General features: G+C 51.5%; 8 protein-coding genes and 1 long non-coding RNA gene across 15 annotated transcripts in view; 4 read left to right on the top strand and 5 right to left on the bottom strand.

The window, feature by feature from the left end:
- MAN1C1 (mannosidase alpha class 1C member 1) overlaps nucleotides 1-7,646 on the bottom strand; it is a 45,247-nt gene extending 37,601 nt beyond the window's left edge. Inside the window, exons 1-3 of one of the 2 annotated variants that reach the window (XM_021375543.1) lie at nucleotides 7,340-7,646; nucleotides 6,891-7,104; nucleotides 5,872-6,794 (exon numbers count right to left, since the gene is read on the bottom strand). In XM_021375543.1, the coding sequence (XP_021231218.1) occupies nucleotides 5,872-6,402 (531 nt within the window). In that variant the 5' untranslated portion in view covers nucleotides 6,403-6,794; nucleotides 6,891-7,104; nucleotides 7,340-7,646. The remainder of the gene's footprint in view (nucleotides 1-5,871; nucleotides 6,795-6,890; nucleotides 7,105-7,339) is intronic. The other variant, XM_021375542.1, reaches the window with a different exon arrangement.
- LDLRAP1 (low density lipoprotein receptor adaptor protein 1) lies at nucleotides 15,330-31,648 on the bottom strand. 4 transcript variants are annotated; one of them, XM_021375659.1, is made up of 9 exons: nucleotides 31,226-31,648; nucleotides 30,089-30,231; nucleotides 28,383-28,495; nucleotides 25,644-25,758; nucleotides 22,605-22,677; nucleotides 22,115-22,198; nucleotides 20,682-20,812; nucleotides 18,749-18,783; nucleotides 15,330-17,365 (listed from the first exon to the last, which is right to left on the bottom strand). In XM_021375659.1, the coding sequence occupies exons 1-9, from the start codon at nucleotides 31,512-31,514 to the stop codon at nucleotides 17,221-17,223; spliced, it is 1,128 nt and encodes a 375-aa protein (XP_021231334.1). In that variant the 5' UTR covers nucleotides 31,515-31,648; the 3' UTR covers nucleotides 15,330-17,220. The 4 variants fall into 4 exon arrangements, 3 of the variants coding, with proteins under 3 accessions (XP_021231334.1, XP_021231335.1, XP_021231333.1); XM_021375660.1 differs by lacking the exon at nucleotides 18,749-18,783; XR_002432543.1 differs by having other exon boundaries at nucleotides 17,252-17,365; nucleotides 18,749-20,812.
- On the top strand, nucleotides 31,959-32,481 carry LOC110387498. Its single transcript, XR_002432544.1, has 2 exons — nucleotides 31,959-32,088; nucleotides 32,200-32,481. It is a non-coding gene; the product is annotated as an uncharacterized LOC110387498 (long non-coding RNA).
- On the bottom strand, nucleotides 33,018-49,215 carry TMEM57 (transmembrane protein 57). Of its 2 annotated transcripts, none has more exons than XM_021375655.1 (11): nucleotides 49,000-49,215; nucleotides 45,057-45,198; nucleotides 44,226-44,352; nucleotides 42,356-42,479; nucleotides 40,929-41,107; nucleotides 40,138-40,633; nucleotides 37,492-37,650; nucleotides 37,113-37,295; nucleotides 36,382-36,502; nucleotides 35,245-35,419; nucleotides 33,018-34,204 (listed from the first exon to the last, which is right to left on the bottom strand). In XM_021375655.1, the coding sequence occupies exons 1-11, from the start codon at nucleotides 49,077-49,079 to the stop codon at nucleotides 34,002-34,004; spliced, it is 1,989 nt and encodes a 662-aa protein (XP_021231330.1). In that variant the 5' UTR covers nucleotides 49,080-49,215; the 3' UTR covers nucleotides 33,018-34,001. The 2 variants fall into 2 exon arrangements, with proteins under 2 accessions (XP_021231330.1, XP_021231331.1); XM_021375656.1 differs by lacking the exon at nucleotides 49,000-49,215 and adding an exon at nucleotides 48,621-48,680.
- RHCE (Rh blood group CcEe antigens) lies at nucleotides 49,327-58,697 on the top strand. The gene is made up of 10 exons (XM_021375662.1): nucleotides 49,327-51,710; nucleotides 52,204-52,387; nucleotides 52,619-52,769; nucleotides 53,451-53,592; nucleotides 54,692-54,849; nucleotides 55,165-55,302; nucleotides 55,542-55,672; nucleotides 56,358-56,443; nucleotides 57,527-57,600; nucleotides 58,092-58,697. The coding sequence occupies exons 1-10, from the start codon at nucleotides 51,593-51,595 to the stop codon at nucleotides 58,116-58,118; spliced, it is 1,209 nt and encodes a 402-aa protein (XP_021231337.1). The 5' UTR covers nucleotides 49,327-51,592; the 3' UTR covers nucleotides 58,119-58,697.
- TMEM50A (transmembrane protein 50A) lies at nucleotides 59,777-65,014 on the bottom strand. Of its 2 annotated transcripts, none has more exons than XM_021375664.1 (7): nucleotides 64,855-65,014; nucleotides 64,538-64,641; nucleotides 62,912-63,024; nucleotides 62,118-62,185; nucleotides 61,831-61,923; nucleotides 60,575-60,635; nucleotides 59,777-60,283 (listed from the first exon to the last, which is right to left on the bottom strand). In XM_021375664.1, exons 2-7 carry the CDS (start codon nucleotides 64,628-64,630, stop codon nucleotides 60,238-60,240), a joined length of 474 nt encoding a protein of 157 aa, XP_021231339.1. In that variant the 5' UTR covers nucleotides 64,631-64,641; nucleotides 64,855-65,014; the 3' UTR covers nucleotides 59,777-60,237. The 2 variants fall into 2 exon arrangements, with proteins under 2 accessions (XP_021231339.1, XP_021231340.1); XM_021375665.1 differs by lacking the exon at nucleotides 59,777-60,283 and adding an exon at nucleotides 60,303-60,465.
- RSRP1 (arginine and serine rich protein 1) lies at nucleotides 65,138-70,174 on the top strand. The gene is made up of 6 exons (XM_021375657.1): nucleotides 65,138-65,371; nucleotides 65,543-65,598; nucleotides 66,708-67,331; nucleotides 67,660-67,814; nucleotides 69,121-69,201; nucleotides 69,644-70,174. The coding sequence occupies exons 1-6, from the start codon at nucleotides 65,283-65,285 to the stop codon at nucleotides 69,824-69,826; spliced, it is 1,188 nt and encodes a 395-aa protein (XP_021231332.1). The 5' UTR covers nucleotides 65,138-65,282; the 3' UTR covers nucleotides 69,827-70,174.
- Nucleotides 70,574-73,196, bottom strand: SYF2 (SYF2 pre-mRNA splicing factor). The gene is made up of 7 exons (XM_021375663.1): nucleotides 73,083-73,196; nucleotides 72,893-73,000; nucleotides 72,365-72,490; nucleotides 71,993-72,110; nucleotides 71,795-71,885; nucleotides 71,098-71,196; nucleotides 70,574-70,996 (listed from the first exon to the last, which is right to left on the bottom strand). The coding sequence occupies exons 1-7, from the start codon at nucleotides 73,131-73,133 to the stop codon at nucleotides 70,831-70,833; spliced, it is 759 nt and encodes a 252-aa protein (XP_021231338.1). The 5' UTR covers nucleotides 73,134-73,196; the 3' UTR covers nucleotides 70,574-70,830.
- The window catches only part of RUNX3 (runt related transcription factor 3), a 43,674-nt gene continuing 12,721 nt past the window's right edge, over nucleotides 106,480-137,432 (top strand). The window contains exons 1-4 of the mRNA XM_021375383.1: nucleotides 106,480-106,720; nucleotides 120,213-120,457; nucleotides 121,228-121,384; nucleotides 125,467-125,571. Coding sequence (XP_021231058.1) covers nucleotides 106,663-106,720; nucleotides 120,213-120,457; nucleotides 121,228-121,384; nucleotides 125,467-125,571 — 565 coding nt within the window. The 5' untranslated portion in view covers nucleotides 106,480-106,662. The remainder of the gene's footprint in view (nucleotides 106,721-120,212; nucleotides 120,458-121,227; nucleotides 121,385-125,466; nucleotides 125,572-137,432) is intronic.

Raw genomic sequence — 137,432 nt, forward strand, 5'->3', positions numbered from 1 at the left:
AAAAATAAGGTTAGCACAGTCACAGGTTCACTCAGTGGCTCCATACACATTTCATTCTTTCCATTTCAGGACCAAGTATTTGATCTTTGCTCCCAACGCTAGCAAACTGTGAATTGCTTGACACGTGGATGACTCAGGAGCCCAAAAAGCACAGAGTCATAAGCAGATGAGAGAGCCGAAGGAGGAAAGAAAAAAAAAAAAAAAAGGGTAAATACAAGCAAGAGGTACCCTGCATCACTGCATCACTGCACACAATGTGCTGCATTGTGAGAACTGACATAGGGAGTGGAAGAAATGTGGTTGAAGACTGCCCGTGTCTCAGCCCAACTGCTGGCACAGGAGGAAAGAGGGAAGTGCAGAGCTGCTGGCACACCTGGTGCTTCACCTCATTATGGGATGGCTTAACAGGAGAGATTGGGAGGAGTTCAGTTTCAAGATCTCTTGCTTGTTCACCTGTCGTCCATCTGTCTTTGCAGTCCTTGCTCAGAGGGACAGATTGAAGAGCTGCTGTCTTCTTCCCCTTTCAAGAGCTACTCGTGATTTGAGCTTCTGAAGAGAGGAACAGAGCAATTCTTAAGCACTAAGTAGTCAGCAGAGATTAGTTCAATGATTTATCAGAGGTAATAGCTAATAAAACGTACAAGAAACTCAGTCACAGCCTTCCTACAGCCTCTTGTACAAAAGTACTCGAAGAAATTCTTGAACCACGCTGGCAAGTTTATTAGCCAGAAGCTGATAAACTCTTCCAAGAGCCCCTAAGTCAACAATAAGTCACACAAATGAGCTTGCAAGGACTGGATCTTCAATAGAAACGGAGTCGGTGGAGTGTTAGAATTCTGCTGGCAGGATGAGGAGGACTCACTTCCATGCAGCCTCCCATCACGAGAGGGACCAGGACTTGGCCTCGGCACCATTCCAACACCATCCCAGCACCATCTCAGACAGACATCATGCGACCATTATTAACTCAGCAGGCAACGACTTCCTGCTTGTTGGAGAGCTCACCGGGGCTCAGGACAAATGTCTGATAGATAAGATAATCAAACACAATTACAACGTTTCAGGACTGAGGAACCCTAATGCAGCACCAGTACTGGAGTAAGGCCTTCAAGAAAGCCAAAACAGCACCAGAAATCACGTTAGTGCAATTAGAGAAAGCAACCTGCTCTAACGCACAGCTTGCACAGACACTATCATGGCTCCAGCTCTAAGCACAGATTGTTCAGAGCCATCTTGCTCCATAAATCCGTGGGAGTTAGGTCACTGACTTCTTCTGCAGCAAGTAGATGCTCTCAGAGAGGAAACATTCACCGGGAGGTGCTGACCATACAGCTCCCCTGCACAGCATCGTCCCATGCAAGCACGCAGGTGCTGCTGGAGCAACAAGATGCTGCACCATTTCCGAATCTCTTCCATCCGCTGTTCTTTGCAGCTTCCCTCTTGCATCACTCTGCACACCAATAACCAAAAAGAACAACGCAGCGGCTGAGGGAGCACCTGACAGCGACACGTTGCCCTCCATCACGGCCTTCCACGGTGATTGCTCGTTGGGACTGTCAGAACCACACAATGGGAAGCCAGCGAACCAAGGGCCAATCGCTTTCCACCGAAATTCACGTCCTGAGAACGTTTCTATTTTTGTCAATTACCTCTAGTGACAAACTGTCAAGATAGTTGCGTTTAAAAGACTGATCTACCTTAGTCCGTGCCTGCTAATCTGCAGTGGTGCAGAATAACTGCGTGCATGGGCTCTGACAGCCGTTCTCTCCCCTGGGATCTGATTATCAAAAGCAAACACATCTTTAGAGCTGCGTTAAAAGAGGCCAGCAGACAGCAAGGGGAGGCAAACGCAGGTGGAGACGAGAAGAAAAGCCACGATGAAAAGAACTGCAGTGTAAAACAAACAGGATTCAGTATTACCAGTCCTGGAGGAAAGGAAGGCACGTGTCAAACCCTAGAGCGCTACTCCAGCGGAGGAGCAGAAAAACTGACTGAATTTGACATATCCCCCGATTCAAAAGAGACAAAGGACTCTGTCAGGTTAAAGTAGTAGGTGCTCTCTGACATCAAGCAAAGAAACTTTCCTTTTGTACCCAGAGAGCAAAAGAACCATTGAGTCTACCTCGCTGCTCGCATTTTTTTCCTCCATCTTCGTGACTGGAAGAAAGCCAGCTTGTTCCACTTCATCCACAGGCACCTTCTGGTCCAGCTGCTTGCAGTGGTCGTTCTTAAGCACTAGATGGTATTAACAGGGTTGGTATAAAAGTACTTTACAGCAATGCTGTTCTGTCTCCCCACTGCTTCCTCACCTATGAGACGCACAGGAGCACGACTGCAGGAAGCAGCCTGTTCTGCTTCATCCATCATCAGCAAAACTGTCAGCTCAGCTCCAACAGCAAAACCTTTATTACTTGTTATGATGCGAAAGGCAGAAACCACACAGGGTGATTTTCCCAGATCTGAGGCTGAGTTTGCAGTAGCAGCAGTTGGAGGGGAAATCATTCTGACTTTTCACTGAAGCAATTTGATCCGAAAATTGTTGAGAGGGAATAAATATGGAATCCCACTGTGGCATTTTTGCAGTCACTTTCTGACTACAAACAGCCTGTTGTTGTTGTTGTCTTCTGAATACCAGTTATTAGCTGTTTTTTGGCATGTGCTATTGATGTGTATGACGTACTATTCCCTCTGAAGCCATGCACGACTGATTACAGAACTAATACATTTTCAGACGTCAGTTTAAGAGGTGAATAATCAAAGACCTCTTTCAAATTTCCCAACCTCCAGCGTGGCAAGATGGTTATTTGCTTGTATTGAAGTTTCCTGCAAGAAGTCTGAGTGCCCACAGTAACACACAGCTGCATCTCCCAGGCAATCCTTCAGGTGACCAACGACCTTTTGCAGAAAACAGTCTATGCAATACACGAGCTTTCGTCTTCCTTCTCAGGAAAACAGCTGCTTATTGATGCTAGGCTTGTCTTCAAGAAGACAAATTGAACCTAAGAAACCTACCACTCTGCTAAGTTACCCTCCAGTGCAAACGAGAACACTTGCATGCACATGTCAGCTCAGCTAATTGCAGTGCTTTCTCCTAACAGGCTTCAGCACCTCATTTAAACTTACTAATCTACTTCCTCTCCATTCTGTACCACTATTAAAACACAGCATTCAAAGCACACAGTCGTCGAGGATACGTATTCCCTGTTCAGACTCCATCTGCAGACAGCTCCTGTGCTCCTACTGCTGCCTTGAGCTCTACCAGACAGCAGCCAAGCAGAAGACGCTGCAGAGGTGAGTTTTACACTCCAGGCAACATTATCTTTTAAGGAGAATAAAATCTAGCAGTAACACACCAGTTGCAAGTTTACACATGGCCTCAACACTGCTGCCACATCCTCCTCTTTGGTAGAGCACCAAGGAGTTTAGATGTTGGGTGGTGAGGAGGACGTTCTTGAATCACACAATCATCTCGGTTGGAAAACACCCTCAAGGTCGTCAAGTCCAACCATCACCCAATGCCACCCAGTCTGCTAAACCTCCTCCCTGAACACCACGGCCACACATCTCTTAGGTGGACTCCAGCCCCTCCCTGGGCAGCCTGCTCCAACACCTGAGCACCCATTCTGCAAAGAAATCCTTCCTGATACCCGAACCAAACCTCCCCTGATGCAATCTGAGGCTGTTTCCTCGGGTCTTACCAAGTGAGAAAAGGAACCAAACCCCTCCTTGCAACAGTACTGATGAATTCCCAGGATTTCTTGCATCACAGCTTCGTGCCTGTCTGTGATTTTGATTTATAACAACTTGTTCTGGAGACAGCGACCCAACGTGTATTTGTTTTGCTCTCAATTACCCTGCCCCTCCAACACAGAACTGCTCTTCCAGCAATTTGAAAACATTTCCTGTGTATTTCCTGCGTCCAAAGCTGTATCATCACATTTCATTTCCTCCTGATAGAATTCCTTTTATCACTGAGTTTTTATCTTAATCACGCGTGTGCGTGGCCGCACTCTTCAGTTCAATGGACTAGAATAACCTGATGGAAGTTCTCAGTAGCCTTACGGACTCACTGTCATTATGCCTGTTCATCTCAAGCCAGAATGGGAATGCTGGCATTGGATGCTGGTAAGGAATCTAGGGAGGAAAGAGAAACAAAACCAAGCATGCGTTATCACTCCTTGTTTTCACTGTGGTGGAAAAAAAAAATAAAAAATGGGATCTATAGTTCTTGGTTAACTGGGTCACGGATTGCAGTGCAATGTCTGTAAGGCTGCCAGGCTTTTACGCACCAACTGTGGGCACCGGGCCAAGCTCTCCCCTCCATCACAGCCACGTAACCCTGCTGACGATGGCACCAGCCTCGTCGGGGTCTGAACGAGCACAGGCTCAGGACTGCAAGCAGTGCCCTGAGGACAGCTCCACCCGTACCAAGCGGCAGAACAGCTTACAGGACAGCCAGCCTCAAGCCTTATCGAATCACAGAACGCCTGAGGTTGGAGGGGATCTTAAAGATCATCTAATTCCAACCCCCTGCCATGGGCTGGGTGCACCCCACCAGCTCAGGCTGCCCAGGATCCCATCCTACCTGGCCCTGAGTGCCTCCAGGGATGGGGCACCCTCAGCTCTGGGCAGCAGTGCCAGCACCTCACTGCTCACTGAGTAAAACATTTCTTCCTAACATCTAACCAAAATCTCCACTCTTTCAGTTTAAAACCATTCCCACCCGCCCTGTCACTATCAGACTGTGTAAGAAGTCGGTCCCCCTCCTGCTTGTAGGCTGCTTTCCAGTACTGGAAGGTCACAGTGAGGTCTCCCTGCACCCTCCTCTTCTCCAACCTAAACAAGCCCAGCTCCCTCAGCCTTTCTTCACAAGGAGAGGTGCTCCAGCCCTCTGATCATCTTCCTGGCATCCTCTGGACCCGTTCCAACAGCTCCACATCCCTCCTGTGCTGGGGGCCCAGAAATGGGTGCAGTACTGCAGATGGGGCCCCACGAGGGCAGAGCAGAGGGGACAATCCCCCCCCCCCCCCCCACCCCGCTGCCACCGCTGTGCTGATCCAGCCCAGGCTACTGTCGGCCTTCCAGGCTGTCAGCACACACTGCTGGCTCACATCCAGCTTCCCTCCACCAGAACCCCCACGTCCTTCTCCGCAGGGCTGCTCTCAAGGAGCTCTTCTCCCAGTAAAGCCTTCTCTCCGCGACCACGAAGGCGCATCCATCTGTACATCCCCACAGTCGGGCACGGTTCCATCATCTCCTACCAGCTTTCACGTTTTCAAACACCATATCTCGGGTGGGAACCTCATGAACAACCACACAAGCATGTTTCTTTTTTTCCCCCTGAGTAACACTAAAGCTGAAGTCTCCCTTTTGCCTGATTTTAGTGCTTTCCAGCCCCACGCTATTATGCTATCCCAAGAGCGAGAGGTGTGTATGAAAACACTGCTCCTATCAACATGCCACGGGTGCAGCCCACGGGCAGAGATGCTCTCTCTCCATCTCTCCCTCCCCTAACTCCTGCCATCCTCCGTGGATGGAGAAGTGAGGGTGATGGGGGCTGGTTTGGGAACTGCAAGGAAATGAGAGGTACGTGAGGAGCGTGGGCTGACCAGGGGTGATTAGAAGGATGGGACGGTGATGGGATGGATGGAGTGACTGAGAGTGGCAGGGCTGTGAGCGGGGACGGACGGGAGCACGTGGCTGTGAGGTGAGAAGGAAGCCTGACCGAGGAGAAGGAGGGGGAGTGAGGCTGCGAGGGTCCCCATGGTGGGGGGGGACGAGGGGTAGAAGCCAGCACGGAGGGCACCAGGCTCTGAGGTGAGGGCAGAGCTGGGACACGAGGCTGTGAGGTGCGGTTCGTGCGGTCCTCACCTCTTTGATCTTCATCCTTTGGGCTCGGGTGTCGGGGTCCTGGTCGGGCCGCCCGCCCCGCACCGGGTGCCGAAGGCTTTGGCGGAACCGCTCGTAGTCGAAGTGGAACGGAGCTCGTGACTCGCGGGGAGCCCCGGTGCCGACCTCGGCCGGGCGCTCGCCATCGGGTCCCTGCGGGCGGGACGCCGGGGCCGTGTGTGCCGCTGGGGCAGCGTTGCGGGCGCGGAGCTTCTCCCGAAGGCGGCGGGGGGCGGCGGGGCTGGCGTGGCGGGGCTCGGCGGCGGCGGGCGGACTGCGGGGCAGCTCAGTGTCCCGAGTGGATGACGACGAGGAGGAGGAGGATGAAGAGGTGGCCCGGCGGGGCAGGAAGAGGCGCTTGAAGCGAGAGGAATCGGGCAGGAGGAAAAGGGCCCCGAAACACAGCGTGAGCAGGCCCGAGAGGAAGAGCAGGAACAGGAACTTCTGCGGCAGCCGCAGCCCGAGCGCGGCCGGCCAGCCCGGCATCCCCGGCAGCTTCCGCGGCAGCACCATGGGGCGGCGGATCGCGGCCGACGGGTGGGACCCACCGCCACCGCCACCACCACCACCACCACAGCCGCCGCCGCAGCGAAGGGCTCAGGGCTCAGGGACGCGGCGCCGCGGACGCCTTCACGGGGTTGCACGTGGGTGGGTGCGGGGATCGATGAGCCGCGGGGCCCCGCCGCTGCCCTGGGTCCTGCGGGCGGACGCTGCGGGGTGGGGCGGCGGCCGCGGCCGAGAGGTTCGCGGGGCGGCGGCTCAGGGTCCCCCCTCCCGGCATGAAGGCGGCGGGGAGCGCATCCCGGGGCGGGCGCCGGACGGCGGCTTCCAGGCTCGGCTCACGGAGAGGTGCCGGGTAGGCGCGATCCCGTCCCTCTAGGCGGTGGGTTCATGCTGCGGCATTTCTGCGGGGAGGAGGAGGGGGGGAAGAGCGTAAGAGCGCGTTATTCCCACGGAGGAGCTGCAGCCCCCCCGGCTGTTCTCCCACCCTCCAGCCGCACCGGTTCGCTTTCGCCCTCTCCCTCCGGGCTTCCCATCAGCCGTCGGATCGCTCGGCTCCGCCGGCCCGGGAGGGGCGGGGAGCTCCGGGCCGGAGGTGAGGCAGGGCGGGCAGGGCTGAGGACATCCCCCTCCTCAGCACGTTTCCAGAAACGGCTTTCGCCCGGGGAGCTGGACGGAACGGGGCCGCGGGAGGTGTCGGCTCGGGCTGAGCGTCTGGAGGAAAAACCTCCGGGTTCTGTTTTGGTCAAACGGATCCCAGCGCATTACCGCTCTCCATCAAATCTCTGCTTCGCGGTCACTCGCATCCCCTCGCTCCGTGCTCGGCTCCACGGGAAGAGCTTAACTTTCAGACCACGGAAGCAAACAGGAGCGCTTCCAAAACGCGTTTTAAAGCCCCGTATCACCGCGTTTCCCCCGGGGCACCCCGCTCCCAGCCCCGCTCACTCACCCCTCCGACAGCTCCGAGCCCGACAGCGCGCAGGGTCCCCGCGGTGCTGCCCGCTGCTGTCAGCGCCGACGGGCGCCGTTACATCAGGAGGAGGCACGGAGCGGCGCCCGCCCGCCGCTCACAGGGGGAGCTCCGCTCTCCTGCCCGCCCATCGCTCAGGAAGGACCTAACCGCATCGAACCGCTCGGGGGACTTTTTTAGCCCCGTCCCCGCCGAGGAGACCCGCCGGGCTGGGCCACGCAACGCGCACCGCACCGCGCGCCTCCAGCGCCGCTCACTGCGACAGCGCCCGTAGCCCCACCCCTCCTCCCGCCCGCGCCCTCGGTCACCGCGCCAGCCCAACGGCCATTCGCGAGGCAGCCAATCAGCAGCCCGGATCCTACCCGCCGTGACGTTAGCCCCGCCCACCGTCTCGCCCCGCCCTCGCTTTCTATTGGTTAACGGGCGGAGCTTGGCCTCGCCCATTGGTTCTTCTGAACGTCAGGAAAGCCAGGAGGCCCGCCCGCTTGTTTACCACAGCTGCCGGGCTCGAGGTGGGGGCGGAGTGCGGCCGCTCCTGTCAGCCTCCTGCGGGCTGTGTCCTGGCTGCGGGTGGCAGAGGACGCTGAGGTACCCTAGGTACGGGCGGAGGGAACACGTGTGGGGAAGCGGGCTCGATGCCTGAGGGTCTGCACGACCCTTACTTACAGCCTGTCGTGGTCGAGACACCCAGGGAAGGAGCCTTGTCCCCGTGGACTGACAGCCGCTCCTGGCGGGAGCCACCCGAACATGGACAGAAACGCCCTTCCTTGTTTCCATAAACCCAGAATCGACTCCTACCGTGGAACACACCCGAGTCCCAAATCCTTAAATCCTCATTGTGCACTACGCTTGCTCTCAGTGCACTGCACAAACAGTCTGATAGTCACCTTATGAGTTATCACTATGCCGGAGGTGAAGGTAGCAGGCTGAAGTGTGTCCGCTCAAAAACGCTTAAAAAAAAAGTACATCTCTGTCCCAGGACGAGCAGCGAGAGTGAAAAAAGGCCCCCACCCAAACCCAAAGTCCTCTGAGACTGCTGAGGAGCAGTGCTGAGGGTGGAGGGGCTATGAGGGTGAGGTGGAAGAGCGATACCACGAAGGTGCAGGTGCTCAAGGTCAGGTTAGAATCATAGAATTGCTCAGGTTGGAAAGGACCTTCAAGATCATCAAGATTTGGAGGACCATCAAGGTTGGATGGGGTCCTGGGGCTCTCAGGTTCCCTCCAGCCCAACCATTCGGTGCTGCTATGATTCTAAGAGCAGCAGCAGGAGGGCGGCTCCCAGGAAAGGGTAAACCACAGCTGCGGAAGTATCGATGTGACTAAACTTAGAAAAGCTAAAAGAGAACATTTTGTAGGCTGCAGAGGAGCTGTGAGAAAAGAAATCATCATCTGCTGTTTGCATCTTCCTGCGTACAGGGAAACAGGAGCACGTTCCTTCTTCATGAATAACTAAAACCACAGGAAAAAAAAAAAAGAAGTGCTTTGATTTCTTGGTCTAGCAGGGACCCACGTATTAAACTGCTCAGCCAATAATTGGTTCTGCTGACATTTTCCTATTCAAAGTGCTGACGGTGCTATGAAGCAGGCAGGCAGAGCAGCTCTAGGAGCAGGATTGCACCGAGGCTGTTGACCCAGCCATGCCCAAGGCCTGCAACCATACTGCTTTACCAACCTCCTTACACCCACACGACCGCCACAGGTCTTCACCTCGTCAAAATAAAAATAAGGAGCTCTTGTGCTTTTAGATCTCTGGTGGCTGCCCCATGAACCTTGGACGCAACTCCCCTCAGAGGCAAAGTTGCACCATGATGATTTGGTTTTGAATATGTGCCATCCCCTGTGGTTTACAGGCAGGACCAGTTCAGCCTGAGCAAGGAGTGCATACAGGTCACTTTCTCTGCACGCTGTTCTGTCTGGAGCAGCTGCTTGAGTAGTGTTGAGTGCTCAGTGCAGCTGCTCTCATTTCCCTGCCCCATAGCTGCACTGGGGGGAGAGGGGGCACATGTGGCTGCTCTGTCGGGCAGGTTGCATGGGAGCCGTGCTGAGTGCAGCAGACACTCTAAAGGCTCCTTGGAGACCAGGGGAGCTCTTTGCAAAGGATATTTTGGTTTAGCTTCACTGTACACCTTCATGAGGCAGCTCAGAAGAAGGGAGGAAACCCAAAAGCCACCTGCCAGCTCCATTATTTTCAGCACTGGTTCAGTTGGGAAGGCTTTTACAGCTTCCTGCCTTTATCAGGGACCCATTTATCAGTAATCCCCTAGGGACTGTTGCTCCATGAGCTTCCATCATTCCTTCCCTGATCTCTTAACACCCAGCCTCACACTGAAGAGAAAAAAAAAAAGAAAAACAACATTCACCTCCAGATCTCTTCCCTGGGGAGGCCTCGAGCTGTAGACTGCATTTTGCCCTCAGCCTTATCAAAACAAACAAACAGAACAACAGCAACATTTCCACCATTGTGGTGGTCCCTTGATCTTCTTAGGGATGGCCCCAGGACTGTAAAGGTCAGATAGCACTGCTTGCTAAGAGGATCTGGCAGCATCAGGGAGGATAAGAAAATACACAGCTGAGAACAAATCAAAGGGATAATAAAACAGTTCTGAACAAACCAAGGGGGTGTGCTGAGCTCCTCTTTTTAGAGGGCAGTAATAGAGAAGTTAAAGGCTTATATTAATTTTTTTTTCTTTGTGTTTAGCATGATGTTGTCTTAAAGGTAAACGTTTAAACATTAAAGGTTTTCTAAATGAGGTTAAATTATAATATCATTGTTCTTCTTAAAGGCAAAGCATTGTCTTCAAGGTAAATGTTTAATTACTTTAAAAAAAATTGTACAGCTCAGTCTGTGTGTACAAAAACAGTTCCAGACATCAGCAAAATAGACAGAGAACTTGATGTTGAAGGAACTAGGAGACTAGAGCGTAATTACTGGAGAGATAAAGGTCTTGCTGCACTTTGGTTCTGGTTTTCAGCAGGGCTAAAAGAAAACATTGAGAAAATCACTTTTTATGGCCATAAGAAAAACAGAATATCTACTTCTCTGTGAGGAAGAAGAGTACAAAGTGATAGATAACACTGAAGGCAAAAGAGTTTGGCAAAATAATTATGCTCGAGCCTCCTGCTCCCTCCTTTCTGCCGCTTCTTACTGCAGAAAACAGCCCCTCTCTGGTTACAGGAGGGGTTGGGACGCCTCTCTGGGGCTGGAACAGCACTCCAGTCTGCAGCTAGAAAGCCTTCTTCAACTCAGAAGAGCCACTAAACTCTGTGATCTTTAGGTACCACAGCCAGGAAAGGTTAGAATAGGCAGATGGAAGAGAGGCTCTGTATTGCTGGCGGATAGTTTGAGTTAACCTGGTTTGTTTTGCAAAATACAGAAGGAGACAAAACAAACGAGGACAACAAAACCTAACCCCAAACCACTTGTCCTCACCTGCATACAGCAAGGACTGGTGGCTGTTTAAGCACTTAGCTATGTGTAAGCTGTCAGACCTGTTGCAGCTCTCATCATTTTATCCAGTGTTCAGAAAAGGGAGAAATCTGTACAGTTAGACTGGCAGATGTGTTATGCATACAACAGCCCAAAACTTTCCTGAAGGGCTCATCTGCACATAGTGAGAATGAGCACTGCAATCCCTGGTGGCCTGTAATGACTCAGAACAGAAGAAATCTTATCTGGTATTGATTATTCTAAGGGCTTAAAACGGCAAGCAGGGAGGACGCAGGGCTCCTGAGAAGCCTAGATAATTAGAAATGTTGTTACCTGGTACGTGAACGGGAATTGCAGATGCATAGTATATGTAGTAGTTTGCTTGGAACCTAGTTGAGTATGCTGTTACCTTGTGTTACTTAAGGCACAAAGCACAAAAGCATGATTACTTGTTAGATTAGACCATGTAATGATGGATTGCTGGGATTGGTTTGGTAGGAGCTATTCTAAAAGACACCAGAAAGGCTAAACAGTAATAATGATGTGACCATGGCAATGCCACTGCAGCAGCATGGATATACACCCAGATGAGTTCAGCCAACAGCACAAATTCCCTCCAACCACGGCCTGGGGTACCAACCTGTGCATGGTACAAGAAAACCAATGCATCAAGTAGCTGATAAAGATGTAGTAAGATACTTTAAATGCATGGTGCTTTGGAGCTGCCTTCCTCTACCTCTCCCTTTAAACGACCCTGTCATCATCTGTTGACCATCTTGTGCTGCCAAGGAGTAGGTTGGCAGGCTGAAAGTAAGGAAGGAAATGCATTATTTCAGACCAGGACCTGTTCAGAGTCACTGTCACATGTTACAGATGTTGGGCAGAAGCATCCAGAGCTCCTCATGGGTTTTTGGTTAGCCAGATGTCTTGTATCCTGAGCTTTGCTCTGAGGATCCTATATTTTTAAACTTGTTTGCAGCTGTCCCTGTAATGCTGCTGCTATGTCAGGTAGGAAGTAAAAAGATGCAATTTTGAGCTCAGCAGGAATGCACCTCCTTATGCAATCTGGGTAATGAGACAAGAGAACACCTGTAACTGAAGAGTTCTGCTCAAGCCTGTGCTGGCTCTATTACTCCTGCTCCCAAGAGACTGTGCCCTCATTTTCAGAACATAAAAAGCAGAACTGGAAAGGCACACAGCATCAAGGGCAGAGGGAAACACCTGTGAAATATAATGAACTGTGCTAGCCAAGATTCTCCTCTCATAGTTGTAAAGCAGCTCGTGTGCTTATCCTATTTAGGGACCTACGTGAAGTCCTTCAATAGCTCTACCAGAATCTTTTCCCATTCTCCCATTGCATCCAACAGGCTTGCGTCAGGTCAGCAACAATACATAAATGGGAGACCACAGCAGAGCACACAACTCAATTCTGACGTTTTCCCCTAATTTAGTCTCAATTTATACAGTGTCAGCTATCAACTGGGTCACAATGTTACAATCAACACAAAAAAAAGCAAAGTCTGCCTGCACCTCACCCTCAAAAGGAAAGGTTTTGCCCCCCAGTGCTGCTTGTAGACATGGACAGTTGTATCTTGCTGGTTAGCTCTGACCTGCTGCCCAGGCACCCACCTGCTCAGCAAAGCCTCGTTCAGACAACAACATTGGAGGTCAAATCTGGTTCACTGGAAGAAGCAAGTCCCAGGCAGAGCTACACAGACTCAGCTCACTGCCCACAGACAAAGCCCTGGATGACAGGTACTCCCAAGTACCCGGGGATATAGCCTCTGGGATTCATTTAATTAGCCTGAGCAATAAGAATATGAGGTCAGAGAAACTCTGAGTCAATAAGCTCCACCTACAGATGAGGGAAAACCTCCTGCTTGATTCTGTGCTTAATGCAGCGCAGCTGAGAGGCGAGGCCAGGGAACTGATGGCTTTAACTTGCTGTCTGGTAGCAAAGGTCAGGGCTCAGTATTTCTGTATGGCTTTGTATGCTCAACATAAAACGAATATTTCTGACTCCTGCTGGACCTGGGGCTTTAATAAATCTCTGTGAGAGCGAACTGGATTATCTTCTGGCTCATGCATCAATCACAAAATTACAGGTTTCTGTTTAAGACCATTTAAGAGTCCTGTGATTTCATAGCAGACATCAAGGAAAGAATGTGATTTTACAATATGAGCCAGATCTGCAGGTCTGACATATTTTTTGCATCACTCTGTCTTCTTTAACCACCCACCTTGCCTTTTATTTTAAAACTTGCATATGAAACCAATTTGATCTGGAAGTCACTGACAGACGCTACAGCAAGTTCCTGTAACAGCACTTGCTTGGCATCACCTTGATGATAACCATCTTCAAAACCTGCAAGCTGTCTCCTTCGAGCCTGCTCCTTTTCATGCTTACATGACACTTCCTTACAGGTAAATCAAAACAGAAAGAGAACCCCACCACATTCTCTTGTTTCTCTTGGTGATCCACAACCACTCGTTCGCACATCAGCTGTTATTCTGCAGAGGTTAAATGATAAGTAACATTTTATACGTCGAAAGATTGCCTAATTCAACAGTAATTTGCATGTTCTGCTCTGCAAATATATCTTCCTTGAATTGCAGCCTCCTCTGGGGAAAAACGCAGGAAATTACGACCCAGGAGCATACTGCACAACGGTGGGAAACAAAAGACATAAAAAGCAAATTGTTGAATACAAGAAATGTCAGATAGATACCAGCTTTGGTTTAAGATCTTGTTGTTATGTTCATGTACACTTATTAAGTCTCGGTTCTTTACCTGAGATTTCCAAGAGAGCATGTGAATACAGTTTACTACCATAATTTCAATTATAATAATACATGAGCTTAGAGGAAAGCCATCAGCGCGTATTGGCGGGGCTTTTCTCCTGAACGAGATGAAGGGACCTCTTAAGAGCAGAAAGCTCTAACTGAGTCAGATCAAAAGTGATCAAGGAGATTCAGATGTAGAGATGGTATCTGACAAATGACTGGGCACAGTTTCACACTGATGGGCTTTTACACACCAGCTCTGCTGGAGTTACTTTCAGGAGACAGCAACTAAGAATTCTAAAAGAAGAGAACACAGATCAGATTGATTCTAGCTTGCAACCTAGCAGGCAGATTCCCAACAGTGCAGGTTGAGCAACCCTTCCCTTCCCCTTGTGCTTTCCCTGAACGGTTTTAAGCAGAATTAACATCAGCTGAACTTGATGGAAATCCTCCAGTTCTACATGAGATAACCAGAAAGCTCCAACTCAGCTGAGAAAGACTCATATGAAGTACGGATTGCAGGAGCAAGCCTGAATTCCCAACTCTGGGTAATGAAGCGTGCTGGCAATTATTAGGTTTAGATCTTTCTGTAGGGAGAATATTGATGGAGAAAGCATTGTGTATGCAGTTGTTTATTTGCAAAAAAAAAAAATCCACAAAAAAATCTATTAAAACCCTGCACCTCTGGGACTGTCTTTGAAAGGCATGTGATGTGACTCAAGTAGAGAAGTGATCAGCCTACAATAATTTAGATGTTCCAGTTGCTATGGATACTTTATTTTTTTTTTTTAAGTGAAGCATACCATTATAATTTAAATTTCCAGTAACAAAAAAAACTGCAGCATACTAAAAGTAATAAAAAACGCCAGCGACAAAATTGTTTTATTTTTTACTGTCGGTTTTATACTCGTGCTGTGACAGTACACAGAAGTGATAAATTTGCCACATCGGAGATGTAGTGCTTTTACACTTCTTTTTGTGCATTGCTCTGGCTGGGGCTCACAGTATGAGCGTGTGACACAGGCAATAGCCGAGTGACAGGCCTGCTGCTGAAATGTCACATTAAAATTCACGCTGCTGAACAGAAGGAGGGTTTTGTCTGAGACAAGACCTGAGAAGAAGCAAGTTTGGGGGGGGCTGTTAAGGCTGTTGGGAATATGGAAACACAATGGTACAAAGTCAAACAGCTCCCTGCAAAGTATCATGAGGCTTTTAGGGAAGGGAAAAAAAAAAGGCCTAGAGTGGCATGACCAGAAATAGGATTAATAACAGCCACACCAGAAACTGCCCCTGTGATTTGCAGGGAGAGGGCATCTCTTTGCAAGAGGCTGATTGCTGGCAGTGACAAAACTTCATCCTGGGTTGCCTTCCTTTCACACTGCTTGAGACTGGAGTTTTTGTTGGGGATGAAATTGCTGATAGCAAGGGCTGGAAAGAGAAACACCTCTCAAAGCACAGAGTGGACGATCTGCATTTGAGCTTGCAGAGTGGCTGAGAGCCCCAAGGGGACGGGATCACCCAGAGCTCATTTCAAAAGGAACCAACAGCCACATCCAGCAGCAAAATACGCTATTCTACCTGTAACGCTGATGTTTTTCCACATGGCTGGCCCTGGAACCAGCCCCCTCTTCTCCCCTTGTTTCCAGTCCCTTACTGCTATGCACCAAGGGAGAAAGAAAACCCAAGCAAGTAGAAATACAAAGTTTTCAACGCATTAAAAACGCCGTGGTAAAAAGTAAAGTCAACCAGCACAAACACTCCAAAAAAGAAATGGTAGAACTTTTATTTTTCTCCATATGGATATTCTTTTTTTTCTTAAAAAATATCTACATACATATATAGCATAGTGTGTATCAGTATATGCTCCTCGAGTCTCTAGAAAAGAAAAAAAGATCATTGTGCAGAGAAAGCCTTGCAGTCCATTCCCGCAATACAAATTTTTTCTTGGAGAGATGAGCACTCCCCATTGCTCAGGACAAGGCGCCTGCTGCTCCTGCACTGTTAGCATTGCTTATGCCATGGGGCCATGTCCCTACCTCTGCAGAATGGGCAAACTTTGAGTAACCCCTTCAATCACAAGAGACTGATGCCACACATGACATCAAGTAAGTCATGGGCACAGTAGTTTAAGGATTGCTCTGAGCACAAAATGCGTTCCCTGTTCATCCTGAAAAATTATTACGAGACACGATGAGTTGGCTTCACAAGTCATCGATACCTTATCAGGATAACTGGCATAAAATCAAACCTAAGTTAGTGTCACTCAGCTGTTTCCTAATAAATTCTTATAGCTGACCAAGATTTTTGTTTGTTTGTTTGCAAGCAGCCTTAGGAGTTATAAAGACCTGTCTGGGGAATGAATTAGTGTTTCAAAACAAAGTTCCAAGTTACAAATCTATAAAACAGTTTAGTATACTTCACAGAAGGCCACAGACACTGCAAACTGTCAGTGCGATTATTTAGGATCATTAAACTTAATCTTTTAATTGGCATAAGCTTTATACCTCCATTATTTTGCTTGAATTCCAGAAGCAGACGAAGACAGCTTCCCAAGCCTCATGGGAGATGCAGCTGTTGTGGGAAGAGGACTGGAGTACCACTGACAGGGACACCTTCTGCTCATTAAACATACAGGTATTGGTCTTGCCTAATCCAATTCCCTTCGAGTCTATTGAGCGGGCAACTACCAAATGTTTCTGAAACTGTAAAAAGGCATGCACAGCCAAATCCACTTAGCACAGCTAAGAACACGAATCTATTGTGCTACTGCATTCACACAACCTGCAGCTTCCACGCACTACTGCCTGCTGTTTTTTGCTTTTAAACCAACCTCGCAACTGAGCCTTAGCATTCCAAGTCATGACAGAAACAATGCGTGAGTAGTCAGTTTTGAAACAGCTGCAGTAGTGTTGGTTTCTTTTTGGGGGGGGGGGGGGGGGGTGGGGAGGTAAATAGCCTCTGAAGAGAAGTTACAGGCACTGCTTACTTTGCCATTTTGGACCATTACTTTCAGCTCAAGTTTTAAAGTGCAAAACTTATACAGTCTTTGGATAAGAAGTGTCAATTCACTTAAGAAGCTGGCAAAGAAAAAGCCAGAACATGTCTGGGTGATTGACAACTGAGAGTATCACATTCACAACAAAAGCAAGATCTCTGCTACCTCTTTCAGCACTGATAGCAGCTGCTGCAACTCCCCTCCCCTCAGCCTGGGCAGGTGACGTGTTCAAGCATCACTGGTTTAGTAACAGTTGTGCTTTCAACTGCATTTCCATCTGCAGACCTTTGTCTAGAAATGTGTATACACAGGAACTTTGGTGTTGCATAGTATTTTCCAGGGAGGAACAGGCACTACTGACGGCGTATTGCCACCTGATACTGTAGATGCTCTACACACCTTTCAGTAATATATGTAAACTGTAACAGCTATGAATAAATACGTTCAGGAGCATCTCATGGTTTAGACAAAAGCAAGGTAAAAAAACAATCCACGTTAGATTTCTAAAACTTTGGTCTAAGCTGTGCTGTAACATCGTCTGACTCGGTGAAGACCCCTCAGAAGAATCCCTCGTATACAGCACCTGGAAGAGCACGATTTAGTCCACAGGCTTTTAGTGGTTATTCTATTGTCAGCTGTTAGATGAATTTGACTTCAAAACATGAACAGATCATCTTTCTCGCCTGTATTGGAATCGATTTTATTCCAATCTACAGATGAGAGCATTTCCGCGCTCTGGATGTCTTGAGCCGTCAGTCCTGTGTCGAGAACGTAAGGGTTTGTTCTCGACTGAGCAAGTCTAAGAGGGGAGAAAAACAAAAAGTGAGAACACAAATGCATGCAGTTCATAGCTCGGATGCTTGACGCAACTGTAATGCCAAAGCCAAACTTCAAAGTCCTCCAACTGAAAGAAGTAATTCAGCAAGGGGAGAGATGACGCTTAACATCTGCAGCTCTCTCAGGTTTGTAGCAGCTTTTCTGCTTGTTTATCCTAACGTCACCCAAAATCCAGGGAATTTGCAGTCTGGACATCCCATACATTCACAGTGTGATAGAACAGTGCCTTTTTCCTCCTCTGAGCTCTTCCTGGAGGCTGCACCATTTAATGGGATCTTATCTCAGCATAAAGGCTCCGTTGACCAAAGGAGCAGCCTCACTGCAATGACTCAGTCCAAATACTGCCTTACCCAAAGCCAAGGGTAATGCGACAGCTCCACATCCAGCAATGCAAAACAAAAGACTGCAACCAACACTTTAGTTAAGCAGAGCAAGGAACAGGGCTGAGAAAAAACGATGACATTATGTCAACATCAAGCAGTCCCTTTACAGAACAAGTCTTGGGACAGGGTTGCCATGGAAATGGAATTTTCCATTAAATCATTCCAGTAAATCATTCCCAAGACCCGAGCGTGACAGAGAGGTCCATTTCCTTAGGGCTAAGCAAGTAGTTTTTTCACATGGCCTCGTGCCTGTCACCCTGTACAAACCTGTCTGCGTGAGGGCAGACAGGATAACTCACCTGAAAGAAAACGGATTTGTTTAACATTGCTGGATTGCTCGGCGTGCACCTCAAGGGCAGATCTTAATTTGGACTAGAAAGTGAATTAAGCCACATGATGTTATAGCCATAAACTCTGAATGTGCTCTGGTACATCACTTCAAAACCCGTGCATCAGAGTTGCCTTGATGCAACCAAGCTGCAATAGGCACCCAGTGCAACAGGATTCGTCATGGAGGGGGCACACCACCCTCAGCAGTTTGCTGTTGGTTTGGAGAAAGATAAGAGCAAGGTACCAGAATTTGGCCAAACCTCAGAGAGGGGCAAGATGGGTAAAGATCTCCATACCAGAAGCTGGGACCAGCGTTGCCAGAGCTAGCACAGAGGCTGGAAAAAAAGTGGCTTCAAACATCCCTGGCAAGCAAGAGTGGACATGCTGGCTGCTCAGGGAATTAAATTTCCTATCACATACGGCCTCTCTCCATCCTTAAAAGGTTGTCAAAATATATGGCTTATCAGCCAGCCGCAAAGCCTATCTTTCAATTAAGAGCTGAGGTACTGATGGGGCAGCTGCCTAGGCCAGATCATGACAGCTGATTAGATTAGAAGCATTATTAAAATACACAGGCCCCCCTGGGCTAGTCCCCAGTGGTGTGAACTTGCAAAGGGTGTTATTAGAATTACCTTGAAAATGCCTCGTCGAGATCATCATCCATTTCCTTTTTCAAAGAGATAAAAAGAGAGAGAAGTAGTTGCTAAGGGAATGCACAAAAGTGTATTTAGAGATCTGGCTCCGCACTTCAGCACAGCAGACAAAAATGTATACATATGGACCTCTGAGCGCCCAAAGCAATACTCCTATCAGCAATTTGCCTCCTTAAGCAGGCTTTATCTCACTCTCCACATAAGCCAAGGCATAAGAGATGTAATTCTGGGTGGCCCGGACTTGCTTGGAGCAGGTCTCAGGACTTAGGCTGGGGATGCTGCACTCCCCTTGCAGCTCTGGAACAGATGAGGGGATTGGCCTTTTCCCACCGTCTCCAGACCAGACTAATTCTACCTTGCTGCCTGCACATGCTGGATCTGGCCCATAAGATGAAGCAGATTCCCATCTGGGTCAGCTGGATCCCTCTGAAGCAACCAATGCCCCCCAGCTCCTTGCTTGAAAATTGCCACCATGCTCCAAGCTGAGAGCTGGTTCCAAAGCATCTGCACGCTGAGCCCTCCACCAACCCCAGCCTGCTCTGCTTTCAATGCAAAGCAGAAGATACTGTTTTGACTGAAAGCACGTTTGCTCCTTACGCAGAAAAACATTTTGGGCAGAGCTGATAGGCAGCAACCTAGCACTGAGCAAAGGGAGCCATGGCCCTCAGCTTGCTCAGCTCCTGCCACGCAACTGGCACACGCTGTAGGTTTTTGCTACAAGGATGAACCCGGACAGAGCTCAGCAAGATGTTTTGGGCATTCCCCAGGGCTTTGCTGGATCAAGTACTTGGAAAGCAACAGTGTACCAGCAAAGGGCTGGACCCGTGTTGTTTGAAAGCAACTCTGTGATCCTTTTTTCTCTGATCTGCTCTCTGAAGGGTTGCCAAGGAAAGCGTTTGAATTGATCAGGGGAGAAAGGTTTCCTGTGCAGGAAGACAGCCCTTTGAGAGGGCTTTGCTATGGACAGACTTGACTATGCCCAAAATTGTATGATGCACTGGCAGATGATGTAATACGTAAAATATGAAAACTCTGTAAGAAGGGAGGATCAGAGATTGCTGATAAGCCTGCAGGCTTTGGAACTGATCTTCAGGTTTAACCTGAAAAGCCTCCGGCTCTGACCTGGCAGACTCAAGAAACAGGCACCATGCAAAGGCCTTTATCATTCAATTCACTCAAATTTTAACAGCTTGTTTCCAGAGAGGAAACATGGCAGGGACAAGGTCACAGGTTGGGGATGGTGGGGGTTCCAAGATCAGCCCCTGCCCTGTTGGTGATGTAGCATTTGGGTGTGCAAGAAGCTCCCCCATGGATGCACAGCCAGATACATCATCTAGACTGTTATTTTTTCTATTACTGGTCCATGAAACAGCTGAGCCAGATGACTCTGGACATTTCAGAGAAGCCATCCATGTTCACACAAGCAAGACAGACTTACAAACAAGAACAAGGGAAAACTAAGAGTAATGACAAACATTAACATAACCTGGTTTGAGTGAACAGTAAACAAAAGCCATCAACATAGTGATTCTTTGTCCCCTGGATAGGATAGTTAGGCGGTCTCTCACTTAAAAGTGACAAACCATTGAGAAGCACTATTCAAGAGTAAGTAATATTCAATTACCTGACAGCAGCGTTTTTTCACAGTGCCTTGCAATTGCTTTAATTTATTTATGGGTCCTAGAAAGGGCTGTAAGTACTCGCACACTAAGCAATCATTTCTAGTAGGACACCAAAACCCAGCTCGCTTGGGCAAGTCTGAAATCCTTAACAAGCAGCTCAGCTGCCTGATTGCTCCCAGAGGGTCTTGTCCAAGAGAAAGCACCAAAAGAGGACCTGGAGCACACAAGGATTGAGGTAGCATCTCTCCCTGCCAGCTCAGCAGATTCTGTGGTGCCCTGGGCAAACTTACCCACACCACGTTGTTATTTACAGAGGAGCTGGGCCCAAACATGCTGTTATCTAAATGTGTGGGGTTTTCGCTGCTGGTAAGGAGCAATTTGGCAGGATCTTCTAAATCCAGCAAGTTCCCCGTGGCTGCGGCTGTGAACAGAGAAGAGAGGGAATGAGGCAGAGGAAGAAAAAAATACATACAAAACCAAGCCTTTCTGCAGCAATTGCTTTCCCATGAGGGGCGAAGTCAGGGGGAGGCACTGAATTCCTTTCAGCACAGCCCTGAATTTTAGTGTGCAGGAGCTGCATTCATTCTGGTTAAGCCTGTGGTTTCCACCCACATAATTGAAGATGCTCCTATCAGGCACCCAAGACCCCTGAACAGGGATGCAGGGGAATCAGCCAGCTCGTCCCTCCATCAGCCATCAGGGAAGGCTCCTGGGTACACGCTTACATTCAAAATGGGTAAGCATCAGCCTCAGGCAGAGCTGAGACATCCCACCCCTAAGCTTTGTAGCCCAGGGCTGGGCTGGGAACAGTAATCACAGGGTGGGAACCTGAACGACATGCTCAGCTCAGCCCACAGAATCAATTCAGCATCCTGCAAAAATGCATCTTTATTCTATGGGATGGATTGGAAATCCTACACTGGGTGAAGAGCAGCTCATAGCCTGATGGCTGCTGGTATACCATAGGCTATGTTCTTTCAGGGAAGTCTTCAATCATTCCCCCATAACCCCGTGATACGGGCAGATGCAGAAATGACCCAGCTGCAAAGCATCAGCATGTGGCCAGGCAGACAAGAGAGCCCATTTCTACACCACTTGCAGCCTTGGACCTCATTTGTTCTCATCTGCCACCATTTGTGATGGATTCCTCCAGTCCTGGGCCTTCATATGAAAGAACGAGATGCGCCAGTCTGGGATTAAGCCCAGTTTAATGCTATTTTCCTCTGTGTCAAATCCTCTTATCTCCATGGCCAGCACAGAAGGGAGATTAGCCTTTTGTCCCATTTCTCCCTGGCTATGCATCTAACATTTCAGAGGACCCATGGCCAGACACTGAACTATGAGAGCTTTTACCATTTATTTTACTTTCACACATCCAACAGAACAGCAAGTACTTCAGGTCCAACACAAACCCCCAAATAAACTCAGGATGTGAGGATCCATGCAAAGTTTGTAAAGACATTACAGCCAATTTGCCCCAGGCAGAAGTAAACAGATTTGGGGTGACAGCAGCTGTGTACAAAGGGATGTAAGAGATATTTCAAGGGAAGATAGGAAGACCTGGCAGACACTGAGTCCAGGGCAACATCTCTGCTACAACTGAAGCGTGTGCTTCTTACTGATCAAAGCCCAAGGGAAATGCCCATCCAGGGAAAAACCCCACTGACACTAGGCTGCTTCCCATCCCCAAGGCTGAAGCAAACCTTTGATGTTGGTGACTTACGTGCATCAGGGCAAGCAGGGGCAGCTGAGTTTGGGCTGCTCACCCCTTCTCCTTCCAAGATGGACCTTTCCCGCTTCTCCTTCTCTGCAAAAGAAGGAGAGCCCATCACTGCCTGCAGAGCACTGTCCCACAAGCCTTTTCCAAGGAGCAAGGACAGCTATGACAGGCCACCAGGTCTCCTCTACCCAAAGCAGCCCGGTCGGAGCGTGTTTTATAATCTGCTGGAAGGTAACAGCAAAAATATCAGCAGCGGTAGGGCAATGAGGTACCACAGATAAGCATTCAACTCTCCAAACCCCACTTGCAAGAAAGGAACACAGCCAAAATTCAGCCTGATTTACAAGGCTGTCTAGCGAGACCTGGATGATGCCTTAAATCATGCCAGAGATCGGACCAACCTTAACAGCAGCCTGGAAATTTGGAGCTGGAAAAACCCAAAGTCATTCCTTGAACTTTCATGTGAAGAGTGGGGAAAAAGAATAAAACTCACCTTCCTTGGAGGCTTGCCAGAACTCGAATGCTATTTTGAATGCCTGAGCTACAGTGAGGGTGACTGCCTGGGCCTGAAAAGAGAGTGGTTAAGCAGCACATTAATAGATAGGGTTCTGCTTTGTAGACTGACATTAACATGGATCCAACCAGTCCTCCGCTCCGTGCACTTTCCCACTGCCTGGTTGCGGAGGGGTGACAAAATAATGATGGAAACAGCAACTTGCTCTATGTAGGACACGGAACCCATTGTAGACACGTTTTTAGCTGTAACAGGAAGATGGAGGAGGCAGGGAGATGGCTGTCAGAGGCATCGAGCTGACAAGCAGGGAGAGAAGAGCCCCTCCCAACCACAGCGCACACAGCTCTTCAGGGATCCCACACCTAAACACAATCTCAACAAATGCAACTGCTGCATGGCTGCAGGCTTGTGCTCATGGCTCCCTGCTACGGGGCCAGGCTGCACAACACCCATTGCGGGGCATCACCCACCAGAACAACCAACACTGCCAAGAGAATCAGCACCCAAACAGCCCAGACCACACTGCTGTCAGCCGGTCACACGAGAGCCAGGGAAGGATGTCCATCCATCCATCCCTCCTCACCACCATGCAAGACTGTGTGCATGAGAATGCTCTGGCAAAAGGCAAAATGCTGCAAGTTCACAGCTCTCCTGGACAGGGAGCAATCTGGGAAGTGGGAGATCTGTGAGGTCTTCCCTTCCCCCAAGCTAAGCTGGGGCCATACAGGCTTAAAGCAACACTTCAGGTTTGTTTTGCAACAGCCTTGAGCTGGACACATGCACACAGCCAAGGCTGCGGCAGGATACCTTCAAATTCAGTCCCTTCATTCCTCCCCCAGCTGAGAACTTGAGTAGCATTAAAAGAAAAAACCACCAACAACCAAGCATACCTTAAATAACCCAAGTTGCTTGAGAAATATAAATAGTGACATAATTGCCAGTTTCATTAGGAGAAGGCAGATCTCACTGGCAGCTTAAAGTGCAAGGAGATAACAAGTAACACAGCAAGGCTGGAATGCTGTATGAGCCTTGAGGCATGAGTTTATCAAGTTACAACCTCAACAAACCCAGATCCTGGAGGGTAACCCACAGCCCCACATGGTTTGGGGGGGAGCACTGAAGAACAAACTCCTCCCAAAAGCCACGTGCTCCTGCATGGAAGGGAGGAGTTGCAGCAAACCTAGCTGTGTCACTTAAGCCTTGCAAGACAGGAGAGCTCATCTGAATGTCAGAGCTATTTGCATCTTTCATCAAAGTGCAAATGTTTTATGGTAAAAACGTAAATATGGTAATTAAGTATGAAACTCCTCACAGCTGTTTACAATTTAAGCTGTCACATCTGAATGAAGTTTAATAGACCCAGCTACTGTTGAGAATTACTCATGAACTAAAAATACAGACTAATTATATGCTGTTGACTGCTAGCTATGCATACGTTCAGGGACAGTCCCTGGTCTGGGAGCAGGGCACCACCTTACCAGCACGACCTCAGTGCGTTTTACAGACAAAGAAGAAAAGTATTTCCAGTATTTGCCAGAAAAGGTCTTGGAGAACTTCATTTGGAAGGAGATGTACTGAGCTGATGTACCGCCAAGGTAACTCCTTTACAACTGGAGAGAGTTAAATTTCAATTTGCAGAGCAAGGTTTATCTTCACCACGCAAGGACAGGAGTGTATACCACAGGAGACACAACTTGTAGCTTCCATTGCTGTCTCCTCAGAGAAGGAAACAAAGAACTGGGCACAAGTGGTGTTGCTGGCTTGCCAGAGACAGATGCTCACAAGGACCCAGGAATTGCCACTCTGGGTTGCACCAAGAGGAATGGCTCCTGCAGCCTCTTGGGATGTTGCTTCCCTGCTAGGAAGGAAGCAGATCCAGGCCATCCAGCTCTTTGCTCAGGCCCAACAGGTCCCTCCAGAGGAAGGATTTCTGGGGCCACAGGGTCTGACCTATCCCTCCTCTCACATTTATTGCCAGACCCAGTTCTTGCTCTACTTGAGAGCCCTGAGGGCTTTCCCCTTGCCACTATGTGGAGACAGTGCCCAGTGACCCACTTCTCTCCCCTGCCAGCTTGCAAAATGCTGGATCCCTGCCTAGCTGAGAGCCTTCCCTCCTCAAGATGCACTGAATTAGCAAGAAAAAATCCCAGAAGCAGTTTCAAAGCAAGAACCAGAGACTGGTATCTACTTCAAACCCTCATTTCCTGGGCAACCTGATCTGGTGCTTGATCTAGCAGTTGGCAACCCTGCCACAGCAGGGGGATTGGAACTAGATGATCTTCGAGGTCCCTTCCAACCCAACCATTCTATGATTCCTGGCATGCAGAGCACTGCACATTCTAAAGCATTCTTGCAGGGAGGACACGACTGTCTGCAAAGATACCACTAGGAACTGGAAGGGGAATTTAGATAAACAGTAAGGAAAACAAACAAACAAACAAAAAAAAAACCACCAAAGAAAACAGCATGGTAAGCCTAGTGCCACTGGCTAAATGCCTCCCATCACCAGCCTCCCTGGAGACCTCACCTGCCACAGCCTCTCCAGATCACAGCACAGCCAGACTCCAGCAATCCTGGGAAGTAGCTGATGAGCAGGGAAAAGAATCCCAGAACCTGGGACTGCAGCAAGGCAGGAGGGTTTCAGGTACCTGCCCAGGGTCAGCTGCTCTCACCCCAGCCCTAGATCCTGGGGGCAGAAAGGCTTTTCCTGTCCTAGACTAGCCGAATCCAGCCTTGAGTTCTGCCCCCCTCCTCCCTGCGTCTGCTCCACAGCAGTGCTGGGTCCCTCTGGAGAGCGATTGCTTGTCCCTGGGCAGCCACTAACTGCCTGCAGACAGGTGGTAGCACTGCATCAGGGCATGGCAGCACCTGGGTGGGTGCTCAGTCACGGTCGTTAGATGAGAAAGAACCCTCCCTCACTACAACTATATGTGAAGCTGTTATCTCATCGCAGCACCGAGGCAGCCCCTGTGCTTCCTCCTCCTAAAGCCACATCCCCATTTCTTCCTCTGAACTGACCATTTTCCGTTTGGTACAAAGGAAGGCATGGCACTCCAGGTTCTCATTGAGCTGGTTCTGGGCAATGTAGGCAAACACTTTATCGTGGATCTTGTCTGCCGTGCAGTAGGATATCCTGAAAGACAGAACGAAACGTCTTGTCTGGGGCACTGCACGCACAGATCAACCAACCCCTCCACAAACCTGCTCTTGCACCAGGTCTTCAAGCAGCACGGCCAAGCAGGGAAGGCAGAGGGAGCAGAGGAGTATTATCCAGCTTCGAGGCAACAGAGGAGTTAATGCCACTGGTTTAACCGCAAGAGATGCTCAGCGCAACTGCTGGCCACTCTGCAGCCAGCCACAGCACGAACTGTGTGCATTGCAAAAGAGGTAGGAGAGAACAGAAAACATTTCACCTTGTCAGAAAGGATAGGTTCAAGAAGGCGAGTGAAGGCTCTGCGGTGTGGCAGTCTGGGACTGCCCCTAACAAATGCTCTGCCTTCAGAGACTCTGGAAAATTTTCCTTGGAGAACAAGCTTACAAAGAGAGAGAAGGACTTGTTCTTGAGGTTCCCGTGTGCTTTCTCACATCAGGGAAGGAAACTGAAGCAGGAGCTCTCAGAAAAGCTGAAATTCAGGCTCTGAGACCTGCAGCAGCAGATGCATGGGATGCTCCAAGAGCCCTGACCGCAGATGAGTCCTGACTGAAGGAGGCTCAGCATCCCTTGTGGGAACATCCCTGGGACAGCTACATCTCTCCCAGTCCCCAGGCAGGGCTTACTCTGGAACACTCAACAAGGCTCTGGAAGAGCAACAGGCTGAGCTGTTTGGGGAGATCTTGTTGTGACCAAGAGCTCAGATCCCTTCTGCAGGGCAGCATGTCCCTTGTCACCAACCACTGCCATCTCCCAGGGACCTTCTGGACCAGGAGCAGTGGGACCAAGCACTTTGTCTGAAGGCAGCAAGCACTGGCTGGAGCAGCCCTGGACATTTAGAGCAAGGAGGCAGGTGCTAGCAGCAAGCAAAGCCTCTTCCCTGGGCATGCAGCAGATTAAACAGGTGATACTGGAAAGAGAAAACTCAAGGAAGAAATAGAACACTTTCACCAAAGTTCCCCTATTGCCCGGCGTTGCCTATTCAGCTCACGTTCTTGCTGCCCCAAAGACTTTGCGGGGGGGGACTGGAACATCACATTTCTTTACATTGCATTAGTTTCTCACTGTATGTGAGGACACCTCTGCTCAACAACCTGAGTTGTGTCGCACAGAGCTGAGCTGTGCTCTGGATTAGAGAGGCACTTGGAATTTTACTCCTTTCTCCCATTTGTCCCCAAAGAAGCATCTCTGCTCTTTTAATAACTGTGACACAAGCTGTGAAAGGTCACCTGCACAGACAGGTGGCTGTTTTCCTGCAAACCCCAACGTTCAGCTCTCTACATGACAGACATTAATTTTCAGGGAAAACAGAATTCATCCTTGCTTCTGGAGCGAGCCAGTTATAACCACGAGGCCTCTTGCAGCAGCACACCCAGTGACAGATGCTGCATTCTGGCTGCAGCCACCCTGTCCTGTTGCCTGCCCAAGCACCTGACCTGGGGCAAGAGCTCAGACCCAGCATCTCCCTGGTAGGTAAAACTGCCAAACAGAAGACAGTGGAGGTATAGAGGAACTCCCTGGAAAAGGTACTAGTGGAGAGTGAGGGAATGACCCCCACGTGCACAGATCCCAGCTTTCACCCCTTCCTGCCAGCAGCTCTGGGGAACAGCATCAGTCCCCACCTCAACAGCCTGTTTAAGCTGAACTGGCTTCAGCCAACTGAATCAAGGGGATGCTCGTATACCAGCACTCATGGGGAGGAACAGCTTTACTGCTGGTTGTGAAAGCGTCCGGGCATAATTTAAGGCAGCATCTAAACATCTGAGGCCCACAGTTCTGCTCACATGAGGTTTTACGCCATGCAGCGATACTGGTCTTGGTGTGATCACGCTCAGGGCAGCTTCACTCAGCCCTGCTCTTTAGCAGCAGTTTTATCTCCAAGGGAGGTGGCTGTAGTTGATGCTTAGTAAGCAAACACGCTAGTAGTCCTGCTAGAGAGAATGCCCCAGCCTAGCACTCCCCATGTCACATTTAGCAAAGTGGCACAGCACGTGAAGGGTGAAGGACAGAAAGTGGAGAGTGTGAAGAGTGAAAGGAGAATGGACAGAGGCGATGGAAAGGGACAGATCTGGACTTAGCTCCGCTCCTCCAGGCCTGCATCAGACTCCAACCGGGTATTCTTTGAAAATATACTTACAAAAATCCAGGAGTGAATATGGGATAATCCAGTCTCACCCTCCCCTCCCACACTGGTATTAGGTTTCAGCAGCTGCCTAAGCCCTGCTCTTTGTCAGAGCGATGTAAACACATTAGAGGCAAAAAGCAGGGCTTGCAGCAGCCAGCCCCAGCTCCAGAGCTTGTGTCCTCATCTGTTTGGCAGTGCTCTGACCATTCTCATACCCACCTCCTGCCTTTACCTGCTTCAGCATTTCTTCAGCCAAGTCACACGTGGCCATGGGATCATCACATCTTTCCTTACCCTGCTGCTGGACACACTTAACACAGGAGACATCTATTTGTCTTACATTTAGCAGCCACATTGCTTTGCTTTAAGGTGTGATGGCCAGGGAGATGTGTCAGAGCTCAGATGCCAGCACAGACTGGCTGCTCACCAGTCTGGGCACAGGCAGTGAGGAGGGCTCAGGGCAGGGTGTCCCATAACACACCTGTATATGGAGATGTTCTCGATCAGCTCGTTAGTTCCACTGTCATTTAGCACAATCCCTCTGGGCGAGACTTTCAGCGTAACTTTCTGCAGTTTCTTTCCACTTGCTTTTGCCTTTGGAAGGAAAAGAGGGAGGGGAAAGTTGCAGGCTTTAAGCGGAAATACCCAAAGCTATACCAGCACAACAGATCATTCACTCTAAACAGGCAAGAGATACAAATAGCAGCCATTAGTACTACAGCCTGGGTTTACTACCAGGTGTGATAAGGCACTTGTTAAAATGCTTCCCTCCCTTTTGCTGTGATTTATGCTCAGTGAGACATGGATGTTTACCCCACACAGTGGAGAGGAATCAGTCCAGCCCCTCCACCACAAGGACATCGTAAGCACAAAACCACAGCTGCTCTGGCCAAGCTACGCAAAGCTGTGAGCGCTTGGTGGAACCTCAGGGAGTTCTCCCTCTAGGGCCAGCTCCACAGCAGAGGGGCCACCAGTGCAAATTCAGGGAGTCACGAGGGTACCAGCCCCCACGGGAGCTGTGCTGAGAGCAGGGCAGCCCTGCAGGATGTGGGATCCCAGGCAGCCAGCTCCGAGATGCACCACCACATCCTGTTCAAGCAGCAAGGCACCCTCTGTACCAAGGACAGGATGCTAGCTGAAAAAGTAACGAATCAAGTGCCACTTTGTTTTATTTACTACTCTTGTTCTTTCACGAGTTAGGTTACACACACCTTATTGCTCAGATTCTCTCCAAAAATATATCTAACTGGTTGCAGCCTGCAGACCTGAACCAACGGGAAGGTCACTGGAGCTGTGCCCAGATCAGCTGATGGTGAGTCCTGCCCCCAGGATGGTGAGCTCACCCCAGGGGTGGGCTCAGCCTTGGGGCATTTATTTAAAGGCTCCATTCCCACTCCCTCAGAGCAGGGGTGAAGGGCCCCACCAGCACTTCCCATTTCATGTGAGCACCCCCCTCCCTTATAGCTCAGTCAGGAAAGGATCCATCGTTACCCAGCACGGTTCACCACTCCATTGTGTCTTATGGCACTTAATAGTACAGCTGGGTCTCTGACTCATTCAGCTTTATAACGGCTTAAAGCAGCATTAATTTTACTTGGACAGCCCAGTGAGCAGGGGCACTGGGGAGGCTCTGTTACAGGACAGCTGAGGATCAGTCCCTCTTGCAGCTGAGATGAAAGCAGGATGGGTGGCTGCAGTGTCTGAGAATTGGAGCAAATCGTCCTGCTCCCTCCTCCCTCTTAATTCTCCAAATCCTGGGAAAGAAAACTCAGAAATGCACACCAGGCACGGGCCCAGAGCTTGGTCACGTGCCGGCAGCGCTGAGAACACTGTCCCTGTCTTCCACGAGGAGAGCCTGATGTCCCCAGGTCAGAACTTTCTTCCACATCCCGGGTCAGCCAAGCTTATCAAGCAGCACCAGAGACCAGACACATAACAAGAACTTTCTGCAGCACAACCGCCCTGCAGGATAAGGCTGGCCCGAAAGGCTTCCCAGTGCTGCCCTGCACCTCTGGATGCTGCAGAGCGGCCCTGCTCACCTCCGGACACACAGAACTCGCAGCCCGGATGCTCCCAAGTCTGCAGACAGAGAGCTCTGCCTCCAGCCTCGTAGCTTTTAAAATCATCCCCAGTGACAGAAGGTGATGTGGGCCTATTCCACAAAGCTCTGTGATGGTGGATACTCACGGTGGCAACGATCCTTTTGACAGCAGCTGCAGAGAGCTCCTCGCCCTTTGGCTGCTCCACCAGCGTCATACCCAAATACTTGAGGCTGAAGAGCACTCCCTCCAGCAGCGTCTCTCGGGTATCGGTCCAGTTCTCCGGGAGCTCTAGAGAGGCAACAAAGAGACCCTTCGAGTCCCAGCTGCACAAGGAAAGCTTGCTAGGAGGGCACTGTATTTTGCATTTTTCAGCCCTGCCACGATGGATTTCACGAGGTGCTGGTAGATTGCGACGGGCCTGTCCTGGCACTGCCCGCAGCGAGCAGGAACTCAGGCTGGGGAGGAACCCCAGTGCAACCCACGGAGAGGAGAGGTGCAGAAACCACAGGGCTGCAGACACGAGCCAGCAGGCCGGATGCACGCAAACAGGCTGCAAGGTAGGGAGCGTGCAGCGACACACAGGTGCTCCTCTGCCCACACCACCCCCACTTCCCAGCTCACGCAAGCAAAGCGCACGCAAGCTCTGAGGCAGATCCCCACCCCTGCGAGGCACGGCCCGGTGCGTGAAGCCGCTTCCCCGCAGCTCAGGTGCTCTGCATCCCGAGCCCGAGGGCGGCCGCACATCTCAGCACTCGAGGGGCGTCTGCCAGGTGACCCCACGGGGCAGCACGAGTCCCAGCGCGGCACCACGAGCACCTGCGGCCGTGGGGCCGTCCCCAAAGCGCCACGCAGCCGCAGCTTCACCTCGTGCAGCTGCCGGCTCCCGAATCTTTACGAAAAGGGACAGGAATGGCAACGGTCAGGAAGTTTGCTCCAGCCTTCCAGGCGCCTTCCCACAGGGAGCTCCTTACAGCCTCGTAATGCAACGCCGATCCTCGGAGCCCCCAGAACCCCCGGGCAGCCCGAGCCGGAGGGGGGAAGGGGAGAGGTACCCACCCAACCTGCAGCGCCCTCGCACCCCCAGCGCCGATCCCTTCGGGCCGCCGGATGTGGCCACCCCCCCCCGAGCCAGAGGCAGAGCTGGGCCCGGCTGCGGTGCGGGAGGGAACGTAAAGGAGAACGGGGCGGAGAAGGGAGGGAGGGGGACGGGAGCTGAGTGGAAGAGGGGACAGGAGGGAGAAGAAGGCGGAGGGAGGGAAGGAGGGCGAGGGGCGGCTCTCACTTTGGTGGCGGCCGCCGGCCCAGGGCGGTTTGGTAACGCTGGGGCTGCGCAGCAGAGCGCGTCCCGCCGAGCGCAGCGCGTCCATCCCCGTGCGGGACCTCGGCAACTTCGCTGCGCCGCCGCTCCGCGCGTCCGGGGGCGGGGCCCAGGGGAGGGGGGGCGCTACGCGACGTAACGTGACGCAACGCGACGTAATGTTACGCAACGTGACGCAACGTGACGTGCGTGCCCGATGGTTGGTGGCGGAGGGCGCGGCCGCTCCTGGGCGTTCATGGGCAGCTCGGCCCATCCTCTGGGGTTTGGTGGAAGTGGATTCTCGGCCCCTTTTTTTTCCCCCTCCTTCTCGTAGAGTCTATGCAGACGGGAGCTTGACTTTCAGTCCTAAACGTAAAATTGCATCTGTTGCTGTACGCCGATGGCAGCGAGGACAAGCCCTGCCGTACCCTTCCTTCTTTCTCCCCCACTCACGCTGGCTGCAAAAAGTTCTGCACGGCATCTCTTAAAAGCTGTAAACCTCCCTGTGGGGTTTTTCCTTTCCTATCAGAAAAAACCACACCAGGGAACCAAGCAGAAATAGCGATAGCCATGCACAAATCATTGCATTTTGTCTGAGCAAGCACGGCACCTATCCTCCAACCTGCCCAGCTCTGCTGATGCTTTCGCAGGAAGGAAAAGAGCTGCAAAAGACAAAGACGAAGCATAAACTTCTGCAGCTGGAGAAATTCTGTTGTGTTCTTTTTTCTGAAGCCCACGGGCAGCGTTTGTACCCCAAGCACAAAAAGCATCAGCCCTTCTGTTCCCAAAAGGGAAGGGTTACCTGCGGCGACAGAGACCGTGTGCAGAAAGAGAATGCTTTCCTAAAGGTGCTCTTTAAATCCAAGGTGTTTGTTTCAGCAAGCTAAGTCAGGTCAGTTAAAAAGGCATTTTTTTTTTTTCATCTGCAAGGAAGTGTTTATTCTTTGTGAACCCCACAGGAAAAAAAAAGAGAACGCAGCCAAGACCAAATGTTGAATGAAAACGGTGCCAAAGGAGGCAGCAAAAGGGGGGAACCTCAACAAAAGAAAAAAAAATCAGTGACACTACTTCATGTTCTGCACAACGATGGGAAACCTCCAACAGTTCCCAGTAACACTTCCATGGCGACAGTTACACAAGATGATCCAAAAATGCACATGACAGCGACATGCACACCTGGCTGAAGCTTTAAGTTTGATCCCAAAAGAATGCATCTATGATTAAAATGATGAGACTTTTAATACTTCTCTCAAATTCTGCGTCCTACTTCATTTGTTTTTTAATGAGGCACACACGCCAATTAGCAGGAAACCTTAAAAAAAAAAATCCTTTCTTCTACAAATTCTGTCTTTCCCGAGTCCACTGCATGTTTGCAAAACCACGATGCTGGGTTTCTTCTGCTCGTTCCCAATGCAGTTTTGTTTCCCATCCCTCCCATCCCCACCCTAAAAAAAAAATAAAAAATCCAAAACCCTTGGGAAGTTACCAGTGCAAACACTTGTTCTACCAACCTACATCACACGTTTTAATTTAAACCTTTGTGCAATTTACGAATGTCTTTTAAAAAACTCTTTAAAAAAAAACAACTCCTTGGCACAACAGCTGAAAAAAAAAAATATTCAGCTCCGTTTCAATTTTCACACGGTGACAGAAATTTACATTTCTACCTGAAATTGACATTTCTATCCCCGTTTGTGTTTTCACGAGGTGACAGAGAAATGTAAATCCCGCCTGAATAAAAATAAAAATGAAAATAATAATAATAATAATAATAATAAAAAAAAAACAGAACCGCAGCTTTTATTAGCCAGCTTTACAGTCTCTTGTATACAGTACATTGCACAGCTCCGCCTTCACAACAACGCTTCCTGGGTTAATATTGTGCCTTCCGTGATGCTGTATCATCAAGGCAAGTTACAGAACACTGCTGAGTTTATATCGAAATAAACAGAAGATGTAACCTTGGTTTATAATGAACATCCAAATTACCATGTACAATTTGCAGTAGACTCTGTAATGAGCTTGATATAAAGCTAGATGACAGCGAAGGGGGGAAAAATAGTTTCAACTATCAAGTTTCCTCTTGAAATGGCATTTCCCAAGGCACTGTGAACAAGACTGTCAGCAGTTATCAATGACCAGAGACACCAATGGGAGCATAAATATTTCACACAACAACCACCGTCGTATCCTCGCCTGTTTCCTCCTTCTTTTTCCCTTAATTTTGTTTGGTCCTTGGAGGGGGCAATCAAATTATCATCCGCAACACCGTATATTCGTATTTAACACATCTATAAATCAAAGCTTTGTTAGATTATTTAACCCTTTCACTGTAAAAACAAAAGCTTGTTCCTCACTCTCTCTCAATGAATCTGATTGGCAAATTCAACTTGATTGTTTAAAAAAAAAAACAACAAAAAAACAACGGAAGAAGAAAGGGTTCAAAATCAAGCAAAGCCCTGTATTTTCAAGAGGAAACCATGCACAAGTACATAAGAAGGCAAAATTGGCTACTTGAAAACCAAGAATCGTTTTTAATGCATTGGCCAAGGAAAATAAATTGCAAAGTTCTGTGAGGTTTTCTAAAAATTTACAAGAAAAACCGATGGGCAGTTCTAGTCGATCCAGATGTTCTTTTCTCCCGTTTTTAATGACAACAAATACAGTCTCACACAATACAATTTCATCTTGGACTGCAAGAGACGCTCCCGTGTGAAGCCTTCGGCACGACCACGTCACCGGGCAAAACCAGAATTGGCATTCATTTCTTCATGGGCTGATAAACAGAGGCATTGGGATCGAGTCCAGAAGGGCTGGTCTCCACAAATTTGGAAGAGTAATGTGGGGAAACAGGACTCAGCGTGCTGGTGGCTGCGGTGTACGTTATGCTGGGCATGACTGCCATCACTTCGGCAATCTTCTGTTTTAGCTCCTTGATTTCCTGATCTTTCTGAATGATTTGCCCTGAAACAGCAAAGAGCATCGCTGAGAACCGGCTGCGCCTCCTCGCCCTCCGGTGCTCGTTCAGTGAGGAGCTGCTGAAGCCGAGCACCCAGAAGGGATTTGGCTTTCTGATACCCTACCAGCAACAGCACGCCCGGTGTAGCTGCCTGCCTGTGTCGATGAGTTATGTTCATGGAGCCACATCACACAATCAGATCTTCTATTTGATTCTGCACTGTTCGGATCCGCAACCGCACGGTGCCAAAATATGATTTTGATTCTACACTTTCGTTTGTATTCTACAACCGCCTCGTGGGGGGTTACTGAACGTGTTATTTCCCTTATTCTCAAAGCTGTCCTATTCGCACCGTTTTTCTACGCCCCCCCCCACACTGTGCACGCTCACGAAATCATTACAGCCCTTTATATAACTGCCTGAAGAGAATAAAGATTCTCATTCTACTAAAACCTTCCTACAAACAAACTCCTTCGAGGAAATTCAACAGCTACTGAACGAGAAGCTTGCTTCCTTTTGCCCCAGGGCCCGCTCAGCTAACAGCACAGCCTGGATAGGGTTTTATGCTGGCTCCATGCTCCCTCTGGTGGCACTCCAACACGGACACCTTCTCTGCTTACTGAGAGGGGGAAGTTTAAGGCAGTCCTTTTGGGTTCCCACCCCCCACTTTGGAGGATTCAGGGACAGGGGTGGCAGATGGCAGCTACTATTTTATCTTCTAGCTCTTTCAAAAGAAGCTCCCCAGCTTTGAGGAAACCGTTTATAAAAAAGGAGAAAGTCACAGGATGGCTTGGGTTGGAGGGGACCCCGAAGATTCCCCAGCTCCAACCCTCCCTGCTGCGGGCAAGGCAAACCAGCAACAATTACATTCAAACACCATCTTCGCTTCAACAACCCGGGGAAGGAAAAGAGGTCAGCTGGAGCGCTTAGTTCCACACTGACAGCGAGGTGAAAGACAAAATCCCACCGGCAGGAGAACACCGAGCTGAGCAGCGGGACGCTCTGTGCCGCGTGCTCTCAGCTGAGCCCAACCATGGCGTGTTACCTTGGGCGATCTCAAGCTGCCGTTTCGCATCTCCTAACGCAGAGAAGAGATCCAGCTTGATCCGTGTCTCTGCGCTCAGGCTGTTCTCTAAGTGCTGTGTTTTATCCTGCATGGCTGAAAGCGCTGACATTAACACCTCCGTATCCTTCTCGTTTTCCTTGTACTTCCGCAGTTCCTGCAGGAGCAATGAGGACAAATATTGTTCCTATACGTTTCACGGAGGAGATATACTGAGAAGTCTTTCCCTTCCCTACAGCGCACCATTGGGTCTGGTATTGATACAGTAAAATTAAAATGATGGTTAATTGAGGACGCTGTAACATCACCTGCAGTAATTATACGCGACCGTCACACAAGTGATTAAAGCCATATTGCACAAGGAGCAGTTACAGTGCAGTGAGCAGGTCCCATTTCCTCTGCTCCTCAGCTCCTTATTGCCTGTACCACTGAGACCTTTCACCCATCACTTCCAGCTGAGAAACTGCACAGTGCTCTTCTGGAAGCACAAAGAGCTGAGCTGTGGAATATGAAAACAGCCAGAATGGGAACAAAGCCTTTACCTGGAAGTTTAAAGCAACACTAAATACTGACTGGCTGCACTGTAAGCTATTTCAGTTGTCTGACGGGAGGGATTTCTTCATCTTCGCATGCTTCCCACATTGAACCTAGCTGATGTAAACCCAGAAATCTAGGAAAGTGAAAAGGAGGGAGCGAGTACTGTATGGAAGAGACAGTCACCTCGTGGTTGGGAATGGCTATTTCTAGATGGGTGGCATTTTTTGTCTTAAGTTCCTTACTTGCCAACAGCAACATTCAGAATGACAGAGACTGGCAACAAGCCCTCACATGGGACATATGGTGTAGTGGGGGTTATATTTTCCTCAGTCTATCCAGACCATTGGTTCAGGGAGAAAAAAAACACCCAAATCATTTGAACATTTGAGTGGTACAGAGCTGCGACCCATAACCTTTCTTATCCCCATCTTCTTACAAACCCTGATGTATTACATGCCAGAAAGACATCTGAAGAGAACAATTCTTGAAGGTGTTGACTGCCTCTTGTGCAGATCCAGCAGTCTCAAGGGTTTGAAAGCACTCACTGTGATGCCGATCGAAGCCCCGGCGCTTTCTTGTTACCTGAACTTTCATTTCTAGATCTCGTATCTGATCTTCTTTCAGCTTGATGTCAATGGTTAGCTTCTTGCACTCTGTCTCCAGCTCTCGGATACGATTCCGTAAAGTTTCGGTACACTCTCCTCTGCAGGAAAAGCATTAAAAGAGAAGACAGCGAATAAAAGAAGGAGGCTGTCAGTCTGGGATTGCTTATTACATGAGAAGTACTGTAAGTATTGAAGAATAAGAAAAGAAAGGAAACTTTGTTTTTTCAGTGAGAGATTTTCCTTATGGCAACAGTGGAAGACTCCAAAGAGTTGCCCAGTTTTACACCTCAAGGACTGGGAAGTTGCTTGGAACGTTTACGAAGGACGGAGAACGGAAAAGCTGAAATAATGATTTTTAGACATTTGCATCATTGAAATCATCGACACTTGCACCATATTTTCATGCTGAAAACCATTCCATCTCACACCTGTATTAATAGTGGAATATCACCGCGCTGAGCACTGGCACTCACTGGCTGTAGCAGAATATTTTTGAGGGTTTGAGATAAAGACCATTGTGGCCAAGGTCAAAACCTTGAATCACAGTCCCTGCGTGAAAGGGGAGATTTCTGTTTTGAGAGGACTGACCCATGCAGGGCACAACAGCTCTCTGCCAGCACACTCACTGTACAGCCAACAATTTAGAGTGCATTGATCACTTGAGACATTTTCTGGAGCCGATAATCCTTCCCGGGTAGAACCAAGTACCTTGTAGCAGCAGCAAATGCAACAGCACGCGCAGCAGTGGCTTCTTCCAACTTCTTTCTCTTCTTTTCTTCCATTAATTGTTTTTCTACAAAGGCTCTTGCCTCTTGCTCTGCCTTTAGTTTCTTCTCCAGCTGGCTGATCATTTGCTTGTCTTTTTGTTTCATTTGTACAGTGTTGTGCAATCTGGAAGGTAACAGGGATGGGATTTAGCACAGGTTTTCATTTACTAAAAATAAATTGCTCTCACTAGCCCCAAGCGAGTCCTGCTTTCTTGCAAGCAAGCACCTCATCCTTTGTGAAGACTTCAACACAACATTTCCCCCTCTAGCAAACTACAGCCATCAGCAACCAATGCACACAGCTTTGCAGAAGCACATACTTGTTCTGGAGCAGTTCGTTTTCCTGCCGGAGCTGTCCGATTTCAGACCGAATTCCCCGCTCTGTGTTACTCAAAGAACTGATCTGGCTGCGCAGCTCCTGTTCAATCTGCCTGCTTGCTTGCAGGTCAGCCTTTAACTTTTTAATGTCTTGTTCCAGCCTAAGACAGACAATTTTAAAAGATAATATTCACTTTAAAAGACTGTATCTCCCCGTTACCCAAAGGTTCCGGCGCATCAGATAATCAACTCCAAAACGATGCCTCCCTTTGCTGAATAATCTTCTAGGTAACTCTACACACACAGCTCTATGTACAGCCATGCACACACTCCATAACCCCCACAGGAATTCTGTTCACCTCCAGGCACTGCAGCACTGTGGAACACCCGATGGAATGATCTCCTTCCCTCCAAGCAGAAATGAAACTGATAAGGCTGAGAAACCCCCAGGGCTGACGGGTGACCACAAGAACCAACTTTTTTTTTGCTTTTCTCACCCAATTCAGATTGTGTTAGCGATCCTGAATTCTCACTAAACACGGCTGGGTTTTTCCCTTGAAGTACAAGATGTACATGTATTACGTTACCCATAATTCAGGAGTCGGTAAATTTAGTTTCAATTCCTCCTGAACTGAGAGAATCTTCTGTACGCTTAATTGCAGCTTTAGCAAGTCATGCAAGCTTATTCATTACGATATTTTCACCTCAAATGCGTTAAATAAAGGCACCAGCTTGTAACGAGAGGCCCCCAGCTCACCTTCAGGTTCCCCACGTTTGAAATAAGATAGCTGTCTCTTAAAATAAGAAATTAAAAATGCAACATACATGCATGCACACATGGGAAAAAAAAAATCATAGTGGGCGAACAGTAATAGCACTAAACAAATGAACAATTCGTACTGAAGACGACAAGTTATTGTGACACCTCGTGCTCTGTTGTAGGGGGAAAAGAGCTTGCAGGCAGGACCAGGGGTTCACTGAGCCACGCAGCCAGCACGCACAAAAGCCAACAGTGGGAAATCCATCGGCTGATGCCATCAAGTCACCGTGTGCTGCTCCTCGGGGGACAGCAGCTCCATCTCATCTCCCAGTGAGCAGCAAACCTTACTGCTCCGAGGGAGAGAGAGGGTGCAGGAAACCTCAGCTGCTGTGGATCAGCACTGGGTTGGTGTTAACACATAAAAGCTGTGTGTGTAAATCACGTGCACACACTTCGTATCGGCACGGATCCGTACGGAATTTCAGCGTCATCCCTACAAGAACGCGGTGAGTGTGACAATGAGACAGCACGAAAGCGTCCTCCCTGTGTGAGTTCGGAAGCCAGTAATCCATCACAACGTAAGGACCGAACGTTTCCTGCCTGCTTTCTCTCATTAAGACATCAGATCTGCCAAAAGGAGTGGTACTTCATTAAAAAAAAGCCTGTTTCCCCTAAAAAACAAAAGCACACTTCTTGCATTCCCTGGTGTTAGCCACGCGCTCGTCTTCAGCCCCCAAATTTTCTGCTGTAAAAGAGCAAGTTGAAGCTCTTCTCTGTATACAGAGTCAACACCAATTGCTTTCAGTTTGCCAATACCAGAACCCCAGGTGTGCTTTTTTTTTTCTTATTGCATCGCTGCATATCGTTACCGATCTCAGTGATGAAATCAATGACTGAGCAGTCCCCTCCAAGATGCATCACTTCCCCCAGTGCCTTGGGGAATGCAACCAAGCTCAGGCTGCTCCTTCCAGCTGTCGATAAGTGACCGATGAATCGCGCATCGCTTCGTTGGCTCAGCTCCATCATCACCTGGCTACAAAAACTAAACTTCTGGATGACCCAGGGTGCTTTGCTAAGACTCCTGCTTTTTCTTGTGTTCTCTCGTGGCCCCGTCTGTTGGTGTGAGCCCCTCCTGCCAATGTGAGCACGCAGCACCGCGGTTCTCCTGCTGTCGGTGCCGTGCCATTGCTAGCAGCTCCTCGGGGCACGCTTCAGCTGAGTGGACACCTGGATGTGACCTCTCCCATCTTCACAGCTTACCAGGCAGCTCTGTTAAAGCGCTGTGGCCTGCATTTAAGCTGGTACGTTAGCAGTTACGCACACAGCGAGCTCCAGTTATCGCTTCAAGGAGTCGGAGGGCAGCTGACACTTTGTGAATTCAAATTGTGAATCGAAAGCAAAAGCCAAACATTTCAGGGGGGAAAAAAAAAAAAAAGAGACGCCACCACCAAACGAGAAACCAAAACCTGCCCAGGCACCACCGAACCCCTCTGAATTCCCTGGAGACATAAAGGTCACCCAGGAATGTTCGCCAAGAACATATCCACGGAGCTCTGCAATCATCACTCTCCACGTCTTCCTCACACCTCTCGTGCAACGACTGTCACAGCTGCTGGGGAGGCAGGCGAGGACCACGTCCTGAGGGACACAGGAAGCTGTCTGCTGAAGGCTGCGTGGCGAACTGGAGGCAAAAGTTGGGAACAGAACCCGAGCGGACTGGCTCCTGCCTATCTTATCCCATTACAAGACAGCTCTGTCCTCCTTATGAGCTCAGAAATTACATTTTCCTTCGAAGACCAACCAAGAAAATAAAACCCAACCAAACCCCAAACGCATCCGATGCCTGGCACCAAGAGAGGCTGTGACACGACATTCAAATGGAACTCACCTCACCAACGCGTCTGGTTTGCTGAGCTGGTTATTAGGAATACAATTTTCCATTAAGTCCTTATGTGCACTCGGGCTCTTGCTTGGACATTTCTGTTTTTTCTCATTTTTAGTGGACGCTGAAGGGATGCTCCCATTGGTCGCACTGTGACTACGAGGGGAGGAGTTCACAACTCCGCTGACGTTTTTGTAATTTTTGGATGAGGCAGTGCATGAGTCCTCTTTTAAGAGGTTTTCTGTACTTCCTACGAGGTCGTTATTTAATCTTTTACTATTGATATGGTTTTCCATATATTCAATTTCTTGTATTTTAGAGTCTACGGGTTGCAAAATGTTGTTATTTATTCCAAGGTTGTGCTTCTTGGCATCCTTGTCCTTTTCTTTCCCTTTTTCTCTATATTCTAGCTCTGGCAACGTTGCAGACAATTTTTTATTTGTTGGAATGCCTCCGTTGTGCTGCAAAAGTATTGAGGAATCCATCTCAGATAATCCTTTGGCTGCAACACCAAAATAATAATAATAAAAAAAGATTAGTTCGTTAAAATCAATCAATATTATGACACAAAGAAAAACGATCAAGCCTACAACCATCTCCTCTACGGAAGGCAATCGTTCAGAGTCTGCTTAGCAAAAATAAAGCCCGTCAGCGAAAAGAAAACTGACCCAAACCCAACAAGACCCAGCCCAGAGCAAACAGAAAGTTTATTTCGGCCTCTTCTAGGATCACAGCGGATGAAAGCAGCAGAAATTCGAGGTGCTGGGAGCAAACACGAAGCGGGGGGTGCAGCTCACCTTCCTCCGCCTCCCTCTCCTGCCGCTGCAGCATCTGCTGCTCCGGGGGCAGCGCTTGCTGCAGGAGCTGCATGTAGAACTCGTTCTCTTTCTGCACTTCCTTTTGTTTTCTTAAACGCATTTTGTAGCTGACGTAGCTTTTAAAGCCAAAGCCCAAACTGACGACGGGGTAGCCGATGCTATGGGGGGGGGGGGAGGGGGGGAAAAGAAAGAGCGACTTTATTATTCCGAATGTAAATTAATAGATTGCAAAGCTGTGAGGGCATCTGAGTTACAGTTTCTCACAGAGTGATGCACAGAACTTTTTTTTGCTGTGCTACAGTTAAAAAAAGGTGGAGACTTTGTTACCGAGCTACGGTTTGTTACAGAGATTTACTGTAAGCTAAATGATTATAACGGTGCAACTGCACCGTGCATAGCAGTGCCAGCTGCTGGACAAGCACAAGATGCAACTGTGCATCTCTTCAGGAGGTAACAGCCAGCTACAACCCGGGTTAGGTCCTAAAGGACCATGCAGACATCCCCATATAAAAATACATTGTCTTTGGCAAGCATTGTAACAAACCACCAGGAATCTGCATTTTGAACACTAAGGTGTCCTACATGGAGGGGAAACTCCCATGGAGATGAGTGCATTAACCATGGAAGTCTTCCCGCTCTTTGCTCACTAACAGCACCGTGCAATCTGCATTTCTAAGCATGCTTCCAGAACGCAAGCACCATTTGCATATGCATCTGCCAATGCTCCCTTTGTGATGCTGAGCAAAGCCAGCTGTAGCTCCAGTTTGAAAACCCCGATGACAAGCTGAGATGTCTGCATCTCATTCAGCAACAGAAAGACTTTTCTTCACAGTTCCTGAACTGCTTTTGTAACCTGATGCAGAATTCGCTTCGTGTTTAAGGGATTTGTTTGCCCAGTGTGGACAACAGAAATGAAAATGACAGATGCCTAATTAATGAGGGCTGCTTCACAGGGAACTGGACCAAACGCTCCGAGAACAAAAGAGGACACGCGTTAAACCCAGCACAGCCTTGTGGCACACTACAAACTCTATGGCATAGCAGTGCACCTCTTCCTCCTGAAGAAGAATGGGACAGAAGTATTCTTCATTAGAGAAAACCTTCTTAATGGAATGCACGAATTACGAGTGAAAATATTTTCATGTTACTTTTGCCTTCCACTCGTTACCAAGGTACAGGATTTGCAAATGGATGGCAAGAACTCCCCAAAATATCACAAACGTCTTCAGGACAACCTCACTTGGTTAACGTGTCACACACGTTATGGATGGAATGCTTAAGGACAGCTGTGAGAGGGAGAATCAAACGGCCAAACCCTGAACCAACATCCAAAGCCCTGGATATCCATCCCTCTGGTGGAATAACAAGTGTTTAATCATAAAGGTTAATGAGCAAAGGAGACTTACCAGTGTGCTGCGAAGGGACGACAAAGGTCCACGTGGAAGTTCTTTAAGTCTTTAAATCTAATTGCTGCTTCGATATAAACAAAAAGTATCCACAGTGATACTGTTGGTAGACACACACCCCTCTCTGTTGAGGGGAGAGAGGGAAGGAGAGACAAAGGAAAAGAGAGAGAAACGCCTCAGTACCATCCCACAAGCAGCAGACATTCTGAAGTCATTTTTAAAAGCTTCCAAAAGGCAAGAGGCAATTCTCAGACATTTATGAGTAGAACTGAAAGAGGTTGGGTTTTTTTTTTTTTTTTGCTCGGTGAAGTATCTCGGATGTCTTTAAACGAAAGCGGTTCTGAGCGTTCGTCTCCTTATCTTGTTTGATTGCTTTTACAAGGCACCAGTGAGAAACAGCAGAGGTGGAGCTAGCGGCAGAGCGCGGCACAGCGCCGTATATAGACCAGGAACGCGAGTGGAAGGAGCTGCAGAAGATGAGCTCATGTTACAGCTCCCAACCTCGGAGCCAGCGCTGCTTCCCCACCCCGAGTTCAGGATCCGCTGGGCCCAGCAGCGAGCAGAGGGCTCCGGGAACATCCTCCCTCCTCGTGGCAGAGGAACGGAGGGCACCGCACGGATCCCCCTCCCCAGCAGCCAAGCAAAGCGAAGCTCTCAGTCCTCTTGGCCAATGGAAGCCACCACTGCTGACTGTGTTACTGCTGCTGTGGAATTCCACCACTCAGTTACAGCTCCGCGCCCCACACTCCACGAAGCTCTTGGCTACACGCTGATGTCAACGTCCTGTGTGCTTATTTGGAAACAGGTCTCCAGTTTGGAGCTATGGGTGCTATTTTGAGGCCCTGATGCTATTTGCTTTGCTCTATCTACTATGCTCTCTACTTTGGTCTCTCTTGAACCGCTTTCTTCTACACAGATCAGAAAGCTATGGTAAAATCCCTCCGCTACAAGGGACCCAATGTTTCCAGTAGGTAGATACGCCACCTAAAAAGATCACCCCTTCCTCAAAAAACAAAAAGAAGAGCAAATTCCCATCAACTTAAATAAGCATTAAAGAAAGATTAATTCCCAAGCTCGCAGGGAAGCAAAATATAAGCAGAGCTCAATAGCTGAAGTTTGACCTGACCCATCAGGTTTTGCCTCGGCTTTGAGAACAACTTCAGATAACGCTTCAACATCTCAATACAACCCTAAAAATAAACCCAGGGTTGTTGTTTTTTTGTTGTTTTTTTTTTTAACCTATTTTATATTGGGCAGCAACTGGTTCACAGTCTTTTCCGTGAACTCCCACACTGCCATTATTACAAATGACTAACGTGTCAGGGAGATGAGCGCTTTCACCGGCAAGCTGAGAAGCGATCCGTGCTATCCTGCAAACTCCCATCATCTGACTGCAAGAATAAGGCAAAAGTATTGCAAAGCTCCCAGACACCAAGGTCCTGGGGAACAAAAAGCTGCTTTTAAGCAAAGCAAGCTGTCTTCCTAAATTAAAACAATGTATGGCGATATCCCAATTAAACAGTGTTTTAGTTGAGCAGTGGGAAGGGTGTCACATTGTTTCAGAGTCCTTGCATTTGCTCAGTGTTTGTTGAGCTGGTGCAGGAGTGCTCTGAAGTCAGGCATTCCTGCTCACAGACCTTCAGTTCCAGCAGTTAATCATTAAGTGATGATTAATCACGAGATGTGCGCAGGGAGATGATATCAGGAGCACGTGAGCATACTAAGGATAACAAAAAGAACATTACTTACCCGTAACAAATGTGTATTAAAGCAAATGTGGTAACAAATAGGAGAGGGGTTCTGCATCTTATTAAGAATTGTAAGATATATATTCAAACCAGTATGTTTTAGTTAAAGAGCAGTGACCTACCTGTGTGCCAGACATACTGTACCCACACATATGTGCTGGCAGCAAAGAACAGCCATTGTATTGGTATGAAGAGCAGACATATGATATTCGATGTGAATGCTACACAAACAAAAAATACTGAAAAAGCCTAAAAAAAAAAAAGGAGGGTGGGGGGAAAGAAGAGCGTGTCAGTTTATTCCAGCAAACATCACCATGTCCAGCATAGAAAAACGAGTGTTATTTATCATCAGGGTGAGGAAATCCTTGCACCATTAGGGCTGGGAGAGATCACTAGCATCACCCAGTCCAAGCAAACGGAGCAGCCTGGCTGATGGAAGCACAGATCTGTCCGATCACGAGACAACACGAACAACCTGAGACTATCTGTGCCCCGGCCACTCCTCCTGCAAGTCTCCAAACTGCCACATTTACACCTCATTTTGTTTGAAGATCACTGACACACAGTGTTGATGTAGTGTTATCAGTACTAGACTCGACTAAAAACAAAAGTCAGCAGCGTCACTTACTCTCCCCAGGTGGTAAATATTTAAACAGGCGAGGGTTTACAGAAAGCCCTAATATAGGGGATCTGAACAAATCCCCTAATCTCAGGAATTCAAACACTATCTGCCTCCAGCCAATGATTTGATAGCAATGCGTTACACTTCCACTAGCCACCAATTAAAGAGGCAATGTGAGAAGGAAGAGACTTGAGCACGAGTCACCTCGCCACTCAGAAACTCCTGTGGAAGTGAGCATCAGTGCCACTAGACAGGCTGTAAAACACGGACACCACCCTGGCACCTCACAGGAGCTCCCCACAAAGGGACAGCAGTTCTGTGCCGCACTCACCAAGCCCTGGTATCTGAAGGAATCGTAAACGCTCCTGATGAAGAGCCAGAAGGGCCACAGATACTCAAATCTGAACTCCAGGACAAAGTCTGCTAACAGCACCAGCGCCCACACCACCAGGAACTTCAGGTACAGGAACGTACTGTGAAGAGAGAAAGAAGAGTGATTTCAGTCAGCGTTTCCAATACAAAGAATGAAAAAAAAAAAAAGCCAACCACCATATGAACTTCTCAACTTCTTTTTTTTTTTTTAAATTAATTAAAAATTCAAGAATAAAAACGGCAGGTCGCTGCGATACAGGAGAGATTTCATACGAGACAATTTGACAAGGGGCTGTCTCCCACTAAAACCGAGCCTCGTCTCACAAAGCTGACCGCGTTCAACTGCATTTATTGCTGGACGAGCAAAGGAGGCGGCGTGCTGCCCCGACCAGACGCTCAGCCACAAGCTCCCTTGTGCTTTGCAGTGCGTTTGTACAAAGCAAAGCCTGGCAAACAGGGACGCTGCCACAGCTGCGGAGCTCCTCTTCTGGTCTGCACTCCCCCAATCCTCGGGGCTGAGACGTTTCTGCTCCCCCCTCCTCACACCGCAGATGTTCGCCCATTGTCCGCGCTGAACGCAAACGGCGTCGCCAAGAAATGAAGGTATATTTTAAGCCTGTAACTACAGCACTTGGGAAGAGTGTTTGGATGCTGAGCTGTCAAAGGGGTATATTTGATAATATCGACGTTCAAATAAATATAACCATTTAGGAAAAGGAAAAAAAAAAAAGGGTGTATCTGCAGCACGCTGCAGCTGGCAGGGATCCTCAGGAGGAAGGCGCACAGATCCCGACCACAAAGGCACGCTGCGCACCGACACCCTCCAAATGAGGTTATGTGAATAAAACCACGGCCCAAACGTAGCAGCAGCCCCCTCCCTCTCCCTGCTTTGTACCAGCCATTCCCAGAGTCCCCCCAGATGCTGCTTCCCCTCCCAGTGCCTCTCTATTGTCCCTGCCGTGCCATACGCTGACACACAGCCCAGATCGCCGCGCTGCTGCATGACTCCACACCCCCTCGGTGCTCACAGTTCTGACACCCACCCGCACCCCTGGGTGCATCCACACACTGCTCACACTGCTCATAGCTGCTCACAGCTGCTGTGTCAGTGCCCTCCCTTGGAGCTCACAGCCTCAGGTAGAAGTGCCCTCCAACCTCACGTTCCACGATGCCAACTCTTCCTGAGTTTGCTCCCAGCGCAGAGGGAGGAAGGCTGCACGGTGAGACTCGCTGCGAAGAAATGCCTAAAACCCGGGCAATTCATCTCCTGACCGGCACCCAGAATGCTGGAGGAGGTGGACTCTTTTTTTGGGGGAGCGCAGGGATAAGACGAGGGGGAACGGCCTTACAGCAAAAGGGGGGAACTGAGGTCAGATGCGAGCAGGAGCTTCTTTACTCAGAGCTCACACAGCAACAAAATGGAACGGAGCACGGGTGGGAAGGGTCATCCCCTGCTGCTCCACCACCGCCCACCTCCGAGGTGCACTGGAAAGCATGGAAGTCTCCAGCATCAGAAAGCTGCATGACACGTACCACGGGGGTTTACACAACAGAGGGCATTTAAATGCCAGCTAAATTAGATTTGAGAACTGAAGCTGAGTGAAAGCCATAAAGACATCGCTGTTGCTTTGCTGCAGACTCCGGGGAACTCTGAGAAGAGAATCCTTTTCCCCAAAATTTTTCCTCCAAATTGCTACCAGTGGGACTGAGTGGAGACCGCGCAAGCAGCGGCAGCGCTGGAACAGAGGGGTTTGAAAAGCATCAAGGATGAGGAGTGGGAGCCAAGCAGCACCAAGTCAACTTGACTTGCTTCAACAACAACAAGCTGCCATGAATACCTCAATTAACAACCCAAGCCCTAGTGCACGCGCAGTGTCACAGAGAAAAGATGCTAACTGTAAAATGCTGGCAAACAGAGAGCTGAAAAGGGATAACAGCAAAGTTCTGAATGTAAGCTGTGGAAATAACAAGAGATCTTCCGAGCATAACAAATAACAAGAGATCTTCCCACTCACCAACCCTTGGCTGGTTTTGGAGACCTGCTGGAAGCACGGTTATGTCTTAAGGATCACAGCATCCCTTGCACAGGTGATACCTCTAGACAGCTCAAGTCTTCATCACGCTCTGCACCCAACATTAGCTTGGGATTCTGCAGGTTTCTGCAGGACAAGAAGCGACGGGACCCAAGAATGCAAAAAGCAGCTTCAGGGATTGGGAGGGCAGGTGCTGGGTGCTTGCTGGGGAAGACTGGTTGCCACGAAGGGCTGAGGGCAGCTGCTCCCATCTCCTCAGTGCTGCAGCTCTCAGCTACGCTCACACCGCGATGAGGGGCAGCTGTGAGCAGCTCTGCACCGAACCACTGGTGCAAGGGTGGGAAGATTGGTCCTCAATTAAAAAGCAAACACGAATCCTGCAAGATTCAAGTGTGCTCATCAGGCTGTTTGCTCAGCCTAGCTGCTCTGTTAGTATCGCTGCGATGCTGCCTCCTGATAACTGTATTTACTGGGTTTGTGTAAGCTGATGGCAGCAATTAAGATAAGTTGAGTAAATAGCTACAGTGACCAGAGTAATTTTAATGATTTGGAATTCTATCTTTAGAGAGACACGACCTGAACGTAACATCTCTGAGTTATGGGGAGAAAGTGGAGGGAAAAAAGTATAACAGAAGAAAAGAGAGAGTATAAAGAAACAAGGAAAGGAGCTCCCAATCCAAGAGGGAAGTGCCCCCCAGCCCCATTTCCAGCCCTGCAGACTGGTTCCTCTTCTCCTTCTGTGGCACAACGCTTTGAAGTCACTGACTACTTCTGCTTATCAAAGCCCAAAGCGAAACGAAGGCTGAAAATCCCATTTCTGGAACAAAGCATTCCAGGAGAAGCTAGCACACGCAGCCTGACGTCTCCAATAAGTTTTCATGTAACAGCTCTGCGTGCTGCTCCGGCCACGCTCGCTCCCTGCTCTGCCCACCCTTCCCTGCTCTCCCCCTTCCCACCCTGTCTCCTCCACGCAATGGGCAGCTCACAATTCCCACTACTGACAGTCAAATGACTTTACAAAGCCCAGCCATCTCCCATAACAGCTTCCAAGCAATGGATGCCATCGCTTTGACAACCCAAGCGCTGCCTTCTCAACAACCGGAGCCTAAAACAAGACGCTCCCTTCTCTCAAGCGGAGACCCATTACAAGGCAAGCAGTGCATCGCAACAACCGCCGTACTCCAAGCTCACCGTCCCCTGCCTTCCTCCTGCAAAGCCAGCACCTGCAGCGTGCAACTTTGCCCCACGTTTCCACTGACTGCACAGCACCCACTGCTGGGCCGCAGGCAGAAGCGGCACGCTGCCCTCGCTAGAACTTTCAGAAGTCAGGTTTTTTTTTATAGATTTGATACAATCCTAAAGGCTGGAAACACCACTAAGCCCACCCAGCCCAACCACCGCCCTGAGCGCGTCCCTCAGTGCCACATCCCTCCTTTTCTTGAACCCCTCCAGCGACGGTGACCCCCACCCCCGCCCCGGCAGCCCCGTACCGCCGCATCGCCGCTCTTCCTGAGCGGACGTTTCCCCTCGGAACAACGGGACCGGCCCGGGGCGCAGCGCGAGGCCGCCACCCCTCGTCCCACCGCCGTTACCTGGGGGCGGAGGGACCCCCCCTCGCCTCGCCGTCCTCTCGGGGACCCGCGGGCCTCGACCCCGCGGAGCAGCCGGGCCTCCCCGCGCCCAGCAGCGCCGCCGCTCCCCGCGCCCCACGTGCGGCCGAGCTGCGGGGCGGGGCGGCGCGGCGGCGGCGGGCGCCATGTCGTGCGCGGCCCGGTGACAGGGCGGGGGCGGGGCGCGGCCGGGCCGGGGGCCGCGGGGATCCCGGCGGTGCTCCCCCCCCCCCAACCCCGTCCCCCGGACGCTCGCTACCTGCCGTAGATGCCCTCGGCGATGCGGTTCCGCTTGAGCGGCCGCCGCAGCTTGCTGCAGTCCGCGCTCCGCCGCTTCATCCTCCCGCCGCCTCCGGCCCGGCCCCGCGCCGCCCCGCTCACGGCAGCACCATGCGGCCCGCGGGTCCGTCGCGCGGCGCCGCTGCCGTCGTTGTTCTTTTTGGTGTTGTTGTGGGGTTTTTTTTTTTTTCCTTTTTTTTTTTTTTTTTTTTAATAACCCCGGGAAACAAAGAAATAAAAATAATTCCTGGTCGGTCCCTCCCCGCCGCGTCCCCCCGCGCAGCCGCCGCGCAACGCCCCGCCTACCCCGGCGCTATCCAATCGGGAGGCCGGAGGAGCGAGAATGACGGCTCTCTCGACCAATCGGCGGAGGGGAAAGGCAGACGGACGGCCGAGGAGGCCTATGGGAGTGCCACGGTGTTGGTCCCGCCCCGCGTCGTCGAACGGCCTGCCCACGTATTTGATTGACGGTCACGAGAGCCCGTCGCAGAAGGAAGATTGTGAATTGACGGCTCTCCAACCAATCGCAAAGCAGTTCTCGCTCTCCTCCCGCCTACTGTCCGTCTGCGCTTGTTCCCGTCCCGTGCCGTGATTGACAGCACGGCTACCCAATGGGAAAGAGGAGGAAAACTCAAAGGACAGCTCAGCTATCCATTCGGAAGCGGAAGAAGGAGGGCTTAATTTCCTCTGTCACCGTAGCGCTGAAGGGCCGTCCCTCATACTTGATTGACAACCTCGCTGACAAATCACTGTCGTAAACCTCAGGGAGCGCTGTTCTTCCACAACAACGCGGCCCCGTCCCGGCGTCTCACAGGAGGGAGGGAGGAGGAAAAAAAAAGAAAAAGGAAGAAAACCAAAAAGCGGAGTGACTGCAGCAAAGAAACGCATCCCGGAGAGTGGCAGGAGAGCGGCCCAATGGCGTAGCAGGAAGGGGGCGGGGCGACGCGGCCGTTCCGTCTCCGATCGGCCCAAAGACGGACAGTGGCTGGAGATGGGCCAATCAGAGGCCAGGAGAGCAGCCGGCCTTCGGCCAATGGGAAGCCCGTCCCTAGGGCAGGCCCTGTGGGTGGGGTGGGCGCTCAGCCAATGGGATGCGGGGGTGGGGCGGAACTGCCGTTGTCTCCGCCCCTTCCGGCCAGGCCTGCGTTGTCATGGCCGGGCCCCGCCCTCCGCCCGTGCTGCGCTCGGGGGGCGTGTGGGAGCCGTGAGGGGCGAAGTGTCCACCCCCGGGCCTAAGGGGAGCTTCGAACTAAGCCTGGCTTTTTCCCCTCTGCCGGGGCTGTTTGGCGGCCCTAAGCGTCCTCTCTGACCGGGATGGATGGTGGGCCCGGTTTGAGGAGCGCAGCCCGGTTGTGGTGTTAAAGCCTGTTCTGTTCGTGGGGCAATTTGAGGCTCAAATCCCAGAATCAGCTTTTACACCTGGACTGGTCGTTCCCAGGATGTGTCCTGTGGAAAAAAGCACGGGTGACGTTGTTGCCTTTAGTGTGTTTTCCCTGAGAATCTTAACACTGTATTGACAGGAGACTTGGTAACAAATGTCAAAAAAATAAAAGTAAAAAGGTAATTCTTATTTTGCTCGTGCAGAATGATGCCTGGAGTTCTGCAACCTGAGTATGGTTCTCGGGTGGTTGTGTGGTAGGAAGCAGATTGGAGATGGATCCACTGTGTTGGTGAAGCACACGGAGTCGCTGAATCCACCAGCTTCATTTTTCACTTTAACAGCTGGTAGGGATTCTAAAGCAGCTCAGCTGACGTTCATTAATGACTGAGTTGCCCAACGTGGCCACGAAATTCCCACAAAAAGGAGCTGAACGTCGATCTTCCAGGGGACGCAGCAGCTTCTGTCACGTAGCCCTGCTTACGTGCCCCAAACGCTCGCTTAGTGGCTCCTGCTTTACTGAAAAAGCATGTGCCAACCCAAAGGCTGAGAGCCCACAAGGCGTAGAGTACCTCGTAGCCACGGTGTGGCAACAGAAGTTGATGTGTTTCTGAATGCGGGTGAGGTCTGAGGTAATTGGGTTGGTTCTCAGTTAAACGCCTGCAGGGTGTCTGCCTGCAGCTTCCAGGCCTGGGCTTACCCAGGGGGATGTGGGTGTTGTGTTGTAGCCAAACCAAGCCAAGAACCACAACCAGGAACTCAGCAGGGCCTTTCCTGAGGTGCAGGTGGAGGGGATCGGGTCTAGGGTGACTACAAGCAATGGAGAGCAATAATGATGAGCAATAATGGTGAGCTTCAGCATCCTGCTCCCGCGAGTCCACATTCTTTTCTTGCAATTCAGCTGATACATGAGGAGCCACAGCAGCTGCCGTGCTGTGGGGTTGGCGTCCTGGAGAATGACAGAATCGACCGTTTGGCATGGCTGTGTTTGTGAGCACTTTTGAGTTTAGCCCATGTCAGCTAAGTTTGGGTTCCTGACGTGCACCAGATAAGGAATGTTCGTTGCCGATGCCTCTTGGGCTTTTTATCTCTCTTTTATTCCCCCCCCGCCTTTACTGTTGGTTCGAAGTGACTCAAACATTGTTTATAGAAGAAAGTATTAACGTGTTTGTGCGCAAGTATCATCCGGTGCACAATGCCTTCTAATTACCCCAGCTTCCGATGGAGTGTGCCATGGCTGATCCTTTTTCTGGAAGCTGCATTCATCGTCCTCTCTTACTTTCAGTACTCAAATACAAACTTTTCCTACAAAGGTAAGAGTGCGCACCTTGCTGTGAAAGGAAGGGTTGAATGCATGCTTTCATTTTGCGTTGCAGTAGAGTTGGGATGGGCAGTGTTGTGTATTTGTTAGTGAGAAGGAGGATGTTTGTGCTGCTCTGCCTTGCTTGTATTCTTTGTCATTATTTATATGAAAGCAAAGGCGGTCAACAAAGCCACACGTGATAGAAATTGCATTGCTCGTTTGTTTTCTGCTGTGTCTGTAAATGCAAACTTCTGAGGACAGGCACTGCTCTAAGTGCAGAACTCTCAGCACATGAAATAATTGCAAAACTAAATTTGAGTATGGCACTGTCTTCCTGTTTCCTTATGGAAGAGAAAGCAAGCTTTGGGTTTCTTTAAAACGAGTTAATAATGGCGCCCAGTTTTTTAATCTAAAGACTTCTCAGTTCGTTGTCATTTTTTAAAGCCACAAATGCAGTCTGCTTGAATCACTTTACTGCTCTTCTGCTCTTTTCTGCCACGCAGATTTGCAAGATGTCAGCCACATGGTGATTTTTGGATTTGGCTTTTTCCTGACGTTTTTGAAACGATACAGTTTTAGCAGCACCGGATTCAACCTCCTGATCATTGTACTTGGTGTCCAGTGCTCCATTCTGATGGAAGATGTATCAGTTTTCCTGACAGGAATACAGGAAGATCGTCGGAACAGGTAATTAGTTCTTGTTAGATTTGGAATCATCTGGAGCTGCTGATGGCTTTTTTTTCCGGGGTAGTGCCTTCCTGTGATGGCCATTTTGTGAATTAGCATGGTCATCTGCAGACTTTTTGGAGGGTGAAGTGCATTTTGCTGTCTGTTGTTCTTTCGTCATTGCCTGAGTATGGTCCTGACATGGAATCGTATTTTGTTTCTTCTTCTTTTCTTTCCTTCCTTTCCTTACAGCATAACAAAAGCTGCTATGAGCGTGGTTGCTGTGGTCATCTCCGTTGGAGCTGTTCTTGGGAAGATTAATCCCATGCAATCAATTGTGATGACAGTTGTAGAGATAATAGTTTTCTGTGTGAGCAGATGGATCAACGTGCATTTGCTGGAGGTACAGTAGTGTGATTTCCAGTAACGTGGGGGAAAGTTTCCCAGGGACTTTGGAAACGTTGCTTTTTGCTGTTAGTGCTGTGCTGATGGGAACGTGGGGTTATTTTATCTCAGACAGTTAGATTGTGGCTGTGTTTTTGGTACGAGTTGAAGGTTGCCTGTGGGAGTACATTTAAGCAGATCAAACTCCAAATGCTGCGTATTCTACTCTATGGAACCGGCTGTTTCTTGGCCTTGAAGGAGAATCTGAGCTGATGGATTGGGATATGGTGCCTTTGACCATACCCATGCCCTGGCCATCTGTAACACACAAACGAAAGCTTTGACCTATGTTGAAGTACTCATTGCCTTTAACCTTTCCTCCCTGTTGGTTCAGTCTGGAAGATTTCCACTGTGAATGATACACGAGCTCTCTGTGGGCAGCAGAGGCAGACCTGCATTTAGCATGCACTGTAAATGTACTCCAAGCAATTTGTAGATGAACTGTGTGTTTATGGGCTACATTGCGCCCAGATAAATTAATGTGGCGTTAAAAACTCCTGCTTAAAGCGTAAACCCAGTGACTGTGACGACAAATTCTTCACAGGGAGGTTGCATGAGTTATTATCCTCATATAGGATCTGCATCAAAGGGTTCCTGTGGCATGAGATAGGTTACAAATTTAATGATTCTATTGATGCAGGTTTCATACCACGTGAGCCTGATGCACGTGCACATGTTTGGGGCCTACTTCGGTCTGGCCGTCTCCACGCGTATCTCTGAGCCATCCCCGAGGTCTGAGAAGAATGCGAGTACTCCAAAATCGGACCTGCTGTCAATGTTGGGTAAGGCATTTGGTTTAATGTTTCAGCTGGGAAAAGAGATTGCAGCGAGAGCAAGAGGAAAGCAGAACAGCAGGTTAACTGTGCCCTCTGCCAGCCAAGTTGTCTCTTTGGGGCTTGCATCGACGTGTGGGGCAGGGACCCACACGCTGAGGTTAGGACTTGTATTTCAGTAGTGCTTAGAGTTCCCATCTGAGGCTGAAATGCTGTTTGCTACAGCAAGGTGCCGTACAGTGATATGAAAATGCAGTCCCTGCCTCGTCCTGCGAGTGCTAAGATAAAAACCTGCTGAAAGGTGGGGAACAGGATACACACAGGCGCATCAGAAAGGGTCTGAGCAGTGATAGGCTTCAACGTGTGGGAGTTCCTTTTTTTTCTTAAAGCAGCCATTTCGTTTCTTTGTTATTGTGACTTCTGCTGTGTGACTGTTGGGCTCAATGGCCCGGAACACCCGATGTCCCCCATCAGTCTGGCTGCAGGCTGCTTTCCCTGCGCTGTCTTCTCTTGCTCCTTGGCTTTCCTTCGCCCTCTTGCAGCTGGTTTTGAACAGGTCCACGGAAAGGAGCAGAAATTTTGACCCAAGGATCTTGGAGCAAGCCCCTGGATTTTCAAAAAGTTTCTTTTAGTGCTGAGTATTCCTGGGTGTCATCGCTTTTGATGCTACTGAAAACCTGCTTTCCAGTGTCTGTGCAGAACAAGCAGAATGCAGAAATGAACGGTAAAATTGCTCCCACTTGTAAGCCACTGTTTAAGTGGACTGCATATATGACAAAGTTGATGTTAAAGGTGATCTTGGAAAGCATTAAGCACATCCCTGCCTTCGGCTCTATGAAAGTTAAGCTAGATCCCAGCAGAGCCATGATCTTGCTGTACATGTGACACTGCAGTGCTATGTGCAATACCACATCTTTGGGAAAGGTGTTGGCGTAGCAGCCAGCTCTCGGGGCTGCCTGCCCTGCAAAGGGCAGGAATGATCCTTGGTTCACAATGAGAGAATTAAAGCGAATGCAAAAATACGGGCTGGAACCATCCAGAGACAGTCTGTGGTAGATGTACTGTGTTTTAGGGAAGGTAATAAGAATTGCGTGTCTTTGTCTCCAAGGCACTCTCTCTCTTTGGGTGTTCTGGCCAAGCTTCAATTCTGCACTGGCTTACAAAAGGAATGAAGCAATCTTCAGCACCTGCTTAGCACTTGCAGTGAGTGCTGTGACTGCCTTCGCCTTGTCTGCTCTGACCACAAAGGATGGAAAATTCAGAATGGTAAGACATGGGAGAAAAATCACAGCGTGGAAAAGCTGTTTTTCTGTTCTGCTCAGTAATACATTGAAGGTATAATAGCTATTAAATAAAAACAAGTCCAAGTTTTCAGTCTCACAGTCATCACTGGGCTGCCAAGCAGGAGACTGAAGAAACTGTAACTTAGATAGAAATGGTATTCTCAGATGGTAACTCACAGTAGACAGAAATTCACCCTAAAGAGATCCATGCATGCATGAGAACAGTGATCCATGATGTACTGCTATAGGACAAGCAATGATTGAATTTTCACTCTGTTTTTGTTACTTTATTTTACAGACTCATATCCACAGTGCAGCGCTAGCTGGTGGGGTTGCTGTTGGTTATGCAGCAGACAAGATCGAGCAACCCTGGATTGCAATGATTTTGGGACTGCTTGCTAGCGTGATAAGCATATTAGGATCCTTCTGGGTAAAGGTAATGCTCCAAACCTGAAATTCCTTTTTGTATAAGCGCTGTAAACTTATTTTCCAGTGTGGGATACTTCAAGGTAAACCTCTTCTTCAAAGAGATTAAAGCTAGGAAACTTGAAGTCTTGACCAGGATATGGGATTGCAAGTTAAGAGACCAGAGTTAATTTCCTACCTCTAAGACAGACAGTGTGCTGTTATCAGCATGTGCTCTCGTGTGTCACTTAGCATTTTTCCTCTTCCCAGAGTTGCTTTCACCCTACTCTCAGGATTCATGATGCATCTGGAGTTCATTCCACGTTTGGCTTACCTGCTGTGCTTGGAGCTCTTGCCCGGGTTGTTTTCTCTGCAACAGAAATGCAGACTCAATCGCCAAGGTACATAAATTTTTGCCCTTAAGTGTAATAACTTTATCTAATCATTATTGGAGGGTGCCCTGAGTGGAGTTCTCATAAATACAGAAGGCTTGAAAGCCTTCGCTGATAAATCATGTCAGGTTTTACTCCTACATTTGGTCCTTTGTGTTGAGAGCAGAGCATATAGGAGAGGAAGGCTGGGGAAGTGCATCCTTCCCAAGTGTTTTGGGAAAGCTTTGTATACTAATACAGCAGGGGAGAAAAAAAAGAAGGTCAGTTCTATCCAAAAGAGTCTTTAACGTTTAGGCAAGGGCTAATGCCAGTCTGGACACCCAGCTGGAAATGTGCTTGGGGAAACACCATGCAAAGGGCTCGGTGCAGGATAGTTCTCCATGGGATTTCTTGACCTGGCAGTGGCACACCTCATTGTCACAAATCAAGCCCATGTCATTTCATACAAGAAGTTCCCTGGTTTTCTCAGCTTACACAGGAATGAACGATGGTGCAGCATAACTCAGTGGTAGGCTTCTGCTCGGATCTCTTAAAACATCCAACTGCAGCTGTGTAAAGATTTGGGAATGGGAATTGTGATGGGAGGTTTGGACAGAAGATCCAGGTGCAGGCAGCGCTTGGGGCAGACACATCCACAGACCTCGTGTTAGGGGCTGCAGCTGTAAGAGGTGAAAACACTTGTTTTGCTTTTCAGCGCTGCCTACTTTGACTTTGTCTTACTTGAAGTTGGTGCCTTCTGCCTCACCGTCAGCATTGCCTCGATAGCAGGTTTGATTACAGGTAGGCATGGAAAAACACGTTTCACTGATAGCTGCCACATTTTCCTTTGGGGTGAGGGCTGTGTCTTCCTGTTGCAGCTGTTACCGTGTCAGTGTCCTCTGCAGAACACCACCAGTGTAACTGGGGTGCTAAAGTGCGTTTCTATGGATGAATATTTATGTAGAAGAAACAGTTGGAAACATTAACACCAAGAAGTCTTGGTGGATGGGCTTTGAAGAAGAGATGTATTCAACCTAACCTACCAGCAGCATTCTTTCACTGGTGGAATTTATTTGACAGATGCTTAACAGCTGCCTTCAGATCACAGACAGGAGATGTGTGAGGATGAGAACACATTTACGTTTTGGTGCTGTCTCAGTGACAGGAAAATGCGACCTGGAGCTGCTCATTTCTGGGGCCAGTTGCTGTAAATCTGCAGAGTTCCACTCGTGGCAGCAGCCAGACTCTGCGCCTTTGGTCGCTGCTGGTTTGGGATCATCAGGGCTCACGTGCTCCTCACGTGGCTTTCTGCTGGTTTTGTGGCAGCTGCAGTTGTTCTAAAGCTGCTCATTCTGGTTTGAGCTGCAAGTTGCTGTGAAATACACTCTAAAATGATTTTTTGTAGTGCTTTAGTTGATGTGCAACCTTTGCATTAGCTGAGGTGTAGTTAAGAGCTGGAGCTAATGAGTTTAAAAAAAAAAACAAACTGAAATAATCATTCAGTGGTTACATTGAAAAATCTACATTTCCATTTGAAAACCCAAGCTAACAGTGCTGCTGAGCCCGTCTGCTTTAATCACACAGTTTTCATGCAAGAAGTTAACGACTTTCTATGTATCATCAGAATCTGGTAGGCTGCTTAGTGGGTTTTTACCTGTACAAATTAAGTTTTAGTGACACAGGCCTTAACACTTGCAAGTTTCTCTGTACTTAAGGTCAACTTGAGTCAAGGGGCTCTGCCCTGACTCAAGTATTTTGTTCTGGTGTTGTGTTTTGATCTATGTTACATTTGGATGCGTGTTATGAAGAAGCCTTCAGTTACAGTCTTCCCCTTCCCCTGATACAAGTCTAAAATGTAAATCCAAGATGTGTTTTTCCAAATAGGTTTAATCTTAAACCTCAGACTGTTGAAGCCCATCCCTGTATCCAAGTATTTTGAAGACCAGATGTACTGGGAGGTAAGCTTCAATGTAAAGTTAACAATGTGGCAGTACACACAGCATCCATTTCAGGGCACATTTTGAATGCCCTGTTTGTTCAACTGTTGGAAGCCTGAATATTATAAATGTCTGTATTCTTCGGATAGGATTCCCATTGGTGGGCACAGTGCTAAATCGAAGATGATCTGTGTTGTAACACAGTCTCACATGCTGGGACACCCTATGCTTCATAGACAGTCCCTTGAGGAAACTGGTGTCTAAGAGGAGGATTTTTACAGGGCAGTTCAATGGAATGGAAGGTTCTTTTTATGAAAACTCCTGGCCAGCACTGGGTGTCGAGTGCTTAAACACAGACCGTGGGCATGTTTAGGTGCTGAGAGTGATGCTCTGTTGTAGAATCTTGGAATTTGGAATCAGATTCTGATACGGTTCTGTCATCCTGCAAAGCCTTTGCCGTGTGTTGATCCGATGCATAAAATGTTCTGATAGGAGAATGTCTGTCTTCACAGTTTCCTCGTTTGGCTGTTGGATTTTGAATGGATGAACCCCAGTGGAAGACTTGACCAAGATCTGTATTTGTCACTAGAGGAAATGAATAACTATGATGACACAGCACTTAATTATCAATTATCACACTTAAAATAGCCTTCCCAATGGACACGTGAAAAATCTGCAACAAAACGTTCGTCATTCCTGAGCCATCAGCACGTATATTTACAGATGGAGGACTTATAATCTGTTTTCTTTTCTGCTTTGATGATTTTTACCTTAAATATTTGTTGTAGGATGTGTACAGAAAGCTGCTTTCGTTGCTGTCACGGCTTCTCAATCAAAATGCTTGGAAGCTTTTAGGAAAACTGTACCTAGCTCTGAAGTTTAGGAGTCAAAATCTGTGGAGTACACGCTGATTCTGATCTAGTGAAGTGCTGAAGCTCTTGTTTGTAAGTTCCATTAATTCTGTTGGAGGCCCTGTTAAGCAAAGATTTGATGACTGAGGCGGATCATGGCCAGAACTCCGCACTGTGCCAGCCTGAACTTGGGAGTTATCTGCCTGAAGTCTGTTCTTGGCTCAGCCCACGTGGAAATTCTGCTTGCGGATGGCTTTGTACTGGAGGGGGGAGGCAGGGGGGTCAACCTGGAAAAAGAAAAGATCTGAAAACTCTTCCTTAAACGCTGCCACTTTTGAAGGCCTTTCCTTTGAATCGAAGGGAGTCAGGTAGATATCTGCTTGCAGAGTAATCCAGTTGAGACGTGGAGGGGCTTTGGTGCATGAGCCACAGCCTGCTCGGTCAGAGGACGCTGTGCAACCATGTTTGTAAATGGGTGGTGAAGTTTTTTCTTTATTTCAAAATCATTGACACAGTTTTTTTTTTTTTTTTTTTAACTACTTACATAATTAAAGGAGTGAAGCCTTGGTTGTTTTTATTTACTCAGCACACTTGCTTAAAAATGAAGGAATAATGAAGGGAATAAGCAAAGCAGGTCACTGCAATGAAAGGAAGCTGAGGCAGAGTTCCAAGTTACTTGTAGGGGAAGTGTCACTGTTCCTTATTTCCAGGTCACAACAGAGGCAGTGATCTTCTTCTTTACCAGCTGACAGTGCCATTCAGTGTGGATACCTACACATTTATACACTTCCTTATCACACATTTAGCACATGACTGCCCTGCCACTACTCTAATCCAAGCTGAACTTGTGACCTTCAGCTCCTGACATTCCAGCAACCCAATGAGCACAACTTCTTATGTGCTTCTGATGTCTTCTAGCAGGAGTGGTTTCAAGGAATAGTATTTCATTCCTCTGTATCTCTCCCATCTCTTTACTCTCTGATTTCTTGAACAAGCAACCAAGGGATATAGGCATACAGGTATAGAAAGGGGTGAAACAACTCTTGTATCTGAGAGTTCACATGAGTACGGATCAGAATTCTCTGTCCCAGGGCCTGTCCCTGGTTTAACTCCCAGCTGAAGAGTGTTCTTCTTTCTTTTTAGTGTGGTTAGGAGTTAAGCTTACAGCAAGCTTTGTGGATGAACTCTTTACAGCCACAACCAGGACATAACCTGAACCTACAGTGTCCGCAGCAACGGTGAGTTATTTACCAGAGACCCCCTCACCATCACTGTATTGAACATTCAGGGCAAAAAAGAGTCCAAAGCAGCACAGCTTTATGCAAGAAAAAACACAAACCAGTCCATTTTGAAATTGAAGAATTGTTTATATTGCCCAGATATAGGAAATACTTAATAAATATACGTTAAAAAGTTGTTTTAAAGCATTTTTTTAGTAGGTCTTGGGTTGTAAATACCATAGAAAGAGTGTTAGACGGTTAAATGCATTCATCTTCCACTATTCTATCCACTTATAGCAAACATCATACAAAAGTGACTTCCACTGCTACTTGTAGCAGTTCTACAGGTCAGAAACATGACAACATTTAAATCAACAGAACCGGTTTTTGGTTTTTTCTTAAGAAAAAAACAAATAAAAACACAACCAGGGGTTTTAGCGCTGTGATTCCACTTCTCCACGTTTTTACCTTTGGACACAATTGAAGATCACCGTATACAAAATGGTTTTTATAAAATCTCCAGGGTCCACAGTTAAAAAAAAAAAAAGAAACAACACGATGTGGCCAATGCACTTCCATGAGCGTGCTCACTGCCACAGATCTTCCGTGCGGCCAAATTTGAAGACCAGTCCTCTGTTTTTAAAACAACAAAGGCACATGAGTACAGGGAAGGCAGCAGATTAAGCACAGAGTATTTTAGATACATTCTTTCTGGGAGCAAGTTGTCATATTGGTGAATCCGCGTCCTGTTCCTGCAACAGAACCTATGCAGGCAGATCACCGAGCGCCCCGAGCTGCAGTTTACTCACCCACATCTAGTTGCAAAAAAATAGAGCCGAAATAAAAACCAGGCTGCAGCAGGCTTTGGTTTTAATCACTGAAAACAAATTAGGTAAGAAAGGAACAAAGGGGGAGGAAGCTTACCCGAAAAAGATGAATGCATTCTGGAAAAAAACAGCTATGCCTGGGTATACAACTGCTTTCTCTACAAGAAAAACCAACAGAATAAAACACTCCATCAGTTTTTCACAAGTCCTTTGCTCTTCATAAAGGCCCCATCTCACAACACAGTCCTACTGCCACTGCCACCACAGACCAAATCTGCCTCAGATGGGTTGTTCTCTCATGGCATTAAGAGGTTACCATGCATCTTCTGCATCTCCATTTCATTCTCTGATAAGATGGTTCCCCCCAATCTCTGTTACACCCCCCTGGAAAGTAATTTCAATGGCTTTTGTGCCCCCCCCCTCCCCGTTTGTCCCCCAAGTCATTTAGCTTTCCAAACAGCTGTCTTGCATCAGTCATCAAAAATGTGCATTCAAATCTACCACTGGTGAAGTCTGTAATTATCGTGTGGGACTGCACATCCCCTTTGGACTGCACTTCTGTAAACAGATGCACCCAGATGTGCACATTCACATAGGATGATAAGCCACAAAATGGAAGCGCGCACTGGGAGCACTAGTACAAAATTCACCTCCCTGAAAGCCCCTGTGAACTGAGGAATGCCCAAACTGAAGAGAATACAACCTAAAAAATAACGTGCCCTGATGAGCATGAAGTTCACTTCAGTTCCAGGGCTGAGCAACAGCTTTATGTCTGCTTACATGTCACTGCCAAGAGCAATCTGCTGCAGTTTTTATGACTTTCTCAAGACTTGCCTTCATAAAACGACCACGGTATAAAGTAAGGTGTGAACTTCCACAAGCTATTTGATGTTTTAATTTTTGCTGGCTTAATGTATAGGCTTCAGGAACAACTCGCACTAAATCTGTCGCTTTAATTCTGGTAATAGGGGTTTGCTGAGAATGATTCCTGTACAATATAAGCAGTTCAATTATTTCAGTGCACTTCCCCATGTGACTGAGCCCTCTGTTTCTACTAAGGCTAGCTGGAAGGTTTGTGCCCTACAAAATACACTGACAAGGACTCCAGTACAGAAATGGGATCTTCAAATTCTCCACGTTACCGTTAGAAAAAAGGGATAAGGAAGAACTATAAAGAGTAGAAAGAAAATACCACGAATAGTGAAAAGGCCATTAACAGGAAAAGCAAAAGTAGTAGTGTTTAGGGAACCAAAATATTAAAACTGGACCTGTTTTAGAAACAATCTAAGCAGAAGCTGTAACCAAAATCTACACAACTTTCAGAAATGGGTCAGGCCATGTTCTGTATCTTACCTTTAACAACGTAGCCTCCAAACAGAATCCACATGGAAGCAATCAGAGAGCCAAAAGCCATCATAAAGCCAATGAAGAGCCAAATCCGAGCACCTTAAAAAAAGACACACGGATGTTCTGTGCCCATCTCTGAGTACACGCTGGTAACTTTCAAGATGCTCCAGTTTCAGAACACTTTTTGTGACCCACTCGAGCTACACACATCAACCAACACACACACTGGTACAGCTATTACAGCCCTTCCAAGGATTACTGACTTCATGTATTCCTGTGTGCACACCACTTACCTGTTTGTCCTAGGCAGCCTTCGCTGTAACTGTCACCCCGAACCTGTCCGTTAGACACTGCATTGATCCTGTGTGTGCAGAACAGGATGAACGTGGGTAGATAAAGCAAGAAGGAAAATGTTCATAAAACAGCAGGAGAAACTTCTCAGAAACTCATTTAAACAGTAAAACATTTCTCCAAAGGCTATGAACATTTTGATCTATACGCTACTCGGTTTTCTAAATGGCTCCTTCCCACAGACAAATGGAAGGCACATTACCCTAGGCTGCATCGAACAAAGCATGACCAGCAGCTCGAGGGAGGCAGCTCTCCCTCTTTTTTGGTCATGAGACCACGCTGTGGTGCTGCATTCAGCCCCGGGGTCCCATCATAAGAAGGGAAGGAACTCTTTTTCAGCGAGTGTAAGAATAGGACAAGGGGGAACAGTTTTAAGCTCTGTGGGGAGATTTGGATGAAATGTTAGGAAGAAATGTTATCACTCAGAGGGCGGTGAGGCCATGGCAGTGCTGTGGGTGCACCACCCGTGGCAGTGCCCACAGTCAGGCTGCATGGGGCCCTAGGGTGCCTGGGCAGAAGTGTCCCAGCTTATGGGGGGGGGGGGGGTTGGGCCTAGGTGATCATTAAAACCCCCCTCCAACCCAAACCATTCTGTGATATTACCGACGCTCAGATGCTGACTCGTTATTTTCAGTTCTCTACTTAAAGACTACATCCTTTTTTTTTTTTTTTTTTTAATTCTGAATTTCACAGAAGTTGTAGCTGCGTGTAGCTCTGATCAAGACCTTACACTTACATTAGGAACGCAATGGTGGCTATGACCCCACAGGCATGATACGAATGGTTGAAGTCTTCCATGGTAGGGTACTTTACAGCTGCATCTATGATTATCCACCAACCTGTAAAGAACTATTAAAAACAGAAGTGGGTTTAAAATACAGATAGAAGCGTTTTGACAAAAAAAAACCCAACACAAAGTACAGCATGATTGCCTTTGCCATCAGCTTAGTTAGGTATGAACTAAATACAAACCCCACGATTTAGCTGCTCCAAGAGATCACAGAATCATAGGGGCTGGAAGGGACCTCTAGAGATCATCGAGTCCAACCCCTCTGCCAAAGCAGGCTCCCTAGACCAGGTTGCACAGGTAGGTGTCCAGGCAGGTCTTGAACATCTCCAGAGAAGGAGAATCCACCACCTCCCTGAGCAGCCTGTTCCAGTGCTCTGTCACCCTCACTGTAAAGACGTTCTTAAGCACATCTGTGTGGAACTTCCTGTGCTTTGGTTTGTGGCTGTTTCCTCTTGTCCTATCACCACGTACCACTGAAAAGTCTGACATCATCCCTTTGCCTCCCACACCTTAGATATTTATAGACATAGATCAGATCCCCTCTCAGTCTTCTTTTCCCAAGGCTGAACAGACCCAGGTTGCTCAGCCTTTCCTCACAGAGGAGATGCTCCAGGCCCTTTCCCATCTTTCTGGCCCTCTGCTGGACTCTCTCCAGGAGATCTCTGTCTTTTTTGTACTGGGCAGCCCAGAACTGGATGCTGTACTCCAGGTGAGGCCTCACTAGAGCAGAGTAGAGGGGGAGGATCACCTCCCTTGTCCTGCTGGCCACGCTCCTTTTAATGAACCCCAGGATGCCATTGCCCTACTTGGCCACCAGGGCACACTGCTGGCTCATGGCCAACCTGTAGTCCACCAGGACCCCCAAGTGAGAGCTCCTCTCCAGCAGATCATGCCCCAACCTGTACTAGTGCATGTGGTTATTCCTCCCTAGGTGCAGGACTCTACACTGGCTCTTGTTAAAGCTCATCTGGTTCCTCTCTGCCCAACTCTCCAGCCTGTCCAGCTCTGGCTGAATGGCAGCACACAGCCTTGTGGTGTGTCAGCCACTCCTCCCAGCTGTGTATCATCAGCAGGCTTGTGGAGGGTGGGCACTATCCTCTCATCAAGGGCACTGATGAAGATGTTGAACAAGACCAGACCCGGCACCAACCCCTTAGGAACACTGCTAGATAGAGGCATCCAGCCGGACCCTGTGCTGCCAATCACCACCCTCTGAGCTCTGCCAGTCAGCCAGCTCTCAGCCCACCTCCCTGCTCACTTATCCCACGCTTCCTCAGCTTCGTTATCAGGATGTCGCAGGACACAGCGGCAGATGCCTTGCTGACAGGCGGGAGCTGGGGAAGCGACACGGATGCAAACACCACGAGGTGTTTTAACAGTGACTGCGGGCACCCAAGGCCATGGATGGGCGCTGGGGGGCAGCCAGCCCGCAGCAGGGAAGGGGCTGGGGGGGTTGGGGTTCCTTCACCCCACAGCTGTGTGACTGGGAATGCTCCTCTCGTTTCCCGAGCGCTCGCTGCCACGGGGCTCCGTGTTTAAGCCCCAGGGCGGCACAAGGCAGCCCGCACGCACCAGCACTCCCGCGGCGACGGAGGCGATGGTGTTCCGCTTCTCCCCCCAGTCCACGCACTCCGAGCACCTCAGGCTCTCCAGGAAACCGGACATCTTTCAGCGCTCTGACGGGAAAAAAAAAAAACAAAACAAAAAAAAACACCAAAAAAAACCCAACAAACAAAACGCATTTCCGTCAGAGAAGAAATCCCCCACAGCGGAGTTACAGCCCTGACAGCTCCGGAGAGCAGCAGCACAGCGCAACCGCCCTGAGCGCGGCGCTGCGAGGCCGCGGCCTCGGCCCCGGGACTGCCGCCATCTCCGGGAGCAGCGCTCACCTCACGGCTCCCGCCGCCTCCAGCGCACAGCAACGACGCTCCGCCGACGCGCTCAGTGCGCAAGCGCGGCGCTCAGCTGCTCCCCTCCGCCAGCCGAGCGCAAGCGCATTGCGCGCAGGAGGGCGGCGAACGGGAACTTCTGCGCATGCGCTGTAATGCGGGAGGGGAGGGGGAGCGCACTGGGTCGCTGGTCGATCGCTGCCAGTGCGCATGCGTGCCTGGCTGGCTGTGCGCATGTGCAGGTAGCAAAGTAGCCCTTGTCCCGCCCGCGCATGCGCTGTTCTCTCCGTTACGTAAGCGGGGAGGGACGTTCTGGAAGGTTCGCGGCCGCTCTCAGTCGGCGCTCCGCTCGCTGCCGGGAGAGCCGCGTTGGTGCGGAGCTCCGCGGGGTCGGATCGCGGCGCGTTTTCTGGGCTCGGCCGTTCGCTATGGGCGTGACTCACGAAGTGGGGCTGTCCCCTCGGGCGCCGCCGTCAGAGCAGGATCCGTGCGCGGGGGGCCCGGCTGCGTGCAGCGGGTGAGGGGGCGCGGGGGGCGCGGTGCCGCTTCAGAGGCGCTGGGCGCGGGGGGGTCTGAGGCGGGGGGGGGAGGGGAGGAGAGGGAAAGGGGAAGGGGTGTGTGGGGGGGTCGCGCTCGGGAGCTGTTGCTGCGGTAAGGCCGCCCCTCACTCCCCGTTGTGTCGTTGCAGGACCGCCGTGGGGTCCCACGGGAGCCAGCAGCGCGGATGTCCGGCGGCCCCCAGCGGTAAGCGCCCGGCTGCCCCCTGAGCTGGGTTGGGCTGAGCGGGTGCGGGCAGGGAGACGTATTGGGCGTTCCCCGTCGCTGCGCGGTGCCCGTGACCTTGGTCCCCGCTTAGAGGTGACGGGTGCAGGTTCCCCCAGCTGCTTGTGGAGCTTAATGAGCTTCTACAGCTGGCTTGATAGCTCTTATTTATAGCAATCGCTGGGTCCCAGCGCCGTGGTTCAGCAGGCACCCTTGTGCTGCAGAGCTTGAACACGGTGCTAATAGCAGAGGTAGGATGGTTGTGCCGTGATCTTTGTAGATGTAAAATGGCAACTGCTGAATGGAGAAGCTGTTTTCATGCGTTCCCTTAACAAGTTACACCCACTGATCTATTAGCTGTATTTTTCACTCTATATGTAAAACGTGTAAGACTCTGCTGGTGTAGTTTTGTAGTGTGATTTGGTCATGATCATTGGCCTTCCACAGAACTGTAGGAGTAAAGCATTAAGTCTGTTCTGACCTGGAATGCAGATACTTGTTTTGCATCTGCAGATGCAATGGACTGCTCTTGAAACAGATGGAGATTTGAATACTTTGGGAGCTTTGTTTGGGGTAAATAAGCAGTAGCAGCTTGCAGCTTTTTCATAAAAGTTGCATGTTTACCCTGTGTAAAGGGTATTAAAACCAACACAAACCTTTCAAAATTCCAAAGAACTGCTCATGGTTCATGTTAGAGCTTTTTTAAACTTTCATACAGAATCCTAGAATGACCAGAGTTGGAAGAAGAGACCTCCAAGATCATCCAGCCCAACCATCCATCTACCACCAATATTTCCTCACTAAACCATGTCCCTCAGCACAAGATCTAAACATTTCTTGAGCATGTCTAGGGATGGTAACTTGACAACTTCCCTGGGCAGCCTGTTCCGGAAAGTCTGACTACAGGACAGGAAATGATGCTGCTTAAAATTGTCATGCATAAGACGCGCTGATAATTGTGAGGCAAAATAGTCAGCATTTAATTGTCCTTGAACTTCTTGTCTGTGTGCTGTGTGTCGTAATATTTGTTGGTGGTGTATATGTAAATTGCTGTGTGTAAATGATTCACTTATCTTCTTTCCCCTGCCCAGGAACAGAGACTGGGTATTGTAGAACTACAGTTAAAACAGAATCGGGTTCTGAAAGTACCTGCAAGGAGGAAGTGGTGGCTAGGAAGAGTAATGATATGGCAAACTTCATGGATGATTTGACGCTCAGTTCACCGAAGGAAAGAGATTCTTGTTTGAGATCCAAGAGAAGCTGCGATAGATCGTCATCGAGGTCATCTAGCAGGTCCTCCTGCAGTTCCCAGTCCAGTTCGAGTACGTCCTCTTCAGCTTCCTCCAGGAGTTGGAGCCGCTCCAGATCCAGGTCAAGGGGTCGAAGAAACAGTTCCCGAAGGTACAGAAGATACTCCCGTTCCTATTCCAGAAGCCGCTCGAGATCACGTGGCTACATGAGGTACAGAGGAAGATACCATGCCAGGCACTCCAGGAGGTACCGCCGTTCTCCTCCAAGGTACAGGTCACGCAGTCGGTCGTGGTCTCGTGGAAGATCCTATTACAGAAGGTCCTATTCAAGAAGCAGGTCACGTTCAAGAGGCCGAAGAAACTATGGATTTGGGCGAACAGTGTATCCTGAGGCTTACAGGAGCTGGAGAAGCAGGTCACGAACAAGATCTCGGAGTAGGTCGCCCCTACACTTGAGTGAAAAAGGTACTTTGAGGCTTTGGGTGTGAGCACTTGAAAACAGGCACTTTATTGACTAGACAAACTAGGCTCTGTAGTTGCTTTATAGAGCATGACTGATAATAGCAAATGGGAAGGAAATCTTGGTATATCTATAAAAATGTATTTGGAGGGGGGAAAGAACACTAAGCAGTTCAGAGCATATCTTTATATTTCGGCTGAGGCTAAATCTCCCAGGTTGAGGTGAAAATCCATCAGAGTTGATGCTTCAGTGCAAGGCAGCATAGCTGCGGCTTTTAGGTTTGTAAGAATGGGTGCATGTTGATTTTTAAACATGATAACATTCTTCTTTTAGAAAAGAGAGAACTTCTGGAAATTGCAAAGGCTAACGCTGCAAAAGCTCTGGGAACAGAAAATATAGTCCTGCCTGCTAGCTTGAAGATCCGTACTGCTTCTAAAGAGACCAGCAATGTTAAAAAAGAACACGAAGACTCTGGGGAGTCAGATGAGGTAAGTATGAACTGGAGTGTTCTCCATGAAAAGGTAAACACTTAAAGACTTGTGGTCTGCATGGATGTGCCACGGTTCTTTGTTTTTTTTTTTAAACTAGGGAGCTTGTACTTCAAACTCCTGAACAAAGAATTGAGATTTACCAGAATGCTAGAAAGTGCTGTAGGCACCACTGTAGACTTTGCTTTTCACTGCAAGTACACTGGATTCTGAAGGGCAGCGGATTCAGGGCTTGGCTGGATGGGGCCCCAGTGGCAACCAGCCCGTGGCTGGGGTTGGAGCTGGATGATCTTTAAGGTCCCTTCCAACCCAAGCTGTGCTGTGGCTCTGTGCTACACACAAGCTTTCCCCTGGTGTTATACATGAGGAAGGGGAGAGAATTGTAGTTCTTCCAACTTCTTGATGGTAGCGTGGTATTGCTCATTACAGAAACTATTTTTTTTTCTTGACCTAAAACAAGGAGTCTCCTTAGCAAACCTGTTGAATAGTTTTTTTAGTAAAGGTTAATTTTATTACCTTTTCTAACTGTTAAAAAAGCTTTTCATATGTAATGAACTATTTCCCAGAAGTTACATACCCGAACACACAATGCATTTTACATGCTTTATTTCTGTCTTATAGAAATCATGACTATGGTTCCAGACATGATGAAGAAAATCTGTTGGTAATTAAGGGTCTTGTGGGCTGTAGCTGCTGTGAATTAAAGGGAGGGAGAAACTTGAGCATCTTAAAGTGAACTTTAGTTTGGCTGTGTTACGGTGTGTTAATCTGATTCATGCTAAATACAAAAGTGCAATAATTGTTACGTCTATCCAATGCTGCTATTTCAAATGGAAGTAAATTTGCTAAAGGTTTTAGACAAATGGTACAGGCATCCCTTTCATAATATATGCAATATATTCCAGATGTTGAGAGAGTACAGAAGAAGAGGCCTGCATCACTTGCAGATAAGTTTATTGTTGTTATCCAAAGCTCTGCAGGATTAACGTGCAGAACTTCATGCAACTTACTCTGACACTACATTTCATTGTATGGCATTCCATGCTTTGAATCATTTGAATACTCTTTAAAACTGTAACTGGGGCATGGATATCAGGTCATGTGAATTGGCACAAGGACCTTGATAAAGATCCTGCTTTTCAGATTGAACTCAACACTGATCTATTTGCATATTTGGTAGCTTCTGGCTACTTTGGTTGTAAATATCTGAAACAACCATACTGGAAAGTTATTAACTTGTAAAGGCTGCCTTAACTTACATCGAGTATTGGATCCTTCCACTTAAGTGTTGTGTGCTTTTCTCTAGCAACCTGGAAGACTGACAGAAGTCATAACCAAAAGTGGAATGGAGAGAGCAACCGCACGGAGCATTTCTTTCAGCCCTAATGTAAGTGTGCTTCCCAAAGATGGAGCTCCCTTAATTGATCCCTCCTGTAGCAGCCTCCACAGCAGCAATTGCTAAGTCAAAGATATTCATAATGGTAACACTTGGAGGCTTTCACAGTTCCTTTCCTGAAGGAGTTGGATCAGTACTTCAGCAGTACAGTACTGCAAGTGTACTGCAGTAGTGTTTAAAATGGATGTTGACATTTCAGCACATAATGTCCAATCCTGTGAACTTTTTGTTTCTGGCGTACACTTTCACACTGACACTTCAGGTTGCATCTCTGGTTCTGTTTTAGTAATGCAGAACTAGAGGGGTGGGGTTAGGGTTATTCTAAATTCTGGATAGGTTGTGTCTTGGCAATACAAATAAACCTCTCGAAGTTGTTGGGTCTTCATACATTCTTTATCTTTCCAGTATTTTTAAAGATATTTTATCTTTCCAGAATACAATGGCAAAACCAGTACAACAGAAGCCAGCCAGCCATGTTGTTAAAGAACCTTCAATTTCTCCAGGAAGAGAAGATGACAGAAAGGGAAGTCCTTATGGGCAGTGGGTTCCTGTCAAGAAGGAGGAGAAAAAGTTCCTAAACTTCTCACCCAAATGTCCGCTGTTCCGAGCGCGCTAGGAGCTCTCCCTGTTCCTCAGACTGCAGCAAAATACATCCCTGGGTAGTGAGGTCTGAAGTTTTCTGATCAGCTTGAAGGCTCGTTAATGTTGAGTATTTATTTTGATATCTTTAATTTTGGAATCTTAGGTTTCTCTTTCAGATGTAAAGCACAGTGATCCAGAAGCCTCAGATGGAATCTTGTGTATATTTGTAAATATTTTTGTATTGCTTTAATGGACTAGAACTTAACAGGTGGGTAATTTTTTCTAAAGAATAGTTCAGTAGCTGTTAATTTGAAGAATTAAATTACATTGTGTAATTGTTTACTTCGAGTAAATAAACTTCAGTTTTGCACTGGCATCTCAATGTGTCAAGTATCAGACTTTTAATTTGTTAATAATCTGACATATTTCCTCTTAGTGGTTATTTCCAGGTTTAAATTTCATCTAGCTATCTATCAGAAAAGGTGACAAGATACTCAACATGACCTTCAAAAGTATAGACCCCAGGCTGGGGTGAGTTGAGAATCTGTAGATAACTTGTGGATACCCCTCTGCAAATGGAAATCTGTTGTGTCTGGTTCTACTGCATGAAGCCATCACCATTCCACCTTAAGCTTTTGTTCTAATAACTTTTATTTTCACAGAACTGAATTGAGACTAGTCTGGAAGACCTTAGGAAGTGTTATTGAATAGCTGGAGTAACATGTAACATGATGTGCGTTTTCATCTTCTTGCTCAACAAGCATCTTCAGATACTGACACACTTCAAATCAGGGTGAGAGTTTATTTAGAACATGAAATGGGAGGAGCTGGCTGCTTAGCAAGTAAAGCTTATATACAGCTGCAGGCATACATTGTGCACATCACATCTCCTGTATGAAACACACGAGTGATCTTACAAACTGCTTCATGAGGTCTACAAAGTATTTTTCTGATACAACTTAAAATAGTTTGCAAAGTCACACCAAACTCCAATAGGCAGAGGAGGGCTGTAGTATGGACTTGGCTGGGTATTCCAGTTCACACAGCTGTTCCTCTCTCCAAGTTTTGTTTGATTTCAGCTGTGTACTTCCCATAGAACCGCTCTGCCTTCTTGTTGAACTTGGCATTTCTTTCATTAATGTAGTCAATATCTGCGTCGTCGTTGTAAGGACGCCTTCGGCTGTACTTCTCACGTTTCTCAATTCTGTAAGACAGGTATCAGTGTTTGAAGACCTCCACATGGGTCTGTGGACTCAATGAAGAAATGTCATGTGTAGAAATGGTGAAATTATTTCATGTACTTACTGTTTTTCAAGATCTGCAACCATTCTATCAATCCCTTCCTTATCTGGCACGTGAGTTCCATGGAGGAGGCTGTCAGATGTTGGATAGAGTGCTTCACCACTGGGGAACAGAAGATGAGCCAGATATTGAGATATTGATTGACTGACATCTCACTGCTTGTTTGATCACTGAAGTTTAATATTGTGAGGCATTTAACTTGTCTGTCAGAGTTGACGATGTTGATCCTAAACCATTAATAACATGCCTATATAACATACAGAAACCAGCACTAAAATCTTAACGTCTATTTGAATGCAAACAGGGGCATTTCTAACATCAAAACCTTCCTCTTAAAACCTGCTGGACTTCAAAAATAAAACCAAGAAAACACCACAAACCCCAAAACATCAAAGAAAACAAACACAATTATTTAGATGCAGAAATGTTCTACTATTTCTTAATTCCCCAGTGACAGCAGTGCTGCTTCAAAGCCAGTAATTGTGAGTTTGAAAGGAAAAAAACACCTCATAAATTGCAATGCTATCGTTTACCTACTGAAGTAGGTATGGGAAGTATTAGATGATCAAGTAGGTTGTGCATTTTAGAATCGTGTTAAAATACTGAGAGTACCTACAAGAACAGACATGTGCTGCAAGATTTGGTTTTTAAGTCTTTATAAAACCACCACAGATGAGCAGATGACTGACGTGGTACTTACTACTGCTCCTTCATCTTCTCGTACTGCTCCAGGTCAGGTTTGATCTGCCTGGTCAGCCTCTGGTACTGCCGCAGCTGAGCAGCTGCATAATCTTTGGGAGAAACCAAATGAAGGTGAAGGCTTTTATTTCATGATTCAACTTGAAATATTAACAAAGATGTTCCTTGAGAACACGGACCATTGTGTAGTTAAACATACCTGAGAATCCTAGATCTGGGTTTTTCCTCTTCTTTTTCCTTTCCCATCTCTCTGCATCCTCAGCACTGATCTCTAACAGTTTCACTCGCTCGTAGTCTTCTCCTCTTGCTGCACATTCCTAATAGAGCACAAATACTGAGCAACAATATAATGCCCAAGGATTAAACTCAAAGTTTATATGGACCAGCCAGCCTCTAGTGCAGAACTGATTTATAAATACATAATAAAGAGCCGAATTAGGTTTTCTTTGAGGGAGAGGGGGACGAGGAAACATGACATGAGGTAACTCCAGCAAAAGCTCTCCAGACTCCTGTTACTGAAAGGGGAGCATCACTGCAGGGTTCCAGGAAGCCATAACTAAGCTCTTCTTACCTTCTTCTTTTCTTCTACCTTCAGCTCCCACTCCAGTCGAGCTTTCTTGGCTTCCCAGTTCGGTGGTAACTTGAGTCTTTTATCTTCCTCCACCACTTCCTGGTGATTCAGCTTGCGAGCCTCATTCTAGGAACAAAACATCAGATACCAAACTGATGACACAGCAATGCTTGATCACAAAAACGACTACAGAAAACAAAATTGAAGGTGCGTCACAGACACAGATAGATCCGTGAGATAACTCCGCGACAGGTGATTGAAGCGGCTCGCTCGGTGAGGTGCACATGGCTGAGCCCCGGTTCCTGACCCAGCACACTAGGTACAGCGCTGGATTTGACAAAAGGCTACAAAATCCGCCCCCGTAAGGGAAGGACTGAATCGGCCAGCGGGAACGAATCCCCGAGGGGCGGCAGTGTCCGCAACCGATCCACACCCGAGCTGGACAGGAAACCCCCGCTCCCCCATTGCTTCTCCCCGTAACACCGGCAGCACGCGTGAGAACCGGCCCGGCCCCGTCCCGCCGAGTACCCGCTTCAGGTGGAGCTCGCGGAACTTCCGCAGCCGCTCTTCCCGCTTCTGCGCCGCCGCCGCCGCTGCCGGGCTGGGCCGCGCCTCGTCCTCCGAGCCCGAGGAACCCTGAAACAACCCCGCTCAGATACCGGCGGAAAGAGGGGCCAGTAACCCGTCCTCCAACCCCCCGCCGGCACCGCCGCCTCACCCCATCACCGAGATCCCCTAAACCGCCCAGAGCCGACACCTCCGCCGCCATTTCGCACTGCAAGCGCTTCCGCTTCCGCCCCAGCACGAACTTCCGCTTCCTCCCAACGAGACTCCCCGGGTCTGTGCCGCCGTCCTCGAGCGCCCCCCGGCGGTTTGGAGGTACCAGCACCCCGGCGCGGCATCTTCAGCCCGGGGTTGGGTTGTGCGTCCTCCTCCTCAGGGACGGGCTGAGGGCCGTGTCACCGCGTCGTGGAGAGCGATCTTGAAATTACTCTGTGTTTAATGAACATCGCTAAATCAACATATATATACGTATTCTCCCTGCTGGGGAGTCAATGGGGTGATGCAAACCTTCTGCCCAAAGTGAGGAAGCAGCTCGCGGGGACTGTATTGTGCCCATAGACACACACCTCTGTGTGCAGCATTGCACAGCCAGAGCTCTACAGAAGGACTTGAGAGTTTTTGGTTATTTTAAAGAAAACTCCAAACCCCGGAAGGTTCAGGACAGCGTTACACATTGATCTCAGCCTTCCTTCCAGCAGAGGGAAACCCAGCACCAGCGCTGAGGGCTGTGGCCGTGGAGGCGGCTCTGGCTCACACAGCGATCTCTGTTCTCTTTTAACTTCAGTTTCTTCCATTGGCAAACCCTGGTTCATGCTGAGCGATTAAAAATATCAAATACGGCGTTACCCAGCGAGGAGTCAAGGGAAGAAAACCAGCCATAGCGGAAGCGGTGCTGTGAAGCTGAGAGGCTGGGGCCACGAGCGGGAGGTGGGGGGCTCTTACCTGGCCCTGCTGACTGCGTCTCCAGTGCTTGTGCAGAACAGCAGCATCTGGCCCTGCTTGTGTGCCCTAATTTGCTGCTTGGCTTCAGAGGCCACGTCCATCCTCACCACGTGTGGGAACCGGTCACCGACTTTGGATCATGGAGCTTTTTGGGAGCAGAGTGGGATGTGGCTGCGCTCTGCAATGCATGAAGTGCTGTGTGAGCCGGGCCCTGCAGCTCATAAAGGACTGTCCCTTATGGAGCATCCAGGCAATGTCCTGTGACACCTGAGCTCTGGGTCACTCCTCATCCCCTCCAAGCGGGCGGTAACAAAAGCTGAGCAGCAGGGAAGGAAGGCGGCTCACCCCCGTATCAGAGGGATGACCACAGCTCAGCTGTCCCTCTGCAAAGTAGGGCCATTCCTTTTTATTTAATCATGGGAAACTGGGTGGCTTCCATGGGTTGTGCAGTGCCTTGACCCAGCCAAGCCCCGAGCTCGGCGCAGCCCTTTTTCCCTTCTCACTGCCATCATGCAGTTATAAAAGAAACTCAAGAGGTTTTCCTGGCTTGTGTGAATTCAATTCTGGGTCCGATGCCAGCTCAAGGAGCCCAACTCCTGGTGCAGGTGCTGAATGCGTCCCCGGCTCGATGACACCGCTGCAAATCACAGCCTGGCTTGAAAGAGCAGGGAATGCACCCAAAGGGACTGTCCTGCACAGGCTGACAGTGAGTACACGCAGATCCGCTCTCGCTGTCATTTACAGTTAATTTATTTTTAGATTTCAAAAATGTTTTTATTTCTCATGCACACAGAATTGGCACTGTGTTTTTGGGTTGTAGCTGACTCCATTGTCTTCTCCAGTTATGCCTCCCCTGCAGTGCCGAAATGAAAAATTCCAGTTACACATTGTACAGGGGATGGGAGCTCGGAGGAACTGACTCATCTTGGTTATATTTGTCTTTTTCAAAGGGGAAGGTCCTGTTTCAGTGAGGGGTGGTGGGGGAACAGCATCAATTATCTCCCACCCGCTACAGCAAACCTGAGGTTGTCATCAGGGGTCTGCAGGGTGCAGAGCTGAGTGCCCTCTGCGAGTGCACCCCGGTGTGTTCTCAGCATGGAGCTGCTGGGGTTGCTCCAACAGTCTGGGTAGCAGCAAAGGGAGCGTGTTCAGCTGTTTCTCAGAAAAACAGCAGTGGCTCCAGCGTGACAGAGGCCACCACGCGCTTCCCAGGACGCAGCCAAGCCTGGGCGCCCCGTAGGTAGTGAGCCCTGGCTCTGAAGACATTTCTCACTCACAGGGCTTGGCTGAGCCCCTGGGGGGGCTGCCACTGCTCCTGGCATCATGGAGAGCATGAGGACAGAGCCCAGAAGGGTTCGTGCCGTTTGTCCTCATGCCAGTGAGGCAGAAAGGGAAGATGCTGCTGGTTCCAACTGCAGCAGTTTTTACGCAGGGAGGAAAAACACACACTGTGGCTTAAGCGAGGTGCTGCCGCACACCCTGCTCACTCTGCCCAGGTGGTGCTTAAAACCCTTCCCTTCTCCTGAGCTGGGGCACCACTGCTTTGGTCAGCATCCCTGCCCAAAATGACGGCCGTGCACTGCTGCCTCCAGCTCTGTGCTCGCAGGGCTGATCTGCTGCAGCTCCCAGGGCAAAGCTGCACGTGCAGCGCTGTGCTTCGGGTTTGCTGGGAGCCGGATCTGCCATGCCACGGCTTGGATGTGCATTGCTGTGGCTTGGGTGCGCTGTACCGCGGTTTGTGTGCGCGTCACCACAACCCAGACCCACAGCCACAATGTGGAGCTGCTGGTCAGCCCTGCGGCACGTGGGCATTGCTCTGGGTGTGGGCAGTGCTGGGGGGGGGGCAGGGACAGGAGGCTGTGGATGCCCCATCCCTGGAGGTGGCCAAGGCCATGGACAGGGCTGTGGGCGGCCTGAGCCCACGGCAGGGATGGGGATGGAGGGGCTTTGGGGTCCCTTCCAACCCAACCATTCTACAGCCCTCTGTCCTGCAGGCGACCTGTGGGGTGCAGCCCCGAAGCTGCTGCGTGCTGTAGCGGTGCTGTCACATGCAACGTGCCACATGGGCTTCTTGCGTGTCAGAAGGGAGCCGTGAGCGTGCTGGGGGATGCGATAAGGCCCCGGCATGCGGTGGCGTGAGCACAGCTCTCCTGCACGGTCCCAGCAGCTGCTGGAGCCGCTTCCACTTCCTGCCCGGCCCTGCGCAGCGCGGCTCCGTGCTGTTCAACAGCTGCCGCGCTCCATCCTGTTTCGTGCTGAAAGGTGCTTTATAAGCGGAAGGACGTTCTGATGAACAGGAGGAATGATGTACAGGCAGGGCTGGTGACAAGGCTCATCCCGGTCCTGGTGCTGGTGACGGGTGGCGGTGCTGGGGGAAGGATGTCCTCAGGGGTGGGAGAACCCTTCCCTGCTGATGAGTTTGGGGAAACTGCGAGGTGCCCGCGTTGTGGGGTGCCTGGAGCAGCGTGGGGCCAGCAGGGTGTGGGCAGCACCTTGTGCCTGCAGTGTTCCTGCCCGGCCACACTGCAAAGCCCTTTGCAAGCAGAAGCATTGGGTAAAGGAGAGGAAATCAGGCCTAGAACTTGCATAGGACCGAATCAAACCTGCAAGAAAAGCGCTGATCCAGTGAGATGGAGCCAGGGAGAGCTCACTGCGGCCTTCCAGTCCTGGAAGTGAGCCTACAAGCAGGAGGGGGACCAACTTTTTACACAGTCTGATATGGACGGGACAAGTGGCAATGGCTTTGAGCTGAAAGAGGGAACATTTCAGTTAGGTGTTAGGAAGAAATGTTTTACTCAGTGAGTGGTGAGGTGCTGGCACTGCTGCCCAGAGCTATGGGTGCCCCATCCCTGGAGGTATCCATGGCCATGAATGGGGCTCTAGGCAGCCCGGCCTGGTGTGGTGCACACAGCCCATGGCAGGGGCTGGAGCTGGATGGTCCTTAAGGTCCCCTCCAACCTTGGCCATTCCATGATTCTATACTTGAAGATAAGATTCATCAGGACGTATTTACTGATCAAAACAGATCTAGCATGCTGCTGTATTGCACATGGTCATGAGCCATGAAGAAATTTGGAAAGGGGAAAAGTGAAGACTGTTCTGCAAGAGGAAGAGAAGCTGGTTTTCTTTCAGTCCTATTCCTTTCAATCATAGGCTACAGTTTGTGTCCTATTGGGTTGCAATTATAATCTTTCAGATCAGACACATAATCATTGGGCTGGAGAGCAAAAAGTACCTGGGTAATGTGCTTAACAGAAATTAACCTGGTTACGTTTGTACTCTATTGAAAATGAGAAAGTGCTGATGGTCAAAATCAATTCCTCCACAGCCAAATTACTGCAGGGCCGGCTTAGGGTTTCAGCTAAATGCTCAACCCTCAAACAATGATCCTAATTGTATTGAATTAGGCTCCTGATCATATAGTTCAAATGAAGGCGACGGTTTGCATTTAATGCTACGGGGTGGGCAAAGTGGAAGGCTCGCCCCGACGGGGGCGGTGGGAGAGCTGTGCCCAACGTCCCCTTCCTATATCATCGGTTTGGGATCATGGCTCAGGGTGGGATGTTGGGATGGAGGACACGCAGTGCAGCCCTAAGGACGAGGGGAGGACGCAGTGCTGCATCCCGCTGCTGCTGGCCCCAGCCCAGCCCACCGCTTCCCATGGTCACCCCACAGCAGGAGCACCGTGATGCGCCCAAAGCCCCCATGTTGTGGCTGGGGGTCCCGTGGAGGTGGTACTGGGGCACCCCTCCCCTTCTCCTTGCTGGTAAATCACAGCGTTTCCATGGGGGGGTGACGTTTCTTTTGGAGATTTCTTAAGTGCCTGCAGAGCGGGGCAGCTCGCTGCAGCGCTCAGCTCCTGCCCGGTTACATCTTTTCCCTTAAAAGCCGGAACCTTGCGGAGTTTCCTGGATGAGAGCACCTCAGTCATTAACTGTGAATTTCAAATGAAGCAGATTTACAGTATATATCAGAGAAATATGCCACTGCAGGGGAGTGGGAGTGCTACAGGGCTGCATGGCTGCGTTTCACCTTTTTTCAGGCTGAGACTGGGAACAGCCGACCCATGTGCTGCCCTTGAGCATCCCTCATCATGCAATGGGATCATGCTCTGTGTGGCCAATGCAGGAGGCACTGCTGGGCCCCACTGGGATGTGGAAAACTCTGAAGGTCCCCAAACCCAGCGGCAGCACGGATCCATCAGTGGGGGCAGGCGCTCCTCCGGGGGAACGCGACAAGTGGCAATTCATTAGATGTCAGTAAGTGGGAAGGATGGGACCTGTGGTCCCACTGTTGCAATAAGGGGAGGGGGGGGAGAAGGCGGCGGTGGGCAGCACAGAGGGGGCACCCCCATTGGGAAGCACCCAGGGGACGTGGGACCTCGGAGGTGCTTCTCCCCACATCCCACAGGGGATCCCCAGCCCAGCCCCACTGTGCTCCTGGCGTTGTCCCATAGGCAGAGGTGGCTGCAGGGACGCGGGTCACGTCGCGTCGTCCCCGATCGATGCACATTTTGGTGCGTGAGTTATTAGCCCGCTGTCATAAACTATCTCAAAACCACAAAAGTAAAAGAATAAATCTCCCTGTTTACCTCCACTGCGTTGTTTTTCAGTACCAAAGTCCCTCCGGGCATCTGCTCAATATCACGTCCTCCAAACCCGCGCACAAATCACGAAATTGAAGGCGGATTTGGGGGATTTTAGCCAACTTCTGCCGGTTTCCAGCGCTTGGCGGTGTGCGAGGAACCCCCTCAGCCCCTCATCCCTGATTTGCTGTTTGCAGACGAGCACCGATGTTCATTTCAATGCATTTTTGCCACCGCAGAGATTGAGCTCTTCCCGTCTGATTATCGCTTTCTCGCGACCCCCCCCACGTGGGAAGCACACTTCAGCTGTCATTAAATATTAAAGGCCAGCCCGTGCTGGTAAGCAGCAGCACCTCACCCCGAGCTGTGCTCCATCAGCAGCACGGGGGGGGACAGCTCTCGCAGTGCTCCCAGTACAGCACACTGGGGCTGCAGCCCCTCTGTGGTGTGAGTGCTCCCTATGGTGCTCACAGTGGGGTGCTGCTGGGATGTGACAGGTGCTGCCGACTGGATTTCTTCTGGGGGCCGATTTCGGCCCCTAAAGTGTTAAGTGAGTGCTAAGCCTTATAAAATTACCCTTTCAGCTACTATTTCTGCACAAAAGGCTTTCGGCGACAAGATATGCCAAAGCATCTGATGAAGTAATATGTCTATTCTCATTTGTGACATTTATTATTAACAGGGAGAGAGAAAAAGAAAAAGAAAAAAAAAAAAAAAAAGCCCAGCCAGAAAGAACTCTTAATTGAAGGACTATTGTGCCGTGGTAACTGCTATTAAATTAATCTGCTGCATTCCTTTCCACCCACACACTTTAAAACTTCCTGGTTATAATTAGAACCATTTAAAACCAATTTGACACTCCTGGGATGATGCAGTTCAGCTGCTTAATATGGTGAAACTTTGGTGAAAGGAGCAGAGAGGGGCTGTGGGCTGGCTTTGCTCGGCTCGGCTCTTGCAGAGGTGCAGAGCTGGGAGCTGCTGCGTGTGCACGAGGAGGGTTTGCATGCAGGGAAATGCAAGCTCAGGTCCAGCCCCTCCTGTGCTGGGAGTCTGCTGAGCTGCAGCCCATTCAGTGCTTTGTGGTCGTTGTGTGGGAGATGCTCGGAGTGTCCTCTGCCCACGGGGTGCGTTGCTTTCTGCTCTGGGAGGGACCGTGAGTGCAGAGCGATTAATGCAACGGCATGCAAAAATGCACCAATGCAAAACCGTTGGTGCATCTCACTGTGGTTAGAAGGCATTGGGCTGCAGGACTGAGAGGTGACATCCAGCCCGAGGCCTCGGCCCGGGGTTGGAAACACTCTGAGGGCGTGCAGGTCCTGGGTTGGATTCGGGCTTTGGTGCTTGGGGAGCAAACAGCGGAACCGTGAGCCCGGAGGGGTCACTTCTGCAAATGTGTTCCTGCTCCGCCGCCCCGTAACCACCTGCGTGGCACCGCGATGGTATCGGCTCCGGCAGAGCCCCGACCACCTCCAGGCACAGCCGGTTCCTCTCTCAGCCCTGGAAGATCCCTTTAGTCACGGTATCTTTCCTGTCACCTTCTGTTTCCTTCTGCATTTGGCTCTCAGCTCGGCGACATGTGTTCGCCAGTGCCGCGCTAAGCAGCTCCAGGCGCAGCGCTCCCCGGGCCCGCTTCCTCCCGCAGCACCCACCTTGCTGCCGGGCAGCCCCATCCCATAGGCATTCAAAGGAGAAAAAAACCATTTTCTGCATTTTAAACATCTCCCCTCTTCCCCTCTGCAGTGTGATCAGCCCCCCAGGAAAAGAGTTCATTTATGCATTTGTCTATTGTTTATCTATGTATATATTTTTTTGCTCTCTTGCTCCTCTGTAATTTTTTTCCCAACTTTGGAAGCAGCGACCGAGCGGCCAAAGGAAAGGCAGAAAAAAAAAAAAAAAAAAAAGGCACAAAAACAAAACTTGGATATTTCTGCTACCCCGTAACTTTGCAAAAATGCTGCGTGCTTGCGCTGCTGCTCCGCGGGAGGCGTAACGAGAAGCAGTGGCTGCGGGCTGCAGCCAGCACGGGTAAAATTAGCAGAGCTCCGCGCCGGCCGCCCTCTGCATCCCTCCTCCCAGAGCGGGACATGCTGTCTTTGTTTCCCTCCGAGCTTGGATCTGAACCAGGGTCTGCTCTGTGTGTGTGTGTGTGTGTGTGTGTGTGTGTAGAACGTACCGGAGCACGGCGAATTTTGGTCTTTTGGGGGGGGGAAAAGGAAGGAAGGAAGGAGGGAGGGGTGTTTTTAGGGGGTAGAAAATGCAGCATGGGGCTGTGGTGGTGCATGTACCCAGAGCTTGGTGGGATGTTTCTGAGAAATGTCATGGGTTGGGCTGTAACTCATCTGTTATATCTATATAAACAGCTATTAAAGCAAATGCAGGGATTAGGAGGTGGACAACGCAATTAGGGAATCAGTGCTGCCGGATCGGAGGGCCCGGCAGAGAACTTGGCTGGAAGTGATTTCGGCGTCAAATGGAGTAAGTCAGTAGAATAAAAACCCGATGCTCATTAGCAGGAGGACGGTAATAAACAACACGTGGTTCCCCAGGCCAGCACGTGGCTGGGCAACCTGACCTAGTGCTGGGCAACCCGGCCTAGGGGTTGGCAGCTGTGCCATGGCGGGGAGGTTGGCACTGGATGGTCTGCGAGGTCCCTTCCAACCCCACCATGCTCTGGTTCTCTGGCAGCTGGCACTGATGCTGCTCTGTCCCCATGTCTGACATCTCAGCACGTGGCTGTGATTTAGGAGGGCACCACGGAACCAGCACAGGGCTCAGTGTGATAGTTAACGCTGTTCCTGGCATCCGGAGCATCCTTTGGCAATGTGGCATGAAGAACCTCTTAAGAAAAATGAATTGCTTTTTAACCTGGGCTCAGCTCCTTTCCACCTGCTGAGCAACATACCCAGAGAACAGCGGTGTGGAATTAGGGGAAAAAAATCAACCTGGCAAAACACGAGTGCCTAAAAGCAGAAGTGGGAGAGGGTCTCATCACTTGAAAGCCTGAAATGCTGAGAGCAGCTCCTCTTGAAGGCAGCAAGCTGGGTGCACATGTGGCCATGGAAGTGGAGCACAACACTTGCTTCCTTCCTGGGAATGGAAAAGAGGGATGGGCTGAAATCAAGGGGATGTAGCAAGGGACAGCTCTGTGAAAGATCCTCAGGGTCCCACAGGGTCAGAAGTGGAGCACAGGATGGGGGGTGATGTGGGGCAGAGCCCAGCACCTGAGCTGCCCCACGGGGTCGGGGCAATTGGGGGTGAATCAGCTGCAGTTTTGATTGTGGCTTTTGCTGCGTGTGAGCGTCTCCGCAGAGAGCTGGGGAAGGGGTTTGTTGCTCTTGGGCTGCAGGGTCTGCTTTGGGAAAGGTGAGCCTTGAAAAAGCATTGCTGTTCCATGGGGCTGTTATCATGCCCACATTTCTGATGGGGTTTCTGACCCCAGGAAAGCAGAGGGCTGGGAAGCAGCAGAGGAGTAAAACTGGAGCTGCCCTGGGCTGTCCCACTGCTCAGGCACTGGAGGGGGAATGGGGTGATCCTCTGCCATCCCTGGGCTCCAGCTTCGTGTTGATCTCTGTCCTGCTGGGGATGGGATGCCATCCTTGCGTTTGCCTCCCTGGAAATACCTGCAAAGCTCTTCACTAACCCAATTAAGGAAAAAAAATAAATTAAAAATCAAGGTTTTCTTTCTCCTTCTGGGCCGCAAAAGCTTTGTGGATGGCTTTAAGAGGCGGCCAAGGGACGTTTCTCAGCACACACACCCAAAATAAATAAATAAAACATCTTTCCCATCCGCGAAGGAGAGTGCTTTATTTTGAAGCGCTGACATAATGCGTTGGACGGTTCTGACTTTTAAGATGATACTCCAGGAAACGGAGTGGAGCTCGCAGAGCATTTTGATGTCGCGAAGAGCGCAGGTTTAATGGAGGAGCTCTCGCTGAAGGAGCACCCATCTGCTGACAGCATGCGGGGCTCTGTCAGTTGTCCAAATGCGTGGGGGGGGGGGGGGGGGGTTAGATATCAAGGAAGCAGGCTCCCTTGGCTGTGGGAGCGGCTGCTGGAGGCAGGCTGGGTGCAGGTTAACCAAACCGCCCCATTTTTGATGCAGCAGTTGTTCAGCTTTCTGCACGTTCCTGTTCCCTTTGCTTGTCCACTCTGCTGTGATCCCCATGGGTTTCTTTCTTTCTTTTTCTCTCTCTCTTCTTGCCTTCCTTTAAACACCCAGCCTGGCTGGTTTTCTTGTTGGCAGGGGCTGGAGGGCAGCACTGAGTCTTGTGGGCTCCGCTCTGTGCCATACGCAGGCAGGAGGATTTTCCCCTGCTGCTTCCATAGCTTGGCTGCTCCCAAACGTTCTCACCAGCGTGGTGACACTGAGCACTCAGCAGCCTGCTGCCAGCCCCCAGATTTGTTTTTTTCTCTTTACTTTTCTCGACTCGGATTCTCTCCGTTTGGTCTATCAAGAGAGGGAGGTGATGTTATGTTCACCGTGCTGCACAGGGGCCACCCCTCCAGTGGGAGGGGAAGGCCCTGGAAGAGGAGCTCACCTCTGTGGTGCCTGGTGGTGTTCAGGGGTTGTACGTAGAACCACAGCATGGTTGGATCAGGAAGGACCTCGCCATCCCCTTGTCCCAGCCCTGCCCTTGGCTGGGTGCCCCCCACCAGGTCAGGGCCCCATCCATCACCTCTAGGGATGGGCATCAGGTCCCCCTGCATGGCATCCCTCCCTTCTGTGGTGTCAGCTGCACCTCTCAGCCTGGTGCTATCTTCCAGACTTGCTGAGGGGACTCTATCCCATCATCCATGTCCCTGATAAAGACACTGAAGTGCACCGGTCCCAGGATGGGCCACTGGGGGACACCACTTGTCACCACGTCTGCTTGGACGCTGAGCCATTGACCACAACCCTCCGGCCGCAACCATCCAACCAACCCCTCACCCACCCAATAGTCCGCCCTTCAAACCCACATCTCTCCAATGTAGAGATAAAGATATAATGTCCTCAGGGCTTCGATCTGAGCTCCTTGGAGAGGAGCAGCCCTTGCTGTGGCACAGAAAGCACCGGGTGATCCATCCATGGCAGTGGGATGTGCTGCCTGGCTGTGGCTTTGTCCCACCATGAGCCTGGGCCATGCTCTGTGTCCACAAATCCCTTTCATCCCACGTGAGGTCAACAGGAGCCAAACCTACGCAACAAAGCTCTGTGCACCTTGGGTCGCCGTGGCATTAAATATATATGGGGAGAAAATTAGTTTAATCAAGTCGAGGCAGCATCAATTAATATTTTAGTAAAAATGTCAAACTCCAGTTTAACACACTGGTTAAATCTCAGCTGGAAAAAACCACTGTGGTTCTCCACCGCCTTTTTTTTTTCTTAAACCCAGGCTGGTTTCCCCAGCCCCATCTCTGCCTATGGGGGCTATTGGAGCCACCGACCTCCAGTGGGGTTGCTGGAGAGCATTAGCTGCATGCAGCTCGCCGAGCTGTTTGCCCTTTATCTGAACAAATAATTAGTAGCGGTTTAAAAAGTCCCCGTCTCCCCCTCCCCGCTCCCTTTTATAGGTACAATAATCAGATAAAATATTTCTGGAAGACTATTTACAAACTTCCCCATACCCATCAATCTTACCGTTAAGAAGGAATGGAGGAAGATCTCTAACCTCAAGAAGCTGCTAATGCAACCAAGCTATTTAATGGTGGCGTGGATTTTTTTTTTTCCTGCTGCCATTACTATGGAATACATAATAACATCAATAATTAAATATAAATTGGATTTAATATTTTATGCTGGCGACATGTAATTTACACTCTACCCGAGAAATCAAAAGGTCATGTCTGAAGTAAAGGCAAGAAGTAGGGGGAGATGTTCATGGAACGAGTCCTGCTCTCTTTCTGATGGGCTCCTGGTGAAAGGGAGTCTCAAGAATTTCTCCAGGGAGGGAAACAAGAGCTCTGCTTGGGGTGGAGAAGGAGAACTGCTGGTCTGATGGCTGTTAACGTGGGGTGTGCCTGGTTTTCTGGCTTTGTTCAGTCCCACATCTCATTTCTTTTGATCCAGCCATGCTCCTCAGCCCGCACTTGTTCATAGAATGGTTTCAGTTGGAAGGCGTCCTCCAAGGCCACCAGGTCCCACTCCCCTGCAATGCATAGGGACACCCACAGCTCCACCAGCACTCAGAGCCCCGTCCCCCCACCTTGGGTGTCTCCAGGGATGGGGCGCCACTGCTCCTCTGGGCAGCCTGTTCCTAAGCTCCTGCTGGTGCCATGGCAATGGGGCTGTGCTTATTTGCCATGCCGTCCCCATTGCTGCTGCGTCTGAGCCTCCTGGAAGAAACGCTGCTCAGGAGCCCGAGGAGATGCATAAATAATTCCAGGCTGGCTGCACTATCACTGCATCGATTTTTGTGGGATTACGGTAGATTTCGATGGCTTGCCAGTGGAGCAGTCTCCATTAATGCAGTGGTAATTCAGGAACAGCCTGTGTTATTTCTGGAATGCTGGAAACTTTTTTTATTTTTTTTATTTTTCCCCTTTGGGTCACCCAGCGCCTTGTCCAATTTTCACATACGTACATAGGGAGTTCGCACCAGCTCTGGGTTGCTGCAGCCTGGGCTGTTTGCTTTACATCTGCGATTACTTACAAGTAGGAAAAATCAAACACCCCTTATGCAGATGTGGGGTCTTGGAGCTTTCTCCATCTCCTTCATTCCCTGGGTTAGGAGCAGGCAAGCAGCACGGGGCTGTGTCTGTAGGATGAAGGCCCAGGCAGCACTCATGGAGCTGCAGGATGGGCACAGAGGATCCCCATCACGGCTGGGATAAATTATTGCTCAAGACTGTGGGCAAAGAGGTTTGGGGTTTGTCTGGGCTGCCCAGAGTAGATTTCTCTGCAAGTGGGGCTTCTGCTTTTTTAAAGGTTGCGCAACGCATCTGGGGAAAGCAATTCTTGATTCTTCTTCTTCTGTTGAGTGAGATGGGGAAGTTGCTGGAAACCAGCACAGATCGCGGCTGCCGTCGGCGTCCCAGCGGGCACGAAGGTGGGGGAGGCAGGTGAGCTGCTGAGCCGTGGTGTTGCTTTGCTTGTTTTGGGGGTGTGCAAGGTTTGGGGGCCTGAAAAGTGAAATCTGAAGGTTGGTGGAAGGCAAATCCTTCAGCACACCAGGGGACAGCCACAAGGAGCTGCGTGCTGAGCCAGCTCAGCCCAGGTGGAGTTAAGGAACCCTTTGAGAGGAGGGCATGGCCAGACACATGCGAGCTGCCAGGGAAGTCTGGGGTGAGCGAAACCCACTGATGCATGGGATGGTCGTGCAACATGAGCGAGGGTGGTCAGGCTTTCCTTGTTGGGTGCCTGGGATGCAATGCCAGCATCCCATTTTGGGTGTGTTTTGTGCAGGTTTAGCTGCTACCATGGAACTGATGAAAGGAGTCTGTCCAGGAGAGCGTGCTGCCCGTGACCAAGGTGGAAAAATCCTCATCAATGCTGGTGTTAATTAGTGCACGTTTTCTTATTTTTTTAAAGTCTCCATGGCCAAGTTAAACCCAGTCCTGGGATAGCTGACTTTCCAGGCCCTCCAGGAGTTATAAATCTACACGACAGTCACCCAGAAGCGGGCAGAATAGGCCCTGTTTAATTTGGAAAGCCGCAGACGTGGCCAAAACGTCTCTGGCTTTTCACAGAGCTCCGACAGAGGAAAGGGCTTTCGGAGGAGCCAAACCCCCAAGGCGGCATTTTGGAAACCGTGCTGGGTGGGAGGGCCGGATCCTGCCTCCAGAGCTGGGTCTGAGCACACTGCAGGCTGAGCTTTATAAGGTCACGCAGCTTTCAGCGCCCTTTTACGAGGCTTTGGAGTCCACTAGGAAAAAGAGCTACTTGTTTTATTTTTTGGCCCGGGCTAAATGGTTTTGATCAAAAGCGTGCTCTCTTTTTATGCCTCTTTCCCTCATCCAGCCCATGGGGTCGATCAGCACCTGCCTGCTCGAGGAGGAAGGATCTAATGAATTGCAAAAGGACGGAGCTGTACCTGTTTTCTCAGGGCTATGCTTTAGTGGGCTCTGTGTGGCTTTTTTTGTTCCAAGTCAACTGTGGAAAATCCATATAAACATCCCATTCTCGCAGCTCATGGTGCCCCAGAAAGTGGAAACACCTGGTTTCAAAGGGCAACCCTGACTCTGAATGGCTCTTAATAGGACATTTTTGTTTTCATGTACAGCGTAATGCAACTTGGGGGCTTGCTTGCATGGCAAAGGGAACACTCAAAGGAAACCACCTCTTAGGGGACATGACAGTGACAGTGGTGACGGTTCGGAAGAAATCTCAGACCAAACTGTTCTGCTCCTGACACATCAAAATCCAGGGGCTTCTTGTGCCACACCTGTTTCAAAGCCCCAAGCAACTTGGATTCTTGAAGGATGCATCCAGCAAAGTTGCACTACCATTGATATACTATTAGTTTCCATCTTTATTCATCCCCAGATGCAGCAGGAATGGCTCCCTTCAGGCCACTCATCACGGGAAAATGCTTTTAAGACCTTTAACAGTCGCACGCTCTATTTTGTGAGGTGCCTGGTTTATAGTCTGATAGAGTCACCCTGATGAATGACTTCACTAATGTTTTGCAAAGGGCCGAGCTGAGTGATTGATGGGCAGGATTCAGGTCGCTGATAGCCAGTCACTTAATCTGCAATCAGCACTGTCCTGATCAATTTGAGAGGCAGCGGGCTCATGTGCAGCGAGGAGGGGATGCAGAGATCTTATGGGATTATTGCCTGGAGAAAGACAGCCAAAATCAGGGCCAAGTCATCTATGAGAGTCAGAGAGATTAATCCCAGTTGACAATCTGGGGTTTATCCTTTGATATCTAGGTGTAAGGATGCCGATACCAAGGATGCTGGTGCACTATCCCAGTGCAAACCCCAGTGGTGAATTTCTGGTCGTGTTTAACTGCTCATCCCTGGGGCTTTGCTAGGATGTGGCCCTGATGGACGTGGTTGCAGGCATGGGGTGATGGTTGGATGGGTGATCTTAGTGGTCTTTCCAACCTTAATGATTCTATGATTCTCTTCCCCCATTGCAAAGAGAGACAACCCCCTCTGGCTGGGATTATTCCCAACAAGAGAAGTTCAACAACTCATTGTTTCACCAAAGCAACCTTTTGCAACAGAAAGCAATTATAGCTAACGGCTCTAAGGTTTTACTTACCCAACTTGATTTGCCTTGTCACATCCCATTAACTTCTAATTCAGCACTAATCCCTGCCCTGAAATATATAATGAAAGACATTCAAAATATATCAAAATGGCATTGGTATTGATTTATTAATGCTAGGGAATGCTGCCCTAATTGAATTTAGATCCAGGAAGTAAGTTAATGTAGCTGACAGTGATACAGGAATCCAATCTCCCCAGCGCACAGAATTATGACTTTTTTTCTCTCTTTGTTGTCAGTTGGATAAATAACAAATCAATTTAAATTTCAATGAGGTTGCTAAAAACAAGGCAGCACCTGCGCGGACCAATCACTTGGACGGGGCTTCAGCTGCCAGTGAAGGTCAGGGCAGCTCAGCAGGTGGTGAAGGACATCCCCAGGTTTTGCTTGGGTTTCTTGGGCTGTGTTTCTCACATGGGTCAGGATGGATGACCTTGCTGATCAGTACTGTTGGGGCAGCAGGTCGCTGTTTTCTTCCCGTTGTCCTAACCCAGAGGGTTTGGGTTCTCTACAACCCACCTGGGCATGGTCTTGTATGTGCTGCCAACAGGGATGCAGTGATAGGGCTGCTCTGGGGCGATGCAGATCCCATCCCTGGTGACTGGGATCATCTCTACATCTGGCCTGCCCAGAAACTTGTATTTTTTGGGATGTGTGTATGCAGTCAGATCCTTGCAGGGCAGCAGGAGCTCCATTGAGCGCTGTCTCCTGGAGTGGGCCAATGGTTGTGCCTTGAGTGTTGACCGTTAACCATCTCATTAACACTCAGCCTTAGAATAAACCAGACACGAAGAGCTGCTGCTGATCATGCTTAGGGCTATGCAATATTGCCATCCTGGGGTAGGGATTCCAGAGGACCCTGCTGTGCTGAGACCTGCAGTATCCGTGCTGCCGTTCAGATGTGGGCTTGGTCCCTGTGCTGCTCCTTGTTGCCCTTCCCCGTGCTCTGCAGCCTGGCTGTTCAGCATTGTCTTTTTATTTCTTTCTCCATCTGGCTTCAAAATTGGCCCTCTGCTTTCCCCAGTACCCCTCATTTTTGCCAAGCAGAAATACTCCAGGCTTGTGCTTGAAATCCAGCCCTGCTGGGGTTGGTATGGTCAAGAAAGCAGAGGAGCCTGAGTTAATTAAATCAACAGCTAACAGTGGAGGTTACCCACAAAAGTGAACCTTGGTGCCCCTAAAACCACTGACCAGAGAACGGCTGGAAAAAAACAAAACCACAGTTGGAGTGAAATGGAAAAAGAAATCTTCAGCTCTATATCACTTCAGCTAGCCACAGGTATCAGAATATTAATTGCTCTTTGACTTGATTTTGTTGTGGGATTAAGGGCACATTGTGGCTTATGAAGATATTCTAGGAGCCACAAGGATGGATGCAAAATCCATCTGTGAAGCGTTTCTTTGCCTGCTGCGATGCAGGGTGCTACCACTACAGCTCTGCAGAGAGCTGCCTGCTGCAGCCGCAGTCCCGTTGCAGCATTCCCCTTTGCCAACGTGCAGCTCCTCATCCCCGTGCTGGGAGACACGGTGCAAAGTGCCATCCGCCCTAATGGTTAGGATGCAGCACTGATTTGCAGTGAGAACTCTCACTGGAGGTAGCTCGCACGGGGTCCTGCCTCCTCCTTTACCCCCAAATGTGAAAATCAGTGATGGATGGGAATTTGCAGGGAGGTACCCAGGGGGTGCAAAATGCATGGGGCAATTGGAGGCCGGGGTGAGATGCTCAGCGGATTTCCATCTCTCTGCAGCAGTGTCCCCCCGCCTGTAGCTTTGGCTGCTGCAGCACTGAAAGAGTCACTCGGTGCCTTTTCCAAGCCCATAAATCCACGAGATCAGAGCAGGGGGATCCAATCCAGCCCATAAGTCACGGGACGTCAAATAAAACCGTGGACATTAAAACTTTACTACAGCGAATAGTTTTAATTTCCGGGCTATAACAGCTGCTCTGACACTAATGGCAGATGAAAGCTGCGAGTTCCTGGTCAGTGCAGCCCCAGCCCGGCCGGGACGCAGCCAGGAGCACGGGCTGCTAACAATGCGTCCCTTTATCCCCCGAAACTTGGATCCATTAACCCCAGAGATGTTAATTACAGCAGAAATTACCTATGAAAGGCTTTGCTCAGGAGCCTGAATGTTCGCAGCCAGTAATAACTTTCCTTTTTTTCCTTTCTGTAACGCTGGTGCAATTAGTTTGGGGTTGGGGGGTTGTCGGGTTATTTTCTTTTTTCTTTTTATTATAATGGCCGTCACTAATGTAATAATTAACAACTTCTGACTGCGGCTAGGGGCTTCGTGCCCATCACAGGGCTTGCTGCAGCCCTGGGGCCAGGGAGGCGTTGAGTGTTTGGGGTCTGCAGTTGGCATGGGAACATGGAGGTGGTAATCAGGGAGGGGATGTCTGACCCAGAGCCCATGCGAAGGGATGGGAGATCTCCATCCAAGCTCTCATTTTGTTGCTTCTTCCTTCTCTCCAGGGTGGGGGAATCCGGGTTGGGGGGGGGGGAGTTGCTTTCCTGTAAAGGCCAGCTGTGGGTCTGGGTGCTCGCTGAACCCGCTGTCCCCAGGAGCAGAGGTTGTATGGGGAAAGACATCACTTATGGAAGTGGGAGAAGAGTTAAGAGGTTAAAGAAGAAGTAGGACACCAGCAAACCGCCTCGTCTGGCTCCATCTCAAAGTGGAACCCCAAGGGTGACTGCGCGGCGGGTGATGCGTGGGGCCAGTTCTGCACAATGGGGGTGAGAAACCCTTTGCAGGGGGTGGGGTGCTCTTGTTGTGTATCAAAAGGAGCAGTCGGGATGGGGAAGCCATCTGGTCACAGAGTCTGCAGGGCTGGAGAACCATGTCCCAGGGCTGGGAACGAAGGGAGAAGTGGGGAAAGGCCACCTCAGGGGGTGACCGCTGCTGGGAATGGCCACAGTGTCACAGGGAGGAGAGCAGAAATGAGACATCACACAGCTGAGAGCTGCTGGGTGGCAGGCGGTGCCGTTCCATGTCCCATCATTCACGACGAGCGTCCTGTTAGCTGCTGGGAAACGGGGATTTGAAGGGACCCCTGGGTGTCCCCAGGTGTGACCCTGGCTGCAAACAGTTCAGGGCTGCAGGACAGAGGTGCTGGTGCTGCTCTGCACCCTGCGAGGCCGTGACACCCTCCCTGGGAACAATCAGGGTGTGAGACCCCGGCCCCCAGAAATCAAGGAGGGTAAATACACCAACGAATGCCCGACGTGTCACTTGGTTTTAGACATCACCATCTACGATGGGAGAGCCCCCAGGGATCTTGGAGTGGAAAATGTAGTGTTCCTCATCCCAGCCCACCGCTTGCTTAATGAGCACATTAACAACAAGCCCCGCTTTATTTATATCAATTTCAAAATCTCCAAAGACGTTCCTATATATAAGCAGGGCATCAGATCCCATCCCTGTAATGGGTCATTAATGTATTTTAAGCGAGGGAGACAAGTTCGCGTTGGCAGAGAAGAGGATCAAAAATGCTTTTATAGCAAAATGACCAAGAGTGCCTTTTTGATTGCCTCTGAACGCCCGGCGAATAAATGAATAATAGAAAAATAAATGAATAATAGATATATCAGCGGACAGGATATCGTCATGCGAGATAATAACTCACCCTGCGCCCCTGCCAGAATATTTGTTTAACAGAACCAACTGGGAAAGTCAATACAGAAGGTGTGGGGACAGGATGAAGCTGCGCTGTGCGGCAGGTGCTCCCGTTGCTCTCCTCTGAGCTTTGCTGGGGGGATGCAGTCCAGACACGGACACCCGTGGGATGGGGACACCTGCAGGACACGGGCATCCAAGGGACAGGGACATCCAAGGGACACGGGCATCCGTAGGATGGGGACACTCACGGAACAGGGACACCCACGAGACAGGGACACCTGCAGGACACAGGCACCCAAGGGGAAGGGGACACCCATGGGTCAGGAACATCTGCAGGACACAGGCACCCATGGGACAGCGACATCCACGGGACACAGGCATCCGTAGGATGGAGACACTCACGGAACAGGGACACCGGCGAGACAGGGACACCTATGGGGCAGGGACATCCGTGGGACGAGGAAACCCATGGGACGGGGACACCCGTCGGACACGGACACCTGCGGGAAGCGGGCACCTGCGGCCGCAGTGGAGCCGCTTCGGAGCGCCGTGCGCTAGAGGGAGACAAAGCCCCGCGCTGCGGAGCGGGGTGCGGGGTGGGAGCCGGGTGTGACCCACGGGACGGACATCCCCGTCCCACCGCCCCGCACCGCTGGGGACGGGTCTCTCCGGCCTCTCCCGTGCGCTGCTGTGGGGCTGGGGTAGTCCTGATGGCTGCGGTTGGGTCTGTGGGTGAGCTGAGCACCCCGGGGTGCAGCAGACGGTGTCACCCCCCCCCTCCCCCTTCCCCGCCCCAGGGTGGCACCGGGACACGCGGTGGCACCGGGCTTTCCCCCGTGGTGCGGTGCCCGGGTTGTGCTCCCTGTGCCACCCCGGGTGGCCTCGGCTGCTGCTGCACTGTGAGGGCGATCGATGTCCCCAGCCGCTGATGCGGCCCCTGGGGCACTGCCTTCCGCTGATCAATAGGCATTATGGGAGCTGGAGACGGGGCCATTTGTGGCTTTGCCATCAGAGCCACCGGCCACGGGCAGCTCGAGGCTCTGCAGTCAAATGGGAAGCGCGGTCGGGGCTACCACCTCACCCTGCCCGCTGGCCCTGGTGAGGCCGACCTGCCGTCTGAAGCCCTGGAAACAGCGGGGTTGGATTTCTGCTTGGCCTGTGCCAGAGGGACTCCCTGAGCAGGATGCTGTGTCCCCAAGCAGCAGTTGGAACTGCTCCTCCAAGGGGATGCTCTTTCCAGCGCTCTGCTTGTGCGATTACACTTGATTTATCTCTTTATTCCTCCCCCTGTGAGGACATGGCATTTGCCACCACCCTCCAACCCCCTCTGCTGTGTCTCCTGGGGACCCGGCCGCCCCATCACTGTGCTCCCAACATCACTGCCCCATACGTGTGGGTCAGTGCAGGGCTTCAGCTGGTCAAATATGACATCACTTTCTTGGCTTCAAGGAGCTACGCCGACTTCTCCTGGCTCGGATCTTAACCCGCTGGCCGTATCCCGTGAGGACATCCTTTACACCCTCCCCGCTGCTGAGTTAAGCAGAGCAGTATTTGCCAGCAGCGTGTTTTACAGAACCGTGAGCCTCAGGAAACTGAGATCCAGGGATTGAGGCTGCCCTGAGCTCCCCGTGTCAATGCCCCTTCGGAATCCAAGGCTGTTTTCCCACCGAGAGCGCAGGATTAGTCCCGAGCCTCCACCATCCCGCCCCCTGTTTCACCGTGGTTTTGTTGGCTCCTTTTCTCCCCTTCTGCTCTATTCCCAGCGGACAACACACTTTCTCTCCCTGAGCTCTCAGCGTTGCCACCCCGCGCCCTCAGCCACTCAGGGACGGCCCTAAAACAAAACCAACAAGACAACCCTGAAAAAATTACAACGAGCAGGTTTTTTGGTTCGCTTTTTTTTTGTTAGCCGCAGCTGAGGCTTTCTCCTTCACTTTTTCCACTTTTGCCCGTGACCACGGGGCCAGACAGTGCCTTCCCTTTCCGAGCCGTGGCGAAGATGCTCAGGCCGTGCACCTGAGCTCCGGTGCTCCCCCCCCGCCCCGCTCCGCGCTGTGCAAACTCCCGTTCTGCCGACTCAGCCGCTGGGCTGCGCTTGGCACGGTGCTTGCTCCTGGAAATAATTAGAGCGGCGAGAACGCGCTTCTGCGCCGCGGCATCGGGGTAGGAGGGGTGGAAGGGGAGGCGGGGGGGGGGGGGGGGGGGGGGGGGGGGGGGCCTGGCGGCTGCTGGAGGAGGGCGGTGCGTGGGGCACGGGGCTGGCACAGCACTTTGTGCTGCTGACAGCACGGTTTGGGCCAGGTGTCAGACGCTGCCGCTGCGTTTTTGCCGAGAATATCCTCTGCGGTTTGTTTGAGGGCTGAGGGATGCAAATGAGCTCTTGCTTTAGTTTGTTTATTTGTTTAGAGCCGTGGTCTGTCTTTTCTGGCTTCTAATTTGGACTCGTCCGAGCAGCCTCATTTGCTTAGCGAGCCCATCTGTGCCAGGGCTTCAAAAAAATAACCCTTTTTCTGGCACATTTTCCCTTGGCACTGAGCTCACCCAGTGGAGCTCCGGGCTCCTGCAGGCTCAGCAGCCGAGCAATGCTGCGGGGAGGGCCCGGGCAGTGGTGCTCCTCCTCCTCCTGCACAGCTCCCCTGGCACCTGGTGCTGGCCGTGGTTTATAGGACAGCTGGATAGGTTAATAGGACATTCCCTGATAGACCAGGGCTGCTGTGGCCTGCAGGCAGTGCCCCCCACCTGGTGAGAGGATAGAGGAGGGCAATTGGGATGGGAGCACTGTGAAACACCTCGCTAGGAACAGGCCAACACAGCAGTCCCCAAAGCAGCCTGTATTCACAGAACCACAGAATGGCTGAGGTGGAGGGGACCTTCGGGACCACATCCAGTTCCAACCCCTGCCATGGGCTGGGTGCCCCCCAACAGCTCAGGCTGCCCAGGGCCCCATCCATGGCCTTGGGCACCTCCAGGGGTGGGCATCCACATTGGCCACCCCACTGCCCATCCCATGTCCTTCTAGCCTTGTGCTTTGGGACCACCACGCTGTGACATCCGCAGGTGCTGTCCTGAAGCCATTGCCATCACTGAAGTGCTGGTGATAACATCAGCCAGGGCTTTCCTTGTCAACCCAAGTAAGTCAGGATGACGTTTAAACTCAATATCTCTACAGGAAAGAGCTGCTCTTCAGGACCTCGAAGTGTCGCGTTTCATTCCAAGGCAAACATCCCTGCACTAAGTCGGGACAGAGGGAAGAAGGCCTCAGTTTTCTGTTTTCTTAATAGTTTGTTTGTGCGCTGGATGAAAATGGCTGTGTCATTAGAAACCACAGGTTCCCCACTGTTGACATCTCCATTAATGAAGGAATCATTTCTATTTGCAGGTCAAGAGCTGTGGTTTGCAACCAGTTACGCTAATGAAGACTGTGGCATGCCCAGCCTCATCTGGCTTTGTACCAGCACCCGTGGAGAATTTGACCCACGCCACTGAGTGAGTCTCCCAGTGAGGAATTTGGGGCATATCCCCAACCCCTTATGGGACAGTTTCTTCAGCAGTTTAGGGGTAGGGAGGCTGGGAGAAATCTGGGGGGGGAGGATGCGACTTTCTCCGTTAGATCCGAGAATATAATTACACAGCTCCCTCCCTTGTTTCTTAACACAAAAGAGGAATGTGCAGTTATGTGATCACAGTTTGCTGCAGTGAATTATTTAGTCAGTCTGTCCCGGAGCATGTTGTTGAAGCTAATGTTGCTTGTACTAATGTAGGAAATCATTAAAGATCAATAAAGAAATCATTAGCAGTGTGACGCCCTTACCAAACCGCCTGAGCTACAGATATACCACTTAATCCGGCCATAAAAACGGCACCATGAGCTCATTTTAATGGGTGTCAGCAAGATTGATTGACTGAGGGCAAAGGTTATAACAGCAATTTGGGAGCAGGACCGCTAATGCACTTGTAGCTCTTTGGTACACTTTAATGCAAGTTAAACAGAAAATGCCCTCGAAACCACAGAGAGTCCTTTTGTGCAGATGGTTCGAAAGACTTTCAGCGGTAATGCAAGATTTCGGAATAGAACAGCACAATAACGCAGACGGATTTGACTTAGTTAAAGCAGAACAAGCTGTAATGCCATGTGTTTGCTCCGTAATGAGCTGGGGCTGCGGTGTCGGGCCTCGCTCCGGCGTTCCCAGCAGCGTTAGGGTTACACTTGGTCGGCCCCGTGCTTTGGAAGGACGTTGTGGGGCATTGAGTGCCAGAGCCTTCAAGGTGCTTGATGTCCTTGGTGCTGAAAAAGTCCTGAAGACGCAGGAAAAGCGGCGTTTGCACGGCAAGTCTTCCTGCAGTCCTGATGGAGGGCATGGGATGAAGCAGACAAATCCCAATGCCTAAGAGGGGAAATTGTGGTGGTACCAGCAGCACGCTAAAGCAATTAGTGGGCAGTGGTGCTGGGCTCCACCGTTGGATTCTGTGGTCACTCACATTTAATGAAACCCCATCCCAACGAAGACACGCCGGCTGCGACCTCCTCATCCTTCACGTTGGCCACAGGCGCACCACAGAGGTATCAAGAGTGATTCGAGGCATTAAGGAAAATTACTTATTGCCAGAGAGCGGGCTAATGAAAAAACGCAACCCAACTGACCAAACTTAGAGCGCCTGAAATAATAGGAGTGTGGTTTTTCTTTCCTCGCTCGTCAGGTTTAAATTATTGGCGTTGGATGGAGGGACGAAGCCAGCCATTAATTATTCTTTTCATTAGAGGTTTCCCCCTTCGGGGTGAGATGCAATTTGGGAGATGCTGTGGAGGAAAACGACAAGGTGGCTGTGGTGCCTCAGTTTCCCCAAGGAGGAAAGCAGGAGGGAGATCCCCCAGAGCTGGGAGGTGGAAGGATCAGCCCATGAGAACTGAGTGGTCCTGAAGGAGCCCGGTGGTCCCAACGCGCTGCCTTCCTGCTGCTCCTCGCACCTCACCTGGCCTTGGCACGGAGCCTGACTCATGGTTTGGGTTTTGCTTCCATGCCGGGCTGAGTGCAAGAGCTCACGTGCTCCAGCTCCAGCTCCGTTTCCACCAAGGAAGTCTTCGTTCCCTTCCCTGCCCTGAAACACGTCATGAAAACCCATCTCTTCTCATATATCCTCTTTCTTTGACAAGGCTGGAATACGGGAGCAGCACAAGCTGTTCATCAATTTGCACTTCATTCTCTCCGCTGAAATTTACGGTTTTATTCCCAGGCAAGAGAAAAGCTCAGCCTCTTGCATATTCTGATTTCCCTCCCCTAATTATTTCTTCTTAATTTACTCTGACACGTGCTGGGATTTTCTGCCTCGCTGTGTGGCTCTTGGTGCTCCAGACTCAAAGGGGTCTTGGGGCTGCAAACGCTGCTCCAAGTGCAACTTTTGGCCCCAGATCTGGAACTCACCGGGTCGTGTTAGACCCGAAAGTCACCGGGACAACAAAACATGGCACAAATATCAATTCCTTCCCATGAATCTGTGACCAGTCACTGCAGAATCTGCTGCATTTGGGTGTTTGCAGGATGCTTCCCCAGTCCTTCCTGCCTGAGAGGTGGCCACCACCGTTCACTGCACTGAATTTCAAAACACTGAACATTTAATTATAGATGGCTTAATAACCCATCGCTAATGAAGCACAGGGCCCTCGGATGAAGTGGATGCAGCTTGCATTAGCCGCCAATTGCTCACGACAACTTAATAAAACCCTCATTATCTGCTACCAGCCGGGAGAAAGGTTAGATCCCTGTTTAATAAGTAATTCCTAATGAAAAGTGTGGGGCTGGTAATCAAGGAAGTGCAGCGGCTGTGGTCGCGAGTGTTTATGGGATGGGGGTTTTCTCGGTGCATCATTCCTAAGGTGGTGGCTGCAGCTGGCTGGGTGTGTGCAGAGCATGGGGCCGGGCTCTGCATGGGGCTGCTGCTGCCAAGGGGAGCATCCTGCTGGCACGGGGGGGGGGTCATATTGCTCCAGCCAATAGAGAAGGAGGGGATGGGGGACAGCAAAGTGCTGAGAGAAAGGTACTGCCCATACAGCCTTGCTAGAAAGACTGATCCCTGCAGAGCGTGCAGCCTGGCTGCTCTTCAGCCGAGAGAGCTGCAGGTGGGGGGGAGTCACTAGGAGCTGCATCTCCTTCCCATCCCTCTCTCTGCCTCCCCCCCCCAGTGCAATGGGGGCTGCAAACCGCCGCGGGGCCATCGGCCACCAGCGACTTCCTCCGCGCGGCGCAGACTTCTGCTTGGGGTGCGTGAGCCGCTGCGCCGCAGCCCCCCCGGGCCGGAAGCTGCTGCGTGTTGTGTCTGCTCCACCGCTGAGAAAAGGCCATTTCACGAGTTCGTGCAGAGGCTTTGTCTGCCGGGGTGTGTGGGGGGGGGGAAAAACTCCCTCCTCCGCTTCCTCCCGGCCGCAGGTGATGGTGGGTGTCAGCCCTGAGAGGGCAACCTCCAGCTCCAGGCGTTGCGTCCCCATCCTGGGGGTGCTCCCTTACCCACAGCCCCTTCATCTCCACGCTCCCAGAGGTTTGGGGGCAGAGATGGTGCTAAGCCATCCCTGAGCCACCCTGCGTCCACACGGGTGTCACCCCCCAGAGGTGTCCGGGTGAGGGCTGGGCCTTCCTAGAGCCGCTGGGACGCGTCTGGGGAGCGGATGCCGTGGTATGAGCACAGGCCCCGTCCGGCCCCAGCGCCCGGATGGTTTCACATCAGTTATCTGGGTCGCAGATAAGGTGACTTCTGGCCCGTGGCTTTGTGTCACCACAGGGTTCCTGCTGAGTTCAAAAGTGTCTGCGGGCAGCGCAGGGCCCTGGGTTTCAAATCCCTTCAATAGTGCAGAGCCGGAGCCGCAGTCCCTGTCCTGGTGTGGTTCCTGGTCCTCGTGTGGCTCCTGCTCCTTGCACGGTTCCTGCTCCTTGCACCTCTCCTTGCCACTGCCCCCAAAATCCTGCTGCAGACCGCTGCAGTGCAGCCAGGTCAGCATGTCTGTCCCTGCCAGGAGGAGAGCAGCGCTCTGCACGCTGCAGCCTGGATTTCTCTCTAACTTGGAGGGACATCCTGGGGGGGAAGTCAGTTCAGCAACACAAGTTTTTACTTTCTAAATTAAAACATGAGAAAAAAAATTGAGCCAAAAACAAAGCGTTTCCTCCCAAACCAAAGGCAGGCCTCATTTTATTTCCCCCCTTTCCGATCCACTTTGTTGAGCTGGGCCCTTGATATGTTCTCCTGCAGCCCAGAAGTGTCAGGGAACCAGGACAAAGTGCTTCTGGGAGTGGCTCTGCTTGTGGCTGCATGCGTGTCCGGTGTGACAGCGATGTGACAGCCCAAGGGAAGGGGCATCGCTGCACACTGGCCACAGAAATGCCTCCTGCATGGGTAGGAGAGGTGTCTTCACTGGTGGAGGCTTTTCCATCCTTCCCTTAATCATAGAGTGATGGAATGTGTTGGGTTGGAATGGACCTTAAAGATCACAGAACCATAAATGTGTTGGATTATAAGGGTCCTTAAAGATTATAGAATGATAGAACGGGCTGGGTTTGAATTGTAAGGGTTCTTAAGGACTATAGCACCATAGTATGGTTGGGTTTGGTTTGGAAGAGATCTTAAAGATCAAAGAACCATAAATGGATTAGGTTGAAAGGGCCCTTAAAAATCGTAGAACCATAAATGGCTTGGCTTTGAGTTCAAAGGGTCCTTAAAGATCCAAGAACCACAGAATGGCTTGCCTTTGGGTTGGAAAGGTCCTTAAAGATCATAGAACCATAGAGTGGCTTGGCTTTGGGTTGGAAGGGTCCTTAAAGGTCATAGAACCATAGAGTAGCTTGGCTTTGGGTTGGAAGGGTCTTTAAAGAGCAAAGAACCATAAATGGATTAGGTTGGAAGGGCCCTTAAAGATCCAAGAACCATAGAATGACTTGGCTTTGGATTGGAAAGGTCCTTAAAGATTATAGAACCACAGAATGGTTTGGGTTTGGGTTGGAAGGGTCCTTAAAGATTAAAGAACTGTAAATGGACTGGGCTGGAAGGGTCCTTAAAGATCCAAGAATCATAGGATGGTTGGGTTTGGGTCAGAAGGGTCCTTGCAGCCCCCAACCCCGACCCCCTGCCATGTGCCGACTGCCCCCCACCGGCTCAGGATGCCCAGGGCCCCATCCATGGTTTTGGGCCCTCCCAGGGATGGAGTACCCACAGCTCCGTGCAGCAGTGCCAGCATCTCCCCACCGTGTGTGCCCTGACTGCTCCCCGCCTGCCAGCGCCTCTCGAACATGAATGAAATGCGGTTTTGTGATTTATTATTTATTTATTTATCTTTTTCTCCCAGGTTGAGTCACCTGCAGGAGCGATCTGAAAATGATTCAGAGCAAATTACAAGAATTCAGAGCTTCAATCTCGCAGCGGTTTCGTTTCATGAGGAGATCTACCGATGCCTGCAGGAAGGTGCAACCCCCAGCAGCGCACGTCAGCAGCGCTCAATGGAGCCTCTGTGACCCCGCAGACGTCTCCGTGCTGACATTTCCCATAGGGGCAGCCCCCTCCTGGCTCCCAGTGCTGGTCAGTGTTATGAACTGGGTCCCACTCCCAGGGTCTGGAGATGGGGGATAGCAAAGAACCCGGCATGGCGCACACACGAGGACAGTGAGAGACCCAGAAATGTGTCTTTTTCACCCAGAAATGTGCCACTTTAAAAGCCTGAACTACTCCAGATAAGGACAAACACAGGTCAGGAGTGCCTTAGAGCCTCCCTGCCCGTCCTCCTACCACTCCAGAGAGGAGATTTCAGGTGTTGTTTGTTGGCTGATTCGAGGCAGGGGCTGTTTCCTGGTTTGAAGAGGAAAAAAAAAAAAAAAAAAAAAAAAAAAAAAGAAAAAAAAAGAAAAGAAGAAAAAAAAAAAAACCCACCAACACCATTTTTGGATCTTTCTTTCTTCAAAGACCTGACCTCGTTCTTCTGAGCAGGAGGTGACTGCTCCGGGTCCGAGGCGCTAATTGCCACCGCTGGGCTTTGAGATTTTTTTTTAATTTTTTTTTTTTAAGTTTCTTTCTTTTTTTCTTCCCCCTCTCTCTTGCTCTGACTGTGACTCACCCGGCAGCGCCGACACTGAGTCCTCAGCTCAGAGAAACCGCAGTCGGAGGCAGTTTCCCACGCCCTGCTCTCGCAATGGGCTCCGTCAGCGGTGGATGTGCCTCCCTGTGCACGCGGACGGTTCTCCTCCCAGGTTGTTCCCATCACTAAAACCACTCGGGAGCCATTTCTTTTTTTGCTTGTCACCTCAGGGAGAGAGCTCTGCCTTTCCCTCCGAAGCACCTCTTTTGTGCTTTTCCTTTGTAGGTTTTACCCCAGTATTTGTCACTGATCCCTCCAGCCATGGGATCCACAGCGCTTCTGCCTTGGGCTGAGGGTGAGGATGGAGATGGCAGTGGCCCGAAATCACAGGGCTTTAACAAAAACTGAATGGAAGACCTCAAACATCCACGACTGCACCCGGCTGGAGGGTGTTGGTAGTTGTCCCCCGATCTTCCTGGGCCATCAGGAAGAAAAGAGACCTGGAGAGGCAGATGCCAGCCCTGATTTCCCTTGCAATCTGGTGCTTGGGGGTCTGCAGCTTTGTTCTGCCTTCGGGAAGAGAAAAGGAGGAGGCTGCCCTCAGTCCTATCTGCTGGTCTCTGTTCACTCGAGGGCAGGACAGGTTTATGGAGAAGGGTATATAGGGAAAACAGCACTGAATCCCTGTTATAGCATGAGATATTGCAGTTCAGGGCTTGTCCCAGTGCCTCCAGTGCCACCTTGGTCACAGCAAGGCTGACAGTCCAATTTGTAATTCCAAATCACACACATGTGCCCTAAGAAGAACTTTGGTGATTCCCCAAGATCTCTTTTCTACAATTCTTGTGATGATGTTAATGTATTTTCTACTCTTTGTGACTGTGCAGCATCAAAGCATTTCCTAGATCCTCTTTGCCTTTTGATTTGGTAAGGATGAAAGTGGGAAAGAGGATGGGATTAAGTCGGGAAGGAGGATGGAATGACATTGGGAAGGATGGGGTGACACTGGGTATCAGGATGGGATGACACTGGGAAATGGGATGAGATGAAGTTGGGAAGGAGGATGGGATGAACACTGTGTCTGGGGGTCCCCTCTCTGCTGTGGGTGGGCAAACCCTAACCCTAACCCTAACCCTAGCTCTCTGCCCACAGCAGGCTGTGGGTTAGCACTCAGTTTGCTAACTGCTTCAGAAGTTGCCTGTTGACACACTGCAGCCCACACTGCTCTCAGGGGGGAATGCCCCCACCACATCCCACCGGACACCAGGGTCCTTCACGGGGTAATGCCAGGACCCTCCTGAGAGCCTCAGTTCTGACCCCAGAGTGTGTTTGGGAGGGATGGCAGCTCCTCCCCAGCTGCTGGGCGCCGGGTCAGCTGCTGGCAGTGCCCTGTGGCTTTCCCATTGTAGTGAGCAGCTCTTTTTATCAAAGAGGCGTTGGGGTTGGATCAATAAGCGCTGCTGATTCGCAGATTTACACGATGCCAAATCCCAAACGGAGCCACTTTACTGCAGGCTGGAGCGTCTGGATCCATAGGGCATGCGCGAGCCTTTGAACCCGGCAGCTTCCCACGTCTGCTGCCCTACATCCGAGGCACGAGGCGGTCACGCCGCCGCTTTGCTGCGAGCAAAGCCGTGCTCTCCAACTAAATAAAAACAAATATGAATGCAGCGGGGTGCAAGGGCAGCTCCAGGTCGCCCCCTCCTGCCCCAGACTTGGCCACCCCAGAAGCCCTCTGCCCCCCCAGACTGGGAGGGAGAAGTGCAGGGCTCCGCAGCTTCTCTGCTGTTTCTTTGTTTAAGGGATGCTTGTATGGGATCCAGCCGTGTCCTGGGGTCAGCACAGTGAGGTCCCATCCTGCCGGCTGTGCGGGTTGCTGTGCACGAGAAGGCAAGAGAAGATGGAAAAAGTATTCCCCCAAAGTAGGAGATGGGATTGGAAGAGGATTTGGGTGGAGAAATGCCCTGGTAGGGAATGGATGCAGCGACACTGTGGGACTGGAATGAGCCCAGTAGAAAAAGCAGTGCAGACTCACGGTCATCCCTTGGTCTTTGGGCTCATTTAATCCCTGATTTAGACCTCGTGCATCCCACCACATCAGGGCTCATAGTGTGTGTGGTGTGGCTGTGTGGTGGGGTGCAGACCTCGGGGCCTCTCCCATGATCCTCCTCCTCCACACTGGTCAGCGTGGGGTTACTGCTGCTCTGCTCATCCTTATGGGAGATGCGTCAAGTGGGAACCCACCAGCAGCCGCCTTGGTTTCCTTGGCTTCTGCAGAAAGCTCTGCTTGGGTAACGTATGCTCTGAGACCACAGACCAGACACAAAAATTCACACCGTTTGCCATAAATTGTTTGTTTTCGCATTGCTGTTTGCGAGAGGAGCAGTTAAAATGGATGGGTGGTTTTTGTATGTTCCCTTTGTTATTTTATAATGGGAGAACCTGGGGGGGAAAGGGACCTTCCTTGTGCTCTGTGGATGGGTTGAGGTTGGGCACATTTTTAGATTCTCTCCCTTGACGTGGTTGGATGCAGCCCTAGAGGGAGCAGCTGCAGGATGCCCATGGTGTGACACCATTGGGGGATGTCACTGAGCAGCCAAAGTGCTTTGTCATCACCTGGGGGTGTAATTCACCCTTGGGGGCCATTCCCCTCCAAGTCACCCCAAGCACCCCCTGTTGCAGCTGTCTCTGCAGCTCTGATGCTCATCCCCTCCGTTCTGCTTTGCTCTCCCATGTCTGACCCCAGAGCTGCACCCATGGGGACCTGCTGGCCCCTGCGCTTTTTTGCTTTCACCTGGAATCAGAGAATCAAAAAATCCCAGCATGGTTGCATTGGAAGGGACCTTGCAGCCTATTGCCGTCGTGCTGGCAGCACACAGGGGCTGGGGCTTGTGGAGATGAGTGCACAGGACAGGGATGCGGTCCATGGAGGTGCCACCAGCGTGTGATCCCAGGGTCAGGAGGAGGGCACTGTGTGACCGTGGTGTGACCGGTGATGGTGCAACCACTGCCCCGAGCGGAGCCGGGTGCCCGGCGGTGTGGGGCTGCATTCAGCTTTGTGGTGCACTCAGCTGCAATTTCTTCACCTTGCTCTCAGCCCCATGATAGTGAAAGGAGAGATAAGAGCCCTGTGAGGCTGTGCTCTCGCTGATAGGGTGAGAGGGGCCCCAGGGTCAGGTGGTGTCCTGCAGGAGCACCCATCCCCAAAGCCCCTCAGAGCTCTAGCGATCCCCATGTGGGCACAGGGTCTGTGCCCCAAGACAGCACTGGATGTTTGCATGCTGCCTCTGACTCGTGGCCCCTTCCTAAAAGCACTTTACGCATTTCTCTCCTTGTTCCCCCCTTACCCCAGAGCTGCGGTCCCATCTCTGAACAACCTCAGGATCTGCTGCAGATTCCCGCTGCTTGCCCAGGCTCCGGGACCTGGGTGCTTTCCTTTAACCCCTCGGATGCACAGAGATAGGAGCGACCGCGTGGCCGGTCCCTGCTCCGGGGGATCAGCAGAGCGTCGGGGTTATAATGGCAGCATTGTGCCGCTCGGCCACGGGCGCATGCAACGAGGGTCCGGGCAGCGCGCGGCATTCGCAGAGCAGCCTGGCGCCGGCGAGGCTGAGGGTGATGGTGGGGATGGAGGCGATCACATGCCTCGTTTCCCATGACTGAAGCCACAGCCAACGTGGGGCATGGCCACCAGCCCGGGGAATGGGGCAAGCAAAGCTAAACCGTGGCTTCAGGGCATCTGATTGCTGCTTCGGCTTAAAGGCAGCCTGCCAAAAGGAGAGGGCACACTGCAGGGCTAAGGGCTTGCATTGGTTCGCTCTCAGCCCGAATGAAGAGGTGTTTTAATCCCCATTGCCCCATGCCTTGTTTTTTTTCACGTGAAAACACGATCCCACCTCCCTTCTTGCAATTGCAGCTCTGCTTGGGAAGCACCGTGGGTGCTGCAGTGGTTTCCCTATGGACCAAACTAGCGGGTGCTGACACTCCGAGCTCTGCCTTTTGCTCAGCACCTGGGTGCTCCTGTGTGTGTGTGTGTGTGTGTGTGCATACAGCCGTGCTGGAGCTGCTGTCCTGCAGCCCTGGGGCCGGGTTTGGTTGTGCTGTTCCCAGAGGTGAGAGCTGCGGTGCAGGAGAGGAGGGCGGCTGCAGACAGCCGCGGTTTTAGCAGCGCCATAGAGGAAGTCAGCGGGCTGGTAAAGCCCCTGTGTCGGTGCGCTTACAGCAACCTGTTTGCAGCAGTGTCAGTTCTTTCTGAGCAGCAGAGGGTAAAACGCCAGGTTTACTCACCTAGAAGTGCATGGCTGCTGCTGCAGCTTGCAGCACTGGGGCAGCGCTGCGTCTCCTGCATGGGCTGGGATTGCTCCGTGGCTAGGGCTCTGTTTGCAGGGGGAGGGCAACAAAGGCTCAGAGGATTTTTGCTTTGGAACTTCATTCACAGTAATGTCTGGAAAGTGAATGTGGAGCTTTGGAGCAGCAGGAAAGTTTGGGGTGGTGCTGCCAGCCTGGCTTGCTGCATCTCTCTGAACACTCGGGGGAGATGGACCTCCCAGACTCACACTGGGTCCTTGGCTTTGGGCGCCTGCTGGGATTGCAGAATCCCTGCAAAGCTGGGCAGCACTGTGAGCAGCTGAGGCTGAGATAAAACACTGAACCAAAGCAAAACAATCCCTTGCAGCACACCTGCTGCCTCCCACCAGCACAGGACTTCTCCCGTATTGCAGGAGCACGTTGGTGGGAGAGCTGCATGCTCTGCACAGAGGCAGCCATGGAAGAGATGGGTAATTTGCATGAGAACTTTTAATTGGTTCTTTTTATCACATGCCCACTCCCAGGCTGTGCTTTGCACATACAATCAAAAACACCAGCGATGCCGTTCCCTCTAGCACTTTGTGTTCCTTTGTGCTTTCTGCGGGGTGGGATTTTCACCTCACTCCTGCTCCATTTCACATCTCCCCCCCCAAAAAAAAAAGAGACCCCTTTTTGCCAATGGATGCAATCTGTCTGAAGAATATCACATGGGTTTTGTCCTCCAGTTGCTTCTTATAGGTCTCTGGGGAGGGATTTTGGGTTTCCATGTGTACTGGTTGCTTTAGGTGCTCATTGCCCTCACCCAAATGTAATAAATGCACATAACGGAGCGGTGCTGATCTCCATGACCCAAACTGGGAGCTCTGTGTAGGTACAGCGTACAGATAGCAAGGGAATACTCACAGCTTTGTAGACCACAGAATAAACCCTTACATCTGAAGGAGCAAATTGGAGCACCCAGAGCCCCACCTGGGGAAGAAATGTCCTGATTCCAAAGAGCTGGAGGAGAAATGTTACAACAAAGGTCCATTTTGTGGATTGCAGAGGGACGGTGGCCAAGGCCAGTAGCCCCAGCTGTGCCCAAGGGGCTTGGTGCTGTGTCTGTGGGGTTGGTGTAGCTGTGATTCAGGGAAAAATGAAGTGGTGGGAGGGTGACCAAGAGAAAAGCTCCCTCCAGAGCTCCCCTCGTAGCACAGCTGATGGAGGTTTGCTTGGTGTGTGAATCAGAGCTCGCAGCTGGCACCTGATGCAGGGCAGGGACAGAGCCTTAAAAGCACCTTCCCCTCCTCCCCTCCTCACTTTTCTCCCCATTGACCCTACTGGGCCTTGAGCCAGGTGACGGCTGAACCTCCCACCCCTTTTTCTCCATGGAAAGAGATGCAAAACCCCAAAACAGCCCCAAAAGCAACGGCGGCAGGTCTCCGCTCTGCTCTGTGGAGAGCCGTGTTTATTCTGCCGCATGTGCTTCAGATTTTTGCTTAATGCTAATTCACATAAAATCCTTGTGAAGAAGAGCCACCCATCTACACATATGGAAGCAGTCTCAGCACCAGTGATCGTCTGCGAGGGCCAGGAGTCAGAAAGCCCGGCTAAAAACGACAGTGCAGATGAGTGGTGAATGTGGGAGAAGAGGCAGTTAAAAGGAGAAAACCACTGCCTGCAAATGGGCCGTTACTTCAATCACCCAATTAGGAACCTACGGGCTCTCTCCTCCGTTTCTTCTCAGGCAACGATACAATTAATTAAAGAGAAAACCTCTCGGCGCTCCCGTCTGCCGCTCGCCACGAACCAACGAACGCGCGCGCGCCATAAAATTATTATTAAAAAAAAAAAAGAAAAAGAGGAAAAAGCTCAACCCGGCCACCCCAGACACCGCGGGGGCCATTGACGCCACGGATCAGGTGATGCCGCGCTCCCGACCACAACGCCGCGAGTGAGCCGGGCTACCTGCAACGCCGCCGGGCTTTCCTCTTCCTCCCCGTCCCTCCTCCTCTTCCTGCAGCTGCTCGAGGAGAGCCCGACCACGGGGCGAGGGGATGGCTTCCAACGGCATCTTCGATTCCTTCGCCGCCTACTCCTCCACTTTCCTGCGCGGTGAGTGCAGCAGGAAACGCTGCTGGGGTGGTGGTTGCTTATTTGTTTTGTGAAGGAGCCGACCAGCGTTGGGTCGTGCCCCAGCTTTGCTGGCACGTCTCCTCTTGCTTCTCCTCACCGGGGCGTTTTGTTGGGTTCCCAATGCGTTGCGCCGTTGTCGTACTCATCCAGGTTTAGTGCGTGGTTTTCCTCCCGTTCGTTTTTTCCTTTTCCCGTGTGGTTGCATTCCCCTTGGGTAAGGGAGGGTCAGCACGTTGTGCTGAGACCCATAGGATCGTTTGAGTTGGAAGGGACGCTTCCAGGTCATCTGGTCCAACCTCCATGCAATGAATAGGGACACCCAGAGCTCTATGACCTCTCAGAGCCCCATCCCCTGACCTGGGGTGTCTCCAAGGATGGGGCATTTTCAAATGCTGCTCACAGGAGCATGAATGCTGTGCAGGTGAGATGCTTGGCGTGCACTGGGATATGTTCTTGATTCTAGAACCATGAGTGAAGGAACAGCAGGAGGAATCCAGGCTGCCCACAGCCCTTGCTGGGGAGCACGGCTGCAAGATGTGGGATGAGACCTTTTTGGGAGGAAGCTCAATGCTTGTAAAGAGTTGGGCAGAGCTCTGTGAGCTGCTGCCTTTTCCCTTCCTGGCTTTGCAGCTGTAGTTAAGGAGTTCAAGCAAAATCTTGAGCTGGTCATGGCCAGGAAGACCCAGGTCCTGGATGATGGCTCTGCAGATGGTTCGGCTGGACAGAACCTGAACAGACTGGGGAAGGGCGATGCCAAACCAATCCCTACTGAAGGAGCAGAACAGAGAAGGCTGCAATTCAGTGGGGCCATCTGGCTACGTGACCAGAAATGCATCAGCCATTCACCGGATTTTGGCCTATTTCTGAGAATACCAAACATGACGTGTGCTTTTGAGGCAGATCAGTGGTGTCAGCTTGCAGAACCCAGGCATTCCCTGTGTCCTCCTGAGCACTGAGTGTGGGATGGGGATAGGAGGAGCCAGAGTCTTGCAAACAGACACAAGGACCATGTCTGTCCTGCTGCCCTGCACTCAGGGATGGTGGCACTACAGATGTGTCCTTTGTACTCCATAGAGATAATTAAAGGCAGTCCCACGGCAAGGAAATAAGAGAAGTTTATAAAAACCATTTGCATGGCTCTTTTTAATCCGTACTTCTGCCTCCAAATCCAGATGAAGAAGTGCTGGGCTTTAACTGGGCTTGCTCATTCAGAAATAAAAAGAGCAAGAAACAGAACTATCACGTCTTGTATGCAATTTTCACACAAATAGGAACTCATAAAAGCAATAAATGTTTTTGTTTCAGACATAATTACTATTAAATGGGGGAGGATTAAACGATTGCTCCAAGGATGGAATATGGCCAGATGGTTTTCCTTGTGGAACCCAGAGCATCTTCCCCTGCACAGAATCATTAAGGTTGGAAAAGACTTTAAGATCATTCAGTCCAACCATCCACCTTCCACCAGATTGCCCGCTGACCATGGCCCCAAGTGCCACATCTCCATGGTTCTTGAACAGCTCCAGGGATGGTGACCCCACCACCTCCCCAGGCAGCTGTACCAATGCATTAACATTCTTCCAGAGCAGAATTCTGTCCTCATATCCAGCCTGAATCCACAGTTTTGCACGCAGCTACGTTTGGGTGAGCACTGCAAAACAGCCATGAACGCTCATTTAAATTCCTCATGGCTTTTTTTGGATTCCACCCTCTTCCCATTTTTTGTTTACATTTCTGGTAATATCCACGAAAACGGAGATCTGTTTGTGCAAACATTTAAGGAATGAATTGAAAAATCCCAAAGGTATCCCCTAGTAAGTCTGGAAACACTATTTTTTTTTTTTTTTTTTTAGTAAGAAAAAGTAGTTTTCAGCTCTCCGATGGAGTGGCCCATTGAGGGCCATCTGGGGAGCCCAAGCTGTGTGCTGGGGCCACAAAATCTGTGTTGTCTCCATGCTTCCCCCCCTCCTCAGGAAGGCTGTGTACTGCTCCGACCGCCTGTCAGTGGCTCTGCCTGTTCCAAGGGCACCCTGCTGGCTCATGGCATGTCTTTACTTTTTATTTTTTATTTTTTTAATAATGTATTTCTGTTTGTGTGTTTTGGGGTGGGGGAAGGGGTATAAATCCGTTGTCTTTCGTCACCTTGTTATGATCTAATGGGGAGTAGGGAGACAGTGGCATTTCCCTGCGTTGAGCACTTTAATTCATGATGATTTCTTAGTCTTGATCTCCTCTGATATGTCGTCAGTGTTTGCGGTCCACTGTTTTGGCCGCGTACAGTTTGGGAAACAAAGAATGAGCTGTGTGCTTGGATCCACACATGGTTGGCATTAGGAGCAAGAATGCGACTTCCCATCCGAAGCAGCGAGGCTGAGCCACGGCCACACTGTAAATATCCCCAGACGGGGCTGATAGCAGGAGCACGTGGAGCAGCCCCGAGGGATGGCCCCAGGCTCGGCCCCAGGCTCAGCCCCATGGGTTCACGTTCCCTCTTCCTCCCATTGCGTGCCCCCAATCCTTCTTACGGCCACGTCCAGGTTGGGGAGAAAATGTCATGACTGGGGTCATGTTTGTTTATTAGGAGTCATTGTTGGGGTCATTGTTGGGCCCATGCTGAAAATGAGCTGAATCAGCGCTCCCATCCCTTCCGTCCTGAGCGCAGAAATCCCTTTGAAGCCTTGGCCATCCCGTCAGTTGGGGTTTCTTGGTGTTTTTTGGGTTTTTTTTTTATGTTTTAGAGCTCACGTCACTTTCACACAATATTTCCTGCCCTGTGCAGAAAGCATCACCCAGACTGAAAGCCAATGGCGCGGGCTGAGCGCTGCTCCACGGTGCCTTCCCAAGAAGCCACGCTGGATGGTGGAGTAAATGCTCTTCCCAGCAAGGTCTGGTTGGTTTTCAAGAGACTTAGTTTTAATTGTTGGCTAAAACCCATCAGCCTTGTCCTGTCGCTGGTACAGCCAGACCAACACTGATTTAGAGGCAGGCTTTGTCATGGTTGCGGGGTGCCCCAACACCCGGGCACTCTCCCATTGGCCTCTCATATCCAGTGTGGTGTACAACCACCGTTCATCCTGGCCTTGCCTACCCCATCCTGGGGTCGGGGTTGCTCTGGGGTTCAGGGAAACATTTTGCATTTTTCTATGCAGCAAGATGAGAAAACCTCCTCTGTGCTCATGGAAGATGTCTGCAGTGGGAGTGGGACCACGCGGGGGTCTGCTGGGGGGCTTTGACCGCAGCATCCTCCTCAGCTCTTCCATTTCTGAAAATGTTTTAAATTTTATTTTCCTATTTATTTTATTTTTTATTTTTTAAGAGAGTGGGACAGTCAATGCGTCTGCAGTCTGGGGGTATTTTCCATAACATAAACATATTAAAAGAAAAAGAAAAGGGAAAATAAAAAAGAAACAATGATTTTCCATTCCCGCTGGAAGAAGCGAGCGCCTTTGGAACATGAGGAACAGATTACACAAGCTATTGTAAAATAAAATATAAAAAACAGCCAAAATAGGACAAGGCAGAGAGATTGTTTTTTAAAGAAGAAGCCGTCCTCAGTGGGGAAGGGAGACAGAAAAATGTGCTTTTTTTCAACAGTCCTTGTCATGCAGGAGGGACCTGCAGGAGCCTGACCTCTGCCTTTGGGATGGCCAAACCCTGCATGGGGAGGGCTGGAGGGAGAGGCTCTGGGTCTGTATTCTGATTTGGGAAGATGAGGGCTGGGCAGGGACCTCCTGGCTTTGCTGTCAGTTGTGTGTGTTTGTCTGCTATATCGGGCTGCAATTTCACAACTCAGCGTGGTTCGAGTTCAAATAGCTTCTAAAAAAAAATATATGAAAACAAAACGGTAGGAATGATGTTAGCAGCATGACCCTGGCCCCAAGTCAGCCCTTGGACCAGAGTCTGCGTTGGAGCTGAACCCTGCCTGGCTCTTCACACCCTCTGTGCCTGCTGGGCTGTGGCATGGGGATGGGCAGATGGGTTCCGTGTGCTACCAGTGCCCATGGTCTCAGCGTGGGGTGAGCTGGGTGCTGCAGACCAATGCATTTGCTTTCTGATCTTTGGAGCGAGCACGAGGGTTATTATGGGAGAGGCATGCTTGCTCCCTGCAGATCACTGTAGGGACATCCCGTTATCAGTGCAGTGTGGATGCTTCGTGCCCTGCACTGAGATAGGTGCTTGATCCTGTGCACAGAAAGCAGCAGTGGTTGCTTCTTTTCAGGCTGGCAGACGTGAAGCTGCAGATGCGAGCCGTGCCGTTCCCTTTAAACTCAAAGCATATGCATTGAGATAATTTTGGGACGGAGCACAGTGCCATGGTTTTGGTGACTTGAAGTCAGGAATAAACTGCTTAGAGGGGATTTGTGCCATTTTCCCTCATTAGGAGAGGGAGAAAGCATTGGCCAGAGAACTTAAAGAGTAAATCAGATGTGCTGTTCCAGGATTAAGCCCTTGTTCCTCAGCTCCTTTGTACCATGGCTGCATTTTACTGGCCACTTTTGTGCCCAATTACCTTCAACCGTATAATTAAACACCTCCTTTCATTAGCCCTGGGTCAGTTTTGGCAAATCTCACCAAAGGAGAGATCCCACTGCTTTTTCCATGAGCTCAGCCCAAGTGCCAGCCCAGGGAGCAGCAGCCCCAGCCCCAAGCACGGCGGTGGGGCTGCGGCCAGGTCCCCACTGGGGCGGTGAGGATTCCTCTGGCACCGTCCCCACCTCCCACATCAAAGCCCCAAACCCTCAGAGCTCCCCCAGTATTAAAAGTCCTAAGCACGTGCTTTAAGCTCTCCCTGCCTCTGCAGCTCACAGGGGCCTCTGAGTGGTGCAGCGTTTCAGACCCTCCTTTGCTCCACATCAGCGCTGCGTATTTATTTTTGCACCTTGAGCTGAGCACGGAGCTGCACTTCCCTTGTTTGTTTTATTTCTCCCCCTCCCAAAATTCATGGGTCTGCTCCTTGTTAGCTCTGCTTTGTTGGCTCTCCACTTACAGAGCTAGGTGCAACAGACCCGGGGATGGCTGGAACCCGTTGGCACAGGCTTCTTTGTGCCATTTGGGTCTGTTTGTGTCACGGTTTCAGAGGTGTTTTGTGATATACAAGAGATGGAGAGGGCGGCTGGGAGACCTGAAGGCGCTGAGAGCCAAATCAGTGCACTTCAGTCCTCAGCCCTCCCCCACCTGCGGCTCTCCCCATCACCTTCCTTTGGCCAGTGGGGGAACAGACGCCAGTGAAATAGTTCCTAGTTTGCCCAACCAGCATGGGACATCCTCAGCCTTCAGAAACATGGTTGGACCTGACAGGCTGGAAAACAAATGGATTTGGTTAATGTTGAAGAAGGGACGAGGTGAGGTGTGGGCACTGGTGCCCGTCCCTGGAGGTGCCCAAGGCCGTGGATGGAGCCCTGGGCAGCCTGAGCTGGTGGGGGGCACCCAGCCCATGGAATGGCTTGGAGCTGGAATGTCTTTGAGTTCCCCTCCAACCTCAGCCGTTCTGTGACTCTATGACAGGGCTGTGATGGTGGGGTGGGTTGGGATCCACTGCTGCAACGGGGAATTCACACTTTGTGTCCCCAGACTTTGGACGGAGACGTTCCACCGCCTGTCCCACCACCTCACCACGGCTGTGGCTGCATTTCAGCAGGAGAGCAAAGCCAGTGAGGCCTCAAAACCCCAATCCTGTGAAAACGCAATCCCACTGACATAAATGGAAGTTGAGAGCGCTCGCTCTTGGCAGGGTTGGCTCCTACGTGCGCGTTTGATCAGCGCAGCAGATTGAAATGTCAAGAATGTGAGCCTGCCGGGGCTCGCAGCGCTTTCCTTGAAGGAGCATCACCCCGATGGGAGCTGGGAGCTCCTCAAGGCCAGGTACGGGCCGTGCACGGGGCAGTGGGGCGGAGCAGGTTGCGGTGCTGGGGATGGCACGAGCACCGTTATCGCTGCTCTGCAGATGGAAGCTGCAGCACTTGCCGGAGCCCACGAGCAGCTTGTCCGGGGTCCTTGGGGAAGGCTGCGGTGGAGCTGCGAATTGAACCCAGACAACTTGCTTCCTCCGCCAATGTCTTCTCCCGGAGCCCACGCTTCCTGCCAGCGAGGGCCCTCTGTTCAGTTTTAGGAGAAAATGTAAAAATATTCTCCAAAACCACATGATCTCTTCCAGTTTTGGAGGTTCAGGCGGTCCCTCCAGCCAGACGCAGAATGGCCCCGGCCCGAGGAAACAGCTGAGGTCGCGTTTCGCAGATAAGATCCCCGCTCTCCCCGCAGAGCTGGCTGCTCATGCGAGACCCAAAGCCACGACCGCGTTGTCTGGACAAGTTCTCCATTTCTCTCGGCTCCGGCCCTAACCTGCAGCTGAGCCGCTTCGCTTCCTGGCCCGTGGCCTTGGCCGTTTCAGACAGCTGACCCAGGCAGACAGACACCTCCAAGCTTTTAGAAGAAACTTCTGCAAAAAAGAGCTCACTGGGGGGGGACTGGAGGCAGCGGTTCCTTTCCCAGGCTGCAGGAGATGGATGTGCACCAAACAGTGACTTAACAACGTCCCCTAAAGAGCGCTGCACTCGATTTGTCTGAGCTCATAGCCAGAAACCAGAAAAGTACCTTCTGCGTGGCTGTCAGTCTGTGACTAATTCCGTTCAGGTCAGGGGGGTTTGTTGGGTGCCTGCACAGGGTGAGGTGCGGTTAGGGCCCTCTTTGGGGCTTCTTTTCTGCAGCCGCTCCACACCATCCAACTTAGCAGCCGGGGGGGTTTGTTGCCCAGGAGAATCTCTATTAGAAATACGAACAGAGAGCGTTTGCACCGGAAAAAAATAATCCGAGGAAGGAGCAGAAGCGGTGCTGCCCAGAGCCCATCGAGTCAGAGCTGTCCGACCGCAGCTCCGCCGTGACACCGCGGTGGTAGCGCATCACCCGGCGTTATTCGTAGAAGTGAAACTGGTGAATAATTGCAGAAAGCAAACCAGCCTGGAAAAAACAAAAAACAAAAAACAAAAAACAACGGTCTGAGCGTGAAGGACAATTTGCTGCTGGAAGCAGAGGGCAGTTTTCTCCAAATGACTTTGCTATGTGTTGGCCGCTGACGGCCGTCTGAGGTTGTGCTGTGTCACTGGGGGGGAACCTTCACTGGTTCTCTGCGGAATGCCACAGTCTGTGGGCATGGCAGGGAGCAGGGGTTGATCCCACGGGGGGGTGAGGAACAATTTGTGCAGGAGAAGCTGCTCCTTGTTTTGTGCGAGCAAGGCCAATGTGCTGCACTGATGGAAGCACGCAGGGCGCGATCACGGCAGTGGCATTGCACAGGGGCTGCAAGGCAGCCTGAGCTCCACGTGCATCACCTGCCCTGAGCTATGGGGTGGCATCACCAAGCTGTTTGCCCATGATTTCATGTTTTTGTTTGTAACTGGTATGATCTGCAGGGAATGGCTGAGCGCTGTGATTTTCAGCGCCCGTGGCATCTCCTTGGGGGTCTGGCGTGTCCCCAGTGCAGGTTTATCACCGGGGTGGGACGGCCCCTTGAGGTCAGCGTGCACCACAGTCCACAGGAGGACCCTGGAATTGTAGGGGTGCTGAGCAAGCGGCTCGAGCTGCAACATGGACTGGGGGCAGCGACAGAATGCAGAGAGCTGGGAGCTGCCCCCGGGGCCGAGCTGATGCTCGCAGCCAGCAAGTCTGCTCGTGCTGCACTCAGCAACGCACAGCAGGGTGGAGAGATGCGCTGCCGCCCTCCTGTCGTGCTCCTGCAGCCGGATGTGATCTGCTTGCTGCGCACCTTGCAGCTTCTTCGGGCTCCACCGCTGCAATCTGTCTGTGCTTCCTGTCTGCTACCTCTGCTTTTTTGCTTCGGTGGGGCTTCTCCGCGCTGTTCTCTTGCAGGAGAACCACCACCACCACCACCCTGCGCTTGCGGTGCTGTGCAGCTATCTGCCTGCAGACAGGTGGGGAAACCCTCACCTGGATGAAAGCAGTTGGGTTGGGCTTGCTGACAAACCATCTGAGACTCAGGGGGAACTCTTCCACCTCCAGCACGAGGGTATTCCAGGAAGGGCTGTGGAATTTAGGAAAGCTGCTGCGGGGTATCTCTGCTGCCCGGGGGGTGGTAGGGTGAGGCAGCAGAGCCCACCATGTGCTGTGGAGTGATGTACAGGGTCGCCACGGGGAGCTGCTCTGTTGGTTGCCTGCTTAAAGGGCTGTGGGCGGCGAGGTGCCCTTGGGGAGCGCAGAGCAGGTTCCCCGTGCAAGGCTGAAGTCCTGCAGAGAAGCTACAGCTTAGCCACTAAATGGATACGGCATGTTTGCACCTGCCTCTAGAGCTGGTTTTGTTGAGATGTAGCGCTGAGATGCTCTGTTAGACCTGAGCCAAGGGAGACGCTGGATTTCCAACCAGCGCCTGCTGTGCACTGCCAGCCCCTCCTGCCCTCCCTGAGCCCCCATGTCTGCACCCACCCCCAGGGGGATTCCCAGCCACCACAGCCCCCAAGCAGCGACAGCTGAGCCCACGGCTTGCAGTGGGGATGTAGGTGAGAGCGGGGAACGTGAGCACTTCCCAGCGGCCGCTTTCTCTCCGCTCACATCTGACTTCCCCAGCAGCCCGGGGGGGGGGGGGGAGCACCGCGCGCCCGTCCGATGCCCAACATCACGGCAGCGTTGGGGCCGGGCGGAGGGAGCAGCGCTGGGAAATGCGTGCAGGGAAACACCGCCGCACGCTCAGCACGGGGGCAGGGTGCTGCCCTTCCGTGACAGCCGCTCTCCTCGAGCTTAGAAATCACACTGTGCTCTTTTTTTTTTTTTTTTTTTTTTTCGCATCGGCCCCGTCGTACTTTTCTCGTCGTCATGTGCCTTTCGGTTCCGCTTTCCGCCATCCAGACGTTTCCCCTTTTTCTTTCCTTTGGAATTTTTTTTCTTTCTCCCCGTCGCGCTGTGGGGTTATGGAGGGCTCTGGGTGGTGCATCCACCCCATGGTTCCTCCGGTTGAGGGAGACGTGCCCTCCCTCCCCATAGGGTCCGGCACGAGCATCGCACCCCTCGAAACCCCAACAAGCAAGAACCCCCCCCAGACTTCAACAGCTCTGAATAAAGCCCTGTGCTTCCAGTTGTTACCCACCTTGGGGCGTTTTTGGAGGAGATGGGATGTCCTCAGGTGCTCCGTAACCTTTGCGTGAATGGGTCCTTTTCTCTGCATAAGCACTTTCTTAAAGGCACATCGGGCTTTCATTCTCCACTTCAACCATCGCGCTTCTCTGTTCACTTGTTTAAATCAAGCATAAAGCTCTGACTGTTCTTTGAATATTTATGACCAGTTTTTATCTCATGCCATGCATACAAAACATACTTGATTTCTTTCCTAAAAGTTTTTTCAAGTGCAAAGTTTTAAAAACATGTGGCTTTTATTGCAGGCAGGAATGAATAACAGCATTCCACCAGTAACCACATTAAATGGAACAGTAATATTCATATGCGTAAGGGCAAAAGCTGTCTTGTTTCCTATTTGCAGTTGAACTCTGAAATTAATTAAGAACTAAAAGGATCTGACAGTCATTAGGATCTTTTAAAAAAGGAGTGGAAGTGGCAGATGGGACCCATGCTCCACAAGGCTCTGCCATGCACTATCAATAGCACCGAGGATGCGCGCCCCGGACACGCTCTTCGTTGCTGCCATTGTGGGGAGAAGAGAATCGCGGTTCTGAACAATGTAGAATGGAGCTTTTTTGACTTCAGAACCGCAGGATTCACGTCAATGGCCCTCGTGGTCCTCTCCGCATCACGGCCCGTCCTGTTGGTGCCGCACAAGTGCGGGTGTTGGTGCTGCACGCGGCGCCCGCGGGACGGTGCAAGGGGAGCCGTGCGTCCCGGCTCTTCTTGCATGCTCCGTGCCAACAGCAGCAGCATTGCTGGTGCTGCACCCTGCAGCACAGTGCACAGCAGTGACCAAAACCTTCCCCAGGCAGCACGGTGGGAATTTTGCATTGTATTTCCCGAGCGATGGCATTTTGTGCCAAAACTCCCACCAGCGCCTTCCTCCTCCTCCTCTGGCTGCTCCGAGTGAGGATCCCACCCGCCCGGCCCAGGGCTGCTGGTGCAGACAGCGAGGTGCAGTGGGGTTAATGGATGTCCCCGCTCGGGTTTCGGTGACAGCCGTGGCAGTGGGTGCTGCAGGCGTTGGGTACCCGCTGCCCCCAGGGCACAGTGGCCCCGCAGGAGCTGTCAGCAGGATGGGGCACACAGCCACAGCCCTCCCAGTGAGTTCTGTCTGGGGCAGACGCTGCCTTTTCTCCCCACAGTTTCCCCCTATTTCTTCCCCTGAGCACCGCAGCTTCCCTCCTGCAGGAGCCTCTGGTTGCAGCACCCGTAATTGCCTCGAGAAGAACCCGTTTTGCCGGTGACACTCAGGGGTTAAAACTGTCACCATCGCACACCCCACTGGATCGAGCATCTGCCGTTTGATTTATGAATGAATAGCACGCTCCCTCCCTGCATGCTGCTCTCAGATCCCCATCCCTTCCCTACAAAACAGATCCAGACACCCGCATGGCCCTACTGAGCACTGTGCTCCTGAGACGGAGCTTGCGATGAATTCTTAATAGAAAGCTTCCTATAAGGCCCTGCGCCCGTCGAAGCGAGCAGCTCTGCTGCTAAATAGCAGCTCAAATGAATTACCAACTACAGAGGAGGCTGTCAGGGAAGCAGTCCCAACAAGTAATGATTTAAAGAGCCACTGACCTCCCCGCAATGTCAACAGGGGCGTCAGTGCCATGAGGAAGCGCAGGGCCACAAAATGAAGCATTGGGTTAGGGGGGTCAGTCTGCCTGCATTGCTCCGAAGTGGAAAAAGTCAATGGGGGGGGACAGAGGGTGGCTTTAGGGCGGCTGCTGGGGACAGGCAGGACGTGGCACCTTGTGCACCTGGGAATACCCCCCCCTGGGTGACCGGCTGCTGGTATCTGGGGAAGGTATTTATTCATATGGCACCTTGAGGACATGGAGATGTTGTAACTGGTATAAAAAGGGATTTGAGAACTTTGTGGGCAGCAGGGCTGTGCATGGGCACTGACCTCTGTCGCACCTGGGTGTGGGGGAACAGCAGTTGGACAGACTGCAGGAAGCAGGCAGGTTTGTGTCCTCTCCCTGAACAGCATCACCACTCCTCACCGAAAGCTGCAGTGAGTCGGGCTAGATGAAACGCATTTGCATAAAGCTTAATGAAAGGCAAGAGCCTTCTAGGGAGGGCAGCGCTCACCCAGCCCTGTGCACAGCCGTGTGCCACTGCACCAGCAGCTGTGGAACCCCCGAGGATTTCCCAGGGGTGTACAGAAGGGCCGAGCCCCACTGTGGGATGGGGCTGACCCATTGGACATGGGGCTGCCCTATGTGAGCTCCCTGGGGCTGGGGCTGACGTGCCCCACATCGGGTGCTCAGGCCCTTCCTGGCCACCCATGGATGGATCATCTTCTCACTCGGTGGCTTCTGTGCAGAGGAAGGGAAGCGGTCACCTCTGCAGGTGGGGAGCAGGCTGGGAGGAAGGGGCCGAGGTGACGCATTATGGGCTGTGCTCTGCAGGGATGTGGGCTTTTAGGCAGAGCCACTTTAAAGGCAGGTTCCCAGCAGGACAGGAAAAAAAGAGACAGGAAAGGAAGGAAATGTAAAGCCACTAAACCTGGAACCAAGCATCGCGCTGATCCCAGGGCTGTCCCAGCTCTGTGCTTCGCGGCAGCGATGTTCTGTTTGCCCCATTGCACCGGCTCCGTCGTTCCCAACCTGCTCCGGTGAGGGAGAACCGGTAGGAACCTTCCGTGCCACCTCTCCGCCCGCACCCCGGATCCCGCAGCCCCGGGACGGGCCCGTGGAGGGGAGAGGGACGGAGGGCCCTGGGCTCAGGCTGAGGGAAGACCGGGACCGGAGTCTCACCGCCGTGAGCCGCGGGAAGCGGACGGCAGCCACCGGGCGGCTGCGGAGCAGGGGGGGGGGGCTCTACCGGGCCGGACCGCTGTTCCCGACGCCCGCCCCGTCGCGGAGCCGCGGCGCCAACGAGCGGTGCTACGGCCGCACTGCAGCGCTGCCCGCCCGCGGGGCACTGCGCAGGCGCCGTGTGCCCCCCCCACCTCACGCGCACACCCTCTCCGTGCCACCCCCGGGGAATCCCATGGGGATCGTGGCGGGGGGGAACTACTGAGCCCCGGCCAAGGCCGGCCCGCCCGCAGTGTGCTCCGGGCTGTGCGAGGGGCGGGAGGAGGGAGCGTGTCTCCCCCCCCGGGGCGCCGAACGGGGGCAGAAAAAAGCGCTGAGCGCGGCGGTGCGCGGGGAGCTTTTCCCCTAAAAAGGGCAGGAGCGCAGCGGGACGGGGCTTAACGGGGCGAGGGGACCTCCGCTCCTCCCTATTAACAGAGTGTTTTAAAACGGGCAAACAAACAAAAAAGCAAACGCGGGGTTATTTTTTTTTCGCTCCTGTCCTCGGCTCGGCTCCGTGGGACGGGAGCGCGGCTCGGGCCCCTACGCGCGCTGCGGTTTGGGGAGAGTAACGCTGCGTTCGTTTACAGAGGAGCTCAGGGAAAGAAGTCTTGAAAAGAAAAAAAGGAATCGAAGTTGCGTTCCGCACAGCCCCCGACGGGCCCACAGCTACGGGCGGCCCCGCACGGCCCGGCCCCGCCGGACCCCCCCGGCTCAGAGCGCCCCGTGCCGCCCCCCGGGGCTGCCCCCCGCCCTCTCCCGGCGCGTTCCGCCTCCCGGTTCAGCGTTGCCGCGAAGAGGCCGACGCCGCCGTTTCGTTCCGGGAGACGCGGTCGCTTCGCCAACGACTGCGGTGGGGTCTGGCCGTGCCCGTTCCCGCAGCTCCCGCTGAGCGCTGCGGACGCCCCGGGACCGCCGTGGGCTGGAAGCCGTGTCCAGAGACGGAGAGCAGCGGCCCTCCCCGCTGAGCGACGGCCGAACTACGGCGAGTGCACGGGCGGTGAGCGGCCCCCGGAGCCCCGACGTACGGCCGCTCAGCCCGTACGGACAGACGGGGCGGGGGTCGGTGAGGCCATGCCCACTTTGAGGGAGGTAACGCCCCTTTCGGCGCTGCCCACGCCCCTCTGCCTCCCGGGAGCCGGGCGGGGGGCGGGGGGGAGGTCTCCCATTGGCGCGACGCCCCGTCACTCACGGCCGCCCCGCCCCCCCACCGGGGCCGGCAGTAAATACGGTGCCGGGCGGCGCGGCGGCACTGGGAGCTGCTGTCGGGGCCGCCCGGCGGAGGGGAGCAGCCTGCAGCCCGGCCGCGACGTGGCTCTGCCGGGGCTCCGCGCCGCTGTTCCCCGGACGGGGCGGGCGGGACAGCGGCGAAGCCGCCTCAGGCGCTCCCCGGGAACGAGCACTCCCCCGCGCCGCCCCCCCGAGAACGGGGAACTATCGGGACGGGGTCCGGCTGCTCGCGGCGAGCCCCGCCGCTCTCCTCGCACCCCCCGGCCGCGGCGGCTCCTTAACGCCCTCCGTTGTGATGCGTATTCCCGTAGACCCGAGCACCAGCAGGCGCTTCACACCCCCCTCCACGGCGTTCCCCTGCGGTAAGATGGGAGAGAACAGCGGGGCGCTGGGGGCCGCCGCCGCGGGCGGTCGGGCGCGGCCCGAGGTGCGCTCCGTCGTGGACGTGCTGGCGGATCACGCCGGAGAACTGGTGCGCACCGACAGCCCCAACTTCTTGTGCTCCGTGCTGCCATCCCACTGGAGGTGCAACAAGACGCTGCCCGTCGCCTTCAAGGTAAGGAGCGAGCTCCTTAGGGGGGTTCCGGGGGGATTATGGGGCTCCGGGTGCCGCTCCCCCCTCTCGCCGTTTTCCCTCCGCCCCTCTCGCTTTAACTCGCTCCTGACATCACCGTGAGGAGAGCCGCTCTTATTATTTTTAATCAAGTCTCCGCGTTGCCCTCCGGTCACGGCATCTTAGATATTCCGTACAGTTAGGAGCTCTCAGGCAACTTTGAAGTGTAATGAAAGCGGAGGTTAATTACCTTCCCGGGAGAGAGAGGGGCAGGGACGGAAGAGCCGAGCCACGAGCGGAGAGCGAAGCGCCGCAGCGGCTGCACCGCGGTGCGCTCGGACGGGGCGGCCCGGGCCGGGGATGGGGAACGGGGCCGGCTCCGGGAGACCCTGCGGGATGCGGGGCGGGGGGGGGGGTCTGCAGTGCGGGTCCCGGCCCTGGGCAGATTCCTCCGTTGCGCCTCGAGCTCCGCAGCGCAGTTCTCCCTAATCGAACCCCCGCCCCAGACAGCGGCTCCCCGCTGCTTGTAGGGCAGAGCCTCGGCCCTCCGGAGCCCCTCGCTGCTTTCTAACCTCGGGTCTAGGCTCGCTTTTCTCTTCCTCTTCGTTTTGTTAATTTTTTTTTTAAACTTTCCTCGGGAGCCCGAATCGCTTTTGGTTTCCTTTTGTCTTAGGGGAGGGGGAAGCGGGTGGGTCTCGAGGGGAGGAAAGCCGTGAAGCAGTTCGGCTCAGACCGGGGTCACCTCCGCCTGAATTCTCCTCGTTCTGCCCCAGGTCGTGGCGCTCGGAGACGTCCCCGACGGGACAGTGGTGACGGTGATGGCGGGGAACGACGAGAACTACTCCGCGGAGCTCCGCAACGCCTCCGCCGTGATGAAGAACCAAGTGGCGAGATTTAACGACCTCCGATTTGTTGGGAGAAGCGGCAGGGGTAGGTGTCGGCCGGGGAATGGTTGGTCTTCCTGTTTGGTTTTTATTTTCTTAAAGGGGAAAAAAAAAAAAGGAAGAAAGAAAGGGGTTGGGGGGGAAAAAAGCGCTATTTATTTTTCATTTAACGGCGTGTTTCTTGCGAACTGCTAGAGGCGGTTGTGTTGCTGCGGGGTGTGCAGGGAGGAAACCCGGGCCACGACCCCCACCCCGGCACCAAAGCGGTTCCTGAGCGGGGTCGTGAGCACCCCCAGGGCTGCGGCGGTGCTCCGCTCCTCCCGGTGATTTTCCTCCGCTGAGATGTTCGGGGAAGGAGGGGGGGGGGGGGGGGGGAAACGGCCCCGGGGGGCCCCGCAGCCCCCTGGCCGGTGCGAGGGTTTCAGCCCCGACCTCAGCGCTGCGGCACTGAGCGATGAGATGCGGTGCGGGGTCGGAGGAGGGGAGCCCGCTCGGGTCGGCTCGTTGTTCACCGACGGAAATCGGGCGGTGGGGTTCTCCTAGGAAGAACGGTGTCCTCCTGCAGGCGGGGATGCGGGGAGATTCGTTCTTAGCGCCGTGGGAGATGCGGGAGCCGGGCGGTGCCCTTTGCGGAAGGCAAGGTTTTTCCCCTTGTTTGCTGGATGGGGAAACCAGAAGGGAAACGTTACCTTCTGGCTCTGTCATTTAGCCCTACACCGATCGCGGGGATGGTTTGACAGCAAACCATCCAGGAAATGAGGCTGTGCCATCTCCAGAGCGGAACGAATCCCCCGAAAACAGCTGGAGAAAAGCCTTCCCCCTCCCAGCCGCGTCCTACCTGAATTCCCGACAGCGTCAATAGCATTTCTGCATTTCGTCACCAATAAACGCTGCAGACTGAACCGCTTAATTCATTCAAGAAAAAATATAATAAGAATGCTACACGTTAATGGCCATCTGGTAGCGTTTTCTCAGTCTTTGGATGCACACACACAACGTCGGATCTATTTTGACTTCTCTGCATTAATTAAAAGCAGTGATGTTAGGAATTATTTGCATGTAATAACTGTTTACTTGTTCCTCTTTATGAAACTTGAATAGTTTACATTCTTTCATACATTTCCTTTTTCCTGTTGGCTCCTTCTCCAAGTTGCAGTTTCTTTAAAAACTCTCCGCTTAACTGGTTGCAGGTTGATGGACGGAAAATGTTTTTTTTCTTTTATGAATTAAGCTTTCATTTCTGCAATCAATTATTCTCTCCGGCTCTTTTCTTTCTGTTCTTGTTTTGTTGTTGTTGTTTCTTTTTTTTTTCCTCCTTTTCCCTCCTCCTTCCACAAATCTCCAAACGCAGCCCAACCTCGGCTCGGCTCTTGGGTGCGTTCGGAGCTTTCCTGCTTTGCTCTCCCGTGTTGGAAGCGAGCAGCGCTTTGCCCATCTCCTTCCTCCCCCCCGGTCCTCATCGCACCTCGGAGAAGGAGCAGAGCTAAGGGCAGATTTCATCCTCTTCTCCCGTGGGCGGTTGGGCTGTGCCCCCCCTCCTCAAACCGAGGGGGCTCTGAGGGGTATTTAGTGCTCAGAATCGTTCCGCTTGGGTATTTTTTATGCTGGGTGCCGCTCTCGCCTTCGTGTTGAATTACTGCAAGCCCGGCGCTGGCTTTGTTTATACCGGTGAAAATCTGAATTAGCTGCCCGGCGTTTTGTTGGAGCAGAGCTCTGTGTGTGCGTGTGTGTTGGTGTAAATGCGGTGTGTGTGGAAACGCGCCCAGCGGGTCACAGCGAGCGCTGCGCCCTAAAATCGGCACCGGGAGGCTCTCGTTTTGCGAGCACTAAATGGTTCGGCACTGGGCGTTGTGTTCGCACTGGGGGCAGAGGCAGGAGCAGGTCCATACCCACCCTACCCCCCCAACCCCTCCATCGCCTTCTCCATCTGCAAAACAAAGGGAGAGGAGAGGGGACATCGCACACGGGGGTTCGCTGCGAACGCTGCGCTCGAACAACCCGCCCTGCTCGTACGGCGGTGTCCAAACGAAAGCCGGGGGCCGGGGGGGGGCTGGGGGCTGCGCTGCACCTGGAGAGCCCCATTGCGGGGCCGGGGGTGCGGGACGGAGCGCTGGGTGCGGCTGTCGGGGCCGGGAGCGGTGGATGAAGGAGGAGGAGGAGGAACGTCAGCCCGGGTTTCCCGAGAAGGAGGGAAATGAGTTCAAAACGGTGCTGAGTAATAATGGTCGTTTTCAAGTCATGGGAGGATTTTTTTTTTTTTTTTTTTTTGTGAGCTTAATTTGTTTTTTTTTTTTTTGCCATGAGGAGCTGAGCGTGGTTGGTTGTGCGGACTTCGAGTTTTTTTTTTTTTTTTTGTGAGCCGGTGGGGAGGCAGAAGTGTCGCGGCGGTGGCTGCGTGAGAGGTGAGCGGGCACCAGAATGCGGGGACGTGGTCACCTGGAGAAAGAGCATCTATTTAACAACAACAAAATCAAAGGAATAATGAAAAAAAAAATCCGAGCCAGCAGAATGCAGCAGAACCAGCACGGAGCTGCAGCTCTGCTCGGGGTTTCGCTCCCAGCCGATGCCTTTCTCCCCGTGAAAATAGCTCTTAAAATAATGTGCCTTCGTAATCCTCACCCGTGCGGCTCGGGTTCCGCGGCGCTGCGCTGCCCACAGCTCTGCTCCCGTCGGTTTTTCCGCGGACGCGCTTTGCGCGGAGCCCTCCGCGGGTGCGGAGTCCGTCCTAAGAGAGAGGTGAGGGTGGGGGGAGGGGGGGACGATTCCTTCTCACGTAGAGGAAGAGCTGAGAGCACTGCTTGGTGCTGTTCTGCGGGTTGAGGCAGGGCACGGGATTTTTTGCAGAGTCGCTTCCCCACCCGGGGACTGCGGGATATTCTCCAGAGGCAATAATAAGAAGCATATATGGAAGAAGAAATTTATTATTATTATTATTTTCCTCCTAGCTGTATAAGCAGCATTTATTTTTTGGCTGTGGGCACTCTCAGGTCCACTCGTAGCATCAGCTGAAAAACCCGAACCAGGGGAAGAGGGAGGGGGGAAGGCTCTCCCTGCGGAGCTGGGGTCGATGCATGGGTGCTTTGGGGTGAACCATGCTCACCCTCCGGCTCTGCAGCACCCGATGCCTTCGTGATCCCGCAGTGGGTGCTCGGGGGGGGGCTCAGCTGGAGCTGCTCCCTTGCAGCCAGGCTGCAGGTGCTGTAGGGTGTGTGGGGTGAGAGCTGAGCGGGGGCATACAGCTGCTGCTGTTGTCTCTGCCCCCCCCCCCCAGCATGGGGAGATGGTGCCCTGCACCGCGCTGTGCCAAAAGCATTTCTGGGCTCCACGTGGGAACCTGTTCTGCTGGGGCTGCACTCCCAAATCTGGCTTTGGAGGGTGTTTTTTTCCTTGCCTTTTATTTTTTTTTTTTATCGTTATTATTTTTTAATAGTGAAGGTGACAAGCTTGGTGCTTCAGTATTCATCACTACAGCCCCTCGTGATGATGTGTGCCATCTCTCTGGGCAGCGGGTTCCTGCTCCCCGCATGGGGCTGGGAGAGGGGGCACAGGGACAGCCCCCCCTGGCCGGAGGGTCATGCAGGGGGGGCTGCTCCTGGCTGGGTGAATTCGGGCTGGGTTCAGTGCCCATTTCTGCCACAGCTTGGTGTGGCTTCACCCATCCTTTGTCACGTCTACTGTGGTGCCATGTCGGCAGATTGTTCCTAAGGAGCATGTCATGGGTGCCAGGACCCAAACCTGACCCTTGGGGGGGGTGGGGTGGGGTGGGGTGGGGGCAATATCCAATGCTGCGTTTTGGGATTGAATTCCTGTGGGAAAAGGGGAAACATCTGCATGGGGAGGAACTGGTAGGCTGCTGTGGGTGGAGGGATTGATATGGGGACAAGGGGCTATCCAGGAGGGTCAGGGCTGCTCAGCGCTGGTCCAGGCCCCTCTGCTGCAGTAGCAGAACCCTGGCAGAGCCAGCCAAGCTTTGTGGCTCAGCGATAATGTCCCTAAAATGAAATGATGCGCGTTGGAGTTTGGTGCATGCGAATATTTATGTCTGAGCGCACTCCAGCAGGAGTGATTTTCTTTCAGTTGAACCCATGTGAATATCCTCCTCCTTTTTTTCCCTTCACCTTTCCTTAGGAAAAAGCTTCACCCTGACGATCACAGTGTTCACCAACCCCACCCAGGTCGCTACATACCACCGAGCCATTAAAGTCACCGTAGACGGACCCCGGGAGCCACGACGTAAGTTCTGTGCTTTGTTTGGCATGGCGAGGGGTGCCAACAGCGGGAGGGGTTGGGTTGCCAGCAGCCTGAGCTCTCCTTGGCCATGGGGGAAGGACACGGCTTCATTAGCAGCACGGAGTTAACGAGGTGCTGGTGCAGCTGGGTGAACCCCAGGAGCGTGTCCCCTCCGTGCGCTGCTTGGGGCTGGGGTGTTTAGCTGGAATTGCTGCTTCCCAATCCCTCAGGCTGCCCCGTGCCTCCCACCCACCCACCCAGGGGGCACCTGCCGCTCGCTGCCAGTTTTTGCTTTCGTGCTGCACAGCCTCTGGCTGGCAGCAACCACCGGCGTGAGGAAAAACCAAGCAGACAGCTCAGCCACAGAACCACCCCTCTGTGTGATGGGCTCCGCTGCAGGCAGTGGGGGCTCTGGGGCGGCGGCAGCTCGGTGCAACCCATTCCTGGGGTCGGGGTGGTTGGAGCTCCCCACGCTCGGAGGGGTTGGGGAGCACGTCCCGCCGCCGTGAGCACGGCTCTGTGCAACCTCGGCCCGGCCCCGCCGTCCTCCAGCTCACCCAGCACCACCCCGGGGATATAAAGCGCAGTTTATTCGCTTTGCGTGTAAAGCCGTCGGTGCCCAAATGGAAGGGAAGCAGTTTGATCCTTCTAAACATGCTTCAGAAAACATTTTCTGTTGACGCTGTCGCCGGGCCATCGGCACCCCTTGATGTCAGGCCAGGTCGGGGCTGTTCCCTCTGCAAGAGGGTTTTATTTACATTGCTTCTTGTTGATTTTTCGTCCCTCCTTTTTCTTTTTTTTTCTTTTCTTTTTTTTTTTTTCCTCTCTTCGCTCGTTTTTAATTTCGGAGCCTCGGGTGCTGGAGGCTTTACGTGAGCCTGCAGGGCTGGGATGCTCGTTTGCAAAGCTGGCACCCAGGAGGTGCAGCGCCGCTGGGTTTGGGTCGGTTGGTTCCTCAGCCCGAAGCGCAAGGCACGGCCCTGCTGGTGGAGAGCACTGCGGGTCGTGGTGGGCGCTGCACAACCCGGAGACAAGCAGCGGGGAATTGCACAACAGCTCCAGGTCAGGAATAGAAACCAACCAGGTCTCCTGACTCCTGCTCAGCCCCTTATCTGCCGCATCAGATTGCCTTTCTAATAATAATAATCATCGTCGCCATCGCAGGGAATATATAAATAATAATACACGGCGAGATAGTTACTACTCTGAGCGTTTGGTTTGCTCTGATTTCACCGATACTCGGCGCTCGCCAAAACCCCGGCTGAATCACACCCACTCCTCCTCCTGCATTTCAACACCTCGGCCAGCCGCCGCCGATCTTTAATTTAAAGGCTCTGATACGGAGGCGCAGGGTTCCACCGGGCGGGAGCTGCGGCTTTGAGCCATGGGCACACGCTCTCCCCGGCTCTGTTTGCGTCGGTGCCGTGCCTTCGTTTGGCACAGTGAGCCAAAACCTGCCACGGAGCAGCTCGCCCTGCCTCCTGCTTGGTTTGCCCCAGGGATGCTGTCCTGGGATGCAAGGTCAGCGCTTTGCTGCCGTGCTTTTGGGTTTTTTTTTTTTCTGGTCTGCGTAGCTGTGCTGGAGATGTCGGCTCTGTAAGGAGCTCTGCGCAGCGTTGACTTGTTGGTTGTGCCTTTGTCTTGCGTGAACCCCATGGGTTAATCAGGGAATCATAGCATAGGATGGCTGAGGTTGGAGGCGACCTTAAGGACCAACCGGGGCCATGGGCTGGGTGCCCCCCACCAGCTCAGACTGTGCAGGGCCCCATCCCTGTGTCCCCAGCCCCGCAAATCGCTGGCCTGAGCAGGATAGACTTGAGTTGGCTTTTTTTATAGCTTTTTATTTTTTTTTTCCCCTCCTTTTCAGATGATTGTAGATTTGTTGGCAGGAAAGGGAATTCACTTATGACCGGTTTGACCCATGTTTGGTGAAAATCCAGACTATGGGGGGGAGGGGGGGTAGTTTTCTTATTTGTTATACCCATGGCTTTGCATTTTTGAATGAACCTGCCATTAAAACTAAAACCAAAAATCCTTTTGCCCCTCCCTTCCTCCCCATGCGTGCACCCATGACGCAGAGCCGCTGCCTGCAGACTGGTTCAGGATGGCGATGTCAGAGGTGGTTTTCTGGCCCGGCTGCCACTGGGGGGGCTTTGGCACAGCACCCCCTGCTCAGCACTGCTCACCTGGAAGAGCCCCAGGGCTTTGGCTGAGCCCCATGGCTCCCGCTGCCCTCCCTGCTCTGCTATGGGAGGCGAGAGCTGCCGCCAGGGCTTGTGGTTGTTTGACGTGTGTGTATACGGTACAGGCACTTCATAGATGAGTGTGTCTGTGTCGATATGCCACGTGCATTTAGGTGACAGTGTGCTTTTTGCCCCTTCTTGACGGCAGTGTCGCAAAGGAGAGGGACGTGGTGAGCGTTGGGTGTAGGACCGGTGTTGGTCAGGGCTGGGCTCTGGTGTGACCGCGCGGAAAAGCATCCTTCATACGGAAAGAATTGGCCATTTGTCTTGGGATCCTGGGAAAGCCCTGGGCACCGTCTTCTCAGATGCGGTGAAATTCCTCCAGCAAACATTCTCGTGGGGTTTTTGGCCAGAACCGTGGCTCCTCTCCATGCCCCACCTCTGAGCTTCCCATTCATCTTCCACCCCTGTCCCATCGCTTCATCTCAGCCCTTGAGCAACTCTTTTCACTAAAGCTGTGCCCAGAAAACATCTGAGGAGTTGGAGATCAAGTTGAGTGGGGTGAGAAACGGCGGCGAACGCGTGGCAGGGGTGGGGGTAGGGGGGGATGTTGGGCACTGGGACTCACAGCTCTGAGCCCACAGAGCCCTGCTGGGCTCCCATCATTGCCTTGGCCCCACAGCTCCCTTGATCCGCTCTTTCTGTTGCGCTCTGCTTTGCTGCAGGTTTGATCTGCAGAGGACATCTTTCTTTTTTTTTTTTTTGGAGTTGACACCTTAGCTCTAAACAAATGGCGTGTCAGGTGCCGAGTGTTGACATACTCTGTGCAAACAGGAAGTAATAAAATATTTGAGCTTCCTGTGGAATTTCCTTCCCCCCCCCCCCCCAACCTTCTCTGCAGCTCTCCATTTAGCAGAAACCCGATTTGGCCGCGCTGCAGCCCTCGTGTAGAGGCTCTCCTATCCACAGGAGGCAGGAGGTGGAGAAAGGAATAGCTGGGAGCTATGCAGTGCTGTTTAGTCTATTCCTGGATAAATGAGAGCATCTCCAGGGCCTCCCCTCACATCTCCCTGCTGGCTGCGTTCCCTTTCCCCTTCCCTTCCTACAGTTCTGTCCTCCTCCTTGCAGTCACTTCTTGCCAACCCTTTCCACTTCCTCCTCTCCTCCCCCCTCCTTCTGCCCATCTCCTGGGTACTCTTTGCAAGGTCCTTCTTTCTTCCTTTCAGCATCTTTTCTATTTCTTTTTATTTTTTTTTTGCTGATGTTCAGCCTTCCTGAACGCCTGCTCCCCAGCTTTATAAAGCCCTTCTAGCCCTTAACCCCTTCTTTTTGCTTCCTACCCCATCCTGACCACCGTGGTGAGGAGTGAGGGGAACCCAAGCAGAACCATAGCCCTGTGGGGCAGCACACGCGTGTGCAGCCGTGTCACCAGGAGCGCACCCACCCCTCAGGCTGTGGGTCCTGGGGAGGTGGAGAGGGCACGGGGTGGCTGTGCCAGGATGCTCAGAGCCCTGTGCTTCCCTGCTGAGGGCTGGACCACTTGGTAGAAGCTCTGGGGAAACAGTGCGATGGAGATGTGTTGTATTTATAATTATTATTTTATTTAAACCCCCCCCCCCCCAGCAAAAAGCACCTAGGGATGGAGCTGGGCGCTGGGCGCGGACCTGCGTGCTTTTAACCTGCGGCTTCGCACTCTCTTCTCCTACGCTGATGGGAAGGGCAGCAAGGACTGGGAGGGCAACACACGGGGTTCCTTCACCCCGCCGACCCCAGCACACTGCGGGGCCATGCCGGACGTGCGCATTGCACTGACAGCTCTGAACGCAGGGGATGGGCCGCAGCCACGGCTCCGCTCGCCCCCAGCGCCCCGCACGCACGTAGCTTCTCACCTCCCACGTTTCTGAGCCGTTTCCAAGAAATAAGCTGGGTTTTGCTTTGATGTTCTCGAGAGCCGGGCTGAGGGTTTCCCTCCCTGCCTGTCCCCCGCGTGCGACGTCAGGCCGAGCTGCAGCCCCGGCCACGCGCTCTCGGCTGGGAAATCGAGAGCTTGTAGTCTGCAGAGGGTGGAAACCCTCCTTCCTGCCCCTTCTCCGTGCCTGAGCGAGGTGTTGGAGGTGTTGGTGACACCTCTCCCTCCCCAGGAGGTGGGGGGGGTTAGGGGGTGCGAGGCTGTGCTCCAGCAGCCCATGTGTTGAGGGGCTCGTGGCTGTAGGCAGAGGGGGGGAAAAAGGCTCCCCAAAAATAGAGGAAAGGCTGAGCTGGGAATGGGGAGAACGGCCTGAAAGGGCAGCGGGTGCCCCCAGCCCCGTTTCTTAACAGTGGGGGTAACAATGTGCCCCGAGCTGCCCCGATTACAGCACCCACAACCTGCCCTGGGAAGCCTCTTTGGTGCTTTTCTTTCTTTTTTGGCTTGGAAGGTGCATCTGAATCTTTTTTTTTTTTTTTTCCTCAAACTGTAGTGGCTTTTGCTTTTGATTCTCAGTCAGTCCTCTGGTTTGAGGCAGAGAGGAGGAGGATGTATGGGGCCGTGCTGGTGAGGACAGTGACCCTGCAGCCCCCCCACCCCCATCCCCATGGCTGCAGAGCAGTCTGAGATTTGCATCTAGAAGCAGCCAAACTGAAAACCTGCTTGACTCAGGAAAGCGAAAATCGGAGCAACGATCTTCATCAGAATAAGCTCCGCAGAGACCCCGGGGTGGTGGTAACAACTTGGAGCTGCCAGGTGTCCCCTATGGGGTGTGCTGCCCGAAGCTGAGCCCCCATACCCCCAGATTTGGGGGTGTGTGTGCACCCCTTCTGTTGTCTTATGCTGGGGCATAGCTGCCCTGTGCAAAGCTGACTCTTTACAGCATCCTATCTTCATGCCTTCACGGCTTAAATGCCATAAAAAGTACAAAATTGTGTTTAATGAACGGTGGGGTTGGTTGTTTCCTTGCTGACTGCTAGTTTTTAACATCATCGATGATTTCTTCCCATATTTCTGACTCCTTGGTAGTTCCTTATAACAAAGAGCTCCTCTTTGGGACTTCCCTTTATTGAAGCAAGAAAGAAAAGCAGAAAAAAAAGAAGAGGGAAAGATCAACCAGGAACGTTCTGATTACCTCTGAGAAATGCAGATGGCTTCTCTGTTTGCATTTAGACCGAGCTGAGAGCTGTGTCGTGCCAGGGTTGTACGACTGCAGATCTTTATCTTGGCAGAAAGGGTTTCTCATGGGGATGCGTGAAACTTGAATTTGAGCTGTCCTTGAATTTCAAGCCAGGCTTGTTGCTGGAGTGCTCCCATGGGGTGACAGTTTGGGGTATTACTGGGGTCTTTTGTGTTCTTCCTCTGCTTGTCCTCAGTGAGATATAAATAAAGAAATGTTTCCCAGTTTGTCCGGGAACAATTAAAAGTAATAATAATAAGGGACAAAAGAGAAAATAAAAGGAAGAGGAGAAATAGACGGCCTCGGTGCTTTTTAGACAATTACTTGTCTACTGTAAAATCACTTTAATTTGTTCTAATTTCAAGCGCGGCACTCACACTGTGCCAATATCCCACGTCTCCAGACCTGTCCCCTTCCCTGGGGAGGAAGAGGAGGAAATCCTTAGTGACAATTTCCTGCTTCCTCTATGGACCGCCCGCCCTGGCTGCATGGTGGCCGCTTGGTGCTGCCCCAGCCCCATCCATGCTGGGGGGGTCCGGGCTCTCTGCTCCCACCCCATCCCAACCTGGAGGAGCAGAAGGGGCTCTGGGCACGCTGTGGGATCAGTGGAGCGTCCCATTTGCTTTTCAAGCAGAAAGAAATGAAACTGGGTGCTGGGCTGATGGCAAAAGCCTCTCCCTGTGCCCCCTCCTCTGGGACTGGGCAGGGGACGGTGCTGGGGGGCACGGGGAAGCGGCGCAGGGCTCGGAGCTGCCGAGTTCACGCAGGAGTCCCTGCAGATCAGTACTTGCTGTGGAGCAGGGTTTCTCTGTTTGTATTCCCATCGCTAATGTGTTTTGATCCCAGCGGGTAAATCTGAACCCTTTGGTATCTGCTGAGACCATCCAGGGCATTGTTTTCTTGCAGAGGCAGTTCGGGACTGCTGTTGATACATGCATGGCAAGCAATTATGTTAAACTACCTCCTCTAATTTCTTATAGGCACTGCTGCCCTGTTAACCCCTTCTGGGCAAAGGCGAGAGTCGGGGTTCAGCTCGGGGGGTGGCAGGCACAGAGTGGGGCAGTGCACGGAGCTCAGAGCCCTCCCAGGAGGGCAATGTCCCCCGGCTGCGGGTTTGCATCACCCGCTCCTGTAACCCCAGCCTTGAAAGAAGCAGTAACAGAGCAACCCAAATTATACGGGCTCCGGTAAATTGGCTCCTCTAATTATTTTATTTGCTGCATGTAGCGCATTCCACCTCTGCTTTTATAATCACCCGGCGCATAATAACTGCAAAATCATTTCACTTAAAAACGACCGATATTTTCTAAGCAAAGCAGCATCGGGAGTCAGAGCGGGGGAATTATTTTTTTGCTCACGGTGTACAAAGAATCTTTGTTGAAATTGGTTGCAACACCTCCTGCTTTTGAAGGCTTTGGAAAACCCCAGGGCACGGTTCTCGGCTGTAGGAGAGCATACCTGATTCTGCTCCGGCTCCGCAAAATAAAGAAAGAATTGGGACTGGAGATGAGGGCATCGCTATTGCGTTTGGAGGAGGTTATCGTGGAGCAAAGGGATCATCTGATGGATGGGGGATGTTTGGGGAAGAATGGTTTGCTGAAGGATGCTTCCAGAAGGATCGGTGGGGGGGGTTGGGGTTGTGTCGGGTGTTGTACAGACAAATAGCAAGATAGATTGCTGCTGGATGTGGTGGTGTGAGCCTGGCGGAGCTGTGCTAACAGATGAGCTGGGATGGGGCAGGAGGGGCTGTGCGTGCTGGGATGCACCGGCACCAAAGAGGAGTGTTTGTACGGAGGGTATGGTGAGCTTTGCAAAGGGGCAGTTTGCTGTGATGGTGATTTGTCCCTGTTTGTAGAGTGGATCCCACAGCCTGGTGGGCAACGAGTGGCGTGGGAGCACGGCGTGTATATGGGGGCTGTTGGTGAGGAGCTGGGGCTGTACCACGTGTGTTTATTGACACAATGCAGCCCCGCTCCCCACGGGAAGGATTTGCAAGCTCAGGAGGACAGCGCAAAGGATTGAAGATTGAAAGGAGGAAAAAAAAAAAAAAAGTCAATGCTAAAAGGCAAGTTTCATTTCAGGGAAGACAGCAGCTAAAGGACCAAAACTATCAAACAAAACCACAAGATCACATCAGATATCGGGGCAGGACACGTCTCGTTTCTCCCTCTCGAAGGGCTTATCAGCACAACCCATCGCTTCGTGATGTGGCAGAGGGAGGAAGAGGATTTGACTCAGAGTGAGATGAAATTGAGTTCCTAAGACCCCACTCTTCGCTGCCGGAGACCCGTCACCTGTTCTGAAATCTGGCAGAGATAAATCATATCCTGCAGCGGAAGGTGCTTAGATGCTGTTTTGTGTTATTTTATCTTACTCTTTCCAGCATATCTACGCACTGAGTGGGAGAGGGAGGAGCGGCAAACCAGAAATGGGGAGCAGCCTGGTGCCTGCAGCCCTCTGAGCCATGGCACCAAGGATGCTGGCAGTGGATGGGGCCAAGGCCATGGCTTCCCTCTCAGGGCTGCTGGTGTGGGGCTGCAGCTGTGCCGCTGTTTCCGTGGAGGAGCACTGTGCAGAGGATCAGGGGAGCCGTGCAGGTAGCGTTGCTCTGGGGCTCTCACGGTGTTGCGTTGAGTGTGCTGGCAAAGCTCGACAGGAGCTGTAATTATCCAACATACCAGCCAGTCTCTGGAGATGAAGCTTGGAGCTCAGTCCTGGGATTGGGGGATATTAGCATTCAAATGTCAGGGCTCTGCTCCAGCTCTGTCCTAGGGCAAAGGGGAAACCCAAGGCTCAGCATCCTCAAACCTTGGGAAAGTTTGGATCTGATCTGTGCGGCGTTACTGGGAGCGCAGGACCGGCTGGAGAAAGCTCCTGCATCCAGTTGGCTGCTGCCTGGCCCTGCAGCATCAGGCACATCTCGTATGCATTAGCTGGAACACTGCACATTCCTTGCACGGATTTGAACCCAGCAGACAATCCTCCCTGTCCAGGGCAGAGTATCCTAATCCTAACCAGTGTCACCCAAAGGAATTTGATGCGCTTGCCCTAATGGAACAGGTTATTAGATGGGAAAAACCAGCTCTACTGGTACCACACAGGTTCCATTTGAAATTGCTAGATAGCAGGCATTAACTCACTGCCTGCTGTAAACTGGCAGAACTCCACCGATCTGCGCAGTGACAGCTAATATATGCACTTGGAAATCTGATCTCAGACTCGACTGAGGCAATACCAGCTGGATGTGCTTGAGATCTGTCTGCTTCCTCCCCAGCACCCAGCCTTGAAATCTTGGAATCGGGGTTTTTGCCTAATTCCGTGAGAACTGGATCTCAGCCCGTAACTGAACTCTGCCTTCCTGGAAACGGGAGCAGAAGCAGCGAGGGAGGTTGGTGTTTTTTGCACCTTGCTATGAAAGCTGCAGTATTTCCCACAAACGTGCTGGGTGAAGTTTTCAGCTCTTCAGGCGAGACCTTTAAAACCCTCCTGATTCACGCTGCAGCCTCAGATTTTTCAGGGGTGTTTAAGGATGGGAAGACCTGGTGAACTATTACCCCGTCTGCTGCTGAGGTTCCCACCAGCTTTACCTCCACACCAAAAACCGTTTTAATACCTTTGCAAATCCTGGAAGGCTCAGTCCTCCTGCAAGAAACCCTGGGAATGGGGAGCCCGTGCCCCTCAGGGGTCTGCATTAAAGCTGCATGGAAGTTTGGGTGCGATGCTCCTTTCAATCCGACTGTGAGGTCCCTGCATCGTTAGGAGCTGATGAAATCCTACCCCAGATTTCTGTTTAAATACCCCAATTAACGCTTTGCTTTCCTCCCATGGGGCTGAATTTGGGGCTGTGCTGGTGTCAGCAAGGCTGCGAGCACGATGGGGTTTATCGGAAGCCGCCTGCTTGCGTGGCCTCTTGTCATGGGGCAGGCAGGGAGAGAGGCAGAGGCGAAGCCAAGGGACTAACCCGCAAGTGAGAGGAGATTAGGGGCTTGCAAACCAGCTAATCAATACCAGGCTGCCTATAATGAACATCTCTCCCACTGCTGCAGCTTCAGACAGTAAAAACCTACTGTAAGTGCAACGTATCTCCGTGCTTCCTGCCAGCTGGCCGCGAGCCAGCGTATTTTCTTCAACAAAAAAAAAAAAAAAAGAAAAAAAAAAAGGGAGGGATATTTATTTTCAGCCTTTTAGAGGCAGCCAATTCATCTCGGACCACCACCAGCTAAAAAAGCTTTATAAATTAGCGGCCCTTTTTTTTTTTTTTTTTTTTTTTTTTAATTCTCTCCCTCCCCCTCCCCCTTAAATCTTATTTTTCTTCTCGTTGTTCGAGTTGGTGTAAATCCTCGGCCAGAGCATGCGGGCCGGGCGCGTCGCGACGCACTCGCCTTGCTCTCTACGCCGGAGGAAGACAGTAGCAGCAGTGTCTCATGAAAGCCAGAGGAAACCAAAGCGGAGCCTCGCCGTGACTGATTCTCTTTCCAAATGGCGTAAGCAGGCCGGCTTCAGGCGTGTGAATAATGAGTTATCTGTGCCTGACTTTGTTCGGCAGCAGAAGAGACGGTCCCTGCGAGCGTGTTCCTCTTTTCCTCCTGTGGACTCGTAGCAGTGAGCTGGTGCTGCTGCTCACCGGGGTTCTGCAGAGCTCCCCATCCTCTCCTCCCCTCCCTCGGTGGCGGTGGGACCCAGCGTGTGCTTCTTGACTGGGCATTTCCCATGGCGAGCCTTGAGCTGGAGGTGGGTGTCCAGGCTGGGCCGGGGTGACACTCACACCCTGCACTGTGGGTATGCAGAGATGAAACCACTGAGCCCTCTGCTGCGAGGGACAGGCCTGATGTTCCCATAACACAGGTGCTTCTCACGTGGCTTTGTCCCCGGAGCTCATGCTGGGCCTTGGTAGTCTAGCCGAGGCTCAGACTGGGAAAAAATTGCACCCCTCTGTAGAGGATTGGCGCGCCTCTCTGACGTACCTATTCCGAGGGCTTCGGGAAGGATGTGAAAGGTGTTTTGTGCACTGAGATGGAGTTTTATCCACTGCTGATTGCTTTCTTGCGGTCCATTCTCATGGATGGGTAGGGACTGAGCCGTGAGGCTTCATGGCTGCTCCCCTGTGCTACTCCTTGGTTGGGCTGCAGAGCTGGGCTGGTGCTTGAGCAGAGCCTGAGAAGGAAACCAGCAGGTACTGGTGGCCTTGCTGGGCCGTGCTGGTGCTGGTGGGCACACAGTGGGCTCTGCAGCTGCTGGGGCTCTGCTGGAGCTCCCGCAGCACGTCACAGCTGAGGCGTTTTGCCCCTGCCACGCTTCTGTCTCCTGGTTCTTGTCTCCTCCTCGGTGGAGTGAAGGAAATGATCTGCAAATGTGTGTGTTCATGAACACCCCCTGCCCTGGGCTGAAATGCTCCGCGCTTCCTTTGCTCCAGCTTGCTGCCAGTGCTTCGCAGCAAGACGCCCAGGGAGGGACAAGCCACTTCCCACCATCTGCTCCCCTTCCTCTGCTAGCATGGGGCTGCACTCTGCCCAGCCCTTACCTCTCCAGGACGTGGCTCCATCTGTCCCCACGCACAGAGAAACCAGGGGCTGGGCCACCCAGCGTCTGTACTGGGCCAAAACCAATTTAACAGCACTGAGAGTTGGGTATCATTCGCACCATGAAGTTCCTGGAGCCCTTTTTCTACTTTTGGTCAGCTTTGTATTTGCACCTGGGGAAGCAAGCTGCTTTGCTGAGCGCTGCGCTCACCCCCGTGGCCACAACAGGTTGCTCTCCTGGCAAGAAGAGAAGGGTCTGTTTGGTGTTTGGAATCTTTTAGTGCCGAAGCGTGCCTTTAAATCAGCTTTGAGGGCCTGAGCTTCAGCGCAGCACTGGATTTTGCTGTCTGCTTTCTAAGGAAACACCCCAAACATCCAGTGTGCACCCTGTTTCTGGCCGAAGTGTCACAGCTCTCCCAGCTGGGAGGTGTTTGATGGGACTGCTTCTTTGCTGGGCTGATGCAGATCCCGTTCTTGCACCAGGATTTGAGGTGGTCTGTCCAAAGTTACACGTCATCATGCTGAGTGTCAGCATTAAATGATTCAGGGAGCTGAAGACTCCTCTGACTGATTTCTTGGGTTGAGGTCTGACGCTGTTTGAAGTCAATTGAAAATCCGCCCACTGACTTCAGGAGGCTTTGAGTCAGTCCCCGGGTTAAGCTCGAAACCACCTTCCTTTTCTCTAAGGTATGAGCTATTGTTCGTTTGACGGCACTGGTTTCCTCTGCATGTCAGCTGTGGGCAGATGGGGAAGGGCTTTTAATGAAGCCAACCGCTGCAGAAATGAAAAAGCTCAGGTTGTTCTGATGAAAGAAACCCATTAATAGCAATTCTCTCTTGCGTGACAAAGTCTGACGTCCCCAGCTCTCGGTGACAAGCAGCAGGAAGTGCTGGGGAGACAGCTTGTACCAAGCAGGGCTGGTAGTCCGTGGGGCTGATGGCTTTTAACTCATTCGCTTCCTTTTTCTGTACGACGTAGTGCTGCCCCGACCCAGCCCCATGGATGGAGTTAGGCA

This window comes from Numida meleagris, chromosome 22 (assembly GCF_002078875.1).
Source record: "Numida meleagris isolate 19003 breed g44 Domestic line chromosome 22, NumMel1.0, whole genome shotgun sequence".
In the NCBI taxonomy this organism is placed as follows: domain Eukaryota; kingdom Metazoa; phylum Chordata; class Aves; order Galliformes; family Numididae; genus Numida; species Numida meleagris.

What these genes read in the sequence shown, in the direction of transcription:
- LDLRAP1 (XM_021375658.1), bottom strand. Translation starts at nt 31,514, where the DNA reads ATGGGCCGAGCTGCCCATGAACGCCCAGGAGCGGCCGCGCCCTCCGCC. An exon ending in GGCCGGCGGCCGCCACCAAA is followed by an intron (nt 30,232 to 31,225) that starts GTGAGAGCCGCC and finishes TTGCCTCTCTAG; the next exon opens with AGCTCCCGGAGAACTGGACC. An exon ending in CTGGCAAGCCTCCAAGGAAG is followed by an intron (nt 22,199 to 22,604) that starts GTGAGTTTTATT and finishes CTTCTTTTGCAG; the next exon opens with AGAAGGAGAAGCGGGAAAGG.
- TMEM57 (XM_021375655.1), bottom strand. Translation starts at nt 49,079, where the DNA reads ATGAAGCGGCGGAGCGCGGACTGCAGCAAGCTGCGGCGGCCGCTCAAG. An exon ending in AAACCAGACGCGTTGGTGAG is followed by an intron (nt 37,651 to 40,137) that starts GTGAGTTCCATT and finishes TGTCTGTCTTAG; the next exon opens with GCTGGAACAAGACATTAAAA. An exon ending in GCATTTGCTGCTGCTACAAG is followed by an intron (nt 36,503 to 37,112) that starts GTACTTGGTTCT and finishes CTTTTCCTGCAG; the next exon opens with AGGAGAGTGTACCGAAACTT.
- RHCE (XM_021375662.1), top strand. Translation starts at nt 51,593, where the DNA reads ATGCCTTCTAATTACCCCAGCTTCCGATGGAGTGTGCCATGGCTGATC. An exon ending in GGACCTGCTGTCAATGTTGG is followed by an intron (nt 53,593 to 54,691) that starts GTAAGGCATTTG and finishes TTTGTCTCCAAG; the next exon opens with GCACTCTCTCTCTTTGGGTG. An exon ending in AAGACCAGATGTACTGGGAG is followed by an intron (nt 57,601 to 58,091) that starts GTAAGCTTCAAT and finishes CTGTCTTCACAG; the next exon opens with TTTCCTCGTTTGGCTGTTGG.
- TMEM50A (XM_021375664.1), bottom strand. Translation starts at nt 64,630, where the DNA reads ATGTCCGGTTTCCTGGAGAGCCTGAGGTGCTCGGAGTGCGTGGACTGG. An exon ending in CCGTCGCCGCGGGAGTGCTG is followed by an intron (nt 63,025 to 64,537) that starts GTGCGTGCGGGC and finishes TGTTTTTAATAG; the next exon opens with TTCTTTACAGGTTGGTGGAT. An exon ending in GCCACCATTGCGTTCCTAAT is followed by an intron (nt 62,186 to 62,911) that starts GTAAGTGTAAGG and finishes CTGCACACACAG; the next exon opens with GATCAATGCAGTGTCTAACG.
- RSRP1 (XM_021375657.1), top strand. Translation starts at nt 65,283, where the DNA reads ATGGGCGTGACTCACGAAGTGGGGCTGTCCCCTCGGGCGCCGCCGTCA. An exon ending in GGCCCGGCTGCGTGCAGCGG is followed by an intron (nt 65,372 to 65,542) that starts GTGAGGGGGCGC and finishes GTGTCGTTGCAG; the next exon opens with GACCGCCGTGGGGTCCCACG. An exon ending in CCTACACTTGAGTGAAAAAG is followed by an intron (nt 67,332 to 67,659) that starts GTACTTTGAGGC and finishes TTCTTCTTTTAG; the next exon opens with AAAAGAGAGAACTTCTGGAA.
- SYF2 (XM_021375663.1), bottom strand. Translation starts at nt 73,133, where the DNA reads ATGGCGGCGGAGGTGTCGGCTCTGGGCGGTTTAGGGGATCTCGGTGAT. An exon ending in TAGGGGATCTCGGTGATGGG is followed by an intron (nt 73,001 to 73,082) that starts GTGAGGCGGCGG and finishes GGGTTGTTTCAG; the next exon opens with GGTTCCTCGGGCTCGGAGGA. An exon ending in CCCAGATCTAGGATTCTCAG is followed by an intron (nt 71,886 to 71,992) that starts GTATGTTTAACT and finishes TTTCTCCCAAAG; the next exon opens with ATTATGCAGCTGCTCAGCTG.